Raw genomic sequence first — 144,179 nt, forward strand, 5'->3', positions numbered from 1 at the left:
TAACATGAATACAACCTCTTCCTCACGTTAACACAGTATCATGAATAGAACCTCTTCCTCACGTTAACACACAGTATCATGAATATAACCTCTTCCTCATGTTAACACACACAGTAACATGAATAGAACCTCATGTTAACACACAGTGACATGAATAGAACCTCTTCCTCATGTTTTCACACAGTAACATGAATAGAACCTCATGTTAACACACAGTAACACGAATAGAACCTCTTCCTCATTTTAACACACAGTAACATGAATAGAACCTCACGTTAACACACAGTAACATGAATAGAACCTTGTGTTAGCACACAGTAACATGAATAGAACCTCATGTCAACACACAGTAACATGAATAGAACCTCATGTTAACACACAGTAACATGAATAGAACCTCATGTTAACACACAGTAAAATGAATAGAACCTCTTCCTCATGTTAACACACACAGGAACATGAATATAACCTCATGTTAACACACAGTAACATGAATACAACCTCTTCCTCACGTTAACACACAGTAAAATTAATAGAACCTCTTCCTCATGTTAACACACACAGTAACATGAATATAACCTCATGTTAACACACAGTGACATGAATAGAACCTCTTCCTCATGTTTTCACACAATAACATGAATAGAACCTCATGTTAACACACAGTAACACGAATAGAACCTCTTCCTCATGTTAACACACAGTAACATGAATAGAACCTCTTCCTCATGTTAACACACAGTAACATGAATAGAACCTCATGTTAACACACAGTAACATGAATAGAACCTCATGTTAACACACAGTAAAATGAATACAACCTCTTCCTCATGTTAACACACACAGTAATATGAATAGAACCTCATGTTAACACACAGTAACATGAATAGAACCTCATGTTAACACACAGTGACATGAATAGAACCTCTTCCTCATGTTAACACACAGTAACATGAATTGAACCTCTTCCTCATGTTTTCACACAGTAACATGAATAGAACCTCATGTTAACACACAGTAACATGAATAGAACCTCATGTTAACACACCCAGTAACATGAATAGAATCTCATGTTAACACACAGTAACATGAATAGAACCTCTTCCTCATGTTAACACACAGTAACATGAATAGAATCTCATGTTAACACACACAGTAACATGAATAGAACCTCAAGTTAACACGCAGTAACATGAATAGAACCTCATGTTAACACACAATAACATGAATAGAACCTCTTCCTCACGTTAACACACAGTAACATGAATATAACCTCTTCCTCATGTTAACACACAGTAACATGATTAGAGCCTCATGTTAACACACAGTAACAAGAATAGAACCTCATGTTAATACACACAGTAACATGAATAGAACCTCATGTTAACACACACAGTAACATGAATACAACCTCTTCCTCACGTTAACACACAGTAACATGAATACAACCTCTTCCTCACGTTAACACACAGTAACATGAATAGAATCTCATGTTAACACACAGTAACATGAATATAACCTCTTCCTCATGTTAACACACAGTAACATGAATAGAACCTCATGTTAACACACACAGTAACATGAATAGAACCTCTTCCTCACGTTAACACACAGTAACATGAATAGAACCTCTTCCTCATGTTAACACACAGTAACATGAATAGAACCTCATGTTAATACAGACAGTAACATGAATAGAACCTCATGTTAACACACACAGTAACATGAATACAACCTCTTCCTCACGTTAACACACAGTAACATGAATAGAACCTCATGTTAACACACAGTATCATGAATATAACCTCTTCCTCATGTTAACACACAGTAACATGAATAGAACCTCATGTTAACACACAGTAACACGAATAGAACCTCTTCCTCATTTTAACACACAGTAACATGAATAGAACCTCTTCCTCATGTTAACACACAGTAACATGAATAGAACCTCATGTTAACACACAGTAACATGAATAGAACCTCATGTTAACACACAGTAAAATGAATAGAACCTCTTCCTCATGTTAACACACACAGGAACATGAATAGAACCTCATGTTAACACACAGTAACATGAATACAACCTCTTCCTCACGTTAACACACAGTATCATGAATAGAACCTCTTCCTCATGTTAACACACAGTAAAATGAATAGAACCTCTTCCTCATGTTAACACACACAGTAACATGAATATAACCTCATGTTAACACACAGTGACATGAATAGAACCTCTTCCTCATGTTTTCACACAGTAACATGAATAGAACCTCATGTTAACACACAGTAACACGAATAGAACCTCTTCCTCATGTTAACACACAGTAACATGAATAGAACCTCTTCCTCATGTTAACACACACAGTAATATGAATAGAACCTCATGTTAACACACAGTAACATGAATAGAACCTCATGTTAACACACAGTGACATGAATAGAACCTCTTCCTCATGTTAACACACAGTAACATGAATTGAACCTCTTCCTCATGTTTTCACACAGTAACATGAATAGAACCTCATGTTAACACACAGTAACATGAATAGAACCTCATGTTAACACACCCAGTAACATGAATAGAACCTCATGTTAACACACAGTAACATGAATAGAACCTCTTCCTCATGTTAACACACAGTAACATGAATAGAACCTCATGTTAACACACAGTAACATGAATAGAACCTCTTCCTCATGTTAACACACACAGTAACATGAATAGAATCTCATGTTAACACACACAGTAACATGAATAGAACCTCAAGTTAACACGCAGTAACATGAATAGAACCTCATGTTAACACACAATAACATGAATAGAACCTCTTCCTCACGTTAACACACAGTAACATGAATATAACCTCTTCCTCATGTTAACACACAGTAACATGAATAGAATCTCATGTTAACACACAGTAACATGAATATAACCTCTTCCTCATGTTAACACACAGTAACATGAATAGAACCTCATGTTAACACACACAGTAACATGAATAGAACCTCTTCCTCACGTTAACACACAGTAACATGAATAGAACCTCTTCCTCATGTTAACACACAGTAACATGAATAGAACCTCATGTTAATACAGACAGTAACATGAATAGAACCTCATGTTAACACACACAGTAACATGAATACAACCTTTTCCTCACGTTAACACACAGTAACATGAATAGAACCTCATGTTAACACACAGTATCATGAATATAACCTCTTCCTCATGTTAACACACAGTAACATGAATAGAACCTCATGTTAACACACAGTAACATGAATAGAACCTCTTCCTCACGTTAACACACAGTAACATGAATATAACCTCATGTTAACACACAGTAGCATGAATAGAACCTCATGTTAACACAAAGTAACATGAATATAATCTCATGTTAACACACAGTAACATGAATAGAACCTCTTCCTCATGTTAACACACACAGTAATATGAATAGAACCTCATGTTAACACACAGTAACATGAATAGAACCTCATGTTAACACACAGTGACATGAATAGAACCTCTTCCTCATGTTAACACACAGTAACATGAATTGAACCTCTTCCTCATGTTTTCACACAGTAACATGAATAGAACCTCATGTTAACACACAGTAACATGAATAGAACCTCATGTTAACACACCCAGTAACATGAATAGAACCTCATGTTAACACACAGTAACATGAATAGAACCTCTTCCTCATGTTAACACACAGTAACATGAATAGAACCTCATGTTAACACACAGTAACATGAATAGAACCTCTTCCTCATGTTAACACACACAGTAACATGAATAGAATCTCATGTTAACACACACAGTAACATGAATAGAACCTCAAGTTAACACGCAGTAACATGAATAGAACCTCATGTTAACACACAATAACATGAATAGAACCTCTTCCTCACGTTAACACACAGTAACATGAATATAACCTCTTCCTCATGTTAACACACAGTAACATGATTAGAGCCTCATGTTAACACACAGTAACAAGAATAGAACCTCTTCCTCACGTTAACACACAGTAACATGAATAGAACCTCTTCCTCATGTTAACACACAGTAACATGAATAGAACCTCATGTTAATACAGACAGTAACATGAATAGAACCTCATGTTAACACACACAGTAACATGAATACAACCTCTTCCTCACGTTAACACACAGTAACATGAATAGAATCTCATGTTAACACACAGTAACATGAATATAACCTCTTCCTCATGTTAACACACAGTAACATGAATAGAACCTCATGTTAACACACACAGTAACATGAATAGAACCTCTTCCTCACGTTAACACACAGTAACATGAATAGAACCTCTTCCTCATGTTAACACACAGTAACATGAATAGAACCTCATGTTAATACAGACAGTAACATGAATAGAACCTCATGTTAACACACACAGTAACATGAATACAACCTCTTCCTCACGTTAACACACAGTAACATGAATAGAACCTCATGTTAACACACAGTATCATGAATATAACCTCTTCCTCATGTTAACACACAGTAACATGAATAGAACCTCATGTTAACACACAGTAACATGAATAGAACCTCTTCCTCATGTTAACACACAGTAACATGAATAGAACCTCATGTTAACACACAGTAGCATGAATAGAACCTCATGTTAACACACAGTAACATGAATATAATCTCATGTTAACACACAGTAACATGAATAGAACCTCTTCCTCATGTTAACACACACAGTAACACGAATAGAACCTCTTCCTCATGTTAACACACAGTAACATGAATAGAGCCTCTTCCTCACGTTAACACACAGTAACATAAATATAACCTCATGTTAACACACAGTAACATGAATAGAACCTCATGTTAACACACAGGAACATGAATAGAACCTCTTCCTCACGTTAACACACAGTAACATGAATAGAACCTCATGTTAACACACAGTAACATGAATAGAATCTCATTGTTAACACAGACAGTAACATGAATAGAACCTCATGTTAACACACACAGTAACATGAATACAACCTCTTCCTCACGTTAACACACAGTAACATGAATAGAACCTCATGTTAACACACAGTATCATGAATATAACCTCTTCCTCATGTTAACACACAGTAACATGAATAGAACCTCATGTTAACACACAGTAACATGAATAGAACCTCTTCCTCATGTTAACACACAGTAACATGAATAGAACCTCTTCCTCATGTTAACACACAGTAACATGAATAGAACCTCATGTCAACACACAGTAACATGAATAGAACCTCTTCCTCACGTTAACACACAGTAACATGAATAGAACCTCATGTTAACACACAGTAACATGAATAGAACCTCATGTTAACACACAATAACATGAATAGAACCTCTTCCTCACGTTAACACACAGTAACACGAATAGAATCTCATGTTAACACACAGTAACACAAATATAACCTCTTCCTCATGTTAACCTACAGACAGTAACATGATTTAGGCCGAGAATACGATGTGTGCCCACAGACATGGCACCCTTTATTGATTCGCGAGGCCGACCAATCAGCCTGGTACAAGTGCTTATCAAACTTTTGGGGAGAAAAAATAAAGTTTGTTCAAATACAAAGTTATTTTACAGAAAACAAATTAACAACAGACTTCCAGCATGTTTATAGGGAAGGGCACTCAACATATTGACACAAATGACTGATGATTGGCTGGATGAAATTGATAGTAAGACGATTGTGGGATCTGTTCTGTTAGACTTCAGTGCAGCTTTTGATGTCATTGATCATAACCTGTTGCTGAGAAAACAGGTGATATCATCCTCTGCCTTATTATGGATGAAGAGTTATCTATCTAATACAACACAGTTATCTATCTAGTACAACAGAGTTACCTATCTAATACAACACAGTTATCTATCTAATACAACACAGAGTTATCTATCTAATACAACACAGAGTTACCTATCTAGTACAACACAATTTAGACAAATTGTAAACCCTGTTCATTATCCGTCATTTTAGACTTAAGCAGAATCATCCAGCGATCATCCAGAGGGCAGCGCTACCGACGTAAAGGCTCATCTAACATCTACAGAAAAGACAGAAATGCCAACGGAGGCGATGTTACGGTCTATTTTCAGAACCACGTTCCTGTTAAGCTTAGAGAGGATCTCATGTTAAATAGTGTTGAAGTAATATGGCTACAGGTTCATCTGCCTCACCTAAAGCACATTCTGGTGGGAAGCTGCTATAGACCACCAAGTGCTAACAGTCAGTATATGGACAATGTGTGAAATGCTTGATAACATACAGAGCCTCCGGAAAGTACAGCCTTATTCTGAAATTGATTAAATAAATTAAAACTCAGCAATCTATACACAATACCCCATAATGACATCACAATACTCCATAATGACATCACAATACCCCATAATAACCCCACAATACCCCATAATATGGTCTGATGAAACCATGATTGAACTATTTGGCCTGAGTGCCAAGTGTCACGTCTGGATGAAACCTGGCACCATCCCTACGGTGAAGCATGGTGGTGGAAGCATTATGCTGTGGGGATGTTTTTCAGCATCAGGGACTGGGAGACTAGTCATGATCGAGGCAAAGATGAACGGAGTAAAGTACCGAGAGATCCTTGATGATAACCTGCTCCAGAGCGCTCAGGACCTCAGACTGGGGCGAAGGTTCACCTTCCGACAGGACAACGACCCTAAGCACACTGCCAAGACAACGCAGGAGTGGCTTCGGGACAAGTCTCTGAATGTCCTTGAGTGGCCCAGCCAGAGCCTGATCGAACATCTCTGGAGAAACTTAAAAATCCCCATCCAATCTGACAGAGCTTGAGAGGATCTGCAGAGAAGAACAGAGAAACTCCCCAAATGCAGGTGTGCCAAGCTTGTAGCCTCATACTGTTTCCATGATGGCGTAGCAATGCAGACATGGTTTGTTGTCCTCTCGTTTACTTTTTGTATTTTTCATCTTTTTTTGTATATATTCCAATTTATTTTTCAATCACTTTTCCATTTTTAAATTAAATATACCTTCCGGTAAACTGCTTCACTCAATGTGACACAGATCCGCAATTTTTTTTTAGACCTTATAGCCAGAACCTCCATCAGAAGCTAGGCATCAGAAACTAACCAGCTAATTAGCTACTAGCTATTTAGTCATTGTTAGCCACTGCTAGCGGCCTTTACCTTCTGCAGAGGCACCAGTTGTTTTTTTAGCCTGGATAATACCAACCAGCCTCGGACTGTTTTTCTCCACTACAACACCGGATTCCTGCCGCAAACCCTGGACCATTACTCCTGATCATCACAGCTAGCTAGCTGCCACCGAGTGGCCCAGCCCCGAAGCTATCTCTGAGCCAGGCCCACCTCACCCGGCTACTCAGATCAAATAAAATCAAGTCAAAGTTTATTTGTCACATGCACTGAATACAACAGGTAGAGGTAGACCGGGTAGACCTTACATTGAAATACTTACTTACATTTTTTGCACTATTGGTTAGAGCCTGTATTAGGTGAACAATAGGTAGGTAAAGAAATTAAACAATAGTAAAAAGACAGGCTTTATACAGTAGCGAGGCAAAAGAAGTAGCGAGGCTACATACAGACACCAGTTAGTCAGGCTGATTGAGGTAGTATGTACAAGTAGGTATGGTTAAAGTGACTATGCATATATGATGAACAGAGAGTAGCAGTAGCGTAAAAGAGGGGTTAGCGGGTGGTGGGTGGGACACAATGCAGATAGCCCGGTTAGCCAATGTGCGGGAACACTGGTTGGTTGGCCCAATTGAGGTAGTATGTACATGAATGTATAGTTAAAGTGACTATGCATATATGATAAACAGAGAGTAGCAGCAGCATAAAAAGAGGTGTTGGGGGGGAACACAATGCAAATAGTCAGGGTAGCCATTTGATTACCTGTTCAGCCGATGCCTCCCGGACTCTACACCCAACACGGCTAGAAACTCCACCGGATCCTTGCCATAATCTCTGGACCTTTGCATCAGATCATCGCTGCTACCGAGTGTCTATAGTGGCTAACACCCCTGTCCTGAAGCTAGTACCAGTTAGCTGCGAGCCAGGCGCATCTCCTGGTTAGCATACGAAATTACTACAACTACAATACCTCTTTCGCCAACTGGCCTGGTCCCTTTTGTCGACACGATGCCCCGCCGTACCACCACGACTGGTCCGCCAACGTAACTCCATCCGCCCTCAACCGGTCTTTGCCGGATGTCCGACGCTTCTACTTGCCTGCTAACTTTAAAAGCTGTGTCTCCCGTGTGCTAGCGTAGTAACGACTACCAAGCTGCTTCCCTGTTCCATATATTGTTGGACACTATAACCACTTGGATACATAGCTGATGCCTGCTGGTCTGTTCATTAATCACGGAACTTCACTTTGTTTACCTTGGTTCATCTGTCGGCCCTAGCCCCGTACTCAGGCCCTGTGTGTAGTTAATCGATCCTCTCTGCCCATTCAACGCCATTTTACCTGTTGTTGTTGTCTTAACTGATTTGCTGTTGTTGTCTTACCCGTTGTCTTAGCTAGCTCTCTCAATCAACACCTGTGATTGCTGTAATTTCCTCACCATCTTAAATAAGCATGCCCCTTTCAAAAAATGTAGAACTAAGAACAGATATACCCCTTGGTTCACTCCAGACCTGACTGCCCTCGACCAGCACAAAAACATCCTGTGGCGGACTTCAATAGTATCGAATAGTCCCAGCGATATGCAACTGTTCAGGGAAGTCAGGAACCAATACACGCAGTCAGTCAGGAAAGCAAAGGCTAGCTTTTTCAAACAGAAATTTGCATCCTGTAGCACTAACTCCCAAAGGTTTTGGGACACTGTAAAGTCCATGGAGAATAAGAGCACCTCCTCCCAGCTGCCCACTGCACTGATTCTAGGTAACACGGTCAACACCGATCAATCCATGATAATCGAAAATTTCAACATACATTTCTTTACGGCTGGCCATGCTTTCCTCCTGGCTACCCCAATACCGGCAAACAGCTCTGCACCTCCCACAGCTACTTCCCCGAGCCTCCCCAGCTTCTCCTTCACCCAAATCCAGATAGCAGATGTTCTGAAAGAGCTGCAAAACCCGGACCCGTACAAATCAGCTGGGCTAGACAATCTGGACCCTCTTTCTAAAATGATCCGCCGCCATTGTTGCAACCCCAGTTACCAGTCTGTTCAACCTCTCTTTCGTATCGTCCGAGATCCCTAAGATTGGAAAGCTGCCGTGGTCATCCCCCACTTCAAGGGGGTGACACTCTAGGCCCAAACTATTTTAGACCTATATCCATCCTGCCCTGCCTTTCTAAAGTCTTCGAAAGCCAAGTTAATACACAGATCACTGGCCATTTCGAATCCCACCGTACCTTCTCCGCTGTGCAATCCGGTTTCCGAGCTAGTCACGGGTGCACCTCAGCCATGCTCAAGGTACTAAATGATATCATAACCCCCATCGATAAAGACAGTACTGTGCAGCCGTCTTCATCGACCTGCCCAAGACTTTCTACTCTGTCAATTACCGTATCCTTTTCGGCAGACTCAATAGCCTTGGTTTCTCAATTGACTGCCTCGCCTGGTTCACCAACTACTTCGCAGACACAGTTCAGTGTGTAAAATCAGAGGGCCTGTTGTCCGGACCTCTGGCAGTCTCTATGGGGGTACCACAGGGTTCAATTATTGGGCTGACTCTTTTCTCTGTATATATCAATGATGTCGCTCTTGCTGCAGGTGATTCCCTCATCCACCTCTACGCAGACGACACTGTTCTGTATACATCTGGAAATTCTTTGGACACTATGGTAACTAACTTCAAAACAAGCTTCAATGCCGTACAATACCCCTTGCGTGGCCTCCAACTGCTCTTACACGCTAATAAAACCAAATGCATGCCATTCAACCGTTCGCTGCCTGCACCCGCCCGCCCGACTAGCATCACTACTCTGGACGGTTCTGACCTAGAATATGTGGACAATTATAAGTACCTAGGTGTCTGGCAAGACTTTAAACTCTCCTTCCAGACTCATATTAAACATCTCCAATCCAAAATAAAATCAAGAATCGGCTTTCTATTTCGCAACAAAGCCTCCTTCACCCATGCCGCCAATCTTACCCTAGTAAAACCAACTATCCTACTGTCGTGTCTTTGGCATCATTAAACTGAAGACGTATTAGTAGTTTATCAAATCAATTCTCTGTAATTATTATTACGTCATTAACTAATCAGGTAGATGTAACTAACAAGGAAGTCGGGGAACCAAGGAAAATATTCAGATTACTAAGTTATAATTTTCCTAATATAACTTTCAGATATTTTAATATCTAATCAATTAGCCTCCTCATTAATGAATTATTCTTTACCTCACGTTAGTTAATAATTAAAGTTGATCACAAATAGTTTCATCTTTACTCATTCATCCCATACAACAATAAGATGCAAGCCGCACAACCGAGACTGTTGTATAAACAGGGTTATGGTAATGTGGCTGTACTGTCTCTCATGAGTTTCACAAAATTGTACCAAATAGACCAGTTCGTAGCTGGCTACTTTACCAACCTTTTATACATTCTCCGGAACATGAATATTGTTCAGTTCTCAAGTTCTGTGAGGTGGAAGAAATTCCTTTGTTCTCTCTATGAAAACTTACTCTCTCTCTATACTCTCTGGCCATGAGGAAGAATCTTCTCCAAAAATGTATGACCTCTGACCACAGCAGCCTGAGTGTAGGAGAGAGAGAGGGTGATGGTGCAGAGGTAGGGGGATGGTGCAGAGGTAGGGGGATGGTGCTCGCTGTACCCAAAGAAGGCAACGTCATGACTACCGATCCTCGACTTCGGCAATGTCATCTACAAAATAGCTACCAATACTCTACTCATCAAACTGGATGCAGTCTATCACAGTGCCATCCGTTATGTTACCAAAGCCCCTTATACAGTTATTATGATGAGGTATGACAGTTATTATGGTGAGGTATGACAGTTATTATGATGAGGTATGGCAGTTATTATGATGAGGCATGACAGTTATTATGATGAGGTATGACAGTTATTATGATGAGGCATGACAGTTATTATGATGAGGTATGGAAGTTATTATGATGAGGTATGACAGTTATTGTGATGAGGTATGACAGTTATTATGATAAGGTATGACAGTTAGTTTGATTAGGTATGACAGTTATTATGATGAGGCATGACAGTTATTATGATGAGGTATGGCAGTTATTATGATGAGGTATGACAGTTATTGTGATGAGGTATGACAGTTATTATGATGAGGTATGACAGTTATTATGATGAGGTATGACAGTTATTATGATGAGGTATGACAGTTATTTTGATGAGGTATGACAGTTATTATGATGAGGTATGCCAGTTATTATGATGAGGTATGCCAGTTATTATGATAGATATGACAGTTGACTGATCACCTGTAACTGTTATTGGTGTTCATCAGTCATGTTGTTCTAAATTAAGGGGTAGTCTAAAGGCTGGTTTACACTCTGTCTGTGGACATATCGACAGTTGTCATCTGACTTCAAACTTCGTTTTCATTATGAAAAAGTATAAGCACAAAACGACAGCCTTTGCATGACATCTGCATCCCGGTGCTCCAAATAGTAGACTTTCTCTAGCACCAATAAACCAGTTTAAAAATGAATTCAGTTAAATGTGAACCTAGCAAGCCAGGCAACTAAAAGCTATTTTCAAAACAATGTTTTGGTTAGTTGCTAGCTAGTTAGCCAGTTCAAATAATGACCAGAGTATAGCTGACAACGTCTTACTACTTTTTATTCATTATTACAGAAACACAAACCCACAACATCGTTATTTAAAAGATAATTGTGAGCCGACAGAAAATAGCTGACTGCCACAGAGTGACGGAATAAAACTAGGTCATTCTATTTGAGAATTATAGAACTACAGCATCATCGTGTCACAGTCCGGTAACCACGACAACGGACGTTGCGACAGTCGCAGAGACGGGAACTTTTTTCATGTCTCTGCAACAAGGAAACTAACAGTTGCAACGACAGTCTACAGACATTCCACAGGAGTATAAATTAAAAGTTGTTTTGACCAGCGACTCTTGTCACATTATAATTGTCCATAGACATGTTATTAGACCAAGTATAAACTGGCCTTAAATCTACATTAAATGAATAGTGTAAATCTTTCAGATTGTCTTTGTAAACTATACCTATAGTTCTATATTCATAAATATAACTACTAGACAGTATTATAACTTCTAGAAGTAGATGCAGGGTCTTGAATGGTTGCTATAGTGATACAATGGTGACCAGATCTGGGTGTCATGAACATGGTGGTTGTGGTATTCCCATGGCGATCAGATCTGAGAGTTGGTTGTGGAGCTTGTTCCTGTTGGTCCCGCCCCTTTAGCCTTTCCATCATCTTCTGTCGCTTGGGTAACCATGGCAGGAGAGGGGCTAGAGTGACGCTGTCGCCTCATGAAGGGAAATACACTGAAAGGAGGAAGGGAGAGAGGATGGAGAGAGGGAGGGAGAGAAAGGAAGGAAGGCGAGAGGAAATGATATAGGGAAGGAGATGGGAGAGGCAGGGAGAAAGGGAAAGAAACAGAGAGGAAGGAGGGAGAGGGAGAGAGGATGGAGAGAAAGGAAGGCAGGGAGAGAAGAAAGGAGATAGGGAGAAGCAGGGAGAGGGAGAGAGAGCGTAAAGAGAGCGGGAAGTACGAGCAAGAGCATCGTTGGATATAGTAAATACAGTATATACAGTATATCACAAAAGTGAGTACACCCCTCACATTTTTGTAAATATTTGAGTATATCTTTTCATGTGACAACACTGAAGAAATGACACTTTGCTACAATGTAAAGTAGTGTGTACAGCTTGTATAACAGTATAAATTTGCTGTCCCCTCAAAATAACTCAACACACAGCCATTAATGTCTAAACCGCTGGCATCAAAAGTGAGTACACCCCTAAGTGAAAATGTTCAAATTGGGCCCAATTAGCCATTTTCCCTCCCCGGTGTCATGTGACTCCCTCATACTGACTGGTCACTGGAAGTCTGAAAAAAAATGATTGTTGCTCTACATAAAGATGGCCTGGACTATAAGAAGATTGCAAAGACCCTGAAACTGAGCTGCAGCACGGTGGCCAAGACCATACAGCGGTTTACAGGCCTCGCCATGGTCAACCAAAGAAGTTGAGTGCATGTGCTCAGCGTCATATCCAGAGGTTGTCTTTGGGAAATAGACGTATGAGTGCTGCCAGCATTGCTGCAGAGGCTGAAGGGGTGGGGGGTCAGCCTGTCAGTGCTCAGACCATACGCCGTACACTGCATCAAATTGGTCTGCATGGCTGTCGTCTCAGAAGGAAGCCTCTTCTAAAGATGATGCACAAGAAAGCCCGCAAACAGTTTTCAGAAGACAAGCAGACTAAGGACAGGGATTACTGGAACCATGTCCTGTGGTCTGATGAGACCAAGATAAACTTATTTGGTTCAGATGGTGTCAAGCGTGTGTGGTGGCAACCAGGTGAGGAGTACAAAGCCAAGTGTGTCTTGCCTACAGTCAAGCATGGTGGTGGGAGTGTCATGGTCTGGGGCTGCATGCGTGCTGCCGGCACTGGGGAGCTACAGTTCATTGAGGGAACCATGAATGCCAACATGTACTGTGACATACTGAAGCAGAGCATGATCCCCTCCCTTCGGAGACTGGGCCGCAGGGCAGTATTCCAACATGATAACGACCCCAAACACACCTCCAAGACGACTACTGCCTTGCTAAAGAAGCTGAGGGTAAAGGTGATGGACTGGCCAAGCATGTCTCCTAAACCCTATTGAGCATCTGTGGGGCATCCTCAAACGGAAGGTGGAGGAGTGCAAGGTCTCTAACATCCACCAGCTCCGTGATGTCGTCATGGAGGAGTGGAAGAGGACTCCAGTGGCAACCTGTGAAGCTCTGGTGAACTCCATGCCCAAGAGGGTTAAGGCAGTGCTGGAAAATTATGGAAAATTATGGTGGCCACACAAAATATTAACACTTTGGGCCCAATTTGGACATTTTCACTTAGGGGTGTACTCACTTTTTTTGCTAGCGGTTTAGACATTAATGGCTGTGTGTTGAGTTATTTTGAGGGGACAGCAAATGTACACTGTTATACAAGCTGTACATTCAATACTTTACATTATAGCAAAGTGTCATTTATTCAGTGTTGTCACATGAAAAGATATACTCAAATGTTTACAAAAATGTGAGGGGAGTACTCACTTTTGTGATATACTGTAAATGAATATAGTGAGTATATTGTAGTATATAAGGGGTATATACAGTAGTGAGTATATATTGTTAACATAATGAGAATATTATAGTATATGAGGAGTATATATTCTAAATATAGTGAGTATGTTGTATAAAAATAGTATATATTTTTAATATAGTGAGTATGTTGTATAAAAATAGTATATATTTTTAATATAGTGAGTATGTTGTTGTGTATAAGGAGTATATATTGAAGAGTATATATATTGTTAATATAGAGAGTATATTGTAGTATTTAAGGAGTATATATTGAAGAGTATATATATTGTTAATATAGAGAGTATATTGTAGTATTTAAGGAGTATATATTGAGGAGTATATATTGTTAATATGGTGAGCATATTGTAGTATTTAAGGAGTATATATTGAGAAGTATATATTGTTAATATGGTGAGTATAGTGTAGTATTTAAGGAGTATATATTGAGGAGTATATATTGTTAATATAGTGAGTATATTGTAGTATTTAAGGAGTATATATTGAGGAGTATATATTGTTAATATAGTGAGTATATTGTAGTATTTAAGGAGTATATATTGAGGACTATATATTGTTAATATAGTGAGTATAGTGTAGTATTTAAGGAGTATATATTGAGGAGTATATATTGTTAATATAGTGAGTATATTGTAGTATTTAAGGAGTATACATTGAGGAGTATATATTGTTAATATATTGAGTATATTGTAGTATTTAAGGAGTATATATTGAAGAGTATATATTGTTAATATAGTGAGTATATTGTAGTATTCAAGGAGTATATATTGAAGAGTATATATATTGTTAATATAGTGAGTATATTGTAGTATTTAAGGAGTATATATTGAGGAGTATATATTGTTAATATAGTGAGTACATTGTAGTATTTAAGGAGTATATATTGAGGAGTATATATTGTTAATATAGTGAGTACATTATAGTATTTAAGGAGTATATATTGAGGAGTATATATTGTTAATATAGTGAGTATATTGTAGTATTTAAGGAGTATATATTGAGGAGTATATATTGTTAATATAGTGAGTATATTGTAGTATTTAAGGAGTATATATTGAGGAGTATATATTGTAATGTAGTATATTTTGAGGAGTATATAGTGAGGGGCTGAAATAATTGAGACCCTTGATAAAGATGAGCAAAAATTATTGTATAAAATAATTCAAGGTTGTCAATCACTTCGGACCCCACAGTATCCGGCCAACTTGACACAACTGTGGGAAGCATTGGAGTCAACATGGACCAGCATCCCTGTGGAATACTTTAGATACCTTATAGAGTCCATTTCTTGATGAATTGAGACGTTTCTGAGGGCAAAAGGGAGTACAACTCAAAATATATCATGTTTTGTCCACTCAGTGTATGTTGAGTATGTATTGTAGAATATATTGAGGACAGTCGAGGCTCCTCAGAGGAGGAAGTGAATTTCATAAAAATAAAAATAGTGAAACATAAAAAAAAGTTATCCTTTTTAGATAAAACTTTACTAAATATATTCACGTCACCAAATAATTTATTTAAACACACTGTTTTGCTATGAAGGTCGACAGTAGCCTCAACAGCACTCTGTAGGGTAGCACCATGGTGTAGCCGGAGGACATTTAGTGCCCATCCTCCTCTGGCGGACTTCAATACAAAACCTAGGAGGCGCATGGTTCTCACCCCCTTCCATAGACTTACACAGTAATGATGACAACTTCCGGAGGACGTCCTCCAACCTATCAAAGCTCTTGCAGAAAGAACTGACATGTTGTCCACCCAATCAAAGGATCAGAGAATGAATCTAGTATACGCTACAGTGCAGCACTGCAGTGCATAAAATGTGGACAGTTTTGGACAAATATGTTTCTGTCACTTTCATTTACTTAACTATAAAATGTAACTATAAAATGTAGCTAGCTAGTTTATCCTACTCAAACACCCGGCTCAAACAGAGAGGGATGCTATGTTAGCTAGCTGGCTATGGCTATCAAACAGAGAGGGATGCTATGCTAGCTAGCTGGCTATGGCTATCCAACAGAGAGGGATGCTATGTTACCTAGCTGGCTATGGCTATCCAACAGAGAGGGATGCTATGTTAGCTTGCTGGCTATGGCTATCAAACAGAGAGAGATGCTATGTTAGCTAGCTGGCTATGGCTATCCAACAGAGAGGGATGCTATGTTAGCTAGCTGTCTATGGCTATCCAACAGAGAGAGATGCTATGTTAGCTAGCTGGCTATGGCTATCCAACACTGGAACTCTTCCAAGTCAAGGTAAGCTTTGTATTAATTTATAGCCACCAGAGCTCGCCGGTGGCACTGCTAAACTGCTTGCTAACTATGCACTGTACTGTTTGATTGTAGCAGGTTCACTAAAGCGTTAGTTCTTGTAGCTGTGTTTTTGACTTGACGTTAGCTAATATGGTGACAACAACACAGGCTGTGTGCAGCGGTTAGCGGTTATGATATAAGGGTTTGGCTCAGAAAGGTTTTTCACCTGGTCACAGACAGCTGATCTGTTGTCCACTGAAGTCCACAAGCCAAGTGAAAAGGTGAGAGGAGGAGAACACGTAGACGCAAGAAGGAATTATACAACGATCTGGCTGCTACAAAAGTGAACTGCTTTTGTGTGTGATCAGGGGTGTATTCATTCAAATTTTCTTAAACGGAAGTAAACGGAACGAAACAAGGATAAACATACCTGAATAGAAAAACTTGTTTACAACTGTTGGACTAATGATTACACCCTAGATCAGCTGGATGCAGGCAAGATTGTGCAAGACGGTACTGAATGTGTCAATGTCTGTCACCTTGATTACTCAAATTTCTCTTGACCAGTACACCTACGCTGTAAACTTTCATTCATAGGCTAGGTTGTAGCAAACTCATGATCCAGCATGACTTTTGCAGAGTTCAAAACAAACAAGCTCCGACTGGGAAAATACGTTTTGAACGGTCATCCAGCTCGGAATTCCAAGTGAGCGCCGCGCCACCTTCCTGTTTAAGTGAGCACAGCACAACGAGGTGAGTCCAAACATGTCTTGTATGCTGCTACATAAATTATGTAATATGCCAGGGAGATATGTATACTGTAGCTGAGAAAGTAATACTAAGTGTATGTTGTGTAGCAAGCTGTTAGTAGCCCATGTACCTCACCCTAATAATTTGGTCCCTTTCGCCCTCATATCTTAGCCTACTGTTCTGACTTGATGGTGCGCATGCAGCCTATAGCCTGTTTTAGAGAAATGTAATCATCATTGTAAGAGCTTTCCTTGTCTGCTTATATACCCCCTCTATTTATCCTATGGTTCTGACTTGGTGTACAGGGAGAATACTGTAAGAACAGCCAATGTTCTGATTCTGTCGCTGTACATTTAAAAAGTGCTGAACAAATCGTTATATTGACTACGTCCATCCTAGCTCGCTCATTAATGTCTTAACTTCTTCGAGATAGGGGGCGCTCTTTTAATTTTGGGATAAAAACGTTCCCGTTTTAAACAATATATTTTGTCACGAAAAGATGCTCGACTATGCATGTAATTGACAGCTTTGGAAAGAAAAAACTCTGACGTTTCCAAAACTCCAAAGATATTATCTGTGAGTGCCCCAGAACTAATGCTACAGGCGAAACCAAGATGAAGTTTCATACAGGAAATGCCCCAGATTCTGAAGGCGCTGTGTTCCAATGTCTCCTTATATGGCTGTGAATGCGCCAGGAATGAGCCTGCCTTTTCTGTCGTTTCTCCAAGGTGTCTGCAGCATTGTGACGTATTTGTAGGCATATCATTGGAAGATTGACCATAAGAGACTACATTTACCAGGTGTCCGCCCGGTGTCCTGTGTCGAAATTATTGCGTAATCTCTAGGTCCATGCACGTTCAATTTCTTCAGAAGAGAAAGTCAACTGCCATGAAGGATTTATCATCGATAGATATGTGAAAAACACCTTGAGGAATGATTCTAAACATGGTTTGCCATGTTTCTGTTGATATTATGGAGTTAATTTGGAAAAAAGTTTGCGTTTTAATGATTTTTATTTATTTTTTCTTACCCAAACGTGATGAAGAAAACGGAGCGATTTGTAAACACAAATAATCTTTTTGTAAAAACGGAACATTTGCTATCTAACTGAGAGTCTCCTCATTGAAAACATCTGAAGTTCTTCAAAGGTAAATGATTTTATTTGAATGCTTTTCTTGTTTTTGTGAAAATGTTGCATGCTGAATGCCAGGGATAATCCTATGCTAGGCTATCAATACTGTTACACAAATGCTTGTTTAGCTATGGTTCAAAAGCATATTTTGAAAATCTGAGATGACAGCGTTGTTAACAAAAGGCTAAGCTTGAGAACAAATATATTTATTTCATTTCATTTGCAATTTTCGTTGCGTTATGCTAATGAGCTTGCGGATAGATTTACACAATCCTGGATACAGGTTTTTTTCATAGCTAAACGTGACGTAGAAAACGGAGCGATTTGTCCTAAACAAATAATCTTTCAGGAAAAACTGAACATTTGCTATCTAACTGAGAGTCTCCTCATTGAAAACATCTGAAGTTCTTCAAAGGTAAATGATTTTATTTGAATGCTTTTCTGGTTTTTGTGAAAATGTTGCCTGCTGAATGCTAAATGCTACGCTAAATGCTACGCTAGCTATCAATACTGTTACACAAATGCTTGTTTTGCTATGGCTGAGAAGCATATTTTGAAAATCTGAGATTACAGTGTTGTTAACAAAAGGCTAAGCTTGAGAGCTAGCATATTGATTTCATTTCATTTGCGATTTTCATGAATAGTTAAGTTGCGTTATGGTAATGAGCTTGAGGCTGTAGTCACGATCCCGGATCCGGGATGGCTCGACGCAAAAAGTTGCAAAATGATGGATTGCCACTCGTCATCCCCTTATGCCATAGTTTGTGCATCTCCATTGTCAGTAGAAACCACATTTGTTTAAGCAAGTAAGCCAAATCAGCTAAGTTTTATTTAAAGGCATTACATTATGCTGAATGAACTGTTTTGCTGCCAGACAAGGTTCTGCTGATAGCCAGGTGTAGTGGTGGTAAGGATTCACTCCACAGTGCTGAAAAGAAAGCTCTGCTGTTGGGGCAGCTTTATGTCGGCCTTAACAGCTTTATGTAGGCCCTACCAGCTTTATGTCGGCCCTACCAGCTTTATGTAGGCCCTACCAGATTTATGTCGGCCTTACCAGCTTTATGTAGGCCCTACCAGCTTTATGTAGGTCCTAACAGCTTTATGTAGGCCCTAACAGCTTTATGTAGGACCCCTGACAGCTTTATGTAGGCCCTGACAGCTTTATGTAGGCCCTGACAGCTTTATGTAGGCCCTGACAGCTTTATGTAGGCCCTGACAGCTTTATGTAGGCCCTGACAGGTTTATGTAGGCCCTAACAGCTTTGTGTAGGCCCTAGCAGCTTTATGTAGGCCCTGACAGGTTTATGTAGGCCCTAACAGCTTTGTGTAGGCCCTAGCAGCTTTATGTAGGCCCTAGGAGCTTTATGTAGGCCCTAACAGCTTTATGTAGGCCTTTACAGCTTTATGTCGGCCTTAACAGCTTTATGTAGGTCCTAACAGCTTTATGTAGGCCCTAACAGCTTCATGTAGGACCCCTGACAGCTTTATGTAGGCCCTGACAGCTTTATGTAGGCCCTGACAGCTTTATGTAGGCCCTGACAGCTTTATGTAGGCCCTGACAGGTTTATGTAGGCCCTAACAGGTTTGTGTAGGCCCTAGCAGCTTTATGTAGGCCCTAGCAGCTTTATGTAGGCCCGAACAGCTTTATGTAGGCCCTGACAGCTTTATGTAGGCCCTGACAGCTTTATGTAGGCCCTAACAGCTTTATGTAGGCCCTAACAGCTTTATGCAGGCCCTGACAGCTTTATGTAGGCCCTAGCAGCTTTATGTAGGCCATAACAGCTTTATGTAGGCCCTGACAGCTTTATGTAGGCTCTAACAGCTTTGTGTAGGCTCTAACAGCTTTATGTAGTCCCTAACATCTTTATGAAGTCCCTATCAGCTTTATGTAGGCCCTAAAAAGCTTTATGTAGGCCCTAACAGCTTTATGTAGGACCACTGACAGCTTTATGTAGGCCCGAAAAGCTTTATGTAGGCCCTGACAGCTTTATGTAGGCCCTGACAGCTTTATGTAGGCCCTGACAGCTTTATGTAGGCCCTGACAGGTTTATGTAGGCCCTAACAGCTTTGTGTAAGCCTTGACAGCTTTATGTAGGCCCTGACAGATTTATGTAGGCCCTGACAGCTTTATGTAGGCCCTGACAGCTTTATGTAGGCCCTGACAGCTTTATGTAGGCCCTGACAGCTTTATGTATGCCCTGACTGCTTTATGTAGGCCCTGACAGCTTTATGTAGGCTCTAACAGCTTTTTGTAGTCCCTAACAGCTTTATGTAGGACCCCTGACAGCTTTATGTAGGCCCTGACAGCTTTATGTAGGCCCTGACAGCTTTATGTAGGCCCTGACAGCTTTATGTAGGCCCCGACAGCTTTATGTAGGCCCTGACAGCTTTGTGTAGGCCCTGACAGCTTTATTAAGGACCCCTGACAGCTTTATGTAGGCCCTAACAGCTTTATGTAGGACCTGACAGCTTTATGTAGCCCTGACAGCTTTATGTAGGCCCTGACAGCTTTATGTAGACCCCCTGACAGCTTTGTGTAGGCCCTGACAGCTTTATGTAGGCCCTGACAGCTTTATGTAGGCCCTAACAGCTTTATGTAGGCCCTGACAGCTTTATGTAGGCCCTAACAGCTTTATGTAGGCTCTGACAGCTTTATGTAGGCCCTGACAGCTTTATGTAGGCCCTGACAGCTTTATGTAGGCCCTAACAGGTTTATGTAGGCCCTAACAGCTTTGTGTAAGCCCTGACAGCTTTATGTAGGCCCTAACAGCCTTATGTAGGCCCTGACAGCCTTATGTAGGCCCTGACAGCTTTATGTAGGCCCTGACAGCTTTATGTAGGACCTGACAGCTTTATGTAGGCCCTGACAGCTTTATGTAGGACCTGACAGCTTTATGTAGGCCCTGACAGCTTTATGTAGGCCCCGACAGCTTGATGTAGGCCCTGACAGCTTTATGTAGGACCCCTGACAGCTTTATGTAGGCCCTGACATCTTTATGTAGACCCCCTGACAGCTTTGTGTAGGCCCTGACAGCTTTATGTAGGCCCTGACAGCTTTATGTAGGCCCTGACAGCTTTATGTATGCCCTGACTGCTTTATGTAGGCCCTGACAGCTTTATGTAGGCTCTAACAGCTTTATGTAGTCCCTAACAGCTTTATGTAGGACCCCTGACAGCTTTATGTAGGCCCTGACAGCTTTATGTAGGCCCTAACAGCTTTATGTAGGACCCCTGACAGCTTTATGTAGGCCCTAACAGCTTTATGTAGGCCCTGACATAATTATATAGACCCTGACAGCTTTATGTAGGCCCTGACAGCTTTATGTAGGCCCTGACTGCTTTATGTAGGCCCTAACAGCCTTATGTAGGCCCTGACAGCTTTATGTAGGCCCTGACAGCTTTATGTAGGCCCTGACAGCTTTATGTAGGCCCTAACAGCTTTATGTAGGCCCTTACAGCTTTATGTAGGCCCTGACAGCTTTGTTTAAGCCCTGACAGCTTTATGAAGGCCCTAACAGCTTTATGTAGGCCCTGACAGATTTATGTAGCCCCTGACAGCTTTATGTAGGCCCTGACAGCTTTATGTAGGCCCTGACAGCTTTGTTTAAGCCCTGACAGCTTTATGTAGGCCCTAACAGCTTTATGTAGGCCCTGACAGATTTATGTAGGCCCTGACAGCTTTATGTAGGCCCTGACAGCTTTATGTAGGCCCTGACAGCTTTATGTAGGCCCTAACAGCCTTATGTAGGCCCTGACAGCTTTATGTAGGCCCTGACAGCTTTATGTAGGCCCTGACAGCTTTATGTAGGCCCTGACAGCTTTATGTAGGCCCTGACAGCTTTATGTAGGCCCTAACAGCCTTATGTAGGCCCTGACAGCTTTATGTAGGCCCTGACAGCTTTATGTAGGCCCTGACAGCTTTATGTAGGCCCTGACAGCTTTATGTAGGCCCTGACAGCTTTATGTAGGCCCTGACAGCTTTATGTAGGCCCTGACAGCCTTATGTAGGCCCTGACAGCTTTATGTAGGCCCTGGCAGCTTTATGTAGGCCCTGACAGCTTTATGTAGGCCCTGACAGCTTTATGTAGGCCCTGACAGCTTTATGTAGGCCCTGACAGCTTTATGTAGGCTCTAACAGCTTTGTGTAGGCTCTAACAGCTTTATGTAGTGCCTATCATCTTTATGTAGTCCCTATCAGCTTTATGTAGGCCCTAAAAAGCTTTATGTAGGCCCTACCAGCTTTATGTAGGACCCCTGACAGCTTTATGTAGGCCCTAACAGCTTTATGTAGGCCCTGACAGCTTTATGTAGGCCCTGACAGCTTTATGTAGGCCCTGACAGCTTTATGTAAGCCCTGACAGGTTTATGTAGGCCCTAAAAAGCTTTATGTAGGCCCTACCAGCTTTATGTAGGACCCCTGACAGCTTTATGTAGGCCCTAACAGCTTTATGTAGGCCCTGACAGCTTTATGTAGGCCCTGACAGCTTTATGTAGGCCCTGACAGCCTTATGTAGGCCCTGACAGCTTTATGTAGGCCCTGGCAGCTTTATGTAGGCCCTGACAGCTTTATGTAGGCCCTGACAGCTTTATGTAGGCCCTGACAGCTTTATGTAGGCCCTGACAGCTTTATGTAGGCTCTAACAGCTTTGTGTAGGCTCTAACAGCTTTATGTAGTGCCTATCATCTTTATGTAGTCCCTATCAGCTTTATGTAGGCCCTAAAAAGCTTTATGTAGGCCCTGACAGCTTTATGTAGGCCCTAACAGCTTTATGTAGGCCCTTACAGCTTTATGTAGGCCCTGACAGCTTTGTTTAAGCCCTGACAGCTTTATGTAGGCCCTAACAGCTTTATGTAGGCCCTGACAGATTTATGCAGGCCCTGATAGCTTTATGTAGGCCCTGACAGCTTTATGTAGGCCCTGACAGCTTTATGTAGGCCCTAACAGCCTTATGTAGGCCCTGACAGCTTTATGTAGGCCCTGACAGCTTTATGTAGGCCCTGACAGCTTTATGTAGGCCCTGACAGCTTTATGTAGGCCCTGACAGCTTTATGTAGTGCCTATCATCTTTATGTAGTCCCTATCAGCTTTATGTAGGCCCTAAAAAGCTTTATGTAGGCCCTACCAGCTTTATGTAGGACCCCTGACAGCTTTATGTAGGCCCTAACAGCTTTATGTAGGCCCTGACAGCTTTATGTAGGCCCTGACAGCTTTATGTAGGCCCTGACAGCTTTATGTAGGCCCTGACAGGTTTATGTAGGCCCTAAAAAGCTTTATGTAGGCCCTACCAGCTTTATGTAGGACCCCTGACAGCTTTATGTAGGCCCTAACAGCTTTATGTAGGCCCTGACAGCTTTATGTAGGCCCTGACAGCTTTATGTAGGCCCTGACAGCCTTATGTAGGCCCTGACAGCTTTATGTAGGCCCTGGCAGCTTTATGTAGGCCCTGACAGCTTTATGTAGGCCCTGACAGCTTTATGTAGGCCCTGACAGCTTTATGTAGGCCCTGACAGCTTTATGTAGGCTCTAACAGCTTTGTGTAGGCTCTAACAGCTTTATGTAGTGCCTATCATCTTTATGTAGTCCCTATCAGCTTTATGTAGGCCCTAAAAAGCTTTATGTAGGCCCTGACAGCTTTATGTAGGCCCTAACAGCTTTATGTAGGCCCTTACAGCTTTATGTAGGCCCTGACAGCTTTGTTTAAGCCCTGACAGCTTTATGTAGGCCCTAACAGCTTTATGTAGGCCCTGACAGATTTATGCAGGCCCTGACAGCTTTATGTAGGCCCTGACAGCTTTATGTAGGCCCTGACAGCTTTATGTAGGCCCTAACAGCCTTATGTAGGCCCTGACAGCTTTATGTAGGCCCTGACAGCTTTATGTAGGCCCTGACAGCTTTATGTAGGCCCTGACAGCTTTATGTAGGCCCTGACAGCTTTATGTAGGCCCTGACAGCTTTATGTAGGCTCTAACAGCTTTGTGTAGGCTCTAACAGCTTTATGTAGTGCCTATCATCTTTATGTAGTCCCTATCAGCTTTATGTAGGCCCTAAAAAGCTTTATGTAGGCCCTACCAGCTTTATGTAGGACCCCTGACAGCTTTATGTAGGCCCTAACAGCTTTATGTAGGCCCTGACAGCTTTATGTAGGCCCTGACAGCTTTATGTAGGCCCTGACAGCTTTATGTAGGCCCTGACAGGTTTATGTAGGCCCTAACAGCTTTGTGTAAGCGCTGACTGCTTTATGTAGGCCCTGACAACTTTATGTAGGCTCTAACAGCTTTATGTAGTCCCTAACAGCTTTATATAGGACCCCTGACAGCTTTATGTAGGCCCTGACAGCTTTATGTAGGCCCTAACAGCTTTATGTAGGACACCTGACAGCTTTATGTAGGCCCTAACAGCTTTATTTATGCCCTGACAGATTTATGTAGGCCCTGACAGCTTTATTTAGGCCCTGACAGCTTTATGTAGGCCCTGACAGCTTTATGTAGGCCCTAACAGCCTTATGTAGGCCCTGACAGCTTTATGTAGGCCCTGACCAGCTTTATGTAGGCCCTGGCAGCTTTATGTAGGCCCTGACAGCTTTATGTAGGCCCTGACAGCCTTATGTAGGCCCTGACAGCTTTATGTAGGCCCTGGCAGCTTTATGTAGGCCCTGACAGCTTTATGTAGGCCCTAGCATCTTTATGTAGGCCCTGACAGCTTTATGTAGGCCCTGACAACTGTATGTATGCCCTAACAGCTTTATGTAGGCCCTGACCAGGTGATTCCAGCTTTCACCTGGATTCACCTGGTCATTCTGTTTCAGCTTTCACCTGGATTCACCTGCTCAGTCTGTGTCAGGGAAAACGCAGGTGTTCCTAATGTTTTGAACACACACTGTATATTGTAATGCTATATATATATATATATTTACGAGTGTATATATTGTAATGCAGCATATCTTGAGGAGTATATATTGTATTGTAGTATATTGCAGAGTTTATATTGAGGAGTATATATTTGAAGAGTATATACTTAATATTTATTGAGTATATTTTGAGTTGTATATATTGTAATTGAGTATATATTGAATATATATTCAGGAGTATATATTTGATGAGTATATATTGTGATTGAGTGTATATTAACTATATATCTGTCACGTTCTGACCTTTATTTCCTTTGTTTTGTCATTATTTAGTATGGTCAGGGCGTGAGTTGGGTTGGGCAGTCTATGTTTGTTTTTCTATGATTTTGGGGATTTCTATGTTTCGGCCTAGTATGGTTCTCAATCAGAGGCAGGTGTCATTAGTTCTGGGTTTCACTGTTTGTTCGTGGGTGATTGTCTATGTTAGTTGCTTGTGTCAGCACAGTTCTCATTATAGCTACACGGTCGTTATTTCATTTATTGTTTTGTGTAATTTGTATTCAGTGTTCAGTGCTTTCTTTTATTAAAAAATCATCATGAACACATACCACGCTGCATTTTGGTCCGCTTCATACGACGATCGTGACAATATCCAGGAGTATATATTGTAATTGAGTATATATTGAATATATATTCAGGAGTATATATTGCAGTGTAGTATATATTGAATATATATTCAGGAGTATATATTGTAGTGTAGTATATATTGACTATATATCCAGGAGTATATATTGTAATTGAGTATACATTGAATATATATCCAGGAATATATATTGTAATTGAGTATATATTGAATATATATTCAAGAGTATATATTGACTATATATTCTTGAGTATATATTGTAATTGAGTATATATTGAATATATATTCAGGAGTATATATTGCAGTGTAGTATATATTGACTATATATTCTTGAGTATATATTGTAATTGAGTATATATTGAATATATATTCAGGAGTATATTACAGTGTAGAATATTGAATATATATTCAGGAGTATATATTGCAGTGTAGTATATATTGAATATATATTCAGGAGTATATTGCAGTGTAGTATATATTGAATATATATTCAGGAGTATATTGCAGTGTAGTATATATTGAGTATATATCAGGAGTATATATTGCAGTGTAGTGTATATATCAGGAGTATATATTGCAGTGTAGTATATATTGAGTATATATCCAGGAGTATATATTGAGTATATATTGCAGTGTAGTATATATTGAGTATATATTCAGGAGTATATATTGAGTATATATTCAGGAGTATATATTGGGTATATATATATTGCAGTGTATTATATATTGAGTATATATTCAGGAGTATATATTGCAGTGTAGTATATATTGACTATATATCCAGGAGTATATATTGCAGTGTAGTATATATTGAGTATATATTCAGGAGTATATATTGCAGTGTAGTATATATTGAGTATATATTCAGGAGTATATATTGCAGTGTAGTATATATCGAGTATATATTCAGGAGTATATATATCGGTGTAGTATATATTGAATATATATTCAGGAGTATATATTGAGTATATGAGTATATGTCCAGGAGTATATATTGAGTATATATTGCAGTGTGGTATATATTGAGTATATATTCAGGAGTATATATTGAGTATATATTCAGGAGTATATATTGAGTATATATTGCAGTGTAGTATATATTGAGTATATATTCAGGAGTATATATTGCAGTGTAGTATATATTGAGTATATATTCAGGAGTATATATTGCAGTGTAGTATATATTGAGTATATATTCAGGAGTATATATTGCAGTGTAGTATATATTGAGTACATTCGGAAAGTATTCGGACCCATTGACTTTTTCCACACTTTGTTACATTACAGATTAAATTTAAAAACAATCCTCAGCAACACAATGTTACATTACAGTCTCATTCCAAAATGGATTAATTTTAAAACAATCCTCAGCAACCTACACACAGTACCCACAAAGTGAAAACAGGATTTTAGAATATTTGGTTGTTGTTGAAAAAACAGAAATACCTTATTTACATAAGTATTCATCATAATAACTGTCATATCTCATCATAATAACTGTCATACCTCATCATAATAACTGTCATATCTCATCATAATAACTGTCATACCTCATCATAATAACTGTCATACCTCATCATAATAACTGTCATACCTCATCATAATAACTGGCATACCTCATCATAATAACTGGCATACCTCGTCATAATAACTGGCATACTTCATCATAATAACTGGCATACCTCGTCATAATAACTGGCATACCTCATCATAATAACTGTCATACCTCGTCATAATAACTGGCATATCTCATCATAATAACTGGCATACCTCATCACAATAACTGTCATACCTCATCATAATAACTGTTATACCTCATCATAATAACTGTCATACCTCATCATAATAACTGTTATACCTCATCATAATAACTGTCATACCTCATTATAATAACTGTCATATTTACATAAGCATTCAGATCCTTTGCTGTGAGACTCTCAGGTGCATCCTGTTTCCATTGATCATTCTTGAGATGTTTCTACTTGATTACAGTCCACCTGTGGTAAAGTCAATTTACCTGTCTATATACAGTGGGGCAAAAAAGTATTTAGTCAGCCACCAATTGTGCAACACTTCCCACTTAAAAAGATGAGAGGCCTGTAATTTTCATCATAGGTACACTTCAACTATGACAGACAAAATGAGGAAAAAAAATCCAGAAAATCACATTGTAGGATTTTTTATGAACTTATTTGCAAATTATGGTAGAAAATAAGTATAGCCTGCGTCTGTAATGGGTCTGCAGTCAAACGACCACCCCTCATCACTGTCAAGCGCTCCCTAAAACACTTCAGCGAGCAGGGCCTTTCTAATCGGCCAGGGTATCCTGGAAGGATAATGACCTCATTCCAACAGTAGCATTGAATAGGCCCCGCGATATGCAACTGTTCAGGGAAGTTAGCAACCAATATACCCAGGCAAAGGGTAGGCAAAGGCTAGCTTTTTCAAACAGAAATTTGCATCCTGTAGCACAAACTCGAAAAAGTTCTGGGACACTGTAAAGTCCATGGAGAATAAGAGGACCTCCTCCCAGCTGCCCACTGCACTGAGGATAGGAAACACTGTCACCACCGATAAATCCATGATAATTTAGAATATCAATAAGCATTTTTTCTAAGGCTGGCCATGCTTTTCACCGCTACCATGGTCAACAGTTCCTCCCCCCACAGCATCTTGCCCAAGCCTCCCCATTTCTCCTTCACCCAAATCCAGATTGCTGATGTTCTGAAAGAGCTGCAAAATCTGGACCCCTACAAATCAGCTGGGCTACACAATCTGGACCCTCTCTTTCGAAAATTATCCGCCACAATTGTTGCAACCCCTATTACTAGCCTGTTCAACCTCTCTTTTATATAGTCTGAGATCCCCAATGATTGGAAAGCTGCCGCAGTCATCCCCCTCTTCAAAGGGGGAGACACTCTAGACCCAAACTGTTACAGATCCATATCCATCCTACCCTGCCTTTCTAAGGTCTCCGAAAGCAAAGTTAACATACAGATCACAGACCATTTCGAATCCCACCATACCTTCTCCGCTATGCAATCTGGTTTCAGAGCTGGTCATGGGTGCACCTCATTCACACTCAAGGTCCTAAACGATATCATAACCGCCAATGATAAAATACAATACTGTGCAGCCGTCTTCATCAACCTGGCCAAGGCTTTCGACTCTGTCAATCACCGCATTCTTATCGGCAGACTCAACAGCCTTGGTTTCTCAAATGACTGCCTCACCTGGTTCACTAACTACTTCTCAGATAGAGTTCAGTATGTCAAATCGGAGGGCCTGTTGTCCAGACCTCTGTCAGTCTCTAGGGGTGCCACAGGGTTCAATTCTCGGGCAGACTATTCTCTGTATACATCAATGATGTTGCTCTTGCTGCTGGTGATTCTCTGATCCACCTCTATGCAGACGACACCATTCTGTATACTTCTTGCACTTCTTTGGACACCGTGTTACCTAACTTCCAGACGAGCTTCAATGCCATACAAATCTCCTTCCGTGGCCTCCAACTACTCTTAAATGCAAGTAAAACTAAATGCATGCTCTTCAACTGATCGATGCCCGCACCTGAACGCCAGTCTAGCATCGCTCTGTACGGTTCTGACCTAGAAAATGTGAACAACTGCAAATACCTAGGTGTCTGGTTAGGCTGTAAACTCTCTTTCCAGACTCATATTAAGCATCTCCAATCCAAAATTAAATCTAGAATCGGCTTCCTATTTCGCAACAAAGCATCCTTCACTCATGCTGTTAACATACCCTCGTAAAATTGACTATCCTGCCGATCCTTGACTTCGGTGATGTCATTTACAAAACAGTCTCTAACACTCTACTCAGCAAATTGGAAATCTTTAAAAAACAAAAATCTCCACTAAAGCTGGAGACCCATATCTCCCTCACTAACTTTAAGCATCAGCTGCCAGAGCAGCTTATAGATCATTGAACCTGTACATAGCCCATCTGTAAATAGCCCACCCAACTACCTCATCCCCATATTGTTATTTTATTTTTTGCTCCTTTGTACCCCAGTATCTCTACTTGCACAATCATCTTCTGCACATCTATCACTCCAGTGTTTAATTGCTAAATTGTAATTATTTTGCCACTTTGGCCTATTTATTGCCTTACCTCCCTAATCTTACCTCATTTGCACACACTGTATTTACACTTTTCTATTGTGTTATTGACTGTACGTTTGTTTATTCCATGTGTAACTCTGTGTTGTTGTTTGTGTCGCACTGCTTTGCTTTATCTTGGCCAGGTCGCAGTTGTAAATGAGAACTTGTTCTCAACTGGCCTACCTGGTTAAATAAAGGTGAAATAAATTAAATAAAAGATTGAACTCTTTGGCCTGAATGTCAAGCGTCACGTCTGGAGAAAGCCTGGAACCATCTCTACGGGGATGCATGGTGGTGGCAGCATCATGCTGTGGGGATATTTTTCAGTGGCAGGGACTAGTCAGAATCCCGGGGAAAGATGAACGGAGCAAAGTACAGGGAGCTCCTTGATGAAAATCTGCTCCAGAGCGCTCAGGACCTTCGCCCCCAGTCTAATGTTTACCTTCCAACAGGACAACGACCCTAAGCATACAAGCCAAGACAACGCAGGAGTGGCTTTGGGACAAGTCTCTGAATGTCCTTGATGGTAAAGGCTCTGAATACTAAAATAAATGTGATATTTCCAATTTTTTTCTTATAAATTAGCAAAAATGCTTAAAAACTTGTTTCTGCCTTTTTATTATGGCGTACTGTTTGTAGATTGATGAGGAAAAAAACAGTTGAATCAATTTTAGAATAAGGCTCTAACCTAACAAAATGTGGAAAAAGGCAAGGGGTCTGACTACTTTCCAAAGGCACTGTACATTGTAATGTAGTATATTGGGGAGTATATATTTAAGCAATAAGGCCCAAGGAGGTGTGGTATATGGCCAACATACCACAGCTAAGGGATGTTCTCATGAGAAACACGGAGTGCCTGGACACAGCCCTTAGCCGTGTTATATTGGCCATATTTGACATGTATAATGAGGTGTATATATTGTAATATAGTTTATTCGGGAGGTTGTATTGGAGAGTATATATTGTAATGTAGTATATTGAGGAGTATATATTGTAATGTAGTATATTGAGGAGTATATACTGTAATGTAGTATTTTGAGGAGTCTATATTGTAATGTAGTATATTGAGAAGTACATATTTTAATGTAGTATATTGAGGAGTATATATTGTAGTATATTGAGGAGTATATATTTTAATAAAGTATATTGAGGAGTATATATTGTAATGTAGTATATTGAGAAGTATATATTTTAATGTATTATATTGAGAAGTATATATATTGTAATGTAGTATATTGAGGAGTATGTATTGTAATGTAGTATATTAAGAAGTATATATTTTAATGTAGTATATATTTTAAAGTAGTATATTGAGAAATATATATTGTAATGTAGTATATTGAAGGGTATATATCGTAATGTAGTATATTGAGGAGTATATATTGTAATGTAATATATTGAGGAATATCTATTGTAATGTAGTATATTGAGAAGTATATATTGTAATGTAGTATTTTGAGGAGTATATATTGTGTTGTAGTATATTGAGGATTATACATTGTAATGTAGTATATATTGTAATGTAAAATTTCCTGAGTACCTCTTCTTGGTCTCCTGGGGAACGATGGCTTTGGCCAGCATGTTCTTATACAGCTCAGACTTCAGATACCTGGGGTAGGAGTCCTAGAAATCAGAGGTTTGAGGTTAGATACCTAGGGTAGGAGTCCTAGAGGTTAGAGGTTAGATTCCTGGGGTAGGAGTACTAGAGGTTAGAGGTTAGATACATGGGGTAGGAGTCCTAGAGGTTAGAGGTTAGATTCCTGGGGTAGGAGTACTAGAGGTTAGAGGTCAGATACCTGGGGTAGGAGTACTAGAGAGGTTACGGTTTACAGTTCAGGGGTTAGAGGTCAGGGTTCAGGTGTTTGAGGTCATGGGTTACCTTCTTCATGAGGAAGTAGATGTGCATCTGGGCGTCGTCCATAATGAAGCGATGAGGTCGTTTGATTCCCTCCAGTGTTCTCTCCATGGTCTTACTATCGATGTTCACCCAGCGAGCTGCCCCAGGGGCCAGAAAGTTCCTACACACACACACAGATCATAATACCAAATACTCAGATCACAGTACCACATCACTCAGTCATAATACCACATCACTCAGTCATAATACCACATCACTAAGTACCACATCACTCAGTCATAATACCACATCACTCAGTCATAATACCACATCACTCAGTACCACATCACTCAGTACCACATCACCCAGTCATAATACCACATCACTCAGTCATAATACCACATCACTCAGTACCACATCACTCAGTCATAATACCACATCACTCAGTACCACATCACTCAGTACCACATCACTCAGTACCACATCACTCAGTCATGGTACCACATCACTCAGTCATAATACCACATCACTCAGCACTGTATCACTCAGTACCACATCACTCAGTCATAGTACCACATCACTCAGTACCACATCACTTAGTAATAATACCACATCACTCAGTACCACCTCACTCAGTACCACATCACTCAGTCATAATACCACATCACTCAGTCATAGTACCACATCACTCAGTACCACATCACTCAGTCATAGTACCACATCACTCAGTACCACATCACCCAGTCATAGTACCACATCACTCAGTACCACATCACTCAGTCATAGTACCACATCACTCAGTACCACATCACCCAGTCATAGTACCACATCACTCAGTCATAGTACCACATCACTCAGTACCACATCACCCAGTCATAGTACCACATCACTCAGTACCACATCACTCAGTCATAATACCACATCACTCAGTCATAATACCACATCACTCAGTCATAATAACACATCACTCAGTACCACATCACTCAGTACCACATCACTCAGTACCATATCACTCAGTACCACATCACTCAGTCATAGTATCACATCACTCAGTACCACATCACTCAGTAATAATACCACATCACCCAGTACCACATCACTCAGTCATAGTACCACATCACTCAGTACCACATCACTCAGTACCACATCACTCAGTAATAATACCACATCACTCAGTACCACATCACTCAGTACCACATCTCTCAGTATCCCATCACTCAGTCATAATACCACATCACTCAGTACCACATCACTCAGTCATAATACCACATAACACAGTATCACATCACTCAGTACCACATCACTCAGTACGTCGATCTTTCCTCAATAAAGCAGCTATCAGTCAAATCACTGCAAGTTAGAAAATGGTGTTGGTTTTACTCCATGGGTAGACCTGTTTGTGCTTGTCTGTGTGTGTGTGTGCGTGTGTGTGTGCGTGTGTGTGTGTGCGTGTGTGTGTGTGCGTGTGTGTGTGTGCGTGTGTGTGTGTGTGTGTGTGTGTGTGTGTGTGCGTGTGTGTTTGTGCGTCTGTGTGTGTGTGTGTGTGTGTAAACCTACTTGTAAACCTCCTCTACTTTCAGGATGATCTTGGAGCTCTCTCCATGTCTCAGGTCCTCACAGGCCACCCAAAAACACAGGTTCTCCGCTGAAACACACACACACACACACACACACACACACACACACACACACACACGCACACACACGTGACTAGAGAACTAACCTAGAGATCACTTTGGATGAAGATATCTTCCTGACATCAGAACAGAGATCACTAACCTCCGTTTGGATGAAGATATCTTCCTGACATCAGAACAGAGATCACTAACCTCCGTTTGGATGAAGATATCTTCCTGACATCAGAACAGAGATCAATAACCTCCGTTTGGATGAAGATATCTTCCTGACATCAGAACAGAGATCACTAACCTCCGTTTGGATGAAGATATCTTCCTGACATCAGAACAGAGATGACTAACCTCCGTTTGGATGAAGATATCTTCCTGACATCAGAACAGAGTTCACTAACCTCCGTTTGGATGAAGAGATGAAGAACTGGAATATCAATATTGACTGGAATCTGGCTGAACAGAGATAATATACATCCGGCTGGTTTCTATCAGCAGGACAGAACGGCAGAGCTCAATGGGGGAGGTGTGTGTGTTTGTGGTGTGTGTGTGTGTGTTGTGTGTGTGTGTGTGTGGTGTTTCACCACTGAATTCTTTCTCCAGGTAGATCATAAACTCTCGTCTTCCCATCGAGTCGTTCAGAAGTTCCATGAAGCTGAAACTCCAGCGCTCCACTCTCAACCTGGTTGGAGTGCCCACCCTGCGCACACACACACACACACACACACACACACACACACACACACACACACACACACACACACACACACACACACACACACACACACACACAGACCACACACACACACACACACACACACACACAGACCACACACACACACACACACACACAGACCACACACACACACACACACAGACCACACACACATACCACACACACACACACACACACAGAACACACACACAACACATGCACGAATAAACACACAACACATGCACGAATAAACACACATGTTTTAAGTGTTAGTTGTGTCTGTGTACACACACACACACACACACACACACAGACCACACACACACACACACACACAGACCACACACACACAGACACACACAGACCACACACACACACACACACACACACACACACACACACACACACACAGACCACACACACACACACACACACAGACCACACACACACACACACACACACACACACACACACACACACACAGACCACACACACACACACACACACAGACCAAACACACACACACACACACACAGACCACACACACACACACACACAGACCACACACACATACCACACACACACACACACACACCACACACACACACAACACATGCACGAATAAACACACATGTTTTAAGTGTTAGTTGTGTCTGTGTAGGTTTTTGTGTGTGTCTGTTTATGTGTCTGTGTTGGTGTGTGTGTGTGTGTCTGTTGGTGTGTGTGTGTGTTTGTTGGCGTGTGTGTGTCTGTGTTGGCGTGTGTGTTGTGTGTCTGTGTTGGCGTGTGTGTGTCTGTGTTGGCGTGTGTGTGTGTTTGTGTCTGTGTTGGCGTTTGTGGTGTGTGTGTGTGTTGGCATGTGTGTGTCTGTGTTGGCGTGTGTGTGTGTGTGTCTGTGTTGGCGTGTGTGGTGTGTGTGTGTGTTGGCATGTGCGTGTCTGTGTTGGCGTGTGCGGTGTGTGTGTGTGTGTGTTGGCGTGTGTGTGTGTGTTTGTGTGTTGGTGAGTGTGTGTGTGTGTGTGTGTGTGTGTGTGTGTGTGTGTGTTGGCGTGTGTTTGTGTGTTGGTGAGTGTGTGTGTGTGTTGGTGGGTGTGTGTGTGTGTGTTGGCGTGTGTGTGTGTGGTGTGGTGTATGTGTGTGTGTTTACATGTCAGTGTTGATGGTCCAGTGTGCGGTGTCGTCAGAGATCCAGGGGTTGCTAGGGAGACAGCCTGACATGATGGGGTCATGGTGGAGGTACTGCTCACTGTACTTCATGAAGCTACACACACACACACACACAGACAGACACACACACAGACAGACACGCACACACACACACACAGACACACACACACACAGACACACACACACACACACCCTGTTAGCATCAATCTGCCTGAGGAGACATCCATTAGAGGCTCATAGAGACATAGAGAGAGTGTGTGTGTGTGTGAGAGAGAGAGAGAGAGAGAGAGAGAGAGAGAGAGAGAGAGAGTGTGTGTGTGTGTCTGTGTGTGTATTTGTGAGTGTATATGTGTGTGTGAGAATGTGTGTATGAGTGTGTGTTTACATGTGTGTGTGAGAAGGTGTGTCTGTGTGTATATGTGTGTGTGAGAATGTGTGTATGAGTGTGTGTTTATATGTGTGTTTGAGTATGTGTGTATGAGTGTGTATTTGTGAGTGTGAGAATGTGTGTCTGTGTGTGTGTTTATATGTGTGTTTGAGTATGTGTCTGTGTGTGTGACAATGTGTGTATGAGTGTGTTTATATGTGTGCTTCTGTGTGTGTGAGAATGTGTGTGTGACTGTGTATATGTGTGTGCGAGTGTGTGTGTATGAGTGTGTGTTTATATGTGTGTGTATGAGTGTGTGTTTATATGTGTGTGTGTGTATGAGTGTGTTTATATGTGTGTGTGGGTGTGTTTATATTATTGTGTTTATGTGTGTGTGAGTGCTACCAGCATTAGACAGTCTAATTTTCTCAAACATCAAATTTCAACGTGTTTAGTGTTAAGTTCAGGCATGAAATCTGAATGGTTACGGTTAGGTATTAACTGAATGGTTAAGGTTAGTTATTAACTGAATGGTTAAGGTTAGGTATTAACTGAATGGTAAAGTTAGGTATTAAGGTTAGGTATTAGCGGAATGGTTAAGGTTAGATATCAAGGTTAGGTATTAACTGACTGGTTAAGGTTAGGTATTAACTGTATGGTTAAGGTTAGGTATTAAAGTTAGGTATTAACTGAATGGTTAAGGTTAGGCATTAACTGAATGGTTAAGGTTAGGTATTAAGGTTAGGAATTAACTGAATGGTTAAGGTTAGGTATTAAGTTTAGGCATTAACTGAATGGTTAAGGTTAGGTATTAAGGATAGGTGTTAACTGAATGGTTAAGGTTAGATATTAAGGATAGGTATTAACTGAATGGTTAAGGTTAGGTATTAAGTTTAGGTATTAACTGAATAGTTAAGGTTAGGTATTAAGGTTAGGTATGATCTGAATGGTTAAGGCTAGTTATTAACTGAATGGTTAAAGTTAGGTATTAACTGAATGGTTAAGGTTAGGTATTAAGTTTAGTTATTAACTGAATGGTTAAGGTTAGGTATTAAGGTTAGGTATTAACTGAACGGTTAAGGTTAGGTATTAAGGTTAGGTATGAACTGACTGGTTAAGGTTAGGTATTAACTGAATGGTTAAGGTTAGGTATTAAATGAATGGTTAAGGTTAGGTATTAACTGAATGGTTAAGGTTAGGTATTAACTGAATGGCTAAGGTTAGGTGTTCACTGCATGGTTAAGGTTAGGTATTAAGGTTAAGTATGAACTGAATGGTTAAGGTTGGGTATTAACTGAATGGTTAAGGCTAGTTATTAACTGAATGGCTAAGGTTAGGTGTTCACTGCATGGTTAAGGTTAGGTATTAAGGTTAAGTATGAACTGAATGGTTAAGGTTGGGTATTAACTGAATGGTTAAGGCTAGTTATTGACTGAATGGTTAAAGTTAGGTATTACGGTTAGGTATTAACTGAACGGTTAAGGTCAGGTATTAACTGAACGGTTAAGGTTAGGTATTAAGGTTAGGTATTAACTGACTGGTTAAGGTTAGGTATTATCTGAATGGTTAAGTTAGGTATTAAGGTTAGATATTCTCTTAATGGTTAAGGTTAGATATCAAGGTTAGGTATTAACTGCATGGTTAAGGTTAGATATTAACTGCATGGTTAAGGTTAGGTATTAAGGTTAGGTATTAACTGAATGGTTAAGGTTAGGTTTTAACTGAATGGTTAAGGTTAGGTATGAACTGAATGGTTAAGGTTTGATATTAAGGTTAGGTATTAACTGAATGGTTAAGGTTAGGTATTAAGGTTAGGTATTAACTGAAAAGTTAAGGTTAGATATTAAGGTTAGGTATTATCTGAATGGTTAAGGTTAGGTATTAACTGAATGGTTAAGGTTAGATATTGAGGTTAGTTATTAACTGAATGGTTAAGGTTAGGTATTAACTGAATGGTAAAGTTAGGTATTAAGGTTAGGTATTAGCGGAATGGTTAAGGTTAGATATCAAGGTTAGGTATTAACTGCATGGTTAAGGTTAGATATTAACTGCATGGTTAAGGTTAGGTATTAAGATTAGGTATTAACTGCATGGTTAAGGTTAGGTATTAACTGAATGGTTAAGATTAGGTTTTAACTGAATAGTTAAGGTTAGGTATGAACTGAATGGTTAAGGTTAGATATTAAGGTTAGTTATTAACTGAATGGTTAAGGTTAGGTATTACGGTTAGGTATTAACTGAATGGTTAAGGTTAGATATTAAGGTTAGGTATTAACTGAATGGTTAAGGTTAGGTATTAACTGCATGGTTAAGGTTAGGCATTAACTGAATGGTTAAGGTTAGGTATGAACTGAATGGTTAAGGTTAGATATTGAGGTTAGTTATTAACTGAATGGTTAAGGTTAGGTATTAACTGAATGGTTAAGGTTAGATATTAAGATTATGTATTAACTGAATGGTTAAGGTTAGGTATTAACTGAATGGTTAAGGTTAGGTATTAACTGAATGATTAAGGTTAGGTATTAACTGACTGGTTAAGTTTAGGTATTAACTGAATGGTTAAGGTTAGGTATTAACTGAATGGTGAAGGTTAGGTATTAAGGTTAGGTATTAACTGAATGGTTAAGTTTAGGTATTAACTGCATGGTTAAGGTTAGGTATTAAGGTTAGGTATTAACTGACTGGTTAAGTTTAGGTATTAACTGAATGGTTAAGGTTAGGTATTAACTGAATGGTTAAGGTTAGGTATTAAGGTTAGGTATTAACTGAATGGTTAAGGTTAGATATTAAGGTTAGGTATTAACCGACTGGTTAAGGTTAGGTATTAAGGTTAGGTATGAACTGAATGGTTAAGGTTAGATATTAAGGTTAGGTATTAACTGAATGGTTAAGGTTAGATATTAAGGTTAGGTATTAACTGAATGGTTAAGGTTAGGTATTAACTGACTGGTTAAGGTTAGTTATTAAGGTTAGGTATTAACTGAATGGTTAAGGTTAGGTATTAACTGAATGGTTAAGGTTAGGTATTAAGGTTAGGTGTTAACTGAATGGTTAAGGTTAGGTATTAAGGTTAGGTATTAACTGAATGGTTAAGTTTAGGTATTAACTGCATGGTTAAGGTTAGGTATTAACTGACTGGTTAAGTTTAGGTATTAACTGAATGGTTAAGGTTAGGTAATAACTGAATGTTAAGGTTAGGGATTAAGGTTAGGTATTAACTGAATGGTTATGGTTAGATATTAAGGTTAGGTATTAACTGAATGGTTAAGGTTAGATATTAAGGTTAGGTATTAACTGACTGGTTAAGGTTAGGTATTAAGGTTAAGTATGAACTGAATGGTTAAGGTTAGATATTAAGGTTAGGTATGAACTGAATGGTTAAGGTTATATATTAAGGTTAGGTATTAACTGAATGGTTAAGGTTAGGTATTAACTGACTGGTTAAGGTTAGTTATTAAGGTTAGGTATTAACTGAATGGTTAAGGTTAGGTATTAACTGAATGGTTAAGGTTAGGTATTAAGGTTTGGTATTAACTGAATGGTTAAGGTTAGGTATTAACTGAATGGTTAAGGTTAGGTATTAACTGACTGGTTAAGTTTAGGTATTAACTGAATGGTTAAGGTTAGGTATTAACTGACTGGTTAAGGTTAGGTTTTAACTGAATGGTTAAGGTTAGGTATTAACTGAATGGTTAAGGTTAGGTATTAAGGCTAGGTATTAACTGACTGGTTAAGGTTAGGTATTAACTGAATGGTTAAGGTTAGGTATTAACTGAATGGTTAAGGTTAGGTATTAACTGAATGGTTAAGGTTAGGTATTAAGGTTAGGTATTAACTGAATGGTTAAGGTTAGGTGTTAAGGTCAGGTATTAACTGACTGGTCAAGGTTAGGGTTAGATATTAAGATTTGGGATTTCACATCACTCTGTCTTTAAACTAAAATATCAAAAACAACTTTCTATTGCTGGATTTAAGCTTGCATTCTTTGGAATCAGAGGCAAATGCTTATGTCTACCATCCCCATCCCAACACCCAAACCTACTTGAAGGTAACATAATGGTTAAGGTTAGGAATTAACAAGCACACTATCCACCATCCCCGTCCCAACACCCTAGAAACACCCAAACCTACTTGAAGGTAACAGCCCCCCCAGTGGCCGGTTTCACGTCATCCCCCAACATCCTCTGACATGGATGGACATCAAATACTAACTTGTATCACGGGTGACCAAGCTGTGTTTTTGTAACATACCTCTCAAGACAGATGGAGGACTTGACACGGTTTCTCCCCAGAGCTCTTCTACTGTGTTCAATCTGTAACCATCAAACACACAAACACACACAAACACACACACACATACACAAACACGGTCAGAAGAATGTTTGTTTGTTATACCGGTATTAGAAACAGTATTTGTTATGTTGAGATGTTTACCTCTCTCTTGTAGTGGTCAGCGTTCTGGTCTGGATTGAGGAGGAGGAGGAGTAAGTGGTAGGAGGAGGAGGAGCGAGTGAGAGGAGGAGGAGACAGTGAGAGGAGGAGGATGAGACAGTGAGAGGAGGAGGAGGAGACAGTGAGAGGAGGAGGAGGAAACAGGGGGAGGAGGAAGAGACAGTGAGAGGACGAGGAGGAGACAGTGAGAGGAGGAAGAGGAGACATTTAGAGGTGAGAGGAGACAGTGAGGAGGGGGAGGAGGGAGAGGAGAAGGAGGGGGAGAGAGTCTAGTGAGTAGTCATAATAAACACATTGGGGTTGTCATTTGTAAATGCAGTCAGTGTTAGTCATTATTGTAACTATAGTTGGTGTTACTATGATGACGACAGACAGTGTAAGTTAGTATGGTGACTAGGTGTTTGTTCTCTGTTAGGAACACTTACTATGGACCTCGCGTGCAGCACCAGAGAGACGATAGTGAGAGATATAAAAGAGAAGGAGAGAGACATAGAGAGATAGAGAGAGAAGGGGCGAGAGGAGAGATGAGATAGAGACATGAAGAGATAGAGAGAGAGGGGAAAAGAGGAGATAGAGATGAGGAGATAGAGAGAGGGGGTAAGAGGAGAGAGAAAAGGGGAGAGAGGAGAGAGGAGATAGAGACATGGAGAGATAGAGGGGGGGAAAGTGGAGAGAGGAGATAGAGACATGGAGAGAGGAGATAGAGACATGGAGAGACAGAGAGCGGGAAATAGGAGAGAGGAGATGGAGAGAGAGAGGGGGAAAGAAAGATGGAAAGAGGAGATAGAGACATGGAGAGAGAGAGAGAGGGGGAAAGATGAGAGAGAAAGGGGGAGTGAGGAGAGAGGAGATAAAGAAATGGAGAGATAGAGAGGGGGAACGAGGAGAGAGGAGATAGAGAAATGGAGAGAGGAGATAGAGACATGGAGAGATAGAGAGGTAGAGACATGGAGAGATAGAGAGGGGGAAAGAGGAGAGAGGAGAGTGATATGGAAAGAGGAGTGAGAAAAGAGGAGAGAGGAGATGGAGAGATAGAGACATGGAGAGATGGAGAGGGGAAAAGAGGAGAGAGAAGATAGAGACATGGAGAGATAGAGAGGGGGAAAGAAAGATGGAGAGAGAGAGGAGATAGAGAGACATGGAGAGATAGAGATGGAGAAAGAAAGATGGAGAGAGGGAGAGATAGAGAGATACATGGAGAGAGGAGAAAGAGAAATAGAGAGAGAAAACAAAAGAGAAAGTGAGAGAGAAGGACAGAGAGAAGGAGATAAGTTAGTTTTATTACTGAGCAACATGTTTCAGGTCTGAGTGGTTATTGAGGTCTGTGGTCAGAGTTACAGGTTACTGACCAGTGCGACTCGGGAGCTGAGGACGTTGCATCTCTCAGGTCCCAGATCCAACACGTCAAATGCCCCCGGCTGCAACACACACACACACACACACACTTTATTTTATTTATTTTTATTACAACTTTATTTAACCAGGTAGGCCAGTTGAGAAGAAGTTCTCATTCATAACTGCGACCTGGCCAAAATAAAGCAAAGCAGTGCGAGAGAGGGTCCAGATTGTCCAGCTGATTTGTAGGGTCCAGATTGTCCAGCTGATTTGTAGGGGTCCAGATTGTCCAGCTGATTTGTAGGGTCCAGATTGTCCAGCTGATTTGTAGGGGTCCAGATTGTCCAGCTGATTTGTAGGGGTCCAGATAGTCCAGCCCAGCTGATTTATAGGGCCCAGATTGTCCAGCTGATTTGTAGGGTCCAGATTGTCCAGCTGATTTGTAAGGTCCAGATTGTCCAGCTGATTTGTAGGGGTCCAGATTGGCCAGCCCAGCTGATTTGTAGGGGTCCAGATTGTCCAACTGATTTGTAAGGGTCAATATTGTCTAGCACAGCTGATTTGTAGGGGTCCAGATTGTTTAGCCCAGCTGATTTGTAGGGTTCAGATTGTCCAGCTGATTTGTAGGGTCCAGATTGTCCAGCCCAGTTGATTTGTAGGCGTCCGGATTGTTTAGCCGAGCTGATTTGTAGGGTCCAGATTGTCCAGCTGATTTGTAGGGTCCAGATTGTCCAGCTGATTTGTAGGGGTCCAGATTGTCCAGCTGATTTGTAGGGTCCAGATTGTCCAGCTGATTTGTAGGGGTCCAGATTGCCCAGCTGATTTGTAGGGTCCAGATTGTCCAGCTGATTTGTAGGGGTCCAGATTGTCCAGCTGATTTGTAGGGGTTCAGATTGCCCAGCTGATATGTATGGCTCCAGATTGTCCAGCTGATTTGTAGGGTCCAGATTGTCCAGCTGATTTGTAGGGGTCCAGATTGTCCAGCTGATTTGTAGGGGTTCAGATTGCCCAGCTGATATGTATGGCTCCAGATTGTCCAGCTGATTTGTAGGGGTCCAGATTGTCCAGCTGATTTGAACCTCCTATGTTGAACATAATAAATGGCTCTCTATCCCCCGGATGTGTACCAAACTCACTAAAAGTGGCAGTAATAAAGCCTCTCTTGAAAAAGCCAAACCTTGACCCAGAAAATATAAAAAACTATCGGCCTATATCGAATCTTCCATTCCTCTCAAACATTTTTGAAAAGGCTGTTGCGCAACAACTCACTGCCTTCCTGAAGACAAACAATGTATACGAAATGCTTCAGTCTGGTTTTAGACCCCATCATAACACTGAGACGGCACTTGTGAAGGTGGTAAATTACATTTTAATGGCATCGGACCGAGGCTCTGCATCTGTCCTCGTGCTCCTAGACCTTAGTGTTGCTTTTGATACCATCGATCACCACATTCTTTTGGAGAGATTGGAAACCCAAATTGGTCAACACGGACAAGTTCTGGCCTGGTTTAGATCTTATCTGTCGGCAAGATATCAGTTTGTCTCTGTGAATGGTTTGTCCTCTGACAAATCAACTGTAAATTTCGGTGTTCCTCAAGGTTCCGTTTTTAGGACCACTATTGTTTTCACTATATATTTTACCTCTTGGGGATGTTATTCGAAAACATAATGTTAACTTTCACTGCTATGCGGATGACACACAGCTGTACATTTCAATGAAACATGGTGAAGCCCCAAAATTGCCCTTGCTAGAAGCATGTGTTTCAGACATAAGGAAGTGGATGGCTGCAAACATTCTACTTTTAAACTCGGACAAAACAGAGATGCTTGTTCTAGGTCCCAAGAAACAAAGAGATCTTCTGTTGAATCTGACAATTAATCTTAATGGTTGTACAGTCGTCTCAAATAAAACTGTGAAGGACCTCGGCGTTACTCTGGACCCTGATCTCTCTTTTGAAGAACATATCAAGACCATTTCAAGGACAGCTTTTTTCCATCTACGTAACATTGCAAATATCAGAAACTTTCTGTCCAAAAATGATGCAGAAAAATTAATCCATGCTTTTGTCACTTCTAGGTTAGACTACTGCAATGCTCTACTTTCCGGCTACCCGGATAAAGCACTAAATAACTTCAGTTAGTGCTAAATACGGCTGCTAGAATCCTGACTAGAACCCAAAAATTGTATCATATTACTCCAGTGCTAGCCTCTCTACACTGGCTTCCTGTCAAAGCAAGGGCTGATTTCAAGGTTTTACTGCTAACCTACAAAGCATTACATGGGCTTGCTCCTACCTATCTCTCTGATTTGGTCCTGCCGTACATACCTACACGTACGCTACGGTCACAAGACGCAGGCCTCCTAATTGTCCCTAGAATTTCTAAGCAAACAGCTGGAGGCAGGGCTTTCTCCTATAGAGCTCCATTTTTATGGAACGGTCTGCCTACCCATGTCAGAGACGCAAACTCGGTCTCAACCTTTAAGTCTCTACTGAAGACTCATCTCTTCAGTGGGTCATATGATTGAGTGTAGTCTGGCCCAGGAGTGGGAAGGTGAGCCTTTTGGCCGGTTCCCCTCTTTCCACTGGGATTCTCTGCCTCTAACCCTATTACAGGGGCTTAGTCACTGGCTTACTGGGGCTCTCTCATGCCATCCCTGGAGGGGGTGCGTCACCTGAGTGGGTTGATTCACTGATGTGGTCATCCTGTCTGGGTTGGCGCCCCCCCCCCCCCCCCCCCCCCTTGGGTTGTGCCGTGGCGGAGGTCTTTGTGGGCTATACTCAGCCTTGTCTCAGGATGGTAAGTTGGTGGTTGAAGATATCCCTCTAGTGGTGTGGAGGCTGTGCTTTGGTAAAGTGGGTGTGGTTATATCCTTCCTGTTTGGCCCTGTCCGGGGGTGTCCTCAGATGGGGCCACAGTGTCTCCTGACCCCTCCTGTCTCAGCCTCCAGTATTTATGCTGCAGTAGTTTATGTGTCGGGGGGCTAGGGTCAGTTTGTTATATCTGGAGTACTTCTCCTGTCCTATGCGGTGTCCTGTGTGAATCTAAGTGTGCGTTCTCTAATTCTCTCCTTCTCTCTTTCTTTCTCTCTCTCGGAGGACCTGAGCCCTAGGACTATGCCCCAGGAATACCTGACATGATGACTCCTTGCTGTCCCCAGTCCACTTGACCGTGCTGCTGCTCCAGTTTAAACTGTTCTGCCTTATTATTATTCGACCATGTTGGCCATGTTCTGTTATAATCTCCACCCGGCACAGCCAGAAGAGGACTGGCCACCCCACATAGTCTGGTTCCTCTCTAGGTTTCTTCCTAGGTTTTGGCCTTTCTAGGGAGTTTTTCCTAGCCACCGTGCTTCTACACCTGCATTGCTTGCTGTTTGGGGTTTTAGGCTGGGTTTCTGTACAGCACTTTGAGATATCAGCTGATGTACGAAGGGCTATATAAATAAATTTGATTTGATTTGATTTGTAGGGGTCCAGATTGTCCAGCTGATATTTAGGGGTCCAGGTTGTCCAGCTGATTTGTAGGGGTCCAGATTGTTCAGCCCAGCTGATTTGTAGGGTCCAGATTGTCCAGCTGATTTGTAGGGGTCCAGATTGCCCAGCTGATTTGTAGGGTCCAGATTGTCCAGCTGATTTGTAGGGTTAGATTGTCCAGCCCAGCTGATTTGTAGGGGTCCACATTTTTTAGCCCAGCTGATTTGTAGGGTTCAGATTGTCCAGCTGATTTGTAGGGGTCCAGATTGCCCAGCTGATTTGTAGGGTCCAGATTGTCCAGCTAATTTATAGGGGTCCCGATTGTCTAGCCCAGCTGATTTGTAGGGTCCAGATTCTCCAGCTGATTTGAAGGGTTCCAGATTGTCCAGCTGATTTTTAGGGGTCCAGATTGCCCAGCTGATTTGTAGGGTCCAGATTGTCCAGCTGATTTGTAGGATTACAGATTGTCCAGCTGATTTGTAAGGGTCCAGATTGTCCAGCTGATTTTTAGGGGTCCAGATTGTCCAGTCGAAATGTAGGGGTCCAGATTGTCCAACTGATTTGTAGGGGTCCAGATTGTCCAGCTGATTTGTGGGGGTCCAGATTGTCCAGCTGAAATGTAAGGTTCCAGATTGTCCAGCTGATATGTAGGGGTCCAGATTGTCCAGCTGATATGTAGGGTTCCAGTTTGTCCAGCCCAGCTGATTTGTAGGGTCCAGATGGTCCAGCTGATATGTAGGGGTCCAGATTGTCCAGCTGATTTGTAGGGTTCCAGATTGTCCAGCTGATTTGTAAGGGTCCAGATTGTCCAGCTGATTTTTAGGGGTCCAGATTGTCCAGTCGAAATGTAGGGGTCCAGATTGTCCAGCTGATATGTAGGGGTCCAGATTGTCCAGCTGATTTGTAGGGGTCCAGATTGCCCAGCTAATTTGAAGGGTGCAGATTGTCCAGCCCAGCTGATTTGTAGGGGTCCAGAATGTTTAGCCCAGCTGATTTGTAGGGTCCAGATTGTCCAGCTGATTTGTAAGGGTCCAGATTGCCCAGCTGATTTGTAGGGGTCCAGATTGTCCAGCTGATTTGTAGGGGTCCAGATTGTCCAGCTGATTTGTAGGGTCCGGATTGTCCAGCTGATATGTAGGGGTCCAGATTGTTTAGCCCAGCTGATCTGTAGGGTCCAGATTGTCCAGCTGATTTGTAGGGGTCCAGATTGTTTAGCCCAGCTGATTTGTAGGGATCCAGATTGCCCAGTTTATTTGTAGGGGTCCAGATTGTTTAGCCCAGCTGATTTGTAGGGGTCCAGATTGCCCAGCTGATTTGTAGGGTCCAGATTGTCCAGCTGATTTGTAGGATTCCAGAATGTCCAGCTGATTTGTAAGGGTCCAGATTGTCCAGCTGATTTTTAGGGGTCCAGATTGTCCAGTCGAAATGTAGGGGTCCAGATTGTCCAACTGATTTGTAGGGGTCCAGATTGTCCAGCTGATTTGTGGGGTTCCAGATTGTCCAGCTGAAATGTAAGGTTCCAGATTGTCCAGCTGATATGTAGGGGTCCAGATTGTCCAGCTGATATGTAGGGTTCCAGTTTGTCCAGCCCAGCTGATTTGTAGGGTCCAGATGGTCCAGCTGATATGTAGGGGTCCAGATTGTCCAGCTGATTTGTAGGGTTCCAGATTGTCCAGCTGATTTGTAAGGGTCCAGATTGTCCAGCTAATTTTTAGGGGTCCAGATTGTCCAGTCGAAATGTAGGGGTCCAGATTGTCCAACTGATTTGTAGGGGTCCAGATTGTCCAGCTGATTTGTAGGGGTCCATATTGTCCAGCTGAAATGTAAGGGTCCAGATTGTCCAGCTGATATGTAGGGGTCCAGATTGTCCAGCTGATATGTAGGGTTCCAGTTTGTCCAGCCCAGCTGATTTGTAGGGTCCAGATGGTCCAGCTGATATGTAGGGGTCCAGATTGTCCAGCTGATATGTAGGGGTCCAGATTGTCCAGCTGATTTGTAGGGGTCCAGATTGCCCAGCTAATTTGAAGGGTGCAGATTGTCCAGCCCAGCTGATTTGTAGGGGTCCAGAATGTTTAGCCCAGCTGATTTGTAGGGTCCAGATTGTCCAGCTGATTTGTAAGGGTCCAGATTGCCCAGCTGATTTGTAGGGGTCCAGATTGTCCAGCTGATTTGTAGGGGTCCAGATTGTCCAGCTGATTTGTAGGGTCCGGATTGTCCAGCTGATATGTAGGGGTCCAGATTGTTTAGCCCAGCTGATCTGTAGGGTCCAGATTGTCCAGCTGATTTGTAGGGGTCCAGATTGTTTAGCCCAGCTGATTTGTAGGGATCCAGATTGCCCAGTTTATTTGTAGGGGTCCAGATTGTTTAGCCCAGCTGATTTGTAGGGGTCCAGATTGTCCAGCTTATTTGTAGGGGTCCAGATGGTCGAGCTGATTTGTAGGGGTCCAGATTGTCCAGCTGATATGTAGGGGTCCATATTGTCCAGCTGATATGTAGGGGTCCAAATTGTCCAACTGATTTGTGGGGGTCCAGATTGTTTAGCCCAGCTGATTTGTAGGGATCCAGAATGCCCAGTTTAATTGTAGGGGTCCAGATTGTGTAGCCCAGCTGATTTGTAGGGGTCCAGATTGTCCATCTTATTTGTAGGGGTCCAGATGGTCGAGCTGATTTGTAGGGGTCCAGATTGTCCAGCTGATATGTAGGGTCCATATTGTCCAGCTGATATGTAGGGGTCCAAATTGTCCAGCTGATTTGTGGGGGTCCAGATTGTCCAGCTGAAATGTAAGGGTCCAGATTGTCCAGCTGATATGTAGGGGCCCAGATTGTCCAGCTGATATGTAGGGTTCCAGTTTGTCCAGCCCAGCTGATTTGTAGGGTCCAGATGGTCCAGCTGATATGTAGGGGTCCAGATTGTCCAGCTGATTTGTAGGGTTCCAGATTGTCCAGCTGATTTGTAGGGGTCCATATTGTCCAGCTGAAATGTAAGGGTCCAGATTGTCCAGCTGATATGTATGGGTCCAGATTGTCCAGCTGATATGTAGGGGTCCAGATTGTCCAGCTGATTTGTAGGGGTCCAGATTGTCCAGCTGATATGTAGGGGTCCAGATTGTCCAGCTGATTTGTAGGGGTCCAGATTGCCCAGCTAATTTGAAGGGTGCAGATTGTCCAGCCCAGCTGATTAGTAGGGGTCCAGAATGTTTAGCCCAGCTGTTTTGTAGGGTCCAGATTGTTTAGCCCAGCTGATTTGTAGGGGTCCAGATTGTCCAGCTTATTTGTAGGGGTCCAGATGGTCGAGCTGATTTGTAGGGGTGCAGATTGTCCAGCTGATATGTAGGGGTCCATATTGTCCAGCTGATATGTAGGGGTCCAAATTGTCCAGCTGATTTGTGGGGGTCCAGATTGTCCAGCTGAAATGTAAGGGTCCAGATTGTCCAGCTGATATGTAGGGGCCCAGATTGTCCAGCTGATATGTAGGGTTCCAGTTTGTCCAGCCCAGCTGATTTGTAGGGTCCAGATGGTCCAGCTGATATGTAGGGGTCCAGATTGTCCAGCTGATTTGTAGGGTTCCAGATTGTCCAGCTGATTTCTAGGGGTCCATATTGTCCAGCTGATTTGTACGATTCCAGATTGTCCAGCTGATTTGTAGAGTCCAGATTGTCCAGCTGATTTGTACGGGTCCATATTGTCCAGCTGATTTGTACGGGTCCAGATTGTCCAGCTGATTTGTAGGGTCCAGATTTCCCAGCTGACTTGTAGGGGTCCAGATTGTCCAGCTGTTTTGTAGGGGTCCAGAATGCCCAGCTGATTTGTAGGGGTCCAGATTGTCCAGCTGATTTGTAGGGGTCCAGATTGTCTAGCTGATTTGTAGGGTTCCAGATTGTCTAGCCCAGCTGATTTTTAGGTGTCCAGATTGCCCAGCTGATTTGTAGGGTCCAGATTGTCCAGCTGATTTATAGGGGTCCAGATTGTTCAGCTGATTTGTAGGGTTCCAGATTGTCTAGCCCAGCTGATTTGTAGGTGTCCAGATTGCCCGGCTGATTTGTAGGGTCCAGATTGTCCAGCTGATTTGTACGATTCCAGATTGTCCAGCTGATTTGTAGGGGTCCAGATTGTCTAGCTGATTTGTAGGGTTCCAGATTGTCTAGCCCAGCTGATTTGTAGGGGTCCAGATTGCCCAGCTGATTTGTAGGGGTCCAGAATGTCCAGCCCAGCTGAATAGTAGGGGTCCAGATTGTCCAGCTGATTTGTAGGGTCCAGATTGCCCAGCTGATTTGTAGGGGTCCAGATTGTCCAGCTGTTTTGTAGGGGTCCAGATTGCCAAGCTGACTTGTAGGGGTCCAGATTGTCCAGCCCAGCTGATTTTTAGGGCTCCACATTGTCCAGCCCAGCTAATTTGTAGGGGTCCAGATTGTCCAGCTGATTTGTAGGGGTCCAGATTGTCCACCTGTTTTGTAGGGGTCCAGATTGTCTAGCAAAGCTGATTTGTAGGGGTCCAGATTGTTTAGCCCAGCTGATTTGTAGGGTCCAGATTGTCCAGCTGATTTGTAGGGTCCAGATTGTTTAGCCCAGCTGATTTGTAGGGGTCCAGGTGGTCTAGCCGAGCTGATTTGCAGGGATCCAGATTGTCTGGCTGATTTGTAGGGTCCAGATTGCCCAGCTGATTTGTAGGGGTCCAGATTGTCTAGCCCAGCTGATTTGTAGGGGTCCAGATTGTCCAGCCCAGCTGATTTGTAGGGATCCAGATTTTCCAGCCCAGCTAATTTGTAGGGGTCCAGATTGTCTAGCCCAGCTTATTTGTAGGGGTCCAGATTGTCCAGCTGATTTGTAGGGGTCCAGATTGTCCAGCTGATTTGTAGGGGTCCAGATTGTCTAGCCCAGCTGATTTGTAGGGTTCCAGATTGATTAGCCCAGCTGATTTGTAGGGTCCAGATTGTCCATCTGATTTGTAGGCTCCAGATTGTTTAGCCCAGCTGATTTGTAGGGGTCCAGATGGTCTAGCCCAGCTGATTTGTAGGGGTCCAGATTGTTTAGCTCGGCTGATTTGTAGGGATCCAGATTTCTTAATCTCTTTCAGAACATCAGCTGTCTGGATTTGGGTGAAGGAGAGGAAGGGGGGGCTTGGGCTAGTTGCTGCAGGGGATGCGAAGCCGTTGGCCGGGGTTGGGGTAGCCAGGTGGAAGCATGGTTATTGAAGCAATGCTTTATTGAAATGATCGATTATCGTAGATTTATCGGTGGTGACATTGTTTCCAAGCCTCAGTGCAGTGGGCAGCTGGGAGGAGGTGCTCTTATTCTCAATGGACTTTGCAGTGACCCAGAGCTTTTTGGAATTAGTGCTACAGGATGCACATTTCTGTTTGAAATAGCTAGCCTTAGCTTTCCTAACTGCCTGTGTATATTTGCTCCTGACTTCCCTGAAAAGTTGCATATTGCGGGGGCTATTTGATGCTAATGCAGAACGACACAGGATGTTTTTGTGCTGGTCAAGGGCAGTCAAGTCTGGAGTGAATCAAGGGCTATATCTGTTCTTAATTCTACATTTTTTGAATCGGGCATGCAACCAGGCATCGTCTGTTGACGGGATGAGGTCAATATCCTTCCAGGATACCCGAGCCAGGTCGATTAGAAAGGCCTGTTCGCTGAAGTGTTTTAGGGAGCGTTTTGACAGTGATGAGGGGTGGTCGTATGACTACGGACCCATTACACACGAAGGCAATGAGGCAGTGATTGCTGAGATCCTGGTTGAAGACAGCAGAGGTGTATGTAGAGGGCAGGTTGGTCAGGATGATAATCTAAGAGGGTGTCCATGGTAGGTTCCTTGATGATTTGTGTGAGATTGAGGGCATCTAGTTTAGATTGTAGGATGTTTGGGTTGTTAAGCATGTCCCAGTTTAGGTCACCTAACAGTATGAGCTCTGAAGATAGATGGGGGGCAATCAATTCACATATGGTGTCCAAGGCACAGCTGGGGGCAGCTGGGGGCAGCGGGGGTCTATAGCAAGCCGCAATGGTGAGAAACTTGTTTCTGGAAAGCTGGATTTTTTAAAGTAGCTCTAATTGTTTGGGCATAGTCCTGGATAGCATTACAGAATTTTTCAGGTTGTCTCTGCAGTAGATTGCAACTCCACCCCCTTTGGCGGTTCTATGTTGTCGGAAAATGTTATAGTTAGGAATGGAAATTTCAAGATTTTTGGTGGCCTTCTTAAGCCAGGATTCAGACACGGCTAGGCCATCCGGGTTGGCAGAGTGTGCTAAGGCAGTGAATAAAACAAACTTTGGGAGGATGTTAACGTGCATGAAACCAGGCTTTTACGGTTACAGAAGTCAACAAATGAGAGCGCCTCGGGAATAGGAGCGGTGCAGGGGGCTGCAGGGCCTGGGTTAACCTCTACATCACCAGAGGAACAGAGGAGGAGTAGGATAAGGGTACGGCTAAAGGCTATAAGAAATGGTAGTCTAGTGCGTTCGGAACAGAGAGTAAAAGGAGCAGGTTTCTGGGCACGGAAGAATAGATTCAAGGCATAATGTACAGACAAGGGTATGGTAGGATGTGAGTACAGTCGAGGTAAACCTAGGCATTGAGTAGCGATGAGAGAGGATTTGTCTCTAGAGGCACCAGTTAATGTGGTCACCGCATGTGTGGGGAGAGGAACAAAAGGCCTAGCTAAGGCATATTGAGCATGGTTTGAGGCTCTACAGTGAAATAAGACAATAATCACTAACCAAAACAGCAATAGACAAGGCATATTGACATTAGGGAGAGGCATGTGTAGCAGAGTGAATATCGGGTCAGGTGAGTAGCAATAGATGACTCAGGGAGCCAATTTATTAGTGCTACTACGCTAGGCTAGCTGGAGACACAGCGATTCAGTAGTGCTACTACGCTAGGTGATCTGGAGACACAGCGATTCAGTAGTGCTACTACTCTAGGCGAGCTAGAGACACAGCGATTCAGTAGTGCTACTACTCTAGGCGAGCTGGAGACACAGCGATTCAGTAGTGCTACTATGCTAGGTGAGCTGAAGACACAGCGATTCAGACAGCTAGCGGGCCGGGGATACTAGATGGGCCTCTGGGGACGTCGCGACGGAAGACCCTGTTGAAACCACCTCAGACGGTTATGTCGACAGACCAGTCGTGATGGATCGTCGGGCCTCCGTGCCGACCTTAAAGGGTCCAGGCCAATTGGCAAACGAGGTATTGTAGCCCAAGAATTGGCTGACGAACCTCTTCGGCTAGCCAGGAGATGGGCCTAGCTTGAGGCTAGCCCCAGGCTAACTGGTGCTTGCTTCAGGACAGAGACGTTAGCCAGGAATAGCCACTCGGATAGCAGCTAGCCAGCTGCGATGATCTGGTGTAAAGGTTCAGAACTTGCAGTAGGAATCCGGAGATGTGGTAGACAAAAAGTAGTCCGATATGCTCTGGGTATATCGCGCTGTGCAGACTGGCAGGAATTGACCGGGCTGAGGCTGGCTGATGTCCATGTTAACGGTGATGATCGCTAGCAGTGGCTAACTGGCTAGTAGCTAGTTACGGACTGAACATGCTCTTCTGCAACTTCTGCAACATGCTCTTCTGCAACTGGCTAGTAGCTAGTTAGCTGGCTAGCTTCTGGTGGGGGGTTCCGGTTCTAAAGTATAAAAAAAGCAGATCCGTACCACATAGGGTGAGGCGGGTTGCAGAAGAGCATGTTCAGTCCGTAGATGGAAATTGAGATTAGAAACATATACAAAATATATATGAAGAAAACGAAGAACATTATATTTTCAGTCATGGCCAAAAGTTTTGAGAATGACACAAATATGAATTTTCACAAAGTCTGCTGCTTCAGTGTCTTTAGATATTTTTGTCAGATGTTACTATGGAATTGTTATGGGATTTTTATGAATAATGCTTAATTGTGTATACATTTAGCTTAGAACTATAACTAAACAGAATACTACTCTGTTACTGTATGAATGTATGAATCTTATTATTATCATAACACTGAATATAATGTGTGTAGTTTTAGTCAAGAATTAGAACAAGGACTTTCTGTTCCTACCCAGGGAGGGGAGAGACCTTGGGCTTGTAGTAGATTGTCTAACAGGTGGCAGACAATGTGAGAAGGCTTGTGAACTATATTGCCGTTGTATCTGAGAGGAGGAGGGACATTTATGATGAAATGTGAGGTATATAAACCAATGTACATGGTATTATGACCAGAGCTCTCGCAAATAAACGCCTTAGGCTAATTTTGGTTGACTGGTCTCTGTCTATTTTATGCAAATAAGAACCTTACAAATTCTTAGAAACTGACAGAGTGTTTTAATTGAATTGGTTAATGAACACATAAGAACTATGTGAATTCATCTAACGGGAATACTGAAGTATAATTACAAGCATTTCATAAGTGTCAAAGGCCTTTATTGACAATTACATGAAGTTGATGCAAAGAGTACATTTTTGCAGTGTTGACACTTCTTTTTCAAGACCCCTGCAGTCCGTCCTGGCATGCTGTCAATTAACTTCTGGGCCACATTCTGACTGATGGCAGCCCATTCTTGCATAATCAACGCTTGGAGTTTGTCAGAATTTGTAGGTTTTTGTTTGTCCACCCGCCTCTTGAGGATTGACCACAAGTTTTCAGTGGGATTAATGTCTGGGGAGTTTCCTGGTCATGGACCCAAAATATCGATGTTTTGTTCCCCAAGCCACTTAGTTATCACTTTTGCCTTATGGCAAGGTGCTCCATCGTGTTAGAAAAGGCATTGTTCGTCACCAAACTGTTCCTGGATGGTTGGGAAAAGTTGCTCTTGGAGGATGTGTTGGTACCATTCTTTATTCATTGTTGTGTTCTTAGGAAAAAGTGTGAGTGAGCCCACTCCCTTGGCTGAGAAGCAACCCCACACATGAATGGTCTCAGGATGCTTTACTGTTGGCATAACACAGGACTGATGGTAGCGCTCACCTTGTCTTCTCCAGACAAGCTTTTTTCCGGATGCCCCAAACAATCGGAAAGGGGATTCATCAGTGAAAATGACTTTACCTCAGTCCTCAGCAGTCCAATCCCTGTACCTTTTGCAGAAAATCAGTCTGTCCCTGATGTTTTTCCTGGAGAGAAGTGGCTTCTATGCTGCCCTTCTTGACACCAGGCCGTTCTCCAAAAGTCTTTGCCTCACTGTGCGTGCAGATGCACTCACACCTGCCTGTTGCCATTCCTGAGCAAGCTCTGTACTGGTGGTGCTCCGATCACGCAGCTGAATCAACTTTAGGAGACAGTCCTACCGCTTGTTGGACTTTCTTGCGCGCCCTAAAGCCTTCTTTACAACAATTGAACCACTCTCTTTAAAGTTCTTGATGATCCGATAAATGGTTGATTTAGGTGCAATTTTACTGGCAGCAATATCCTTGCCTGTGAAGCCCTTTTTGTGCAAAGCAATGACGACAGCACTTGTTTCCTTGCAGGTAACCATGGTTGACAGAGGAATAACAATGATTCTAAGCACCACCCTCCTTTTGAAGCTTCCAGTCTGTTATTCGAACTCAATCAGCATGACAGAGTGATCTCCAGCCTTGTCCTCGTCAACACTCACACCTGTGTTAACGAGATAATCACTGACATGAGGTCAGCTGGTCCTTTTGTGGCAGGGCTGAAATGCAGTGGAAATGTTTTTTTGTGATTCAGTTAATTTGCATGGCAAAGAGGGACTTTGCAACTAATTGCAATTCATCTGATCACTCTTCATAACGTTCTGGAGTATATGCAAATTGCCATCATACAAACTGAGGCAGCAGACTTTGTGAAAATGAATATTTGTCATTCTCAAAACTTTTGGCCACGACTGTACACGGGACAAGACAAAAACAGAAGTTCAACTGCTACGCCATCTTGGTCAGCTGACACACACACACACACACACACGCACACACGCACACACACACACACACACACACACACACACACACACACACACACACACACACACACACACACACACACACACAGTCAGCTCTGAGAGAGAGTGTGAGCACTTAGCCCTGCTCATGTTTTCCACTCTATTTCCTCCATCTTTATTCCCTCCATTCTCTCTCTCCACTCCTCTTCACTCTTTTCCTCCGCTCCTCCTCTTTAATTCATGAGAATTAAGGAACATAAGAGAAAGTGCGCCCTCCCCTCCACTCTCTCCTGCTCTCCCTCTATACCCTCTCTCCTCCTCTCCCTCAACTCCACTCTCTCCTCCCCTCACTGCTCCTCCTTGTCTCTATACCCCCTCCCTCCCTCTCCCCCCTCCCTCCCTCTCTCCCTACCTCTCTCTCCCTCACTCCCCTTATATATTTTTTCTAGCTGAAGGTTTTAACAGATGAAATCTTCATATTTTGTGTCTGAGACAGTTAAACTGGTCTGGGTTAGATGGATCTGGTCTGGGTTAGACTGATCTGGTCTGGGTTAGACTGGTCTGGGTCTGGGTTAGACTGGTCTGGGTCTGGGTTAGACTGATTTGGTCTAGGTCTGGGTTAGACTGATCTGGTCTGTAGTGGTACTACTAGTATAGTAGTAGTAGTAGTAGTAGCAGTATAGCAGTAGTATCAGTGTAGTAGTAGTAATAGTAATAATAGTAGTCCAGTAGTAGTAAAGTAGTAGCGCAGTAGTAGTAATATTAGCAGTATAGCTATAGTAGTATAGTAGTAGTAACATAAATAGTATAGCAGCCGTATAGTAGTAATATTAGTAGTATAGTAGTAGTAATATTAGCAGTATAGCGATAGTAGTATAGTAGTAGTAACATAAATAGTATAGCAGGCGTATAGTATTCATATTAGTTGTATAGTAGTATAGTAGTAATATTAGTAGTATAGTAGTAGTAGTATGAGTAGTATGGTAGTAGTAATAGTGGTTGTATAGTGATAGTGGTATAGTAGTATAGTAGTAGCAGTGCAGTAGCAGTAGTGTTAGTAGTATGTCGATGGTAGTATAGTAGTAGTAATATTAGCAGTATAGTTATAGTAATATAGTATTAGTAGTAGTAATAGTAGTATAGTAGTAGTAGTAGTCTAGTAATGGTAATATTAGTAGTATAGTAGTAGCAGTACAGTAGTAGTAATATTAGTAAAATTAGTAGTAGTAGAAATAGTAATAGTCGTAGTGTAGTAGTAGTAGTCATAATATAGTCGTAGTATAGTAGTAGTAGTAGAAATAGTAATAGTCATAGTGTAGTAGTACTAGTAGTAGTCATAGTATAGTCGTAGTATAGTAGTAGTAGAAGTAGAAATAGTAATAGTCATAGTGTAGTAGTACTAGTAGTAGTCATAATATAGTCGTAGTATAGTAGTAGTAGTAGTAGAAATAGTAATAGCCGTAGTGTAGTAGTAGTAGTAGTAGAAATAGTAATAGTCATAGTGTAGTAGTAGTCATAGTGTAGTCATAGTGTAGTAGTAGTAGCAGTAGTAGTCATAGTTGTAGTATATAATTATAGTTGTAGTATAGTAGTAGTAGTAGTTGTCTAGTAGTAGTAGAAGCATAGTAGTAGAAATAGTAATAGTCGTAGTATAGTAGTAGTCAAGTAGTAGTATAGTAGTAGTAATATTAGTAGCCATAGTAGTAGTAACAGTAGTAGCAGTATAGTAATAGTAATATTTGTAAAATTAGTAGTAGTAGTAGTAGCAGTAGTAGTAGTAATAATTATAGTAGTAGTGGTAGAATAGTAGTAGAAGTAGTAGCAGTACTTGTAGTAGTAGTAGTATTAGTAGCAGCAGTAGTATAGTAGTAATAGTGGTAGTAGTAGTCATAGTTGTATTATAGTAGTCTGGTAATATTATAGTAGTAGTATAGCAGTAATATATTAGTATTATAGTAGTAGTATAGTAGTATTATAGTAGTAATATAGTAGTAGTATAATTGTATTATAGTAGTAGCCATAGTTGTATTATAGTAGTATAGTAGTAGTATAGTGGCGGTGTTCATAGGTGTATTTAGCAGTATACTGGTAGTATAGTAGTAGTATATTAGTATTACAGTAGTAGTATACAGTGCCTTGCGAAAGTATTCGGCCCCCTTGAACTTTGCAACCTTTTTCCACATTTCAGGCTTCAAACATAAAGATATAAAACTGTATTTTTTTGTGAAGAATCAACAACAAGTGGGACACAATCATGAAGTGGAACGACATTTATTGGATATTTCAAACTTTTTTAACAAATCGAAAACTGAAAAATTGGGCGTGCAAAATTATTCAGCCCCTTTACTTTCAGTGCAGCAAACTCTCTCCAGAAGTTCAGTGAGGATCTCTGAATGATGCAATGTTGACCTAAATGACTAATGATGATAAATACAATCCACGTGTGTGTAATCAAGTCTTCATAGAAATGCACCTGCACTGTGATAGTCTCAGAGGTCCGTTAAAAGCGCAGAGAGCATCATGAAGAACAAGGAACACACCAGGCAGGTCCGAGATACTGTTGTGAAGAAGTTTAAAGCCGGATTTGGATACAAAAATATTTCCCAAGCTTTAAACATCCCAAGGAGCACTGTGCAAGCGATAATATTGAAATGGAAGGAGTATCAGACCACTGCAAATCTACCAAGACCTGGCCGTCCCTCTAAACTTTCAGCTCATACAAGGAGAAGACTGATCAGAGATGCAGCCAAGAGGCCCATGATCACTCTGGATGAACTGCAGAGATCTACAGCGGAGGTGGGAGACTCTGTCCATAGAACAACAATCAGTCGTATATTGCACAAATCTGGCCTTTATGGAAGAGTGGCAAGAAGAAAGCCATTTCTTAAAGATATCCATAAAAAGTGTCGTTTAAAGTTTGCCACAAGCCACCTGGGAGACACACCAAACATGTGGAAGAAGGTGCTCTGGTCAGATGAAACCAAAATTGAACTTTTTGGCAACAATGCAAAACGTTATGTTTGGCGTAAAAGCAACACAGCTGAACACACCATCCCCACTGTCAAACATAGTGGTGGCAGCATCATGGTTTGGGCCTTCTTTTCTTCAGCAGGTACAGGGAAGATGGTTAAAATTGATGGGAAGATGGATGGAGCCAAATACAGGACCATTCTGGAAGAAAACCTGATGGAGTCTGCAAAAGACCTGAGACTGGGACGGAGATTTGTCTTCCAACAAGACAATGATCCAAAACATAAAGCAAAATCTACAATGGAATGGTTCAAAAATAAACATATCCAGGTGTTAGAATGGCCAAGTCAAAGTCCAGACCTGAATCCAATCGAGAATCTGTGGAAAGAACTGAAAACTGCTGTTCACAAATGCTCTCCATCCAACCTCACTGAGCTCGAGCTGTTTTGCAAGGAGGAATGGGAAAATATTTCAGTCTCTCGATGTGCAAAACTGATAGAGACATACCCCAAGCGACTTACAGCTGTAATCGCAGCAAAAGGTGGCGCTACAAAGTATTAATTTAAGGGGGCTGAATAATTTTGCACGCCCAATTTTTCAGTTTTTGATTTGTTAAAAAAGTTTGAAATATCCAATAAATGTCGTTCCACTTCATGATTGTGTCCCACTTGTTGTTGATTCTTCACAAAAAAATACAGTTTTATATCTTTATGTTTGAAGCCTGAAATGTGGCAAAAGGTCGCAAAGTTCAAGGGGGCCGAATACTTTCGCAAGGCACTGTAGTAGTAGTAGCCATAGTTGTAGTGTAGTAGTATAGTGGTAGTATAATAGTAGTATAGTAGTATTACAGTAGTAGTATAGTAGTAGTAGTTAGTAGTTGTATTATAGTAGTAGTATAGTAGTAGTATAGTAGCAGTATAGTAGAAGTAGTCATAGTCCAAGTACAGTAGCAGCATAGTAGTATATTGGTAGTATAATAGTAGTATAGTAGTAGTATAGTAGTAGTAGTCATAGTTGTATTATAGTAGTAGTATAGTAGTAGTATAGTAGCAGTATAGTAGCAGTACAGTAGAAGTAGTCATAGTTCAAGTATAGCAGCAGCATAGTTAGTATAGTGGTAGCATAGTGGTAGTATAGTAGTAGTATAGCGGCAGAAGTCATACTTGTACTATAGTAGTATAGTAGTAGTATAGTAGTAGTATAGTAGCAGTATAGTAGAAGTAGTCATAGTCCAAGTACAGTAGCAGCATAGTAGTATATTGGTAGTATAATAGTAGTATAGTAGTAGTAGTCATAGTTGTATTATAGTAGCAGTATAGTAGTAGTATAGTAGCAGTATAGTAGCAGTACAGTAGAAGTAGTCATAGTTCAAGTATAGCAGCAGCATAGTTAGTATAGTGGTAGTATAGTGGTAGTATAGTAGTAGTATAGCGGCAGAAGTCATACTTGTACTATAGTAGTATAGTAGTAGTATAGTAGTAGTATAGCAGTAGTATGGTAGTATTATGGTAGTAGTGTAGTAGTAGTAGTCATAATTGTATATAATAGTATAGTAGTAGTGTAGTAGTATATTAGTAGTAGTCATAGCTGTATTATAGTAGTATAGTAGTAGTATCTTAGTAGTATAGTAGTAGTATAGTGGTAGTATAGTGGCATATTTACACATGGTTTGTTGATCAGCCAGTAGGCTTGCTCCTGACACTCCAGAACGATACGGTCAGCCTTCCTTCTCTGCTTAGAGGCCCTGCACACACACAGAGAGAGACACACAGGGTTAAGAGAGGTGAGTGTGTGTTTGTGTGTCTGAGTGTGTCTGAGTGTGTGTGTGTGTAGTTACCTGAGCTGTTCTCTAGCCTGCATCACCACAAAGTCCCAGGTGTGGTTAATCCTCTTGTGCAGGATGCTGTAGTTCTCCTGAAGAGGAGAGGGGATGAGAAGGACAGGAGGACGGTTAGTGATCCTACTGATGGACAGACAGATAAATCAAATCAAATCAAATCAAATCAAATTTTATTTGTCACATACACATGGTTAGCAGATGTTAATGCGAGTGTAGCGAAATGCTTGTGCTTCTAGTTCCGACAATGCAGTAATAACAAGTAATCTAACTAACAATTCCAAAACTACTGTCTTGTACACAGTGTAAGGGGATAAAGAATATGTACATAAGGATATATGAATGAGTGATGGTACAGAGCAGCATAGGCAAGATACAGTAGATGGTATCGGGTACAGTATGTACAAATGAGATGAGTATGTAAACAAAGTGGCATAGTATAGTATAAAGTGGCTAGTGATACATGTATTACATAAGGATACCGTCGATGATATAGAGTACAGTATATACGTATGCGTATGAGATGAATAATGTAGGGTAAGTAACATTTATATAAGGTAGCATTGTTTAAAGTGGCTAGTGATATATTTACATCATTTCCCATCAATTCCCATTATTAAAGTGGCTGGAGTTGAGTCAGTGTCAGTGTGTTGGCAGCAGCCACTCAGTGTTAGTGGTGGCTGTTTAACAGTCTGATGGCCTTGAGATAGAAGCTGTTTTTCAGTCTCTCGGTCCCAGCTTTGATGCACCTGTACTGACCTCGCCTTCTGGATGATAGCGGGGTGAACAGGCAGTGGCTCGGGTGGTTGATGTCCTTGATGATCTTTATGGCCTTCCTGTGACATCGGGTGGTGTAGGTGTCCTGGAGGGCAGGTAGTTTGCCCCCGGTGATGCGTTGTGCAGACCTCACTACCCTCTGGAGAGCCTTACGGTTGAGGGCGGTGCAGTTGCCATACCAGGCGGTGATACAGCCCGCCAGGATGCTCTCGATTGTGCATCTGTAGAAGTTTGTGAGTGCTTTTGGTGACAAGCCGAATTTCTTCAGCCTCCTGAGGTTGAAGAGGCGCTGCTGCGCCTTCTTCACGATGCTGTCTGTGTGAGTGGACCAATTCAGTTTGTCTGTGATGTGTATGCCGAGGAACTTAAAACTTGCTACCCTCTCCACTACTGTTCCATCGATGTGGATAGGGGGGTGTTCCCTCTGCTGTTTCCTGAAGTCCACAATCATCTCCTTAGTTTTGTTGACGTTGAGTGTGAGGTTGTTTTCCTGACACCACACTCCGAGGGCCCTCACCTCCTCCCTGTAGGCCGTCTCATCGTTGTTGGTAATCAAGCCTACCACTGTTGTGTCGTCCGCAAACTTGATGATTGAGTTGGAGGCGTGCGTGGCCACGCAGTCGTGGGTGAACAGGGAGTACAGGAGAGGGCTCAGAACGCAACCTTGTGGGGCCCCAGTGTTGAGGATCAGCGGGGAGGAGATGTTGTTGCCTACCCTCACCACCTGGGGGCGGCCCGTCAGGAAGTCCAGTACCCAGTTGCACAGGGCGGGGTCGAGACCCAGGGTCTCGAGCTTGATGACGAGCTTGGAGGGTACTATGGTGTTGAATGCCGAGCTGTAGTCGATGAACAGCATTCTCACATAGGTATTCCTCTTGTCCAGATGGGTTAGGGCAGTGTGCAGTGTGGTTGAGATTGCATCGTCTGTGGACCTATTTGGGCGGTAAGCAAATTGGAGTGGGTCTAGGGTGTCAGGTAGGGTGGAGGTGATATGGTCCTTGACTAGTCTCTCAAAGCACTTCATGATGACGGATGTGAGTGCTACGGGGCGGTAGTCATTTAGCTCAGTTACCTTAGCTTTCTTGGGAACAGGAACAATGGTGGCCCTCTTGAAGCATGTGGGAACAGCAGACTGGTATAGGGATTGATTGAATATGTCCGTAAACACACCGGCCAGCTGGTCTGCGCATGCTCTGAGGGCGCGGCTGGGGATGCCATCAGGGCCTGCAGCCTTGCGAGGGTTAACACGTTTAAATGTCTTACTCACCTCGGCTGCAGTGAAGGAGAGACCGCATGTTTTCGTTGCAGGCCGTGTCAGTGGCACTGTATTGTCCTCAAAGCGGGCAAAAAAGTTATTTAGTCTGCCTGGGAGCAAGACATCCTGGTCCGTGACTGGGCTGGGTTTCTTCCTGTAGTCCGTGATTGACTGTAGACCCTGCCACATGCCTCTTGTGTCTGAGCCGTTGAATTGAGATTCTACTTTGTCTCTGTACTGGCGCTTAGCTTGTTTGATAGCCTTGCGGAGGGAATAGCTGCACTGTTTGTATTCGGTCATGTTACCAGACACCTTGCCCTGATTAAAAGCAGTGGTTCGCGCTTTCAGTTTCACACGAATGCTGCCATCAATCCACGGTTTCTGGTTAGGGAATGTTTTAATCGTTGCTATGGGAACGACATCTTCAACGCACGTTCTAATGAACTCGCACACCGAATCAGCGTATTCGTCAATGTTGTTATCTGACGCAATACGAAACATCTCCCAGTCCACGTGATGGAAGCAGTCTTGGAGTGTGGAGTCAGCTTGGTCGGACCAGCGTTGGACAGACCTCAGCGTGGGAGCCTCTTGTTTTAGTTTCTGTCTGTAGGCAGGGATCAACAAAATGGAGTCGTGGTCAGCTTTTCCGAAAGGGGGGCGGGGCAGGGCCTTATATGCGTCGCGGAAGTTAGAGTAACAATGGTCCAAGGTCTTTCCTCCCCTGGTTGCGCAATCGATATGCTGATAAAATTTGGGGAGTCTTGTTTTCAGATTAGCCTTGTTAAAATCCCCAGCTACAATGAATGCAGCCTCCGGATAAATTGTTTCCAGTTTGCAGAGAGTTAAATAAAGTTCGTTCAGAGCCATCGATGTGTCTGCTTGGGGGGGGATATATACGGCTGTGATTATAATCGAAGAGAATTCTCTTGGTAGATAATGCGGTCTACATTTGATTGTGAGGAATTCTAAATCAGGTGAACAGAAGGATTTGAGTTCCTGTATGTTTCTTTCATCGCACCATGTCACGTTAGTCATAAGGCATACGCCCCCGCCCCTCTTTTTACCAGAAAGATGTTTTTTCCTGTCTGCGCGATGCGTGGAGAAACCTGTTGGCTGCACCGCTTCGGATTGCGTCTCTCCAGTAAGCCACGTTTCCGTGAAGCAAAGAACGTTACAGTCTCTGATGTCCCTCTGGAATGCTACCCTTGCTCGGATTTCATCAACCTTGTTGTCAAGAGACTGGACATTGGCAAGAAGAATGCTAGGGAGTGGTGCGCGCTGTGCCCGTCTCCGGAGTCTGACCAGAAGACCGCCTCGTTTCCCTCTCTTTCGGAGTCGTTTTTTTGGGTCGCTGCATAGGATCCACTCCGTTGTCCTGTTTGTAAGGCAGAACACAGGATCCGCGTCGCGAAAAACATATTCTTGGTCGTACTGATGGTGAGTTGATGCTGATCTTATATTCAGTAGTTCTTCTCGACTGTATGTAATGAAACCTAAGATGACCTGGGGTACTAATGTAAGAAATAACACGTAAAAAAACAAAAAACTGCATAGTTTCCTAGGAACGCGAAGCGAGGCGGCCATCTCTGTCGGCGCCGGAAGTACAAGCTATCCTCCAGATAGCTCTGAACTAGTGGTCTCCTCCTTTCCCTGCTATCCTCCAGATAGTGGAGATAGGAAAGGTGTACTAAAGGTTTGGGAAATGTTTACTAAAGGTTTACTAAAGGTTTAGGAAAGGTTTACTAAAGGTTTAGGAAAGGTTTACTAAAGGTTTACTAAAGGTTTAGGAAAGGTTTACTAAAGGTTTAGGAAACGTTTACTGAAGGTTTACTAAAGGTTTAGGAAAGGTTTACTAAATGTTTACTAAAAGTTTACTAAAGGTTTAGGAAAGGTTTACTAAACGTTTAGGAAAGGTTAGTAAATGTTTAGTAAATGTTTAGTAGGGTTAATACAGGTTTAGTAAAGGGTTAATACAGGTTTAGTAAAGGGTTAATACAGGTTTAGTAAATGTTTAGTAGGGTTAATACAGGTTTAGTACATGTTTAGTAAATGTTTAGTAAAGGGTTAATACAGGTTTAGTAAAGGGTTAATACAGGTTTAGTAAAGGTTTAGTAAAGGTTTAGTAAAGGGTTAATACAGGTTTAGTAAAGGTTTAGTAAATGTTTAGTAAATGTTTAGTAAAGGTTTAGTAAAGGGTTAATACAGGTTTAGTAAAGGGTTAATACAGGTTTAGTAAAGGTTTAGTAAAGGTTTGGTAAATTATAGGTTAGAATAATCACCTTCTCATAGTCCACCAGCTCCCCCTGTTTCCTGATGTTCTTCTTAGCCAGATAGATTGCTGGACAGAGATAAGATGACCAGTTTAGACCATACAAACTGTAGTCAAATAAATGACAGAAGTCACAACATACCCTCATTGCCTAACCTTTAACCCTTAACCCTCAACTCTTAACCATCAACCCTCAACTCTTAACCCTCGACCCTCAATCGTCAACTCTTAACTCTTAACCTTTAACCCTCAACTCTTAATCCTCAACTCCTAACCCTCAGCCCTTAACCCTTAACCCTCAACTCTTAGCCCTTAACCCTCAACCCTCAACTCTTAACCATTAACCTCTCTTAACCCTTATCCCTCAACCCTCAACTCTTAACCCTTAACATTTAACCTTTAACCCTCAACTCTTAACCCTCAATCCTCAACTCTTAACCCTTAACCTCTCTTAACCCTTATCCCTCAACCCTCAACTCTTAACCCTTAACCTTTAACCTTTAACCCTCAACTCCTAACCCTTAACCCTCAACTGTTAACCCTTAAGGAGCGACTGTCACTACTTATCCTTTTGAAAACGGCCTATAAGGCATTGATATGAGTCAGAAACATTTTTGTGTCAACATTTATTACAAAGTGTAAATTGGATAAATATGGGCACAGTCAGTCTTGTCTAAAGTGTAGTTTGGAACCTGAGTGGGTCACAACGAGTAAATTAAGGTACGTTTTGGATTAGAATTATGTAAACAATTCATGCCCCCTTTTCCCAAGCTCAACGCTCAAATCACTCCTCCTTTATTGAATGGCTCTGTTGTTTTATTGCCCCCAATGAGTTCAAAGGATCACGGACATTTGAGACAGAAAAGCCCTATACGGATTGACCACAGCCAACTATGGTTAGGGTTAGAACCCAAAGGATCACGGCCGTTTGAGACTGAAAAGCCCTATACAGATTGACCACAGCCAACTATGGTTAGGGTTAGGGTTAGGGTTAGGGTTAACCCTAACCCAAAGGATCACGGCCGTTTGAGACTGAAAAGCCCTATACAGATTGACCACAGCCAACTATGGTTTGCATGCCCTTCCGAAGTACCCTAATATCCTACCATTCGGAATACGTGGTTGGGGTTCATTGGTCCCCAGTGGTGGTGAGAATACCGTTAGCTAGACCATAGATTGCTGATTATGTATATTTTGATAATCATTATCCCTATCATCGCTAGTATAGCTGACATTGGCTTGTTAGCTACCTAACTAGCTAGCTAGCTAAAGTTAGCCTACCTCAAAACAACTCAGATTTGGCTTGGAAACACAATTTGCCAAAAGGCACCTAAAGGACTCTCAGACCATGAGAAACAAGATTCTCTGGTCTGATGAAATCAAGATTGAACTTTTTGGACTGAATGCCAAATGTCACATCTGGAGGAAACCTGGCACCATCCCTATGGTGAAGCATGGTGGTGGCAGTAGCATTTTCAGCGGCAGGGACTGGAAGACTAGTCAGTATCGATGGAAAGATGAACAGAGCAAAGTACAGAGAGATCTTTAAACGCTACAGAGCGCTCAGGACCTTCCAGCTCGGGGTGGCAGGGTAGCCTAGTAGTTAGAGCATTGGACTACAACCGAAGGTTGCAAGTTCAAACCCCCGAGCTGACAAGGTACAAATCTGTCTTTCTGCCCCTGAACAGGCAGTTAACCCACTGTTCTTAGGCTGTCATTGAAAATAAGAATTTGTTCTTAACTGACTTGCCTAGTTAAAAAAAGGTAAAATAAAAACAGGACAACGACCCAAGAACAAACAGCCAAGACAACGGAGCTCATTCTCTCCCTCATTGATTTTGAGGGACCAGCCGAGACATCTGCCACGGGCCAACTGAAGGGACAGTTCGAGAGGATGCAAACTTGAAAGCCGCCGCGGCCCAAGTGATAGTGGTGGATGGCCAGCTACTTCAGGGGTGAGTGACTGGCTATACCGTCATTTCCAAATCAAGCCTTTTGTATCAGGTGTCGCACCAACAGGGGGAACTTCGAGAGGTGCTGTTTGCTGCTCCAACGAAAAGTGGGAACTGTTCTCGAGCTGGCCCGCACCCATCTGTTGGGGGTGTACCTGGGAATGGAGAAGACCCGGGAACAGGTTGGCGCCCAGTTCCACCGGAAGACTTTTGCCACAGCTGCCCGGAGTGTCAAATCACCGCCCCAAATGCACACTTCCCAAACCCGCTGGTCCCGCTACTGATCATCAGGTTGCCATTTGAACGGATCGCAATGGACATAGTGGGGCCACTGGTAAAAATGGCACCAGGACACTGGTACATCCTGGTAATAGTAGATTATGCCACCCGATATCCCTACGGGCGGCGGTCTCCAGGGGAATCGCCCGGGAGCTATTCCACCTCTTTAACCAGGTGGGCATCCTGAACGAGATCCTAACCGGCCAAGGTATGAAAGCAGATCTTGACCTCCGTCTTTCACCCGCAGAGAGATGGGATCGTCAATTGTTTGGGGGGTATTAGACAGAGTTTTCGACACCAGACAGCTTATATCAGTACCGGGTCCTCCCATTCAATCTCAACGGAGCCCTACCCATGTTCCAGCACCTGATGGATCAAGTCCTCCGACCCCACCAACAGTGGGCAGCGGCCTATATGGATATATGGTAAGCCGGGTTGACAGCAAACCCCAAGAAGTGCAAGCTGGGGTTTGAGGAGGTGGAGTACCTGGGGTATTTGATCAGACGGGGGAAAGTCAAGCCCCAGGAGAGGAAGCTCCAAGCGGTACGTGACTGGCCCGTTCCACGCACCAAGACACAGGTCAAGTCCTTCCCGGGGCTGGATGGGATACTACAGCCAGTTTATCCCCAACTTTGCAGCTAGCGCCTCCCCCTTGCCAATCTAACCAGGGCCCACCTCCTGAAAACAGTGAACTGGTCAGACGAGACCGAAGCCGCATTCAGGCACCTGAAGGAAGCGCTTTGCTCCCATCCAGATCTAGTAACGCCCGATGTTGGTCCAGACGGACACCAGCGACACAGGACTAGGGGCCGTCCTGTCCCAGGTACAGGGGACTAGGGGCCGTCCTGTCCCAGGTACAGGGGACCAGGGGCCTTTCTGTCCCAGGTACAGTATCTGTCTCGGCTGGGAATGACAGTATCTGTATCTGGGAATGACAGTATCTTTATCAGCTGGGAATGACAGTTCTCTGTATCTGGGAATGACAGTATCTGTATCTGGGAATGACAGTATCTGTATCAGCTGGGAATGACAGTATCTGTATCAGCTGGGAATGACAGTATCTGTATCTGGGAATGACAGTATCTGTATCAGCTGGGAATGACAGTATCTGTATCAGCTGGGAATGACAGTATCTGTATCGGCTGGGAATGACAGTATCTGTATCGGCTGGGAATGACAGTATATGTATCTGCTGGGAATGACAGTATCTGTATCAGCTGGGAATGACAGTATCTGTATCTGCTGGGAATGACAGTATCTGTATCTGGGAATGACAGTATCTGTATCGGCTGGGAATGACATTATCTGTATCTGGGAATGACAGTATCTGTATCTGGGAATGACATTATCTGTATCTGGGAATGACAGTATCTGTATCGGCTGGGAACGACAGTATCTGTATCTGGGAATGACAGTATCTGTATCTGCTGGGAATGACAGTATCTGTATCTGGGAATGACAGTATCTGTATCGGCTGGGAATGACATTATATGTATCTGGGAATGACAGGATCTGTATCGGCTGGGAATGACATTATCTGTATCTGGGAATGACAGGATCTGTATCGGCTGGGAATGACATTAAAAGGTGCACATTGTTATATCAGCAGAACACTGCTTCTATGGTTTTATGTAAAGGGATGTTTATTCTACATGAACCTGTCACTACATGTGAAAGTTATCAAAGCACTTATTTTAGAATATCTACATAAATTCCCCAATTGCATTCTTCTCATATTACTCTGTAGGCTACTGACCTATTCAAAGCTTCCTCCGGTATCTCACCATATATTTGCCTGTAGTTATTGAGCTCAACCTGCTTGTTCTTTGTTGTGATTGAGTGGGAGAAACAGCTGAGGTCAAGGTTCTGACAGATGGGTATGTCTTGGTGATGGCAAGGAGACACACAAGAAACACCCCCATCAAACCACACCCCCATCAAACCACACCCCCATCAAACCACACCCCCAAGCCAACTAACGTATGACTTCTGTCATGGCCGCCAGTATTTCTTGAGGAGGAAGCCAGAAAACAAGGCAGAATCAGCGGATGCAGTTCCCACTTAACCCTTAACCTCACCATAGTCCAGCTCTGAGGCAGGCCAGCGGCTACTGGTCCAGAAATATGGAGTCTGAGAGAGAGTGAGAGAGAGAGATGTTCAGAAAGAGGGAGATGTCTGCGTGAGGCCAAACCACACGACCAACAACATTGGACACTTTATGAAACCTATAGCCTTCACTATCTCATCCTGGAATATCCAAGGCCTGAGGTCATCTGCCTTTGGCCTAAAGAGCAGGAACCTGGAATTCATCAAAGAAATCAGAAATACAGACATTGTCATCCTACAAGAAACCTGGTATAGAGGAGATGGACCCACTGGTTGTCCTCTAGGTTACAGAGAGCTGGTAGTCCCATCCACAAAACTACCAAGTGGGTGGTATAGAGGAGACGGACCCACTGGTTGTCCTCTAGGTTACAGAGAGCTGGTAGTCCCATCCACAAAACTACCAGGTGGGTGGTATAGAGGAGATGGACCCACTGGTTACAGAGAGCTGGTAGTCCCATCCACCACACTACCAGGTGGGTGGTATAGAGGAGACGGACCCACTGGTTACCCTCTAGGTTACAGAGAGCTGGTAGTCCCATCCACCACACTACCAGGTGGGTGGTATAGAGGACACGGACCCACTGGTTACCCTCTAGGTTACAGAGAGCTGGTTGTCCAAACCACCAGGATGAAACAGGGAAGGGACTCCGGGGATATGGTCATTTGTTATAGACCAGACCTAAGACCTAACTCACTCTATTAAATTAATCAAAACAGAAACATTTTACATCTAGCTAGAAATTCAAAAGGAAATTATCTTAATAGAGAAAAATGTCCTCCTGTGTGCTACCTATTTCACCCCACTAGAATCCTCATACTTTAATGAAGACAACTTCTCCATCCTGGCTGGGGAAATCAATCATTTCCAGGCCCAGGGACGTGTACTAGTCTGTAGCAACCTAAATGCTAGAACCGGACAAGAACCTGACACCCTCAGCACACAGGGGGACAAACACCTGGCTGCAGGTGACAGCATTCCCTCCCCCATATGCCCCTGTACCACACAACTATGACAACATAACCAACAAAAACAGTCCACAACTCCTGCAGCTCTGTTACACGCTGGGTATATACATAGTCAATGGTAGGCTTTGAGGGGCCTCCTATGGTAGGTAACCACCCCTATCAGATCACAGTCAGCCCACTGACACCCCTATCAGACCACAGTCAGCCCACTGACACCCCTATCAGATCTCAGCAGCCCACTGACACCCCTATCAGACCACAGTCAGCCCACTGACACCCCTATCAGATCTCAGCAGTCTACTTGAACAGAGGAATACTCAATGATGAAGCATCAAAACCAAAGGAACTGAGTAATTTTAAGAAATGCTATAGATGGAAGGAATGTAGTGTGAAAACCTACCAAAAAACAATTAGGAAACATCAAATTCAATCCCTTTTAGACAACTTCCTGGACAAAACGTTCCACTGTAATAGTGGTGGTGTAAACATGGCAGTAGAAAATCTTAACAGTATATTTGACCTCTCAGCTTCCCTATCAAATCTAAAAATGTCAAACAGAAAACCGAAGAAAATAATCAACAATGACAAATGATTTGATGAGGAATGCAAAAACATAAGAAAGAAATTGAGAAACTTCTGCAACCAAAAACATAGAGACCCAGAAAACCTGAGTCTACGCCTTCACTATGGTGAATCACTAAAACAATACAGAAATACACTACGGAAAACAAACAACAACACAAATAATTATCTATCCAAAATGAGATGTGTGGGTTAACCACTTCTCTAATCTTTTGTCTCTATAACAAAGAACAAACAGCAAAAACATATATACATGATCAAATGCAGATCTTAGAATCAACAATTAAAGACGACCAGAACCCACTGGATTCCAGAACACACTGGATTCCAGAACCCACTGGATTCCAGAACCCACTGGATTCTCCAATTCCCTTGAATGAACTACAGGACAAAATAAAAACCCTCCAACCCAAAAAGGCCTGTGGTGTTGATGGTATCCTTAATGAAATGATCAAATATACAGACCACAGATTCCAATTGGCTATACTAAAACTCTCATCATCCTTAGATCTGGCATCGTCCCCAATATTTGGAACTAAGTACTGATCACCCCAATCCACAAAAGTGAAGACAAAATATGACCCCATATATGCGTCAACAGCAACCTTGGGAAAATCCTCAGCATTATCATTAACAGCAGACTCGTATATTTCCTCAGTGAAAACAATGTACTTAGAAAATGTCAAATTGGCTTTTTACCAAATGATGGTATGACAGAACATGTATTTACCCTGCACACCCTAATTGACAAACAAACCAAAACAAAGGCAAAGTCTTCTCATGCTTTGTTGACTTCAAAAACGGATTCGACTCAATTTGGCATGAGGATCTGCTATACAAAAAGATGATGGAAAGTGGTGTTGGGGGAAAAACATACATTATAAAATCCATTTCCACAAACAACAAAATTGCAGCTTAAGCCCCACCCTCCTCAACATATATTTCAACGAATTGGCGAGGACACTAGAACAGTCTGCAGCACCAGGCCTCATCCTACTAGAATCTGAAGTCAAATGTCTACTGTTTGCTGATGATCTGGTGCTTCTGTCACCAACCAAGGAGGGCCTTCAGCAGCACCTAGATATTCTGCACAGATTCTGTCAGACCTGGGCCCTGACAGTAAATACAAATTCCATTTATATACCATTGCCCTAGAGCACACAAAAAACGATACATACCTTGGCCTAAACATCAGCACCACAAGTAACTTCCACAAGGCTGTGAACGATCTGAGAGACAAGGCAAGAAGGGCCTTCTACGCCATCAAACTGAACATAAAATTTGACATATAAATTAGGATCTGGCTAAAAATTACTTGATTCAGTTATAGAACCAATTGCCCTTTATGGTTGTGAGGTCTGGGGTCCACTCACCAACCAAGAATTCACAAAATGGGACAAAGACCAAATTGAGACTCTGCATGCAGAAGTCTGCAATAATATCATCAGTGTACAACGTAGAACACCAAATAATGCATGCAGAGCAGAATTAGTCCGATACCCGCTAATTATCAAAATCCAGAGAAGAGATGTTAAATTCTACAACCACCTAAAAGGAAGAGATTCCCAAACCTTCCATAACAAAGCCATCACTGACAGAGAGATGAACCTGGAGAAGAGTTCCCTAAGCAAGCTGGTCCTGGGGCTCTGTTCACAAGCAGACCCCACAGAGCCCCAGGACAGCAGCACAATTAGACCCAACCAAATCATGAGAAAACAAAAATTGGAAAGAATTAACAAAAAATCTGAGCAAACTAGACTACTATTTGGCCCTAAACAGAGAGTACACAGTGGCAGAATACCTGACCACTGTGACTGAACCAAACTTAAGGAAACTTAAGCTTTGACTATGTACAGACTCAGTGAGCAAAGCCTGAGAGGGGGTAGAGAGGAGAGAGGAGAGAGAGGAGTAGAGTGGATAGAGGGGGGGGGGGTAGAGAGGAGAGAGAGACATGTCTGCATGTGTAGAGAGAGAGGGGAGTAAAGAGGAGAGAGAGGAGTAGAGTGGAGAGAGAGAGGGGGGGAGTAGAGAGGAGAGGAGAGAGACATGTCTGCATGTGTAGAGAGAGAGGGGAGTAAAGAGGAGAGAGAAGAGTAGAGTGGAGAGAGAGAGGGGGGGAGTAGAGAGGAGAGGAGAGAGACATGTCTGCATGTGTAGAGAGAGAGGGGAGTAAAGAGGAGAGAGAAGAGTAGAGTGGAGAGAGAGGGGGGGGAGTAGAGGAGAGAGAGGAGAGAGAGGAGTAGAGTGGAGAGAGAGAGTGAGATGTCTGTGTGTGTCTGTGTGTGTTACCTGGAAGCGGTAAGGAGAGTCATCAATCTCAGCATTAGAGAGGATAGAGAGTTAGGGAGATGTCTGTGTGTGTTACCTGGAAGCGGTAAGGAGAGTCATCAGATCTCAGCAGTAAAGAGGATAGAGAGTTAGGGAGATGTCTGTGTGTGTTACCTGGAAGTGGTAAGGAGAGTCATCAGATCTCAGCAGTAGAGAGGATAGAGAGTTAGGGAGATGTCTGTGTGTGTTACCTGGAAGCGGTAAGGAGAGTCATCAGATCTCAGCATTAGAGAGGATAGAGAGTTAGGGAGATGTCTGTGTGTGTTACCTGGAAGCGGTAAGGAGAGTCATCAGATCTCAGCAGTAGAGAGGATAGAGAGTTAGGGAGATGTCTGTGTGTGTTACCTGGAAGCGGTAAGGAGAGTCATCAGATCTCAGCAGTAGAGAGGATAGAGAGTTAGGGAGATGTCTGTGTGTGTTACCTGGAAGCGGTAAGGAGAGTCATCAGATCTCAGCATTAAAGAGGATAGAGAGTTAGGAAGATGTCTGTGTGTGTTACCTGGAAGCGGTAAGGAGAGTCATCAGATCTCAGCATTAGAGAGGATAGAGAGTTAGGGAGATGTCTGTGTGTGTTACCTGGAAGCGGTAAGGAGAGTCATCAGATCTCAGCAGTAGAGAGGATAGAGAGTTAGGGAGATGTCTGTGTGTGTTACCTGGAAGCGGTAAGGAGAGTCATCAGATCTCAGCAGTAGAGAGGATAGAGAGTTAGGGAGATGTCTGTGTGTGTTACCTGGAAGCGGTAAGGAGAGTCATCAGATCTCAGCAGTAGAGAGGATAGAGAGTTAGGGAGATGTATGTGTGTGTTACCTGGAAGCAGTAAGGAGAGTCATCAGATTTCAGCAGTAGAGAGGATAGAGAGTTAGGGAGATGTCTGTGTGTGTTACCTGGAAGCGGTAAGGAGAGTCATCAGATCTCAGCAGTAGAGAGCGCGGATCCCTCAGAGGATAGATGTACCCATACTGCACCAGGAGTCCTCCCAGGTGGCGAGCCTCTACACACACATTCCCAAGAAGTGACACATTGCAGCTTTGAGACAAAGATATGGTATAAAACTAGACATAGTGACAGGAGGAATACATCCACAGTGAATAAGGAACAACAAGACTTACCTTGCTCTGTTATGTTGTATTTCTGAATCAGCCATTCAATGACATCATTACCTAAAGAGAAAGAGACGTTTGCCCCGTTTATACCTGGTTCTAACATGCTTCCTTTGTCCTGATCTGGTCAGCATGCTGATTGTGCCCACGTTGCCAGATAGGTGTAGACGATTAAAAGAGGTATTGTGATGTGACTGTGATCAGATCTTCCTGACCCCCTCCGGAGGTATTCAGGGACCCGTTGTGTCTGGATAAATGCCAAGTGTAGATGGATCTGGATAAATGCCAAGTGTAGAGGGATCTGGATAAATGCCAAGTGTAGAGGGATCTGGATAAATGCCAAGTGTAGAGGGGTCTGGATAAATGCCAAGTGTAGAATATACACGACCGTTCAAACCTTTGGGGTCACTGACAGGTGGCGTTAATATACACGACCGTTCAAACCTTTGGGGTCACTGACAGGTGGCGTTAATATACACGACCGTTCAAACCTTTGGGGTCACTGACAGGTGGCGTTAATATACACGACCGTTCAAACCTTTGGGGTCACTGACAGGTGGCGTTAATATACACAACCTTTCAAACCTTTGGGGTCACTGACAGGTGGCGTTAATATACACGACCGTTCAAACCTTTGGGGTCACTGACAGGTGGCGTTAATATACACAACCTTTCTAACCTTTGGGGTCACTGACAGGTGGCGTTAATATACACGACCGTTCAAACCTTTGGGGTCACTGACAGGTGGCGTTAATATACACGACCGTTCAAATCTTTGGGGTCACTGACAGGTGGCATTAATATACACGACCGTTCAAACCTTTGGGGTCACTGACAGGTGGCGTTAATATACACGACCGTTCAAACCTTTGGGGTCACTGACAGGTGGCGTTAATATACACGACCGTTCAAACCTTTGGGGTCACTGAGAGGTGGCGTTAATATACACGACCGTTCAAACCTTTGGGATCACTGACAGGTGGCGTTAATATACACGACCGTTCAAACCTTTGGGATCACTGACAGGTGGCATTAATATACACGACCGTTCAAACCTTTGGGGTCACTGACAGGTGGCGTTAATATACACGACCGTTCAAACCTTTGGGGTCACTGAGAGGTGGCGTTAATATACACGACCGTTCAAACCTTTGGGGTCACTGACAGGTGGCATTAATATACACAACCTTTCAAACCTTTGGGGTCACTGACAGGTGGCATTAATATACACAACCTTTCAAACCTTTGGGATCACTTAGAAGTGTCTTTGTTTTTTGAAAGAAAAGCACATTTTTCATTCATTAAAATTGATCAGAAGTACAGTGCAGACATTGTTAATGTTGTAGCTGTAGTAACTAACTTAGTCTCTCATATCTATTGTAGCTGTAGTAACTAACTAACTCTCTCATTTCTATTGTAGCTGTAGTAACTAACTAACTCTCATTTCTATTGTAGCTGTAGTAACTAACTAACTCTCTCATTTATATTGTAGCTGTAGTAACTAACTAACTCTCTCATTTCTATTGTAGCTGTAGTAACTAACTAACTAACTAACTAGTGTTGTAAATGACTTGTAGCTGTAGTAACTAACTAAATCTCTCATATCTATTGTAGCTGTAGTAACTAACTAACTCTCTCATTTCTATTGTAGCTGGAAACGGCATTTTATTAAATAGAATATCTACATAGGCGTACAGAGGCCCGTTATCAGATACCATCACTCCTGTGTTCCAATGGCACGTTGTTTTAGCTAATCCAAGTTTATCATTTTAAAAAGGAAACCCTGTTGTTAGCACAGCTAAAAACTGTTGTTCTAATTAAAGAAGCAATAAAACTGTCCTTCTTTAGACTAGTTGAGTATCTGGAGCATCAAACAGACCCCACAAGCCCCAGGACCAATATTACCTCTAAGCTGCATGCCTGAGCAGGCTCGCAGCTCCCCAGGGCTGCCGTGCAAAATAAATATCAGCACAGAGAAGCACGAGATTGAAATTCACTCAACTTTCTACTTTCCCCCTTAGTTAAAACTATCAATGTTTCCCTTTACTGTGGGAATTGTGATAGGTTCAACAATGCAACAATGTCATAGGTTTCAATGCAACATACTGAAACAAAACAAACTATGCATGAGATTTTGTTGCAGGCAGAACGCATCGGAGTAGGATTCTATTGCACTGACATGCACTACTCAGCATGAGCGGTCGTGAGTAGATGCACTGGACTGTGTTTACAGCATGAGCAGTCGTGAGTAGATGCACTGGACTGTGTTTACAGCATGAGCGGTCGTGAGTAGATGCACTGGACTGTGTTTACAGCATGAGCGGTCGTGAGTAGATGCACTGGACTGTGTTTACAGCATGAGCGGTCGTGAGTAGATGCACTGAACTGTGTTTACAGCATGAGCGGTCGTGAGTAGATGCACTGGACTGTGTTTACAGCATGAGCGGTCGTGAGTAGATGCACTGGACTGTGTTTACAGCATGAGCGGTCGTGAGTAGATGCACTGGACTGTGTTTACAGCATGAGCGGTCGTGAGTAGATGCACTGGACTGTGTTTACAGCATGAGCGGTCGTGAGTAGATGCACTGGACTGTGTTTACAGCATGAGCGGTCGTGAGTAGATGAACTGGACTGTGTTTAAAGCATGAGCGGTCGTGAGTAGATGCACTGGACTGTGTTTACAGCATGAGTGGTCGTGAGTAGATGCACTTGTTTTGAGATCAAAGCGAGAGCTGCATGTAGCCATGTGTGTACATTGTTCATATCCTGAACTAGTTAGTGAGTTATTAGCCCAGTTATAGATCATTTGTAGTCAGCAATGGGGGATTGATTGCTTCCTACAAGAGCACAAAACATTTACATTTCTAGACCTCTAGTGAGTCAGGTAAAGAGCTTGTTTAAGTCTTAAAGGGGCAGTGTTGTATTTTGTGACAGGCTTGAAAAAGCTAAGTAGCCAATAGGCAGAGGGTAGTATAATTTGTCTGATTCTCCGTAATAATGGTATGACAATAATAATGCATTTTATTTTGTAAAGTGGTTTCTTGCTACTAACTGAAGGACAAGTGGATAAACAGGTATAACAGTGATGAGGACCTAGAGGTCATGGTGGGGTGGTATAACAGTGATGAGGACCTAGAGGTCATGGTGGGGTGGTGTAACAGTGATGAGGACCTAGAGGTCATGGTGGGGTGGAATAACAGTGATGAGGACCTAGAGGTCATGGTGGGGTGGTATAACAGTGATGGGGACCTAGAGGTCATGGTGGGGTGGTATAACAGTGATGAGGACCTAGAGGTCATGGTGGGGTGGTATAACAGTGATGAGGACCTAGAGGTCATGGTAGGGTGGTATAACAGTGATGAGGACCTAGAGGTCATGGTGGGGTGGAATAACAGTGATGAGGACCTAGAGGTCATGGTGTGGTATAACAGTGATGAGGACCTAGAGGTCATGGTGGGGTGGTATAACAGTGATGAGGACCTAGAGGTCATGGTGGTGTGGAATAACAGTGATGAGGACCTAGAGGTCATGGTGGGTGGAATAACAGTGATGAGGACCTAGAGGTCATGGTGGGGTGGAAAAACAGTGATGAGGACCTAGAGGTCATGGTGGGGTGGTATAACAGTGATGAGGACCTAGAGGTCATGGCGTGTTTTATGACGGTGATGAGGACCTAGAGGTCATGGTGTGGTAACCTAGGTAATATACCAGTCATGGCGTGTATTATATCGGTGGGGTATAACAGTGATGAGGACCTAGAGGTCATGGTGGGGTGGTATAACAGTGATGAGGACCTAGAGGTCATGGTAGGTGGTATAACAGTGATGAGGACCTAGAGGTCATTGTGGGGTGGTATAACAGTGATGAGGACCTAGAGGTCATGGTGGGGTGGTATAACAGTGATGAGGATCTAGAGGTCATGGTGGGGTGGTATAACAGTGATGAGGACCTAGAGGTCATGGTAGGGTGGTATAACAGTGATGAGGACCAAGAGGTCATGGTGAGGTAACCTAGGTAATATACCAGTCATGGCATGTATTACAACAGTGATGAGGACCTAGAGGTCATGGTGGGGTGGTATAAAAGTGATGAGGACCTAGAGGTCATGGTGGGTGGTATAACAGTGATGAGGACCTAGAGGTCATGGTGGGTGGTATAACGGTGATGAGGACCTAGAGGTCATGGTGGGGTGGTATAACGGTGATGAGGTCCTAGAGGTCATGGTATTGCAACCTTGGTAACCTACCGGTCATGGCGTGTGGTATAACGGTGATGAGGTCCTAGAGGTCATGGTTTTGTAACCTTGGTAACCTACCGGTCATGGCATGTGGTATAACGGTGATGAGGTCCTAGAGGTCATGGTGGGGTGGTATAACGGTGATGAGGTCCTAGAGGTCATGGTATTGCAACCTTGGTAACCTACCGGTCATGGCCTGTGGTATAACAGTGATGAGGACATAGAGGTCATGGTGGGGTGGTATAACGTTGATGAGGTCCTAGAGGTCATGGTATTGCAACCTTGGTAACCTACTGGTCATGGCTTGTGGTATAACGGTGATGAGGTCCTAGAGGTCATGGTATTGCAACCTTGGTAACCTACCGGACATGGCCTGTGGTATAACAGTGATGAGGACCTAGAGGTCATGGTGGGGTGGTATAACGGTGATGAGGTCCTAGAGGTCATGGTATTGCAACCTTGGTAACCTACCGGTCATGGCGTGTGGTATAACGGTGATGAGGTCCTAGAGGTCATGGTTTTGTAACCTTGGTAACCTACCGGTCATGGCATGTGGTATAACGGTGATGAGGTCCTAGAGGTCATGGTGGGGTGGTATAACGGTGATGAGGTCCTAGAGGTCATGGTATTGCAACCTTGGTAACCTACCGGTCATGGCCTGTGGTATAACAGTGATGAGGACATAGAGGTCATGGTGGGGTGGTATAACGGTGATGAGGTCCTAGAGGTCATGGTATTGCAACCTTGGTAACCTACTGGTCATGGCTTGTGGTATAACGGTGATGAGGTCCTAGAGGTCATGGTATTGCAACCTTGGTAACCTACCGGACATGGCCTGTGGTATAACAGTGATGAGGACCTAGAGGTCATGGTGGGGTGGTATAACGGTGATGAGGTCCTAGAGGTCATGGTATTGCAACCTTGGTAACCTACCGGTCAGGGCACGTGGTATAACGGTGATGAGGTCCTAGAGGTCATGTTATTGCAACCTTGGTAACCTACCGGTCATGGTGGGGTGGTGTAACAGTGATGAGGACCTAGAGGTCATGGTGGGGTGGTATAACGGTGATGAGCTCCTAGAGGTCATGGTGGGGTGGTATAACGGTGATGAGGTCCTAGAGGTCATGGTGGGGTGGTATAATGGTGATGAGGTCCCAGAGGTCAGGGTTTTGCAACCTTGGTAACCTACCGGTCATGGTGGGGTGGTATAACGGTGATGAGGTCCTAGAGGTCACGGTGGGTGGTATAACGGTGATGAGGTCCTAGAGGTCATGGTGGGGTGGTATAATGGTGATGAGGTCCCAGAGGTCAGTGTTTTGCAACCTTGGTAACCTACCGGTCATGGTGGGGTGGTATAACAGTGATGAGGTCCTAGAGTTCATGGTATTGCAACCTTGGTAACCTACCGGTCATGGCGTGTGGTATAACGGTGATGAGGTCCTAGAGGTCATGGTGGGTGGTATAACGGTGATGGGGTCCTAGAGGTCATGGTGAGTGGTATAACGGTGATGAGGACCTAGAGGTCATGGTGGGGTGGTATAACATTTATGAGGACCTAGAGGTCATGGTGGGGTGGTATAACGGTGATGAGGACCTAGAGGTCATGGTGGGGTGGTATAACGGTGATGAGGTCCCAGAGGTCATGGTATTGCAACTTTGGTAACCTACCGGTCATGGCACGTGGTATAACGGTGAGGAGGTCCTAGAGGTCATGGTGGGGTGGTATAACGGTGATGAGGTCCTAGAGTTCATGGCATGTGGTATAACGGTGATGAGGTCCCAGAGGTCATGGTATTGCAACCTTGCTAACCTACCGGTCATGGTGGGGTGGTATAACGGTGATGAGGACCTAGAGGTCATGGTAGGGTGGTATAACAGTGATGAGGACCTAGAGGTCATGGTGGGGTGGAATAACAGTGATAAGGACCTAGAGGTCATGGTAGGGTGGTATAACAGTGATGAGGACCTAGAGGTCATGGTGGGGTGGAATAACAGTGATGAGGACCTAGAGGTCATGGTGGGGTGGTATAACAGTGATGAGGACCTAGAGGTCATGGTGGGGTGGTATAACAGTGATGAGGACCTAGAGGTCATGGTGGTGTTGAATAACAGTGATGAGGACCTAGAGGTCATGGTGGGTGGAATAACAGTGATGAGGACCTAGAGGTCATGGTGGGGTGGAATAACAGTGATGAGGACCTAGAGGTCATGGTGGGGTGGAATAACATTGAAGAGGACCTAGAGGTCATGGTGGGGTGGTATAACAGTGATGAGGACCTAGAGGTCATGGCGTGTTTTATGACGGTGATGAGGACCTAGAGGTCATGGAGTGGTAACCTAGGTAATATACCAGTCATGGCGTGTATTATATCGGTGGGGTATAACAGTGATGAGGACCTAGAGGTCATGGTGGGGTGGTATAACAGTGATGAGGACCTAGAGGTCATGGTAGGTGGTATAACAGTGATGAGGACCTAGAGGTCATTGTGGGGTGGTATAACAGTGATGAGGACCTAGAGGTCATGGTGGGGTGGTATAACAGTGATGAGGACCTAGAGGTCATGGTGGGGTGGTATAACAGTGATGAGGACCTAGAGGTCATGGTAGGGTGGTATAACAGTGATGAGGACCAAGAGGTCATGGTGAGGTAACCTAGGTAATATACCAGTCATGGCATGTATTATAACAGTGATGAGGACCTAGAGGTCATGGTGGGGTGGTATAAAAGTGATGAGGACCTAGAGGTCATGGTGGGTGGTATAACAGTGATGAGGACCTAGAGGTCATGGTGGGGTGGTATAATGGTGATGAGGTCCTAGAGGTCATGGTGGGGTGGTATAATGGTGATGAGGTCCTAGAGGTCATGGTGGGGTGGTATAACGGTGATGAGGTCCTAGAGGTCATGGTATTGCAACCTTGGTAACCTACCGGTCATGGCGTGTGGTATAACGGTGATGAGGAGTCTCTGGTTTCTCATCTTCACCCCCATGTCAGTATCTTGCTTTGCTACGATCACTCTCTCCATCTACACACACACACACACACACACACACACACACACACACACACACACACACACACACACACACACACACACACACACACACACACACACACACATAGGGGTTAGGGAGACACACACTCAGAAACTTTGAGCTCTAGGGAGTAGGGAGTAGGGGATAGGGAGTAGGGGTTAGGGAGTAGGGGTTAGGGGTTAGGGGATAGGGGTTAAGGGTTAGGGAGTAGGGGTTAGGGGATAGGGGTTAGAGAGTAGGGAGTAGGGTTTAGGGTTAGGGAGTAGGGGTTGGGGAGAAGGGGTTAGGGTTTAGGGGTTAGGGTTACAGAGTAGGGAGTAGGGGTTAGGAAGTAGGGGTTAGGGAGTAGGGTTTATGGTTTAGGGGATAGTGAGTAGGGGTTAGGGTTACAGAGTAGGGAGTAGGGGTTAGGGAGTAGGGTTTAGGGGTTAGGGTTTAGGGGATAGTGAGTAGGGGTTAGGGTTACAGAGTAGGGAGTAGGGGTTAGGGTTACAGAGTAGGGAGTAGGGGTTAGGGAGTAGGGGTTAGGGGTTAGGGAGTAGGGGTTAGGGTTACATAGTAGGGAGTAGGGGTTAGGGAGTAGGGGTTAGGAATAGGGTTTAGGGATATGGATTAGGGGTTAGGGTTTAGGGGTTAGGGAGTAGGGGTTATGGAGTAGGGGTTAGGGTTTAGGGATTGGATTTATGGGATAGGGTTAGGGAGTAGGGGTTAGGAATAGGGTTTAGGGATAGGGATTAGGGGTTAGGGAGTAGGGTTACATAGTAGGGAGTAGGGGTTAGGGAGTAGGGGTTAGGAATAGGGTTTAGGGATAGGGATTAGGGGTTAGGGTTTAGGGGTTAGGGAGTAGGGGTTATGGAGTAGGGGTTAGGGTTTAGGGATTGGATTTATGGGATAGGGTTAGGGAGTAGGGGTTAGGGTTATTGAGTAGGGGTTAGGGGTTAGGGTTTAGGGGTTAGGGTTATGGAGTAGGGGTTAGGGTGTAGGGAGCAGGGTTAGTAGGAGTTAGGGTTTACGCCCCTGTCCCGAAGCTAGCACCATTTAGCCGCGAGCCAGGCGCATCTCCTGGTTAGCAAACGAAATTACTACAACTACAATACCTCTGCTGTACAACATTAAAACCTATTCAGTCTGTCTACAAACAGGCTCTCAAAGTGCTTGATAGGAAGCCCAATAGCCATCATTATTGTCACATCCTTAGAAAGCATGAGCTCCTGAGTTGGGAAAATCTTGTGCAATACACCGACGCATGTCTTGTATTCAAGATCCTTAATGGCCTGGCTCCCCCTCCACTCAATATTTTTGTTAAACAGAAAACCCAGACATATGGCAGCAGATCCACAAGGTCTGCCATGAGAGGTGACTGTATAGTTCCCCTAAGGAAAAGCACCTTTAGTAAATCTGCATTCTCTGTGAGAGCTTCCCATGTCTGGAATACACTGCCATCAGACACACATAACTGCACCACATATCACACTTTCACAAAATGCTTGAAGACATGGCTAAAGGTCAATCAGATTTGTGAACATGGTCCCTAGCTGTGTGTTGCCGCTTTCCGTGTTGTCTGTTGTCTGTAGCTTGTGAGGTGTGGAAACACTTTGTTGCTTTTATGAATTTTGTCTTGCTGCTTTTTGTTTTATGTTGCTCTGTCTGTATGCTACGTCTTGCTTGTCCTATACTGCTCTGTCTGTATGCTATGTCTTGCTTGTCCTATGTTGCTATGTCTTGCTTGTTCTATGCTGCTATTGTCTATATTGTAATTGTTTTTAATAACCTGCCCAGGGACTGCGGTTGAAAATTAGCCGGCTGGCTAAAACCGGCACTTTTACTGAAACGTTGATTAATGTGCACTGTCCCTGTAAAAATAAAAAAATAAACTCAAACTCATACTCTTCCGCCAAGTAGGGGTTAGGGTTATGGAGTAGGGGTTAGGGTGTAGGGAGTAGGGTTAGTAGGAGTTAGGGTTTACGCCCCTGTCCCGAAGCTAGCACCACTTAGCCGCGAGCCAGGCGCATCTCCTGGTTAGCAAACGAAATTACTACAACTACAATACCTCTTCCGCCAACTGGCCTGGTCCCTTTGTCGACACGATGCCCCGCCGTACCACCACGACTGGTCCGCCAACGTAACTCCATCCGCTGTGCCCTCAACCGGCCGTCGGAGCAGACGCTTCTACTAGCCCCGGCCTGCTAACTTTAAACGGTGTGTCTCCCGCTTGCTAGCGTAGTAACGACTACCCCGGCTTCCCTGTTTCATCTATTGCTGTTCACTGGACCCAATGTTCACTTGGCTACATAGCTGATGCCTGATGTTCATTCATCCCGGTACTCCATTTAGTTTATTTAGTGTATTTTCTTTGTCTATCTGTCGGCCACTTTGTTTACCTTTGTCTATCTGTCGGCCACTTTGTTTACCTTTGTTTATCTGTCGGCCACTTTGTTTACCTTTGTCTATCTGTCGGCCACTTTGTTTACCTTTGTTTATCTGTCGGCCACTTTGTTTACCTTTGTTTATCTGTCGGCCACTTTGTTTACCTTTGTTTATCTGTCGGCCACTTTGTTTACCTTTGTCTATCTGTCGGCCACTTTGTTTACCTTTGTTTATCTGTCGGCCACTTTGTTTACCTTTGTTTATCTGTCGGCCACTTTGTTTACCTTTGTTTATCTGTCGGCCACTTTGTTTACCTTTGTCTATCTGTCGGCCACTTTGTTTACCTTTGTTTATCTGTCGGCCACTTTGTTTACCTTTGTTTATCTGTCGGCCACTTTGTTTACCTTTGTTTATCTGTCGGCCACTTTGTTTACCTTTGTCTATCTGTCGGCCACAATGTTTACCTTTGTTTATCTGTCGGCCACTTTGTTTACCTTTGTTTATCTGTCGGCCACTTTGTTTACCTTTGTTTATCTGTCGGCCACTTTGTTTACCTTTGTCTATCTGTCGGCCACTTTGTTTACCTTTGTTTATCTGTCGGCCACTTTGTTTACCTTTGTTTATCTGTCGGCCACTTTGTTTACCTTTGTTTATCTGTCGGCCACTTTGTTTACCTTTGTCTATCTGTCGGCCACTTTGTTTACCTTTGTTTATCTGTCGGCCACTTTGTTTACCTTTGTTTATCTGTCGGCCACTTTGTTTACCTTTGTTTATCTGTCGGCCACTTTGTTTACCTTTGTCTATCTGTCGGCCACTTTGTTTACCTTTGTTTATCTGTCGGCCACTTTGTTTACCTTTGTTTATCTGTCGGCCACTTTGTTTACCTTTGTTTATCTGTCGGCCACTTTGTTTACCTTTGTTTATCTGTCGGCCTCAGCCACGAACTCAGGCCCTGTGTGTAGTTAACCGACACTCTCTGCCCATTCATCGCCATTTTACCTGTTGTTGTTGTCTTAGATGATTAGCTGTTGTTGTCTTACCTGTTGTTGTCTTAGCTATCTCTCCCAATCTACACATGTGAAGCATCGCTTTATGTCTCTCTCAAATGTCAATATGCCATAGCTACTGTTGTTTAGGATAGTTGTCATTGTTTTAGTTCACTGCGTAGCCCCTAGTCCCACTCAACATGCCTCATATGCCTCTTTTGTCCCACCTCCCACACATGCGGTGACCTCACCCAGCATAACTAGCGTGTCCAAAGATGCAACCTCACTTATCATCACTCAATGCCTAAGTTTACCTCCATTGTACCCGCAGCCCACCATACCCCTGTCTGTACATTACGTCCTAAATCTATTGTACCAGGCCCAGAAATCTGCTTCTTTTATTCTCTGTCCCCAACGCACTAGACGACCAGTTTTGATAGCCTTTAGCCGTAACCTCATCCTACTCCTCCTCTGTTCCTCGGGTGATGTGAGGGTTAACCCCGGCCCTGTGTGTCCCCAGGCACTCTCATGTGTTGACTTCTGTAACCGAAAAAGCCTTGGTTTCTTGCATGTTAACATCAGAAGCCTCCTCCCTAAGTTTGTTTTACTCACTGCTTTAGCACACTCCGCCAACCCTGATGTTCTTGCAGTGCCCGAATCCTGGCTTAGGAAGGCCACCAAAGAGTTCTGAGATTTCCATCCCCAACTACAACATTTTCCGTCAAGATAGAACTGCCAAAAGAGGAGGAGTTGCAATCTACTGCAGAGATAGCCTACAAAGTTCTGTCATACTTTCCAGGTCTATGCCCAGACAGTTCTAGCTTCTAATTTAAAAAATGAATCTCTCCAGAAATAAGTCTGTCACTGTTGACACCTGTTTTTTATTTTTATTTTTTTTATTTTATTTCACCTTTATTTAACCAGGTAGGCTAGTTGAGAACAAGTTCTCATTTGCAACTGCGACCTGGCCAAGATAAAGCATAGCAGTGTGAACAGACAACACAGAGTTACACATGGAGTAAACAATTAACAAGTCAATAACACAGTAGAAAAAAAAGAGAGTCTATATACATTGTGTGCAAAAGGCATGAGGAGGTAAGCGAATAATTACAATTTTGCAGATTAACACTGGAGTGATAAATGATCAGATGGTCATGTACAGGTAGAGATATTGGTGTGCAAAAGAGCAGAAAATAAAATAAATAAAAACAGTATGGGGATGAGCAGAACATTAAATAAAAACAATAGGGGGATGAGGTAGGTAGATTGGATGGGCTATTTACAGATGCGCTATGTACAGCTGCAGCGATCGGTTAGCTGCTCAGATATATGATGTTTAAAGTTAGTGAGGGAAATAGAAGTCTCCAGCTTCAGCGATTTTTGCAATTTGTTCCAGTCACAGGTAGCAGAGAACTGAAACGAAAGACGGCCAAATGAGGTGTTGGCTTTAGGGATGATCAGTGAGATACACCTGCTGGAGCGCGTGCTACGGGTTGGTGTTGCCATCGTGACCAGTGAACTGAGATAAGGCAGAGCTTTACCTAGCATGGACTTGTAGATGACCTGGAGCCAGTGGGTCTGGCGACGAATATGTAGCGAGGGCCAGCCGACTAGAGCATACAGGTCGCAGTGGTGGGTGGTATAAGGTGCTTTAGTGACAAAACGGATGGCACTGTGATAAACTGCATCCAGTTTGCTGAGTAGAGTGTTGGAAGCAATTTTGTAGATGACATCGCCGAAGTCGAGGATCGGTAGGATAGTCAGTTTTACTAGGGTAAGTTTGGCGGCGTGAGTGAGGGAGGCTTTGTTGAGGAATAGAAAGCCGACTCTAGATTTGATTTTCGATTGGAGATGTTTGATATGAGTCTGGAAGGAGAGTTTACAGTCTAGCCAGACACCTAGGTACTTATAGATGTCCACATATTCAAGGTCGGAACCATCCAGGGTGGTGATGCTAGTCAGGCGTGTGGGTGCAGGCAGCGAACGGTTGAAAAGCATGCATTTGGTTTTATTAGCATTTAAGAGCAGTTGGAGGCCACGGAAGGAGTGTTGTATGGCATTGAAGCTCGTTTGGAGGTTAGATAGCACAGTGTCCAAGGACGGGCCGGAAGTATATAGAATGGTGTCGTCTGCGTAGATTTGGATCAGGGAATCGCCCGCAGCAAGAGCAACATCATTGATATATACAGAGAAAAGAGTCGGCCCGAGAATTGAACCCTGTGGTACCCCCATAGAGGCTGCCAGAGGACCGGACAGCATGCCCTCCGATTTGGCACACTGAACTCTGTCTGCAAAGTAGTTGGTGAACCAGGCAAGGCAGTCATCAGAAAAACCATAATAGACCCCCCTCAGCTCCCAGCTGTGTCCTGGACACCATATGTGAATTGATTGCACCCCATCTATCTTCAGAGTTTGTTCTGTTAGGTGATTTAAACTGGGATATGCTTAACGCCCCGGCAGTCCTAAAATCTAAGATAGATTCCCTCAATCTCACACAAATTATCAACGAACCCACCAGGTACAACCCTAAATCCTTAAACATGGGCACCCACATAGATGTTATCCTGACCAACTAGCCCTCCAAATACACATCTGCTGTTTTCAATCAGGATCTCAGATCAATCAGGATCTCAGATAAATGTAGAACTAAGAACAGATATAGCCAGACCTGACTGCCCTTGACCAACACAAAACATCCTGTGGCGGACTGCAATAGCATCGAATAGTCCCTGAGATGTGTAACTTTTCAGGGAAGTCAGGAACCAATACACGCAGTCAATCAGGAATGCAAAGGCAAGAAATTTCTGACACAAATTTGCATCCTGTAGCTCTAATTCCAAAAAATGTTGGGACACTGTAAAGTCCATGGAGAATAAGACCACCTCCTCCCAGCTGCCCACTGCACTAAGGCTAACACTGTCACCACCGATAAATCCACCATAATCGAGTATTTCAATAAACATTTCTCTACGGCTGCCCATGCTTTCCTCCTGGCTACCCAAACCCCGGCCAACAGCTCCGCACCCCCCGCAGCTACTTGCCCAAGCCTCCCCAGCTTCTCCTTCACTCAAATGCAACCACTATTACTAGTCTGTTCAACCTCTCTTTTGTATCATCTGAGATCTCCAAAGATTGGAAAGCTGCCACGGTTATCCTCCTCTTAAAAGGGGGTGACACTCTAGACCCAAACTATTATAGACCTATATCCATCATGCCCTGCCTTTCTAAAGTCTTCAAAAGCAAAGTTAATAAACAGATCACTGACCATTTCGAATCCCACCGTACGTTCTCCTCTGTGCAATCCGGTTTTCCGAGCTGGTCACGGGTGAACCTCAGCCACGCTCAAGGTACTAAATGACATCATAATAGCCATCAATAAACGACAGTACTGTGCAGCTGTCTTCATCGACCTGGCCAAGGCTTTCGAATGTGTCAATCAACGTATTCTTATCGGCAGACTCAACAGCCTTGGTTTCTCAAATGACTGCCTCGCCTGTTTCACCAACTACTTCTCAGACAGAGTTAGTCTATGCTAGCTAAAGCTCCGCCTTATCTCAGCTCACTGGTCACGATAAAAACACCCACCCGTAGCACGCACTCCAGCAGGCATATCTCACTGGTCATCCCCAAAGCCAACACCTCCTTTAGCCGCCTTTCCTTCCAGTTCTCTGCTGCCAACGACTGGAACAAATTGCAAAAATCGCTGAAGCTGGAGACTTCTATTTCCCTCACTAACTTTAAACATCATATATCTGAGCAGCTAACCGATCGCTGCAGCTGTACATAGCGCATCTGTAAATAGCCCATCCAATCTACCTACCTCATCCCCCTATTGTTTTTATTTAATTTTCTGCTCATTTGCACACCAGTATTTCTACTTGCACATCACCATCTGCTTATCTATCACTCCAGTGTTAATCTGCTAAATTGTAATTACTTCGCTACTATGGCCGATTTACTGCCTTACCACCTCACGCCATTTGCGTACGGTATATAGACTTTCTTCTTTTTCTATTGTGTTATTGACTGTACTCTTGTTTATTCCATGTATAACTCTGTGTTGTTGTTTGTGTCGCACTGCTTCGCAGTTGTAAATGAGAACTTGTTCTCAACTAGCTTACCTGGTTAAATAAAAAAATAGAGAGTAGGGGTTAGGGAGTAGGGGTTAAGGACAGGGTTTAGGGGTAAGGGAGTGGGGGTTAGGGAGCAGGGGTTAGGGGTAAGGGAGTGGGGGTTAGGGAGCAGGGGTTAGGGACAAGGTTTAGGGGTTAGGGAGTGGGGGTTAGGGTTTAGGGAGCAGGGGTTAGGGACAGGGTTTAGGGGTTAGGGTTAGCGAGTAGGGTTTAGGGAGTAGGGGTTAGGGACAGTGTTTAGAGGTAAGGGAGTGGGGGTTAGGGTTTAGGAAGCAGGGGTTAGGGACAGGGTTTAGGGGTTAGGGTTAGCGAGTAGTGTTTAGGGAGTAGGGGTTAGGGGCAGGGTTTAGGGGATGGGGTTAGGGTTTAGGGGATGGGGTTAGGGTTTAGGGTGTAGGGGTTAGGGGCAGTGTTCAGGGTTAGTAGTAAGGTTTTGGGGTTATGGTGTAGGAGTAGTGAGTAGGGTTTAGTGTAGTTACGGTACCTTTCTGAGGCAATACATCTGCTCCCTCTGAGCTCCTCCTTTTGTCAGCGTGTTGATGGTCATCTTCTCTCTCTCCGTCTCTCTCCCTCTCTCTCTATCTCTCTATCCCCTCTCTATATATCTCTCTTTCTCTCTTTAGCTCTCTCTCTCTTTATATATACCTGTCTCTCTCCGTCTCTCTCTCTCCGTCTCTCTATATATCTCTCTCTCTCCGTCTCTCTCTCTCTATCCCTCACTCTCTATATCTCTTTGTCTCTCTTTAGCTCTCTCCTTCTCTATCTCTCTTTCAGTAGAAGTGCTGTCTAGATGTCTCTGTCTCTTTTCAGTAATCGGAGGTAGCAGGCAGCAGCAGGACAGTAAAGTGCAGAAATGAACCGAGCTGCACGAGAGCATCCAGCACCCTCCCTCCCTCTCTTTCTCCATCCACCTTTTATCTCTCTCACTCCATCCCCTCCCCCTTCTATCTCTCTCTTTCCATCCAACCTCTCACTCTCTCATCCCCTCCCCCTTCTATCTCTCAGACTGGTGATGCTGCCATTCTGCGGATTAATGAGGATTATATTATACTGCATATTTATTAATTCATTTATGTTCACCGTGGAAACATTTATGATATGGGAATGTTAAAAGACATCATCATAAGTAGTAATACTTTATTAATATATTAATATATTTAGTAGATACATTTATGTTAGTAATACTTTATTAAAATATTTAGTAGAGACATTTATGTTAGTAATACTTTATTAATATATTTAGTAGGTATATTTGTGTTAGTAATATTTTATTAATATATTTAGTAGGTATATTTATGTTAGTAATACTTTATTAATACATTTAGTAGGTATTGTTATGTTAGTAATACTTTATTAATATATTTAGTAGGTATATTTATGTTAGTAATACTTTATTAATATATTTAGTAGGTATATTTATTTTAGGAATACTTTATTAATATATTTAGTAGATACATTTATGTTAGGAATACTTTATTAATATATTTAGAAGATATATTTATGTTAGGAATACTTTCTTAATATATTTAGTAGATACATTTATGTTAGAAATACTTTATTAATACATTTAGTATGTATATTTATGTTAGTAATACTTTATTCATATATGAATATATTTAGTATGTATATTTATGTTAGTAATAATTTATTAATACATTTAGTAGGTATATTTATGTTAGTAATACTTTATTAATATATTTAGTAGGTATATTCATGTTAGGAATACTTTATTAATATATTTATTAGGTATATTCATGTTAGGAATACTTTATTAATATATGAATATATTTAGTAGATACATTTATGTTAGTAATACTTTATTAATACATTTTGTGGGGGTGTATTTATGTTAGGAATACTTTATTAATACATTTAGTAGGTATATTTATGTTAGTAATACTTTATTAATATATTTAGTAGATATATTTATGTTAGGAATACTTTATTAATACATTTAGTGGGTATGTATTTATGTTAGTAATACTTTATTAATATATTTAGTAGATATATTTATGTTAGGAATACTTTATTAATACATTTAGTGGGTATGTATTTATGTTAGTAATACTTTATTAATATATTTAGTAGATATATTTATGTTAGGAATACTTTATTAATATATGAATATATTTAGTCGATACATTTATGTTAGTAATACTTTAATAATATATTTAGTAGATACATTTATGTTAGTAATACTTTATTAATATATTTAGTAGGTATATTTATGTTAGAAATACTTGTGATATGTTTAGTAGATATATTTATGTTAGGAATACTTTATTAATACATTTAGTATTTTCTAAGGCTCATCATCCAGGCAGCAGTGTTAGGGTAACCTAGGCAGCAGCCTTACCACACCACAGAGTAGTTGCAAACAAGAAAGTAGTCCCAGGGCGCTAGGAGAGAGAGAGTAATCCCCGAGCAGCCGCCTCGCCCCCATGTCTTCTTTCACTGATACTTCTAACCCTGTTCCTAGGATACAAGTTCCACTGCTGTCAGACCTAAGAAACTAGTTTCATACACATCAGGTGCATCTATATGGGCTCCCTAGTGGCACAGTGGTCTAAGGCACTGCATCTCAGTGCAAGAGGTGTCACTACAGTCCCTGGTTCAAATCCAGGCTGTATCACATCCATTTTGATTGGGAGTCCCATAGGGCGGTGCACAATTGGCCCAGCGTTGCTGGGGTAGGCCGTCATTGTAAATAAGAATTTTTCTTACCTGACTTGCCTGGTTAAAAAATATATTTTAAACCTTTTTAAAGACATGCTTGGGAACAACTACTATGTATTATATAATCCTCTTTAGTCATACATGCTGAATCTATTAGCAGAATTACTGTCTTGGGTTAGCTATGAAATCACTATCTTGAAAGCGACTGTTTTTCTGGAAGCTGTGCTGTGCCATTTCCCCCTACATTTTCCCCCACGTGGGCCAGCACCCCTAGCAATTTGAGTTCTAGCCAATGAGCTTCAGCTCCTCGCCTTTTGCGAGGGGCTGCGCACATGAGGCGGAGCGAGACCAATGAAGTCGTGCACATATCTGCACATATGTGATGTTGTACTCAATTTTCAGCAAACCACTTTGGGCTCGTGGGCACTACTTTAAGAACTACTGGTAAGTATAGAAAAGTACCGGAGAATCTCTTTAACATTAAAGGGTCTTCTTCTTGTCTTATTTCCTTATTCCTCTCCTTGTTACATTTACATTTTAGTAATTTAGCAGACACTCTTATCCAGAGTGACTTACAGTTAATGCATTCATCTTAAGACCTTTTTATTTAACCCTTATTTTACCAGGTAAGTTGAGTGAGAACACATTCTCATTTACAGCAATGACCTGGGGAATAGTTACAGGGGAGAGGAGGGGGGATGAATGAGCCAATTGGAAGCCTGATGGTAGCTAGGTGGGACAACCACATATAAGAGTCATAGTAAGTCCATTTTTCTTCAATAAATAACTATCAGCAAAGTCAGAGCTGGTAAGGAGGAAGAAAGTCAAGTGCAAGTGTTAGTTCACGAAATACATATTATCTTTTATTGTTATTATATATTTTGGGGGTGTTAGTTCACAAAAGGCATATTATTTTTATTGTTATTATTAATTTGTTTAAACATTGGGGGGGTCTGGATGAGGAGGAGGTGCAAGGGGGATGCTGTGAGATTATTTAAGATATTCTTTGAAGCGGTTTCACATGTTTCCGGAAGATGGGCAAGGACTCTGCTGTCCTAGCTTCAGGGAAAGGGGTGGGAGGGCCTAGAGACCAGAGGTGGGCATAGCCTGAAGGTAGGGAGGGGGACTCTGCTGTCCTAGCTTCAGGGAAAGGGGTGGGAGGGCCTAGAGACCATAGGTGGGCATAGCCTGAAGGCAGGGAGGGGAGTTCCTCTTGCTGCTCTGTAGGCAGTACCATGGTTTTGTAGCGAGCTTCAACAGGAAGCCAGTGGAGGCACGGAGAAGTGGTGTGACATGCGAGAACTTGGGAAGGTTGAACATGGGAGAACTTGCCTCCATTCCTTGTTCATTTGCTTGTCTCCTCTCCTCATTCCTATCCTTGTCTTCTCCGTATCACTCTCCTTGTCTAATATTAAAGAAGGTATTGTTCGCCTGAGGAAGAATACCTTATGGTAAGCTGTAGAACACACTATCTACCAAGAAAGTTCTCATCTGTGTTATTCGTAGCCGTCAATTTACCACCACAGACCAATGCTGGCACAAAGACAGCACTCAAACAACTCTATAAGGCCATAAGCAAACAAGAAATTGCTCACCCAGAAGCGGTGCTCCTAGTGGCCGGGGACTTTAATGCAGGCAAACGTAAATCAGTTTAACCAAATGTTTAATGTCACATGTGCAACCAGAGGAAAAAAAACTCTAGACCACCTTTACATCACACACAGAGATGCATACAAAGCTTTCCCCCGCCCTCCATTTGGCAAAACATACCATAATTATATCCTCCTGATTCCTGCTTACAAGCAAAAACTAAAGTGTCATGTATTGTCATGTTGTGTGTTTCTGTCCTTTCCCTTCACCCCGTTTCCCACCTGTTCCCTTTTTCCCTCTGATTAGGTCCCTATATCTCTCTCTGTTTTTGTTCCTGTCCTTGTCGGATTCTTGTTTGTTGTGTTTCATGCCTGAGCCAGACTATCGTCATGTTTGCTGTAACCTTGTCCTGTCCTGTCGGAATCTGCCGGTCTATCTGAGCCTACCACAGTTTGGTTATTAAAGAAGCTCTGTTTAAGTTAGTTCGCTTTTGGGTCCTCATTCACTCGCCGTAACAGAAGAATCCGACCAAGAATGGACCCAGCGACTTCGGATCCTCTCCACTCAGCCGTCGAGATCCAGGGAGCGATGCTAGGCAGACACGAGCAGGAATTGTCTGCTGCTCGACATGCCGTTGAGACCCTGGCCACCCAAGTCTCCAACCTCACAGAACAGGTTCACCATCTCCGCCTCGATCCACCGGCCACTTCCAGGGCTTTCGAATCTCCGGAGCCCAGAATCAATAACCCGCCGTGTTACTCTGGGGAGCCCACTGAATGCCGCTCGTTCCTCACCCAGTGTGATATTGTGTTTTCTCTCCAGCCCAACACTTACGCCAGGAGCACTGCTCGTGTCGCCTACGTCATATCTCTCCTTACTGGACGGGCTCGTGAGTGGGGCACGGCAATCTGGGAGGCAAGGGCTGAGTGTACTAACCAGTATCAGGACTTTAAGGAGGAGATGATACGGGTTTTTGATCGATCTGTTTTTGGGGAGGAGGCCTCCAGGGCCCTGTCTTCCCTATGTCAAGGCAATCGATCCATAACAGACTACTCTATTGAGTTTCGCACTCTTGCTGCCTCCAGTGGCTGGAACGAGCCGGCTTTGCTCGCTCGTCTTCTGGAGGGTCTCCGCGCAGAGGTAAAGGATGAGATTCTCTCCCGGGAGGTTCCTTCCAGCGTGGATTCCTTGATTGAACTCGCTATTCGCATTGAGCGACGGGTTGATCTTCGTCACCGAGCTCGTGGAAAGGAGCTCGCGTTCTCCGTTGCCCCCCTCTCCGCATCACTACCATCTTCCTCTGCCGGCTCGGGAGCTGAGCCTATGCAGCTGGGAGGTATCCGCATCTCGACTAAGGAGAGGGAACGGAGAATCACCAACCGCCTCTGTCTCTATTGCGGTTCTGCTGGTCATTTTGTCACTTCATGTCCAGTAAAAGCCAGAGCTCATCAGTAAGCGGAGGGCTACTGGTGAGCGCTACTACTCCTGTCTCTCCTTCAAGATCCTGCACTACCTTGTCGGTCCATCTACGCTGGACCGGTTCGTCAGCTTCCTGCAGTGCCTTAATAGACTCTGGGGCGGAGGGCTGTTTTATGGACGAGACCTGGGCTCGGGAACATGACATTCCTCTCAGACAGTTAAGGGAGTCCACGGCCTTGTTCGCCCTGGATGGTAGTCCTCTCCCCAGGATTCAGCGTGAGACGCTACCTTTAACCCTCACTGTTTCTGGTAATCATAGCGAAACCATTTCTTTTTTGATTTTTCGTTCACCTTTTACACCTGTTGTTTTGGGCCATCCCTGGCTAGTTTGTCATAATCCTTCCATTAATTGGTCTAGTAATTCTATCCTCTCCTGGAACGTCTCTTGTCATGTGAAATGTTTAATGTCTGCTATCCCTGCTGTTTCCTCTGTCTCTTCTTCACAGGAGGAGCCTGGTGATTTGACAGGGGTGCCGGAGGAATATCACGATCTGCGCACGGTGTTCAGTCGGTCCAGGGCCACCTCTCTTCCTCCACACCGGTCGTATGATTGTAGTATTGATCTCCTTCCGGGAACCACTCCCCCCCGGGGTAGACTATACTCTCTGTCGGCTCCCGAACGTAAGGCTCTCGAGGATTATTTGTCTGTAGCTCTTGACGCCGGTACCATAGTCCCCTCCTCCTCTCCCGCCGGAGCGGGGGTTTTTTTTGTCAAGAAGAAGGACGGGTCTCTGCGCCCCTGCATAGATTATCGAGGGCTGAATGACATAACAGTTAAGAATCGTTATCCTCTTCCTCTTATGTCCTCAGCCTTCGAGATCCTGCAGGGAGCCAGGTTTTTCACTAAGTTGGACCTTCGTAACGCTTACCATCTCGTGCGCATCAGGGAGGGGGACGAGTGGAAGACGGCGTTTAACACTCCGTTAGGGCACTTTGAATACCGGGTTCTTCCTTTCGGCCTCGCTAACGCTCCAGCTGTCTTTCAGGCATTAGTCAATGATGTCCTGAGAGACATGCTGAACATCTTTGTTTTCGTTTACCTTGACGATATCCTGATTTTTTCACCGTCACTCCAGATTCATCTTCAGCACGTTCGACGTGTCCTCCAGCGCCTTTTAGAGAATTGTCTTTTTGTGAAGGCTGAGAAGTGCACTTTTCATGCTCCCTCCGTCACATTTCTCGGTTCTGTTATTTCCGCTGAAGGCATTAAGATGGACCCCGCTAAGGTCCAAGCTGTCATTGATTGGCCCGCCCCTAAGTCACGCGTCGAGCTGCAGCGCTTTCTCGGCTTCGCGAACTTCTATCGTCGTTTCATCCGTAATTTCGGTCAGGTGGCAGCTCCTCTCACAGCCCTTACTTCTGTCAAGACGTGCTTTAAGTGGTCCGTTTCCGCCCAGGGAGCTTTTGATCTCCTCAAGAATCGTTTTACATCCGCTCCTATCCTTGTTACACCTGACGTCTCTAGACAGTTCGTTGTCGAGGTTGACGCGTCAGAGGTGGGCGTGGGAGCCATTCTTTCTCAGCGCTCCCTCTCTGACGACAAGGTCCACCCATGCGCGTATTTTTCTCATCGCCTGTCCCCGTCGGAACGTAACTATGATGTGGGAAACCGCGAACTGCTCGCCATCCGGTTAGCCCTAGGCGAATGGCGACAGTGGTTGGAGGGGGCGACCGTTCCTTTTGTCGTTTGGACTGACCATAGGAACCTTGAGTACATCCGTTCTGCCAAACGACTTATGGCGCGTCAGGCGCGTTGGGCGCTGTTTTTCGCTCGTTTCGAGTTCGTGATTTCTTATCGTCCGGGCTCTAAGAACACCAAACCTGATGCTTTATCTCGTCTCTTCAGTTCTTCAGTAGCCTCCACTGACCCCGAGGGGATTCTCCCTGAGGGGCGTGTTGTCGGGTTGACTGTCTGGGGAATTGAGAGGCAGGTAAAGCAAGCGCTCACTCACACTCCGTCGCCGCGCGCTTGTCCTAGGAACCTTCTTTTCGTTCCCGTTCCTACTCGTCTGGCCGTTCTTCAGTGGGCTCACTCTGCCAAGTTAGCCGGCCACCCTGGCGTTCGGGGTACGCTTGCTTCCATTCGCCAGCGTTTTTGGTGGCCCACCCGGGAGCATGACACGCGTCGTTTCGTGGCTGCTTGTTCGGTCTGCGCGCAGACTAAGTCCGGTAACTCCCCTCCTGCCGGCCGTCTCAGGCCGCTTCCCATTCCCTCTCGACCGTGGTCTCACATCGCCTTAGATTTTGTCACCGGACTGCCTTCGTCAGCGGGGAAGACTGTTATTCTTACGGTTGTCGATAGGTTCTCTAAGGCGGCTCATTTCATTCCCCTTGCTAAGCTTCCTTCTGCTAAAGAGACGGCACAAATCATCATCGAGAATGTTTTCAGAATTCATGGCCTTCCGTCAGACGTCGTTTCGGACAGAGGTCCGCAATTCACGTCTCAATTTTGGAGGGAGTTTTGCCGTTTGATTGGGGCTTCCGTCAGTCTCTCTTCCGGCTTTCACCCCCAGTCTAACGGTCAAGCAGAACGGGCCAATCAGACTATTGGTCGCATCTTACGCAGTCTTTCTTTTCGCAACCCTGCGTCTTGGTCAGAACAGCTCCCCTGGGCAGAATACGCCCACAACTCGCTTCCTTCGTCTGCGACCGGGCTATCTCCTTTTCAGAGTAGCCTCGGGTACCAGCCTCCGCTGTTCTCATCTCAGTTCGCCGAGTCCAGCGTCCCCTCCGCTCAGGCTTTTGTCCAACGTTGCGAGCGCACCTGGAAGAGGGTCAGGTCTGCACTTTGCCGTTATAGGACGCAGACTGTGAGGGCTGCTAATAAGCGTAGAACTAAGAGTCCTAGATATTGTCGCGGTCAGAGAGTTTGGCTCTCCACTCAGAACCTTCCCCTTAAGACGGCTTCTCGCAAGTTGACCCCGCGGTTCATTGGTCCGTTCCGTATTTCTCGGGTCATTAATCCTGTCGCAGTTCGACTTCTTCTTCCGCGATACCTTCGTCGCGTCCACCCGGTCTTCCATGTCTCCTGTATTAAGCCCGTTCTTCGCGCCCCCGCTCGTCTTCCCCCCCCCCCCCCCCCATCCTTGTCGAGGGCGCACCCATCTACAGGGTCCGCAGGATTTTGGACATGCGTCCTCGGGGCCGTGGTCACCAGTACCTCGTTGATTGGGAGGGGTACGGTCCTGAGGAGAGGAGTTGGGTTCCCTCTCGGGACGTGCTGGACCGTGCGCTGATCGAGGATTTCCTCCGTTGCCGCCAGGTTTCCTCCTCGAGTGCGCCAGGAGGCGCTCGGTGAGTGGGGGGGTACTGTCATGTATTGTCATGTTGTGTGTTTCTGTCCTTTCCCTTCACCCCGTTTCCCACCTGTTCCCTTTTTCCCTCTGATTAGGTCCCTATATCTCTCTCTGTTTTTGTTCCTGTCCTTGTCGGATTCTTGTTTGTTGTGTTTCATGCCTGAGCCAGACTATCGTCATGTTTGCTGTAACCTTGTCCTGTCCTGTCGGAATCTGCCGGTCTATCTGAGCCTACCACAGTTTGGTTATTAAAGAAGCTCTGTTTAAGTTAGTTCGCTTTTGGGTCCTCATTCACTCGCCGTAACATAAAGAAGGAAGTACCAGTGACTGGTTCAATACGGAAGTAGTCAGATAACGCAGATGCTAAACTACAGGACTGTTTTGCAGCACAGACTGGAATATATTCCTGGATTCATTCAATGGCACTGAGGAGTATCCCACATCAGTCACCAGCTTAATCAATAAGTGCATCGATGACGTCGTCCCCACAGTGACCGTACGTACATTTCCCAACCAGAAGCTATGGATTACAGGTAACATCCACACTAGCTAAAGGCTAGAGCTGCCGCTTTCAAGGAGCGGGATACTAATCTGGATGCCTAAGAAAGAAATCCCGCTATGCCCTCAGACGAACCATCAAACAAGCAAAGCATCAATACGGACGACAAAGGGAAATCCAGACACGAGCTGTCCAGTGATGGGAGCCTACCAGATGAGCGAAATGCCTTTTATGCTCGCTTCGAGGCTAAAAACACTGAAGCATGCACAAGAGCACCAGCTGTTCTGGTTGACTATGTGATAACGCTCTCTGTAGCCGATGTGAGCAAGACCTTTAAACAGGTCAACATTTACAAGGCCGCAGGGCCAGATGGATTACCAGGACTGGTACTCAAAGCGTGCGCTGACCAACTGGCAAGTGTCTTCCCTGACATTTTCATCCTCTCCCTGACTGAGTCTCTAATACCTACATGTTTCAAGCAGACCACCATAGTCCCTGTGCCCAAGGAAGCGAAGGTAACCTGCCTAAATGATTACCGTCCCGTGGCACTTACGTCGGTAGCCACAAAGTGCTTTGAAAGGCTGGTCATGGCTCACATCAACAGTATCCTCCGGATACCCTAGACCCACCCCAATTCGCATACAGCCACAACAGATCCACAGATGACGCAATCTCAATCGCACTCCACACTGCCCCTCAGGGGTGTGTACTTAGTCCCCTTCTGTACTCCATGTTCACACACGACTGAGTGGCCGAACACGACTCCAACACCATCATTAAGTTTGCTGACGACACAACAGTGGTAGGCCTGATCACCGACAACGATGAGACAGCCTTTAGGGAGGAGGTCAGAGAACTGGCAATGTGGTGCCAGGACAACAACCTCTCCCTCAATGTGATCAAGACAAAGAAGCTGATCGTGGACTACAGGAAAAGGAGGGCCGAACAGGCCCCCATTAACATCGATGGAGATGTAGCGGAGCGGGTCGAGAGTTTCAAGTTCCTTGGTGTCCACATCACTAACAAACTATCGTGGTCCAAACACACCAAGAAAGTCGTGAAGGGGCACTACAAAACGTTTTCCCCCTCAGGAAACTGAAAAGATTTGGCATGGGTCCCCAAATCCTCAAAAACTTCAACAGCTGCACCATCGAGAGCAGCCGCCGCCTGGAATGGCAACTGCTCGGCATCTGACTGTAAGGCACTACAGAGGGTAGAGCGCACGGCCCAGTACATCACAGGGACCAAGTTTCCTGCATTCCAGGACCTATATAATAGGCGGTGTCAGAGGAAAATCCATAAAATTGTCAGAGACTCAAGTCATCAATGTCATAGTCTGTTTTCTCTGCTACCGCACGACAAGAGGTACCGGAGCGCCAATTCTAGGACCAAAAGGCTCCTTAACAGCTTCTATCCCCAAGCCATAAGACTGCTGAACAATTAATCAAATGGCCACCGGACTATTGACATTGACCCCCCTCCATTTGTTTTGTACACCGCTGCTACTCTCTGTTTATTATTTATGCATAGTCACTTCACCCCTACCTACATGTACAAATTTCTCGACTAACCTGTCGCCCTGCACATCAACTTGGAACCAGTACCCCCTGTATATAACCTCCACACTGACAACGGTACTGGTACCCCCTGTACATTGCCTCCACACTGACTCGGTACCGGTACCCCCTGTATATAGCCTCCACATTGACTCTGTACCCCCTGTATATAGCCTCCACACTGACTCGGTACCGGTACCCCCTGTATATAGCCTCCACATTGACTAAGTACCGGTACCCCCTGTATATAGCCTCCACACTGACTCGATACCAGTACCCATGGTATATAGCCTCCACATTGACTCTGTACTGGTACCCCCTGTATATAGCCTCCACATTGACTGTACTGGTACCCCCTGTATATAGCCTCCACATTCACTCTGTACCGGTACCCCCGGTATATAGCCTCCACATTGACTCTGTACTGGTACCCCCTGTATATAGCCTCCACATTGACTCTGTACCGGTACCCCTGTATATAGCCTCCACATTGACTCTGTACCGGTACCCCTGTATATAGCCTCCACACTGACTCTGTACCAGTACCCCCTGTATATAGCCTCCACACTGACTCTGTACCGGTACCCCCTGTATATAGCCTCCACATTGACACTGTACCGGTACCCCCTGTATATAGCCTCCACATTGACTCGATACCGGTACCCCCTGTATATAGCCTCCACACTGACTCGATACCGGTACCCCCTGTATATAGCCTCCACACGGACTCTGTACCTGTACACCCTGTATATAGCCTCCACACTGACTCGGTACCAGTACTCCCTGTATATAGCCTCCACACGGACTCGGTACCAGTACCCCCTGTATATAGCCTCCACATTGACTCTGTACCGGTACCCCCTGTATATAGCCTCCAAACTGACTCTGTACCGGTACCCCCTGTATATAGCCTCCACATTGATTCTGTACCGGTACCCCCTGTATATAGCCTCCACATTGACTCGATACCGGTACACCCTGTATATAGCCTCCACACTGACTCGGTACCAGTACTCCCTGTATATAGCCTCCACACTGACTCGATACAGGTACCCCCTGTATATAGCCTCCACACTGACTCGATACCGGTACCCCCTGTATATAGCCTCCACACTGACTCGATACCGGTACTCCCTGTATATAGCCTCCACACTGACTCAGTACCGGTACCCCCTGTATATAGCCTCCACACTGACTCGATACCGGTACACCCTGTATATAGCCTCCACACTGACTCGGTACCAGTACTCCCTGTATATAGCCTCCACACTGACTCGATACAGGTACCCCCTGTATATAGCCTCCACACTGACTCGATACCGGTACCCCCTGTATATAGCCTCCACACTGACTCAATACCGGTACCCCCTGTATATAGCCTCCACACTGACTCGATAACGGTACACCCTGTATATAGCCTCCACACTGACTCGATACCGGTACCCCCGGTATATAGCCTCCACATTGACTCTGTACTGGTACCCCATGTATATAGCCTCCACATTGACTCTGTACCGGTACCCCTGTATATAGCCTCCACATTGACTCTGTACCGGTACCCCTGTATATAGCCTCCACACTGACTCTGTACCAGTACCCCCTGTATATAGCCTCCACACTGACTCTGTACCGGTACCCCCTGTATATAGCCTCCACATTGACACTGTACCGGTACCCCCTGTATATAGCCTCCACATTGACTCGATACCGGTACCCCCTGTATATAGCCTCCACACTGACTCGATACCGGTACCCCCTGTATATAGCCTCCACACGGACTCTGTACCTGTACACCCTGTATATAGCCTCCACACTGACTCGGTACCAGTACTCCCTGTATATAGCCTCCACACGGACTCGGTACCAGTACCCCCTGTATATAGCCTCCACATTGACTCTGTACCGGTACCCCCTGTATATAGCCTCCAAACTGACTCTGTACCGGTACCCCCTGTATATAGCCTCCACATTGACTCTGTACCGGTACCCCCTGTATATAGCCTCCACATTGACTCGATACCGGTACACCCTGTATATAGCCTCCACACTGACTCGGTACCAGTACTCCCTGTATATAGCCTCCACACTGACTCGATACAGGTACCCCCTGTATATAGCCTCCACACTGACTCGATACCGGTACCCCCTGTATATAGCCTCCACACTGACTCGATACCGGTACTCCCTGTATATAGCCTCCACACTGACTCAGTACCGGTACCCCCTGTATATAGCCTCCACACTGACTCGATACCGGTACCCCCTGTATATAGCCTCCACACTGACTCGATACCGGTACCCCCTGTATATAGCCTCCACACTGACTCGGTACCCCCTATATTTAGCCTCCACATTGACTCGGTACCAGTACCCCTGTATATATCCTCCACACGGACTCGATACCAGTACCCCCTGTATATAGCCTCCACACTGACTCGATACCGGTACCCCCTGTATATAGCCTCCACACTGACTCGGTACCAGTACCCCTGTATATAGCCTCCACACTGACTCGGTACCAGTACCCCTGTATATAGCCTCCACACTGACTCGGTACCAGTACTCCCTGTATATAGCCTCCACACGGACTCGGTACCAGTACTCCCTGTATATAGCCTCCACACTGACTCGGTACCAGTACCCCTGTATATAGCCTCCACACTGACTCGGTACCAGTACTCCCTGTATATAGCCTCCACACTGACTCGGTACCAGTACTCCCTGTATATAGCCTCCACACGGACTCGGTACCAGTACTCCCTGTATATAGCCTCCACACTGACTCGATACCGGTACCCCCTGTATACAGCCTCCACACTGACTCGATACCGGTACCCCCTGTATATAGCCTCCACACTGACTCAATACCGGTACCCCCTGTATATAGCCTCCACACTGACTCGATACCGGTACACCCTGTATATAGCCTCCACACTGACTCGATACCGGTACCCCCTGTATATAGCCTCCACACTGACTCGATACCGGTACCCCCTGTATATAGCCTCCACACTGACTCGATACCGGTACCCCCTGTATATAGCCTCCACATTGACTCTGTACCGGTACCCCTGTATATAGCCTCCACATTGACTCGATACCGGTACCCCCTGTATATAGCCTCCACACTGACTCGATACCGGTACCCCCTGTATATAGCCTCCACACTGACTCGATACCGGTACCCCCTGTATATAGCCTCCACACTGACTCGATACCGGTACCCCCTGTATATAGCCTCCACACTGACTCGGTACCAGTACCCCCTGTATATAGCCTCCACACTGACTCGGTACCAGTACCCCCTGTATATAGCCTCCACACTGACTCGGTACCAGTACCCCCTGTATATAGCCTCCACACTGACTCTGTACCAGTACTCCCTGTATATAGCCTCCACACTGACTCGGTACCAGTACCCCTGTATATAGCCTCCACACTGACTCGGTACCAGTACTCCCTGTATATAGCCTCCACACTGACTCGGTACCAGTACTCCCTGTATATAGCCTCCACACGGACTCGGTACCAGTACTCCCTGTATACAGCCTCCACACTGACTCGATACCGGTACCCCCTGTATATAGCCTCCACACTGACTCGATACCGGTACCCCCTGTATATAGCCTCCACACTGACTCGATACCGGTACACCCTGTATATAGCCTCCACACTGACTCGATACCGGTACCCCCTGTATATAGCCTCCACACTGACTCGATACCGGTACCCCCTGTATATAGCCTCCACACTGACTCGATACCGGTACCCCCTGTATATAGCCTCCACACTGACTCGATACCGGTACACCCTGTATATAGCCTCCACACTGACTCGATACCGGTACCCCCTGTATATAGCCTCCATACTGACTCGGTACCAGTACCCCCTGTATATAGCCTCCACACTGACTCGGTACCAGTACCCCCTGTATATAGCCTCCACACTGACTCGGTACCAGTACCCCCTGTATATAGCCTCCACACTGACTCGATACCGGTACCCCCTGTATATAGCCTCCACACTGACTCGGTACCAGTACCCCCTGTATATAGCCTCCACACTGACTCGATACCGGTACCCCGTGTATATAGCCTCCACACTGACTCGGTACCAGTACCCCCTGTATATAGCCTCCACACTGACTCGGTACCAGTACTCCCTGTATATAGCCTCCACACTGACTCGGTACCAGTACTCCCTGTATATAGCCTCCATACTGACTAGGTACCAGTACCCCTGTATATAGCCTCCACACTGACTCGATACCGGTACCCCCTGTATATAGCCTCCACACTGACTCGGTACCAGTACCCCCTGTATATAGCCTCCACACTGACTCGATACCGGTACCCCCTGTATATAGCCTCCACACTGACTCGGTACCAGTACTCCCTGTATATAGCCTCCACACTGACTCGGTACCAGTACTCCCTGTATATAGTCTCCACACTGAATCGGTACCAGTACTCCCTGTATATAGCCTCCATACTGACTAGGTACCAGTACCCCTGTATATAGCCTCCACACTGACTCAGTACTGGTACCCCCTGTATATAGCCTCCACACTGACTCGGTACCAGTACCCCCTGTATAAAGCCTCCACACTGACTCGGTACCAGTACCCCCTGTATATATCCTCCACACTGACTCGGTACCAGTACCCCCTGTATAAAGCCTCGTTATTGTTAGTTTATTGTGTTACTTTTTATTATTTTTTACTTTAGTTTATTTTGTAGATATTTTCTTAACTCTTCTTGAACTGCACTGTTGGTTAAGGGCTTGTAAGTAAGCATTTCACGGTAAAGTCTACACTTGCTGTATTCGGCGCATGTGACAAATAAAGTTGAATTTGATTTATCTCCTTATTCCCCTCGTCTCCTCTCCTTATTCCTCTCAACTGAGAGATAATTCCAAGCAAACAATACTCTCACCTAGGAGAGGAGATGAACAGAGAGGTGGAGAGAAATGTTCTCAAACTATTTGTGTGTATTGTTGTGAATTGTTAGATATTACACAACATCTGCTAAATATGTGTATGGACCAATACAATTTGAATAGATTTTAGATAAACCTATATATCCATTTGGTTAAGCAGCCAGCAGCCCATTAGTTTCCACTCGAGGTACAGTCAGTTAAATGTAGAACTATCTGTCATCATACTCAGTGTGTTTTCTGGTTCAGTACCAACTAACATAATCAAACGTTGAATGCTGATGAACCCCATCAGAACAGAACTAAACGTTGGATGCTGATAAACCCCATCAGAACAGAACCAAACGCGTTGTGACGGACGGGGCAGTTGTCCTCTGTTTGTACTTCATGGGTTTCCGTAGTTGAAAGTGTAAACAGTGGCGCATGCACCCTGTCGCTTTAAAATATCTTCTCTTTCAAGGTAAGAAAACGTTTCTATATTAACTGCGTAACTCGTGTAGTTACACAAACTCGTTGTAATAGAGCAAACAACAGCAACCATAGCTAGTTAGTTTCTAGGATACAAACAAACCGACTATAACTCGCCTCTCCGTGGTTTGCTTGTTAAGCAGAGAGTATTGTAGTTTTGGGACACAACATGGGGAGTCTGTATATTGGTTGGGATGCCTTTTTGGCCGTTTTGGGATGGCAGTAATGACTAGTTGTTTAGCGTACCTCCGTTATTTGGTGGTATGAGCCTTACCAAACATCTTCACATTATTCAGCTTGAATAGCTGGTCCAAGTTGAATGGCGGCTTCCTGGGCATTAAGAAGGATCTGCATGTTCAACTTCTCCTGTACGGACAGATTCTGGTTCACTATACTGGATAGCTCCCCTGAGTGATGACTGGCAGATACACTAGCTAGCTAGATAGTTCCCCTGACTGATGGCTGGCAGATACACTAGCTAGTTCCCCTGAGTGATGGCTGGCAGATACACTAGCTAGCTAGATAGCTCCCCTGAGTGATGGCTGGCAGATAGCTCCCCTGAGTGATGGCTGGCAGATACACTAGCTAGCTAGATAGCTCCCCTGAGTGATGGCTGGCAGATAGCTCCCCTGAGTGATGGCTGGCAGATACACTAGCTAGCTAGATAGCTCCCCTGAGTGATGGCTGGCAGATAGCTCCCCTGAGTGATGGCTGGCAGATACACTAGCTAGCTAGATAGCTCCCCTGAGTGATGGCTGGCAGATAGCTCCCCTTAGTGATGGCTGGCAGATACACTAGCTAGCTAGATAGCTCCCCTGAGTGATGGCTGGCAGATAGCTCCCCTGAGTGATGGCTGGCAGATACACTAGCTAGCTAGCTAGCTCCCCTGAGTGATGGCTGGCAGATACACTAGCTAGCTAGCTAGCTCCCCTGAGTGATGGCTGGCAGATACACTAGCTAGCTAGATAGCTCCCCTGAGTGATGGCTGGCAGATAGCTCCCCTGAGTGATGGCTGGCAGATACACTAGCTAGCTAGCTAGCTCCCCTGAGTGATGGCTGGCAGATACACTAGCTAGCTAGATAGCTCCCCTGAGTGATGGCTGGCAGATAGCTCCCCTGAGTGATGGCTGGCAGATACACTAGCTAGCTAGCTAGCTCCCCTGAGTGATGGCTGGCAGATACACTAGCTAGCTAGATAGCTCCCCTGAGTGATGGCTGGCAGATAGCTCCCCTGAGTGATGGCTGGCAGATACACTAGCTAGCTAGCTAGCTCCCCTGAGTGATGGCTGGCAGATACGCTAGCTAGCTAAGTGCAGCAAGTGAAGTTTTAAAACACTGTTCCATCGAGTTTATCAATGCTTTGCTATGTAAGATCATTCTATCTTGTTTAATGGAGCTGCTGTTGAGTGTGTTACTGTGTGTTCTGATGTTTCAGGGACCTTATGATGAGTGTGTTACTGTGTGTTCTGATGTTTCAGGGACCTGATGATGAGTGTGTTACTGTGTGTTCTGATGTTTCAGGGACCTGATGATGAGTGTGTTACTGTGTGTTCTGATGTTTCAGGGACCTGATGATGAGTGATATGCGTCAGTCGTTGCTACGTCGAGATGCGCTGAGCGCCGCTAAAGAGGTTCTGACCATGTCTGGATATTTATCAGTCTGCTAATGTGTTGTAATGATTCTGGGTTAGTTGGAGGAAGCCCAGTTAGTGGTTATTAATGTGTTGTAATGATTGTAGGTTAGCTGCAGGAAGCCCCGTTAGTGGTTGTTAATGTGTTTCAGGTGCTGTACCATCTGGATATCTACCTGTCTGGCCAGGTTCAGAATAACCCCTCCCCCTCGGTGGACACGCCCACTCTGGAGCTAGTGGAAGAGTTTATCCTGCACAGGGTACCACACACCACACACACACACACACACACACACACACACACACACACACACACACACACACCACACACTGAAACTGGTGGAGGAGTTTATACTGCACAGGGTACCACACACACACACACACACACACACACACTGAAACTGGTGGAGGAGTTTATACTACACAGGGTACCACACACACACACACACACACACTCTCTCTCAATGTTGCCTCTTTAGGTTGCCTTTATGTCCTGTCTCCATGGTTTCACAAGTGTGTGTGTGTGTGTGTGTGTGTGTGTGTGTGTGTGTGTAGAGGATGAGTGCCTTACAGGAGCTGCAGCTGTTGGAGATCATGTGCAGCTGTTTCCAGGAACAGAGTCGAGACGCTGTGAGACAACTCATCTTCTCTGCCCTGTTCACTCTACAAGGTGATCTTTAACCCTGACCCTAACTCATCTTCTCTGTTCACTCTACAAGGTGATCTTTAACCCTGACCCTTACTCATCTTCTCTGTTCACTCTACAAGGTGATCTTTAACCCTGACCCTAACTCATCTTCTCTGTTCACTCTACAAGGTGATCTTTAACCCTGACCCTAACTCATCTTCTCTGTTCACTCTACAAGGTGATCTTTAACCCTGACCCTAACTCATCTTCTCTGTTCACTCTACAAGGTGATCTTTAACCCTGACCCTTACTCATCTTCTCTGTTCACTCTACAAGGTGATCTTTAACCCTGACCCTAACTCATCTTCTCTGTTCACTCTACAAGGTGATCTTTAACCCTGACCCTAACTCATCTTCTCTGTTCACTCTACAAGGTGATCTTTAACCCTGACCCTAACTCATCTTCACTCATCTGTGCGTAATTTGTCCCATTTTAAATTTGATTTCCTTTTACATATTTTTTATACAGAATGTTTTCAGATCTTCAACCAAAACTTCATATTAGATCAGAGGAACTTGAGTGAACATATAACACAACAATTACATACTTATTTCATTTATTATATAAACAACTTTATGCAACACCCAGTGCCCCTGTGTGAAAAGTAGGTTGTGCAATCTTTAGCTGCAATGACTCCAACCAAACACTTCCTGTAGTTGTTGATCAGGCCACCTTTAGCTGCAATGACTCCAACCAAACACTTCCTGTAGTTGTTGATCAGGCCACCTTTAGCTGCAATGACTCCAACCAAACACTTCCCGTAGTTGTTGAGACCATCTCGTCCAGTTAACCCCAGCTTGTCAAAAAGCACCTGGATGATCATCAAGAGTTAAGGGCTGGTCAGTCAGCATTTCACTGTGAGGTCTACACCTGCTGGTTAAGGGCTGGTCAGTCAGCATTTTACTGTGAGGTCTACACCTGCTGGTTAAGGGCTGGTCAGTCAGCATTTTACTGTGAGGTCCACACCTGTTGGTTAAGGGCTGGTCAGTCAGCATTTCACTGTGTGTGTGTCTTCAGTGTGTTTGTGTTCAAGTTGTATTGAATCTGTGTTTTACTTTTCCTTCTGTCGCCAAGGTAACCAGGCTGACGAGAGTCGCATGGCGTTGCTAGGCAAGCTAGTCTCCATGGCGATCGCTGTGGGCAGGGTCCCCATCCTGGAGTGTGCTGCTACCTGGTTACAGGTTAGAACACAATAACACACACCTTCACTTACCGTGGACAGGACAGGTCTATGGAGTGATTTAGGTGTAGGTTATCAATAACACACACCTTCACTTACCGTGGACAGGACAAGTCTATGGAGTGATTTAGGTATAGGTTATCAAGAACACACACCTTCACTTATCGTGGACAGGACAGGTCTATGGAGTGATTTAGGTATAGGTTATCAAGAACACACACCTTCACTTATCGTGGACAGGACAGGTCTATGGAGTGATTTAGGTATAGGTTATCAATAGCACACACCTTCACTTACCGTGGACAGGACAGGTCTATGGAGTGATTTAGGTGTAGGTTATCAATAACAGAGTTTTGGCCTGCCTGGTGATAAATTAGATAATAGACCAATAAGAAAGAGCTTTCCCAACCTTTCTGCCAATAACGACTAGTTTTCTGTTTTCCCCTCCCACTCAGACCACTCCCAGACAGTCAGTTTTCCCCTCCCACTCAGACCACTCCCAGACAGTCTGTTTTCCCCTCCCCCTCAGACCACTCCCAGACAGTCAGTTTTCCCCTCCCACTCAGACCACTCCCAGACAGTCTGTTTTCCCCTCCCCCTCAGACCACTCCCAGACAGTCTGTTTTCCCCTCCCACTCAGACCACTCCCAGACATTCAGTTTTCCCCTCCCACTCAGACCACTCCCAGACAGTCAGTTTTCCCCTCCCACTCAGACCACTCCCAGACAGTCTGTTTTCCCCTCCCCACTCAGACCACTCCCAGACAGTCAGTTTCTCCCCACTCAGACCACTCCCAGACAGTCTGTTTTCCCCTCCCACTCAGACCACTCCCAGACAGTCTGTTTTCCCCTCCCACTCAGACCCCTCCCAGACAGTCAGTTTTCCCCTGACAGTCAGTTTTCCCCTCCCACTCAGACCACTCCCAGACAGTCTGTTTTCCCCTCCCCCTCAGACCACTCCCAGACAGTCTGTTTTCCCCTCCCACTCAGACCACTCCCAGACAGTCTGTTTTCCCCTCCCACTCAGACCACTCCCAGACAGTCTGTTTTCCCCTCCCACTCAGACCACTCCCAGACAGTCAGTTTTCCCCTCCCTACTCAGACCACTCCCAGACAGTCAGTTTTCCCCTCCCTACTCAGACCACTCCCAGACAGTCAGTTTTCCCCTCCCACTCAGACCACTCCCAGACAGTCTGTTTTCCCCTCCCCACTCAGACCACTCCCAGACAGTCTGTTTTCCCCTCCCACTCAGACCCCTCCCAGACAGTCTGTTTCCCCCTCCCCACTCAGACCCCTCCCAGACAGTCTGTTTCCCCCTCCCCACTCAGACCCCTCCCAGACAGTCTGTTTCCCCCTCCCCACTCAGACCCCTCCCAGACAGTCTGTTTCCCCCTCCCCACTCAGACCACTCCCAGACAGTCTGTTTCCCCCTCCCCACTCAGACCACTCCCAGACAGTCTGTTTCCCCCTCCCCACTCAGACCACTCCCAGACAGTCTGTTTCCCCCTCCCCACTCAGACCACTCACAGACAGTCTGTTTTCCCCTCCCACTCAGACCACTCCCAGACAGTCTGTTTTCCCCTCCCTACTCAGACCACTCCCAGACAGTCTGTTTCCCCCTCCCCACTCAGACCACTCCCAGACAGTCTGTTTCCCCCTCCCTACTCAGACCACTCCCAGACAGTCTGTTTTCCCCTCCCACTCAGACCACTCCCAGACAGTCTGTTTTCCCCTCCCACTCAGACCACTCCCAGACAGTCTGTTTTCCCCTCCCACTCAGACCACTCCCAGACAGTCTCAGCTAAATTCTTTCTTGAGAAGTTGCTCTTTGCTAAGAAGCTATTTTTATTTCTTTTTGACCATTTTAATGTAAAACAATCACAGTGAGGTACTGAGGTACTCTGTTAACCAGAAATTAATTGATATTGTGTGTGTGTTCGTGTGTTCCAGTGGTCCCATCCTGTCTACTGTAGAAGTGTTAAAGGAATTTGTTTCCTATATGTTTATTAACCAATTCAATTAGAACACTCTGCCCATTCCTAAGAATTTGTAAGATACTTATTTGCATAAAATGGACAGAGGCCAGTCTCAAAATCAATCAATAGCATTTATTCTCGAGAGTACTGATCATGGTACAATTTACAACCAGTTATAAACTAAATATGACGTCATAGGTTTTAAACTGTCCTTCCTCCACTCCGATACAATGGCTGTATAGTTCACAAGTCTTCCCACGCTGTCTACCACCTGTTAAATAATCTACTGCTAGCCCAAGGTCTCTCCTCTCCCTGTGTAGAGACAGGATGTCCTGTAAGGAACACAGCATTCCAGCCAGTCTGACGATAGCTCCGTTAGTTTCTAACAAGGAACAGACAGTCCTTCTAATTCTGGACGAAAACTACACACATTACATTCAGTATTATGATTATAATAAGATTCATACATCCATACAGTAACATAGTAGTATTCTGTTTAGTCATAGTTCTGATTGAAATGCATACATAATTTGGTCATTATTCATAAAAATCCCTTAGCCAGAGTGTGTGTGTGTTCCAGCGGTCCCATCCTGTCTACTGTAAAAGACTAGCCAGAGTGTGTGTGTGTTCCAGTGGTCCCATCCTGTCTACTATAGAAGACTAGCCAGAGTGTGTGTGTGTGTGTGTTCCAGTGGTCCCATCCTGTCTACTGTAGAAGACTAGCCAGAGTGTGTGTGTGTTCCAGTGGTCCCATCCTGTCTACTGTAGAAGACTAGCCAGAGTGTGTGTGTGTTCCAGCGGTCCCATCCTGTCTACTGTAGAAGACTAGTCAGAGTGTGTGTGTGTTCCAGTGGTCCCATCCTGTCTACTGTAGAAGACTAGCCAGAGTGTGTGTGTGTTCCAGTGGTCCCATCCTGTCTACTATAGAAGACTAGCCAGAGTGTGTGTGTGTGTGTGTGTTCTAGTGGTCCCATCCTGTCTACTGTAGAAGACTAGCCAGAGTGTGTTTGTGTGTTTCAGTGGTCCCATCCTGTCTACTATAGAAGACTAGCCAGAGTGTGTGTGTGTGTGTGTGTTCTAGTGGTCCCATCCTGTCTACTGTAGAAGACTAGCCAGAGTGTGTGTGTGTGTGTGTGTTCCAGTGGTCCCATCCTGTCTACTGTAGAAGACTAGCCAGAGTGTGTGTGTGTGTGTGTGTTTCAGCGGTCCCATCCTGTCTACTGTAGAAGACTAGTCAGAGTGTGTGTGTGTTCCAGCGGTCCCATCCTGTCTACTGTAGAAGACTAGCCAGAGTGTGTGTGTGTGTGTGTTCCAGCGGTCCCATCCTGTCTACTGTAGAAGACTAGCCAGAGTGTGTGTGTGTGTTCGTGTGTTCCAGCGGTCCCATCCTGTCTACTGTAGAAGACTAGCCAGAGTGTGTGTGTGTTCCAGCGGTCCCATCCTGTCTACTGTAGAAGACTAGCCAGAGTGTGTGTGTGTGTGTGTTCCAGCGGTCCCATCCTGTCTATTATAGAAGACTAGCCAGAGTTTGTGTGTGTGTGTGTTCCAGCGGTCCCATCCTGTCTACTGTAGAAGACTAGCCAGAGTGTGTGTGTGTGTTCGTGTGTTCCAGCGGTCCCATCCTGTCTACTGTAGAAGACTAGCCAGAGTGTGTGTGTGTTCCAGCGGTCCCATCCTGTCTACTGTAGAAGACTAGCCAGAGTGTGTGTGTGTGTGTGTGTTCCAGCGGTCCCATCCTGTCTACTGTAGAAGACTAGCCAGAGTGTGTGTGTGTGTGTGTTCCAGCGGTCCCATCCTGTCTACTGTAGAAGACTAGCCAGAGTGTGTGTGTGTGTGTGTGTTCCGGCGGTCCCATCCTGTCTACTGTAGAAGACTAGCCAGAGTGTGTGTGTGTTCGTGTGTTCCAGTGGTCCCATCCTGTCTACTGTAGAAGACTAGCCAGAATGTGTTTGTGTGTTTCAGTGGTCCCATCCTGTCTACTATAGAAGACTAGCCAGAGTGTGTGTGTGTGTGTGTGTTCCAGTGGTCCCATCCTGTCTACTGTAGAAGACTAGCCAGAGTGTGTGTGTGTTCGTGTGTTCCAGCGGTCCCATCCTGTCTACTGTAGAAGACTAGCCAGAGTGTTGGTGGATGACTATTGCTCCCTACTTCCTGGTTCCATGGTTCCAACCCTCAACAACCTCAGCTGTTCCTGTCCTCCATTCTGCTGCCAGTTCATCACTGCTGTTACCACCCTGTATGACCTCTCTACAGGTACACACACTGTTGTTACCACCCTGTATGACCTCTCTACGCACCGTTAGGAAAATGTGGTGCCAGACATTTGACCGTTTTAATTGAACAGACTCATATGCATTGGGTGCGTAACCTGATTAGTAACGCTGTGCGTCCTGACTGGAATCCCACTTTAAAGATGTTAGAAGAACTGGCCACACGTACTGTTCCTCAGCCAACAAGATGAGTAACAAACAGCTAAATCACTACCCTGTCAATCTACTATCAGCCAACAAGATGAGTAACGAACAGCTAAATCACTAGCCAACAAGATGAGTAACGAACAGCTAAATCACTACCCTGTCAATAAACTATCAGCCAACAAGATGAGTAACAAACAGCTAAATCACTAGCCAACAAGATGAGTAACTAACAGCTAAATCACTACCCTGTCAATCTACTATCAGCCAACAAGATGAGTAACAAACAGCTAAATCACTACCCTGTCAATCTACTATCAGCCAACAAGATGAGTAACAAACAGCAATATCACTAGCCAACAAGATGAGTAACGAACAGCTAAATCACTAGCCTGTCAATCTACTATCAGCCAACAAGATGAGTAACGAACAGCTAAATCACTACCCTGTCAATCTACTATCAGCCAACAAGATGAGTAACGAACAGCTAAATCACTACCCTGTCAATCTACTATCAGCCAACAAGATGAGTAACGAACAGCTAAATCACTAGCCAACAAGATGAGTAACGAACAGCTAAATCACTACCCTGTCAATAAACTATCAGCCAACAAGATGAGTAACAAACAGCTAAATCACTAGCCAACAAGATGAGTAACAAACAGCTAAATCACTACCCTGTCAATAAACTATCAGCCAACAAGATGAGTAACAAACAGCTAAATCACTAGCCTGTCAATCTACTATCAGCCAACAAGATGAGTAACAAACAGCTAAATCACTAGCCAACAAGATGAGTAACTAACAGCTAAATCACTACCCTGTCAATCTACTATCAGCCAACAAGATGAGTAACAAACAGCTAAATCACTACCCTGTCAATCTACTATCAGCCAACAAGATGAGTAACAAACAGCAATATCACTAGCCAACAAGATGAGTAACGAACAGCTAAATCACTAGCCTGTCAATCTACTATCAGCCAACAAGATGAGTAACGAACAGCTAAATCACTACCCTGTCAATCTACTATCAGCCAACAAGATGAGTAACGAACAGCTAAATCACTACCCTGTCAATCTACTATCAGCCAACAAGATGAGTAACGAACAGCTAAATCACTACCCTGTCAATCTACTATCAGCCAACAAGATGAGTAACGAACAGCTAAATCACTACCCTGTCAATCTACTATCAGCCAAAAAGATGAGTAATGAACAGCTAAATCACTAGCCAACAAGATGAGTAACGAACAGCTAAATCACTACCCTGTCAATCTACTATCAGCCAACAAGGTTAGTAACGAAAAGCTACATCACTAGCCTGTCAATATACTATCAGCCAACAAGATGAGTAACGAACAGCTAAATCACTACCCTGTCAATCTACTATCAGCCAACAAGATGAGTAACGAAAAGCTACATCACTAGCCAACAAGATGAGTAACGAAAACCCTGTACAGCTGTTACTAGGCTGTGTCATGTCAACATCTCTAAATATCTATCTCTTGGTGTGTGTTCGGTGTGTATAGAGGAGTTGACTCCCCCTGTACAGCTGTTACTAGGCTGTGTCATGTCAACAACTCTAAATACCTCTTGGTGTGTATAGAGGAGTTGACTCCCCCTGTACAGCTGTTACTAGGCTATGTCATGTCAACATCTCTAAATACCTCTTGGTGTGTATAGAGGAGTTGACTCCCCCTGTACAGCTGTTACTAGGCTGTGTCATGTCAACATCTCTAAATACCTCTTGGTGTGTATAGAGGAGTTGACTCCCCCTGTACAGCTGTTACTAGGCTATGTCATGTCAACATCTCTAAATACCTCTTGGTGTGTTTTCGGTGTGTATAGAGGAGTTGACTCCCCCTGTACAGCTGCTACAGATGGTGGTGTCCTGGATCCAAGACCAGCCTCGATTGGTCCTCATCACTCTGCTGAACACACCCCCCTCCTCCAGCCAGCCAATCGGCTCCCTGGACCTCACACCGCTGGCTGGGCTGGTGCGCTGGTGTGTCAAAGCCCCATTGGCTTACAGAAGAGACGGGAAGCAGGACTTGGCCAATGGGACGACAGAGACTGAGCTGGAGGCAGGGCCTCTCTTCTCTGAGCTACATCTCAGTGTCCTGCAGGTTTGTCCAGTATCAATGTCCAGTATCAATGTCCAGTATCAATGTCCAGTATCAATGTCCAGTCTCAATGTCCAGTCTCAATGTCCAGTATCAATGTCCAGTCTCAATGTCCAGTCTCAATGTCCAGTATCAATGTACAGTCTCAAACCTGACTTTTGGGACATTTGTGTAACTGAGGTCGTCAGGACGTACATGAGGGTCGGGTTTGGATTACAAACCTTCATACAGTGAGACAGACCATCATAGCAGAAGAACCTCCAGACAGACCATCAGAGCAGCAGAACCTCCAGACAGTGAGACAGACCTGTCCATTACTCAGCACCTCAGACTTGTTTACATGCGACAACACTTTGCCAATATTATGAGAGAACACTTGGCCCTAATGGAGTGGCTACTTTCTGTATTTGATAGAGATCACTCCAGTCTGCCACTAACCAGGTTTCCATCCAATCTTACTGTATTTGATAGAGATCACTCCAGTTTTCCACTAACCAGGTTTCCATCCAATCTTACTGTATTTGATAGAGATCACTACAGTCTGCCACTAACCAGGTTTCCATCCAATCTTACTGTATTTGACAGAGATCACTACAGTCTGCCACTAACCAGGTTTCCATCCAATCTTACTGTATTTGATAGAGATCACTACAGTCTGCCACTAACCACGTTTCCATCCAATCTTACTGTATTTGATAGAGATCACTACAGTCTGCCACTAACCAGGTTTCCATCCAATCTTACTGTATTTGATAGAGATCACTACAGTCTGCAACTAACCAGGTTTCCATCCAATCTTACTGTATTTGATAGAGATCACTACAGTCTGCCACTAACCAGGTTTCCATCCAATCTTACTGTATTTGACAGAGATCACTACAGTCTGCCACTAACCAGGTTTCCATCCAATCTTACTGTATTTGATAGAGATCACTCCAGTCTGCCACTAACCAGGTTTCCATCCAATCTTACTGTATTTGACAGAGATCACTACAGTCTGCCACTAACCAGGTTTCCATCCAATCTTACTGTATTTGACAGAGATCACTACAGTCTGCCACTAACCAGGTTTCCATCCAATCTTACTGTATTTGATAGAGATCACTCCAGTCTGCCACTAACCAGGTTTCCATCCAATCTTACTGTATTTGACAGAGATCACTACAGTCTGCCACTAACCAGGTTTCCATCCAATCTTACTGTATTTGATAGAGATCACTACAGTCTGCCACTAACCAGGTTTCCATCCAATCTTACTGTATTTGACAGAGATCACTACAGTCTGCCACTAACCAGGTTTCCATCCAATCTTACTGTATTTGATAGAGATCACTACAGTCTGCCACTAACCAGGTTTCCATCCAATCTTACTGTATTTGATAGAGATCACTACAGTCTGCCACTAACCAGGTTTCCATCCAATCTTACTGTATTTGATAGAGATCACTCCAGTCTGTGTCAATTTGAAGGAATCACATCTCTGTTTTTATGTGGATTTTAGAATATTGGCACGAAAATCTGTCTCCAACTGGATGGAAGCTTAGCTACTGTTTTGGGCCAAATCTGTCTCCAACTAGATGGAAGCTTAGCTACTGTTTTGGGCCAAATCTGTCTCCAACTAGATGGAAGCTTAGCTACTGTTTTGGGCCAAATCTGTCTCCAACTAGATGGAAGCTTAGCTACTGTTTTGGGCCAAATCTGTCTCCAACTGGATGGAAGCTTAGCTACTGTTTTGGGCCAAATCTGTCTCCAACTAGATGGAAGCTTAGCTACTGTTTTGGGCCAATGAGAATTAAGATGATGTGCACTTGCATCCCACTTGTCAAGATTCCAGAATTCTAAACCCATTGGCGAGTGTGTCCCGCTGCCAGCTGTTTATTTTCTTTTAAACAATTTAAATGTAACCTTTATTTCACTAGGCAATGTTATTTACAATGACAGCCCACACCGGCCAAACCTGGACCACTTGTATGCCGCCCTATGGGACTCCCAATCACGGTCGGTTGTGATACAGCCTGGATTCAAACCAAGGTGTCTGTAGTGACGCCTCTAGCACTGGGATGCAGTGCCTTAGACCCCTGCACCACTCAAGAGCCCAGTAATATGATTCCCTATGAAACACTGCCAGACAGATGCACACTGGTAATCGATTGAGAGAAAGTAAAAACCAAACGTCACCACATGCCAGTGACTTGATAAGCTGATTTAGCTAACGTGACCTGCTCATGGTGCCTGCTATTTACTAGCTTCATTGACAAGCAGAGATGGAACTTAGCGAACTAGTGATTTGGGGTTCTGATATATGGCTTGTAGCAGCTTTATTTAGGATCGTTTGACAGCTGGCTGATGAAGAACTTGTAGACATGTTCTCAGAAATCAGTCCTGAGCGCAGCCAGCAGCAACGGACTCCATACTGTCTACTGATTCTTTCATGCTCATGTTTTTATTTAAGAAATACTGTATTAAACACCTTAGCTGCTTGACGTAAGCACTGGCAGAAACGTCAACATGAGTTACAGGTTAACAACAACAACTGCCAATAAAGCAAACATAAAGCACCCCCGTGGAACCGCACCCCTGTGGTACCGCACCCCTGTGGACCCGCACCCCCGTGGAACTGCACTGGCAGAAACGTCAACATGAGTTACAGGTTAACAACAACAACTGCCAATAAAGCAAACATAAAGCACCCCCGTGGAACCGCACTCCTGTGGAACCGCACCCCTGTGGACCCGCACCCCTGTGGAACCGCACCCCCGTGGAACCGCACCCCCGTGGAACCGCACCCCCGTGGTACCGCACCCCCGTGGAACCGCACCCCCGTGGTACCGCACCCCCGTGGTACCGCACCCCCGTGTTTAGAGGTCATCGACTCTTCCTCCCGGGAGTCCTGGGTCAGGGCCAGGTCATGTTTAGAGGTCAGAGGTGATGAACTCAACACTTATCTGTTCCAGGTGTTGCTGCTTCTCCCGGGCGTTCTGAGAGAGAAGGGGCTTCTGGGTCGTCTGGCGTTGCTGCAGCCCGACCAGCTGACTTCTCTGATCTCTGACCTCTCTGGTCTTCTGGAGGAGCTGAACCCTCTCCACTCCGATACACAAACACACATCCAGCTCACTCTGGATAGGCTGGCCCAGGCCCTGCAGGTGTCCATGGCAGCAGGGGCGCTGCTCTGCTCTAGAGGTAGGGATGTCATATCCTGTGTCTTCTACAGTTGTGATGTCCTGTGTCTTCTACAGTCTTATCCTGTGTATTCTCTCCACAGAGGACCTGAGAGCTCTCTGTTCCCGCCTCCCACACAACAAGTAAGAACCAGTCACAGTGTACCCCTAGCCCTCCCCACAACCAATCACAATGTACCCCTAGCCCTCCCCACAACCAATCACAATGCACCCCTAAACCTTCCCCACAACCAGTCACAATGTTCCCCTAGCCCTCCCCCACAACCAATCACAATGCAACCCTCCTCCTGTCAAGATCTGTTCTTACCCTCCCCCTGTTCAGACCTGTTCTGTCCTGTTTCCAGCCTAAGAGGTGTGTGTGTGTGTGTGTGTGATCTTCCCAAGTAGTGCATGATGTCATAGATCCTCATAGTTCCAGAATGTTATGATAATGGCAGCCATTTTGGCGAAGGAGAAATCCATACCCTCAATGCACATTCTACATTTGAACGTTCCAAGCCCTCTTCATATCGGGGGAGTCGTTTCCTGTGCGTTGTCAGGCATTGCCAACAGGGAGAAGATCTCGTTAAATATGGTTTAAATTAGTTAAAATTAGTAAATTACATTGAGGATTTAGAAGCTACAGCAATGCGCTTGTGAGAAAAATTTAAGAAAATTTGAAAACGAGTGTTTCAACATAGTAAAACCACTACATAGCTGATGCTAGCTAGCCTCTTACATAAACTTGACTGGTTAGCTAGCTAGAATCAGAGCCATCAGGATAATATCATAGACAGACTGGATCTAATGTTGTTTTACAGAGAAATAGGTCTATGTACTTGTCATGTTAGTTGCATCTAACATTAGTTTACAAAAGGATTGTTTGCTAAGGTGTAATCTAGGGCTCCCGAGTGGCGCAGCAGTCTAAGGCACTGCATCTCAGTGCTTGAGGCGTCACTACAGACACCCTGGTTCGATTCCAGGCTGTACATTTTTTTTATTGGTCACATACACGTGGTTAGCAGATGTTATTGTGAGTGTAGCGAAATTCTTGTGTTTCTAGTAACGACAGTGCAGTAATATCTAACAAGTAATATCTAACAATTCCACAACATCTCCCTAATACACACAAATCTAAGGAAAGGAATAAGAATGTATAAATATATGGATGAGCAATGTCAGAGCGGGATAGGCTAAGATGCAAAAGATAGTAAAGAATAGAGTTGAAGTCGGAAGTTTACATACTTAGGTTAGAGTCATTAAAACTAGTTTTTCTACACATTTTCTACACATTTCTACACATTTCTTGTGAACAAACTATAGTTTTGGCAAGTTGGTTAGGACATCTACTTTGTGCATGGCACAAATCATTTTTCCAACAATTGTTTACAGAGATTATTTCACTTATAATTCACTATCACAATTCCAGTGGGTCAGAAGTTTACATACACTAAGTTGACTGTACTTTTAAACAGCTTGGAAAATTCCAGAAAATTATGTCATGGCTTTAGAAGCTTCTGATAGGCTAATTGACATTTGAGTCAATTGGAGGTGTACCTGTGGATCTATTTCAAGGCCTACCTTCAAACTCAGTGCCTCTTTGCTTGACATCATGGAAAAATCAAAAGAAATCAGTCAAGACCTCAGAAAACAATTGTAGACCTCCACAAGTTTGGTTTATCCTTGGGAGCAATTTCCAAATGCCTGAAGGTACCACGTTCATCTGTACAAACAATAGTACGCAAGTATAAACACCATGGGACCACGCAGCCGTCATACCGCTCAGGAAGGAGACGCGTTCTGTCTCAGAGATTAACGTACTTTTGTGCGAACAATGCAAATCAATCCCAGAACAGCAGCAAAGGACCTTCTGAAGATGCTGGAGGAAACGGGTACAAAAGTATCTATGTTCACAGTAAAACGAGTCCTATATCAACATAACCTGAATGGCCGCTCAGCAAGAAAGGACACTGCTCCAAAACCGCCATAAAAACTACAGATTACGGTTTGCAACTGTACATGGGGACAAAGATTGCACTTTTTTGAGAAATGTCCTCTGGTCGGATGAAACAAAAATATAACTGTTTGGGTATAATGAACATCGTTATGTTTGGAGGAAAAAGGGGGAGGCTTGCAAGCCGAAGAACACCATCCCAACCGTGAGGTACGGGGGTGGCAGCATCATGTTGTTTGGGTGCTTTGCTGCAGGAGGGACTGGTGCACTTCACAAATAGATGGCATCATGAGGAAGTAAATTTTGTGGATATATTAAAGCAACATCTCAAGACATCAGTCAGGAAGTTAAAGCTTGGTCGCAAATTTTGTGGCAAAATAGCTTAAGGACAACAAGTCAAGGTATTGGCGTGGCCATCACAAAGCCCTGATCTCAATGGGAATGTGATGAAAGAAATAAAAGCTGAAATGAATCATTCTCTCTACTATTATTCTGACATTTCACATTCTTAAAATAAAGTGGTGATCCTAACTGACCTAAGACAGGGCATTTCTACTAGGATTAAATGTCAGGAATTGTGAAAAACAGAGTTTAAATGTATTTGGCAAAGGTGTATGTAAACTTCTGATTTCAACTGTACATATGAGATGAGTAATGCAAGATATGTGAACACTGTTAAAGTGGTATTATTAAAGTGATTCGTGTTCCATTTTATTAAAGTGGCCAATGACTTCAAGCCTGTATATAGCCTCTCTGTGCTAGTGATGGCTGTTTAACAGTCTAATGACCTTGAGATAGAAGCTGTTTTTCAGTCTCTCGGTCCCAGCTTTGATGCACCTGTACTGACCTCGCCTTCTGGATGATAGCTGGGAGTACAGGCAGTGACTCGGGTGTTTTTTTTGTCCTTGATGATCGGGATGCGTTGTGCAAACCGCACCACCCACTTGAGAGCCCTGCAGTTGTGGGCGGTGCAATTGCTGTACCAGGCGGTGATACAGCCCGACAGGATGCTCTCAATGGTGCATCTGTAAAAGTTTGTGAGGGTTTTAGGTGACAAGCCACATTTCTTCAGCCTCCTTAGGTTGAAGAGGCGCTGTTGCGCCTTCTTCACCACACTGTCTGTGTGGGTGGAGCATTTCAATTTGTCAGTGATATGTACTCAGAGGAACTTAACTTTGCACCCTCTTCATTGCTGTCCTGTCGATGTGGATAGGGGGTGCTCCCTCTGCTGTTTCCTTAAGTCCAGGATCATCTCCTTTGTTTTGTTGATGTTGAGGGAGAGGTTATTTTCCTGACACCACACTCCGAAGCCCTCACCTACTCCCTGTAGATTGTCTTGTCGTTGTTGGTAGTCATGTCTACTACTGTTGTGCCATCTGCAAACTTGATGATTGAGTTGGAGGCGTTCATGGCCACGCAGTGAACAGGGAGTACAGGTGAGGGCTCAGAACACATCCTTGTGGGGCCCCAGTGTTGAGGATTAGTGAAGTGGAGATGTTGTTACCTACCTTCACCACCTGGGGGTGGCCCGTCAGGAAGTCCAGGACCCAATTGCACAGGGCGGGGTTGAAACCCAGGGCCTCAAGCTTAATGATGAGCTTGGAAGGTACTATGGTGTTGAATGCTGAGCTGTAGCCGATGAACAGCATTCTTACATAGGTATTCCTCTTGTCCAGGTGGGATAAGGCAGTATGCAGTGTGATGGCTCTTGCGTCGTCTGTAGACCGAATGGGGCAGTAAGCAAATTGAAATGAGTTTAGCCGTAGCAACTAATGACAATAAACAATAATAAATGAGACATCAGCTGATGTCACAAAGTACAGAAACCCAGCCTAAAACCCCAAGCAGCAAGCATTGCAGGTGTAGAAGCACGGTGGCTGGGAAAAACTCCCTAGAAAGGACAGAACCTAGGAAGAAACCTAGAGAGGAACCAGGCTATGAGGGGTGGGCCAGTCCTCTTCTGGCTGTGCCGGGTGGAGATTATAACAGAACAACCTACTACCCTGAGACAAGGCTGTGTATAGCCCCCACACCACTAGAGGGATATCTACCACCCTACTACCCTGAGACCAGGCTGAGTATAGCCCCCACACCACTAGAGGGATATCTACCACCCTACTACCCTGAGACAAGGCTGAGTATAGCCCCCACACCACTAGAGGGATATCTACCAACCTACTACCCTGAGACAAGGCTGAGTATAGCCCCCACACCACTAGAGGGATATCTACCACCCTACTACCCTGAGACAAGGCTGAGTATAGCCCCCACACCACTAGAGGGATATCTACCAACCTACTACCCTGAGACAAGGCTGAGCATAGCCAGCATATAGCAGATGTTAATGTGAGTGTACACACAAGTATAAAGGAATTAATAAGAATATGTACATAAAAATATATGAATGAGCGATGGCCGAACGGCTTAGGCAAGATGCAGTAGATGGTATAGAGTACAGTATATACAGTGGGGCAAAAAAGTATTTAGTCAGCCACCAATTGTGCAAGTTCTCCCACTTAAAAAGACGAGAGAGGCCTGTAATTTTCATCATAGGTACACTTCAACTATGACAGACAAAATGAGAAAAAAAATCCAGAAAATCACATTGTAGGATTTTTAATGATTTTATTTACAAATTATGGTGGAAAATAAATGTCTTCCATTTTCTCACTCTGGCCTTGTTGGCCTTACTAATTCTATGAATGGAATTTAGCCTTTTCAATACATTTCATCCATATTTAGCGACATCTCCCTCCCTAAGTTAGGGTTAGGGTGGGGGGTAGGGTTAGGGTGGGGGGTAGGGTTAGGGTGGGGGGTAGGGTTAGCGACATCTCCTCCCTCCCTAAGTTAGGGTTAGGGTGGGGGGTAGGGTTAGCGACATCTCCTCCCTCCCTAAGTTAGGGTTAGGGTGGGGGGTAGGGTTAGCGACATCTCCCTCCCTAAGTTAGGGTTAGGGTGGGGGGTAGGGTTAGCGACATCTCCTCCCTCCCTAAGTTAGGGTTAGGGTGGGGGGTAGGGTTAGCGACATCTCCTCCCTCCCTAAGTTAGGGTTAGGGTGGGGGGTAGGGTTAGCGACATCTCCTCCCTCCCTAAGTTAGGGTTAGGGTGGGGGGTAGGGTTAGCGACATCCCCCTCCCTAAGTTAGGGTTAGGGTGGGGGGTAGGGTTAGCGACATCTCCTCCCTCCCTAAGTTAGCGAAACATTGCGACAGGACGGAATTCAAACCGAAGTCAAGCGGTAATGAAACCACGCTATGAAGAAGAATGGAAGGTGCTTAGAATGCATTGACGGAACTGGAATGAATAGCAGTAGAGGCTATAGGTGATGCATTCCCTGCTGTTACAGATGCAGGACAAAGTGTGTTGTAATTCCTAATTCTATGGTGTCTCTCAGTTTGCTCCAGCTGGTGATGTCTGGTCCAGTGCAGCAGAGTGGATTCTACCCCCACATCCACACCCCTCCTCTGGGGTACAGCCCCCGGCCCAGCCCCTTAGGACCTCACCCCTCCTCTCACTCTCCCCATCCCTCCTTCCCTTCTCAACCTTTCCTTCCAAGCATGGCCTTTCCCTTCCGCCCCAGCCACTAAAGAGATGTGTGGACACATGGAAGACAACAACATTGGTGTATACTGAGTATTTGGACTGTTTGTCAAATCAATCTGTTTTACCATGTTTCATTAATAAATTGTACACCCTTTCACCCATGTTTTGTATAATAAATTGACCACAGCCTGTATGTCCTCCCACCTATCTGTTCATTAATAAATTGACCACAGCCTGTATGTCCTCCCACCTATTTGTTCATTAATAAATTGACCACAGCCTGTACTCCCTCCCACCTATCTGTTCATTAATAAATTGACCACAGCCTGTATGTCCTCCCACCTATCTGTTCATTAATAAATTGACCACAGCCTGTACGCCCTCCCACCTATCTGTTCATTAATAAATTGACCACAGCCTCTATGTCCTCCCACCTATCTGTTCATTAATAAATTGACCACAGCCTGTACGTCCTCCCACCTATCTGTTCATTAATAAATTGACCACAGCCTCTATGTTCTCCCACCTATCTGTTCATTAATAAATTGACCACAGCCTGTACGCCCTCCCACCTATATTTCATGAATTGTATATATTTATTTAACCTTTATTTTGACAGGGAAGACATATTGAGACGTATGTCTCTTTTCCAAATGCGCCCTGTATAGTACAATATAAATATACACATTAAATACTACATATATAATTTAAAGTATTGATGGGGGAATTATTTGTGGGTGAATGTAACTGTTTTTTCTGGGTGATGTGACATTTTATTTGTGCTTACCGTGACTGTGTTTTGGACACACCTTCTCATTCAGGGTTTTTCTTAATTTTTTATTTCACCTTTATTTAACCAGGGAGGCCAGTTGAGAACAAGTTCTCATTTACAACTGCGACCTGGCCAAGATAAAGCAAAGCAGTGCAACACAAACAACACAGAGTAACACATGGGTTAAACAAACGTACAGTCAATAACACAATAGAAAATATATATACAGTGTGTGTAAATGTAGTGTGTAAATGTAAGATTAGGGAGGTAAGGCAATAAATAGGCAATAGCGTTGAAATAATTACAATTTAGCATTAACACTGGAGTGATAGTTTTGCAGAAGATGAATGTGCAAGTAGAGATACTGGGGTGCAAAGGAGCAAAAAAATAACAATATGGGGATGAGGTAGTTTGGTGGGCTATTTACAGATGGGCTATTTACAGGTGCAATGATCAGTAAGCTGCTCTGACAGCTGATGCTTAAAGTTAGTGAGGGCGATGTAAGTCTCCAGCTTCAGTGATTTTTGCAATTCGTTCCAGTCATTGGCAGCAGAGAACTGGAAGGAAAGGCGGCCAAATGAGGAGTTGGCTTTGGGGATTTTCTGCATTGTAGAATAATAGTGAAGACATCAAAACTAGGAAATAACTCATATGCAATCATGTAGTAACCAAAAAAGTGTTGAACAGATCAAAATATATTTTATATTTGAGATTCATCAAAGTAGCCACCCTTTGCCTTGAAGAGAGCTGTGCACACTTGGCATTCTCTCAACCAGCTTCATGAGGTAGTCACTGTTATATTGTGACAGACCAGCTAGATCTACTGTCTCTATTATATTATGACAGACCAGCTAAATCTACTGTCTCTATTATATTATGACAGACCAGCTAGATCTACTGTCTCTATTATATTATGACAGACCAGCTAAATCTACTGTCTCTATTAAATTATGACAGACCAGCTAGATCTACTGTCTCTATTATATTATGACAGACACGCTAGGTCTACTGCCTCTATTATATTATGACACACCAGCTAGATCTACTGTCTCTATTATGTTATGACAGACCCGCCTGATCTAATGACACTGTTATATTATGACAGACCCGCTAGATCTACTATCTCTATTATATTATGACAGACCAGCTAGATCTGCTGTCCCTATTAAATTATGACAGACCAGCTCGATCTACTGTCTCTATTATATTATGACAGACCAGCTAGATCTACATTCTCTATTATTTTATGACAGACCAGCTAGATCTATATTCTCTATTAAATTATGACAGACCAGCTAGATCTACTGTCTCTATTATAATATGACAGACCAGCTAGATTAACTGTCTCTACTGTCTCTATTATATTATGACAGACCAGCTAAATCTACTGTCTCTATTATATTATGACAAACCAGCTAAATCTACTGTCTCTATTATATTATGACAGACCAGCTAAATCTACTGTCTCTATTAAATTATGACAGACCAGCTAGATCTACTGTCTCTATTATATTATGACAGTCACGCTAGATCTACTGCCTCTATTATATTATGACACACCAGCTAGATCTACTGTCTCTATTATGTTATGACAGACCCGCCTGATCTAATGACACTGTTATATTGTGACAGACCAGCTAGATCTATTCTCTCTATTATATTATTACAGACCAGCTAGATCTACTGTCCCTATTAAATTATGACAGATCAGCTAGATCTATTCTCTCTATTATATTATTACAGACCAGCTAGATCTACTGTCCCTATTAAATTATGACAGACACGCTAGATCTACTGCCTCTATTATATTATGACACACCAGCTAGATCTACTGTCTCTATTATGTTATGACAGACCCGCCTGATCTAATGACACTGTTATATTATGACAGACCAGCTAGATTAACTGTCTCTACTGTCTCTATTATATTATGACAGACCAGCTAAATCTACTGTCTCTATTATATTATGACAAACCAGCTAAATCTACTGTCTCTATTATATTATGACAGACCAGCTAAATCTACTGTCTCTATTAAATTATGACAGACCAGCTAGATCTACTGTCTCTATTATATTATGACAGACACGCTAGATCTACTGCCTCTATTATATTATGACACACCAGCTAGATCTACTGTCTCTATTATGTTATGACAGACCCGCCTGATCTAATGACACTGTTATTATGTGACAGACCAGCTAGATCTACTGTCTCTATTATGTTATGACAGACCCGCCTGATCTAATGACACTGTTATATTGTGACAGACCAGCTAGATCTACTGTCTCTATTATATTATGACAGACCAGCTAGATCTATTCTCTCTATTATATTATTACAGACCAGCTAGATCTACTGTCCCTATTAAATTATGACAGATCAGCTAGATCTATTCTCTCTATTATATTATTACAGACCAGCTAGATCTACTGTCCCTATTAAATTATGACAGACCAGCTCGATCTACTGTCTCTATTATAATATGACAGACCAGCTAGATCTACATTCTCTATTATATTATGACAGACCAGCTAGATCTACTGTCACTATTATAATATGACAGACCAGCTAGATTAACTGTCTCTACTGTCTCTATTATATTATGACAGACCAGCTAAATCTACTGTCTCTATTATATTATGACAGACCAGCTAGATCTACTGTCTCTATTATGTTATGACAGACCCGCCTGATCTAATGACACTGTTATATTGTGACAGACCAGCTAGATCTACTGTCTCTATTATATTATGACAGACCAGCTAGATCTATTCTCTCTATTATATTATTACAGACCAGCTAGATCTACTGTCCCTATTAAATTATGACAGATCAGCTAGATCTATTCTCTCTATTATATTATTACAGACCAGCTAGATCTATTCTCTCTATTATATTATTACAGACCAGCTAGATCTACTGTCCCTATTAAATTATGACAGACCAGCTCGATCTACTGTCTCTATTATAATATGACAGACCAGCTAGATCTACATTCTCTATTATATTATGACAGACCAGCTAGATCTACTGTCTCTATTATAATATGACAGACCAGCTAGATTAACTGTCTCTACTGTCTCTATTATATTATGACAGACCAGCTAAATCTACTGTCTCTATTATATTATGACAGACCAGCTAGATCTACTGCCTCTATTATATTATGACAGACCAGCTAGATCTACTGTCTCTATTATATTATGACAGACCAGCTAGATCTGTCTCTATTATATTATGACAGATCAGCTAGATCTACTGTCTCTATTATATTATGACAGACCCGCCTGATCTAATGTCACTATTATATTATGACAGACCAGCTAGATCTACTGTCTCTATTATATTATTTTGTCTTTTGTCTTGTCTTCCCACACACCTGTTTTCAATCCCATTCATTAACTGTTGTGTATTTAACGCTCTGTTTCCCCTCATGTCTTTGTCAGAGATTGTTTTATTGTCAGAGTTGTTTATTTGTTGTATTGGTGCGCGACGGGTCCTCGTACCCATGTTTTTTCATGTCTGTACTATTTAGTGTTATGGAGCATGTTCTTTGGACAGTTATTAAAAGACTCCATTTACACTCTATTTCGACTCTCCTGGGCCTGACTTCCTTGCCACCTATACACACGGCGCTGACAGACACGCTAGATCTACAGCCTCTATTATATTATGACAGACCAGCTAAATCTACTGTCTCTATTATATTATGACAGACCAGCTAAATCTACTGTCTCTATTATATTATGACAGACCAGCTAGATCTACTGTCTCTATTATATTATGACAGACCAGCTAGATCTACTGTCTCTATTATATTATGACAGACCAGCTAAATCTACTGTCTCTATTATATTATGACAGACCAGCTAGATCTACTGTCTCTATTATATTATGACAGACCAGCTAGATCTACTGTCTCTATTATATTATGACAGACCAGCTAAATCTACTGTCTCTATTATATTATGACAGACCAGCTAGATCTGCTGTCTCTATTATATTATGACAGACACGCTAGATCTACTGCCTCTATTATATTATGACAGACCAGCTAGATCTAATCTCTATTATTTTATTACAGACCAGCTAGATCTACTGTCTATTATGTTATGACAGACCAGCTAGATCTATTCTCTCTATTATATTATGACAGACCAGCTAAGTCTACTGTCTCTATTATATTATGACAGACCAGCTAAATCTACTGTCTCTATTATATTATGACAGACCAGCTAGATCTACTGTCTCTATTATATTATGACAGACACGCTAGATCTACTGCCTCTATTATATTATGACAGACCAGCTAGATCTACTGTCTCTATTATATTATGACAGACAAGCTAAATCTACTGTTTCTATTATATTATGACAGTCACGCTAGATCTACTGCCTCTATTATATTATGACACACCAGCTAGATCTACTGTCTCTATTATATTATGACAGACCCGCCTGATCTAATGACACTGTTATATTGTGACAGACCAGCTAGATCTACTGTCTCTATTATGTTATGACAGACCCGCCTGATCTAATGACACTGTTATATTGTGACAGACCAGCTAGATCTGCTGTCCCTATTAAATTATGACAGACCAGCTCGATCTACTGTCTCTATTATATTATGACAGACCAGCTAGATCTACATTCTCTATTATTTTTTGACAGACCAGCTAGATCTATATTCTCTATTAAATTATGACAGACCAGCTAGATCTACTGTCTCTATTATAATATGACAGACCAGCTAGATTAACTGTCTCTACTGTCTCTATTATATTATGACAGACCAGCTAAATCTACTGTCTCTATTATATTATGACAAACCAGCTAAATCTACTGTCTCTATTATATTATGACAGACCAGCTAAATCTAATGTCTCTATTAAATTATGACAGACCAGCTAGATCTACTGTCTCTATTATATTATGACAGTCACGCTAGATCTACTGCCTCTATTATATTATGACACACCAGCTAGATCTACTGTCTCTATTATGTTATGACAGACCCGCCTGATCTAATGACACTGTTATATTGTGACAGACCAGCTAGATCTACTGTCTCTATTATGTTATGACAGACCCGCCTGATCTAATGACACTGTTATATTGTGACAGACCAGCTAGATCTACTGTCTCTATTATATTATGACAGACCAGCTAGATCTATTCTCTCTATTATATTATTACAGACCAGCTAGATCTACTGTCCCTATTAAATTATGACAGACCAGCTCGATCTACTGTCTCTATTATAATATGACAGACCAGCTAGATCTACATTCTCTATTATATTATGACAGACCAGTTAGATCTACTGTCTCTATTATAATATGACAGACCAGCTAGATTAACTGTCTCTACTGTCTCTATTATATTATGACAGACCAGCTAAATCTACTGTCTCTATTATATTATGACAGACCAGCTCGATCTACTGTCTCTATTATATTATGACAGACCAGCTAGATCTACATTCTCTATTATATTATGACAGACCAGCTAGATCTACTGTCTCTATTATAATATGACAGACCAGCTAGATTAACTGTCTCTACTGTCTCTATTATATTATGACAGACCAGCTAGATCTACTGTTTCTATTATATTATGACAGACCAGCTAGATCTACTGTCTCTATTATATTATGACAGACATGCTAGATCTACTGCCTCTATTATATTATGACACACCAGCTAGATCTACTGTCTCTATTATGTTATGACAGACCCGCCTGATCTAATGACACTGTTATATTATGACAGACCCGCTAGATCTACTATCTCTATTATATTATGACAGACCAGCTAGAGCTACTGTCTCTATTATATTATGACAGACCAGCTAAATCTACTGTCTCTATTATATTATGACAGACCAGCTAGATCTACTGTCTCTATTATATTATGACAGACACGCTAGATCTACTGCCTCTATTATATTATGACAGACCAGCTAAATCTACTGTCTCTATTATATTATGACAGACCAGCTAGATCTACTGTCTCTATTATTTTATGACAGACCAGCTAGATCTATATTCTCTATTATATTATGACAGACCAGCTAGATCTACTGTCTCTATTATAATATGACAGACCAGCTAGATTAACTGTCTCTACTGTCTCTATTATATTATGACAGACCAGCTAAATCTACTGTCTCTATTATATTATGACAAACCAGCTAAATCTACTGTCTCTATTATATTATGACAGACCAGCTAAATCTACTGTCTCTATTAAATTATGACAGACCATCTAGATCTACTGTCTCTATTATATTATGACAGACACGCTAGATCTACTGCCTCTATTATATTATGACACACCAGCTAGATCTACTGTCTCTATTATGTTATGACAGACCCGCCTGATCTAATGACACTGTTATATTGTGACAGACCAGCTAGATCTACTGTCTCTATTATGTTATGACAGACCCGCCTGATCTAATGACACTGTTATATTGTGACAGACCAGCTAGATCTACTGTCTCTATTATATTATGACAGACCAGCTATATCTATTCTCTCTATTATATTGTTACAGACCAGCTAGATCTACTGTCCCTATTAAATTATGACAGATCAGCTAGATCTATTCTCTCTATTATATTATTACAGACCAGCTAGATCTACTGTCCCTATTAAATTATGACAGACCAGCTCGATCTACTGTCTCTATTATAATATGACAGACCAGCTAGATCTACATTCTCTATTATATTATGACAGACCAGCTAGATCTACTGTCTCTATTATAATATGACAGACCAGCTAGATTAACTGTCTCTACTGTCTCTATTATATTATGACAGATCAGCTAAATCTACTGCCTCTATTATATTATGACACACCAGCTAGATCTACTGTCTCTATTATGTTATGACAGACCCGCCTGATCTAATGACACTGTTATATTGTGACAGACCAGCTAGATCTACTGTCTCTATTATATTATGACAGACCAGCTAGATCTATTCTCTCTATTATATTATTACAGACCAGCTAGATCTACTGTCCCTATTAAATTATGACAGATCAGCTAGATCTATTCTCTCTATTATATTATTACAGACCAGCTAGATCTACTGTCCCTATTAAATTATGACAGACCAGCTCGATCTACTGTCTCTATTATAATATGACAGACCAGCTAGATCTACATTCTCTATTATATTATGACAGACCAGCTAGATTAACTGTCTCTACTGTCTCTATTATATTATGACAGACCAGCTAAATCTACTGTCTCTATTATATTATGACAAACCAGCTAAATCTACTGTCTCTATTATATTATGACAGACCAGCTAAATCTACTGTCTCTATTATATTATGACAGACCAGCTAGATCTACTGTCTCTATTATATTATGACAGACACGCTAGATCTACTGCCTCTATTATATTATGACAGACCAGCTAAATCTACTGTCTCTATTATATTATGACAGACCAGCTAGATCTACTGTCTCTATTATATTATGACAAACATGCTAGATCTACTGCCTCTATTATATTATGACACACCAGCTAGATCTACTGTCTCTATTATGTTATGACAGACCCGCCTGATCTAATGACACTGTTATATTGTGACAGACCAGCTAGATCTACTGTCTCTATTATATTATGACAGACCAGCTAGATCTATTCTCTCTATTATATTATTACAGACCAGCTAGATCTACTGTCCCTATTAAATTATGACAGATCAGCTAGATCTATTCTCTCTATTATATTATTACAGACCAGCTAGATCTACTGTCCCTATTAAATTATGACAGACCAGCTCGATCTACTGTCTCTATTATAATATGACAGACCAGCTAGATCTACATTCTCTATTATATTATGACAGACCAGCTAGATTAACTGTCTCTACTGTCTCTATTATATTATGACAGACCAGCTAAATCTACTGTCTCTATTATATTATGACAAACCAGCTAAATCTACTGTCTCTATTATATTATGACAGACCAGCTAAATCTACTGTCTCTATTATATTATGACAGACCAGCTAGATCTACTGTCTCTATTATATTATGACAGACCCGCTAGATCTACTGCCTCTATTATATTATGACAGACCAGCTAAATCTACTGTCTCTATTATATTATGACAGACCAGCTAGATCTACTGTCTCTATTATATTATGACAAACATGCTAGATCTACTGCCTCTATTATATTATGACACACCATCTAGATCTACTGTCTCTATTATGTTATGACAGACCCGCCTGATCTAATGACACTGTTATATTATGACAGACCCGCTAGATCTACTATCTCTATTATATTATTACAGACCAGCTAGATCTACTGTCCCTATTAAATTATGACAGACCAGCTCGATCTACTGTCTCTATTATAATATGACAGACCAGCTAGATCTACATTCTCTATTATATTATGACAGACCAGTTAGATCTACTGTCTCTATTATAATATGACAGACCAGCTAGATTAACTGTCTCTACTGTCTCTATTATATTATGACAGACCAGCTAAATCTACTGTCTCTATTATATTATGACAGACCAGCTCGATCTACTGTCTCTATTATATTATGACAGACCAGCTAGATCTACATTCTCTATTATATTATGACAGACCAGCTAGATCTACTGTCTCTATTATAATATGACAGACCAGCTAGATTAACTGTCTCTACTGTCTCTATTATATTATGACAGACCAGCTAAATCTACTGTTTCTATTATATTATGACAGACCAGCTAGATCTACTGTCTCTATTATATTATGACAGACATGCTAGATCTACTGCCTCTATTATATTATGACACACCAGCTAGATCTACTGTCTCTATTATGTTATGACAGACCCGCCTGATCTAATGACACTGTTATATTATGACAGACCCGCTAGATCTACTATCTCTATTATATTATGACAGACCAGCTAGAGCTACTGTCTCTATTATATTATGACAGACCAGCTAAATCTACTGTCTCTATTATATTATGACAGACCAGCTAGATCTACTGTCTCTATTATATTATGACAGACACGCTAGATCTACTGCCTCTATTATATTATGACAGACCAGCTAAATCTACTGTCTCTATTATATTATGACAGACCAGCTAGATCTACTGTCTCTATTATATTATGACAGACATGCTAGATCTACTGCCTCTATTATATTATGACACACCAACTAGATCTACTGTCTCTATTATGTTATGACAGACCCGCCTGATCTAATGACACTGTTATATTATGACAGACCCGCTAGATCTACTATCTCTATTATATTATGACAGACCAGCTAGATCTGCTGTCCCTATTAAATTATGACAGACCAGCTCGATCTACTGTCTCTATTATATTATGACAGACCAGCTAGATCTACATTCTCTATTATTTTATGACAGACCAGCTAGATCTATATTCTCTATTATATTATGACAGACCAGCTAGATCTACTGTCTCTATTATAATATGACAGACCAGCTAGATTAACTGTCTCTACTGTCTCTATTATATTATGACAGACCAGCTAAATCTACTGTCTCTATTATATTATGACAAACCAGCTAAATCTACTGTCTCTATTATATTATGACAGACCAGCTAAATCTACTGTCTCTATTAAATTATGACAGACCATCTAGATCTACTGTCTCTATTATATTATGACAGACACGCTAGATCTACTGCCTCTATTATATTATGACACACCAGCTAGATCTACTGTCTCTATTATGTTATGACAGACCCGCCTGATCTAATGACACTGTTATATTGTGACAGACCAGCTAGATCTACTGTCTCTATTATGTTATGACAGACCCGCCTGATCTAATGACACTGTTATATTATGACAGACCCGCTAGATCTACTATCTCTATTATATTATGACAGACCAGCTAGATCTGCTGTCCCTATTAAATTATGACAGACCAGCTCGATCTACTGTCTCTATTATATTATGACAGACCAGCTAGATCTACATTCTCTATTATTTTATGACAGACCAGCTAGATCTATATTCTCTATTATATTATGACAGACCAGCTAGATCTACTGTCTCTATTATAATATGACAGACCAGCTAGATTAACTGTCTCTACTGTCTCTATTATATTATGACAGACCAGCTAAATCTACTGTCTCTATTATATTATGACAAACCAGCTAAATCTACTGTCTCTATTATATTATGACAGACCAGCTAAATCTACTGTCTCTATTAAATTATGACAGACCATCTAGATCTACTGTCTCTATTATATTATGACAGACACGCTAGATCTACTGCCTCTATTATATTATGACACACCAGCTAGATCTACTGTCTCTATTATGTTATGACAGACCCGCCTGATCTAATGACACTGTTATATTGTGACAGACCAGCTAGATCTACTGTCTCTATTATGTTATGACAGACCCGCCTGATCTAATGACACTGTTATATTGTGACAGACCAGCTAGATCTACTGTCTCTATTATATTATGACAGACCAGCTATATCTATTCTCTCTATTATATTGTTACAGACCAGCTAGATCTACTGTCTCTATTATATTATGACAGACATGCTAGATCTACTGCCTCTATTATATTATGACACACCAGCTAGATCTACTGTCTCTATTATGTTATGACAGACCCGCCTGATCTAATGACACTGTTATATTATGACAGACCCGCTAGATCTACTATCTCTATTATATTATGACAGACCAGCTAGAGCTACTGTCTCTATTATATTATGACAGACCAGCTAAATCTACTGTCTCTATTATATTATGACAGACCAGCTAGATCTACTGTCTCTATTATATTATGACAGACACGCTAGATCTACTGCCTCTATTATATTATGACAGACCAGCTAAATCTACTGTCTCTATTATATTATGACAGACCAGCTAGATCTACTGTCTCTATTATTTTATGACAGACCAGCTAGATCTATATTCTCTATTATATTATGACAGACCAGCTAGATCTACTGTCTCTATTATAATATGACAGACCAGCTAGATTAACTGTCTCTACTGTCTCTATTATATTATGACAGACCAGCTAAATCTACTGTCTCTATTATATTATGACAAACCAGCTAAATCTACTGTCTCTATTATATTATGACAGACCAGCTAAATCTACTGTCTCTATTAAATTATGACAGACCATCTAGATCTACTGTCTCTATTATATTATGACAGACACGCTAGATCTACTGCCTCTATTATATTATGACACACCAGCTAGATCTACTGTCTCTATTATGTTATGACAGACCCGCCTGATCTAATGACACTGTTATATTGTGACAGACCAGCTAGATCTACTGTCTCTATTATGTTATGACAGACCCGCCTGATCTAATGACACTGTTATATTGTGACAGACCAGCTAGATCTACTGTCTCTATTATATTATGACAGACCAGCTATATCTATTCTCTCTATTATATTGTTACAGACCAGCTAGATCTACTGTCCCTATTAAATTATGACAGATCAGCTAGATCTATTCTCTCTATTATATTATTACAGACCAGCTAGATCTACTGTCCCTATTAAATTATGACAGACCAGCTCGATCTACTGTCTCTATTATAATATGACAGACCAGCTAGATCTACATTCTCTATTATATTATGACAGACCAGCTAGATCTACTGTCTCTATTATAATATGACAGACCAGCTAGATTAACTGTCTCTACTGTCTCTATTATATTATGACAGATCAGCTAAATCTACTGCCTCTATTATATTATGACACACCAGCTAGATCTACTGTCTCTATTATGTTATGACAGACCCGCCTGATCTAATGACACTGTTATATTGTGACAGACCAGCTAGATCTACTGTCTCTATTATATTATGACAGACCAGCTAGATCTATTCTCTCTATTATATTATTACAGACCAGCTAGATCTACTGTCCCTATTAAATTATGACAGATCAGCTAGATCTATTCTCTCTATTATATTATTACAGACCAGCTAGATCTACTGTCCCTATTAAATTATGACAGACCAGCTCGATCTACTGTCTCTATTATAATATGACAGACCAGCTAGATCTACATTCTCTATTATATTATGACAGACCAGCTAGATTAACTGTCTCTACTGTCTCTATTATATTATGACAGACCAGCTAAATCTACTGTCTCTATTATATTATGACAAACCAGCTAAATCTACTGTCTCTATTATATTATGACAGACCAGCTAAATCTACTGTCTCTATTATATTATGACAGACCAGCTAGATCTACTGTCTCTATTATATTATGACAGACACGCTAGATCTACTGCCTCTATTATATTATGACAGACCAGCTAAATCTACTGTCTCTATTATATTATGACAGACCAGCTAGATCTACTGTCTCTATTATATTATGACAAACATGCTAGATCTACTGCCTCTATTATATTATGACACACCAGCTAGATCTACTGTCTCTATTATGTTATGACAGACCCGCCTGATCTAATGACACTGTTATATTGTGACAGACCAGCTAGATCTACTGTCTCTATTATATTATGACAGACCAGCTAGATCTATTCTCTCTATTATATTATTACAGACCAGCTAGATCTACTGTCCCTATTAAATTATGACAGATCAGCTAGATCTATTCTCTCTATTATATTATTACAGACCAGCTAGATCTACTGTCCCTATTAAATTATGACAGACCAGCTCGATCTACTGTCTCTATTATAATATGACAGACCAGCTAGATCTACATTCTCTATTATATTATGACAGACCAGCTAGATTAACTGTCTCTACTGTCTCTATTATATTATGACAGACCAGCTAAATCTACTGTCTCTATTATATTATGACAAACCAGCTAAATCTACTGTCTCTATTATATTATGACAGACCAGCTAAATCTACTGTCTCTATTATATTATGACAGACCAGCTAGATCTACTGTCTCTATTATATTATGACAGACCCGCTAGATCTACTGCCTCTATTATATTATGACAGACCAGCTAAATCTACTGTCTCTATTATATTATGACAGACCAGCTAGATCTACTGTCTCTATTATATTATGACAAACATGCTAGATCTACTGCCTCTATTATATTATGACACACCATCTAGATCTACTGTCTCTATTATGTTATGACAGACCCGCCTGATCTAATGACACTGTTATATTATGACAGACCCGCTAGATCTACTATCTCTATTATATTATTACAGACCAGCTAGATCTACTGTCCCTATTAAATTATGACAGACCAGCTCGATCTACTGTCTCTATTATAATATGACAGACCAGCTAGATCTACATTCTCTATTATATTATGACAGACCAGTTAGATCTACTGTCTCTATTATAATATGACAGACCAGCTAGATTAACTGTCTCTACTGTCTCTATTATATTATGACAGACCAGCTAAATCTACTGTCTCTATTATATTATGACAGACCAGCTCGATCTACTGTCTCTATTATATTATGACAGACCAGCTAGATCTACATTCTCTATTATATTATGACAGACCAGCTAGATCTACTGTCTCTATTATAATATGACAGACCAGCTAGATTAACTGTCTCTACTGTCTCTATTATATTATGACAGACCAGCTAAATCTACTGTTTCTATTATATTATGACAGACCAGCTAGATCTACTGTCTCTATTATATTATGACAGACATGCTAGATCTACTGCCTCTATTATATTATGACACACCAGCTAGATCTACTGTCTCTATTATGTTATGACAGACCCGCCTGATCTAATGACACTGTTATATTATGACAGACCCGCTAGATCTACTATCTCTATTATATTATGACAGACCAGCTAGAGCTACTGTCTCTATTATATTATGACAGACCAGCTAAATCTACTGTCTCTATTATATTATGACAGACCAGCTAGATCTACTGTCTCTATTATATTATGACAGACACGCTAGATCTACTGCCTCTATTATATTATGACAGACCAGCTAAATCTACTGTCTCTATTATATTATGACAGACCAGCTAGATCTACTGTCTCTATTATATTATGACAGACATGCTAGATCTACTGCCTCTATTATATTATGACACACCAACTAGATCTACTGTCTCTATTATGTTATGACAGACCCGCCTGATCTAATGACACTGTTATATTATGACAGACCCGCTAGATCTACTATCTCTATTATATTATGACAGACCAGCTAGATCTGCTGTCCCTATTAAATTATGACAGACCAGCTCGATCTACTGTCTCTATTATATTATGACAGACCAGCTAGATCTACATTCTCTATTATTTTATGACAGACCAGCTAGATCTATATTCTCTATTATATTATGACAGACCAGCTAGATCTACTGTCTCTATTATAATATGACAGACCAGCTAGATTAACTGTCTCTACTGTCTCTATTATATTATGACAGACCAGCTAAATCTACTGTCTCTATTATATTATGACAAACCAGCTAAATCTACTGTCTCTATTATATTATGACAGACCAGCTAAATCTACTGTCTCTATTAAATTATGACAGACCATCTAGATCTACTGTCTCTATTATATTATGACAGACACGCTAGATCTACTGCCTCTATTATATTATGACACACCAGCTAGATCTACTGTCTCTATTATGTTATGACAGACCCGCCTGATCTAATGACACTGTTATATTGTGACAGACCAGCTAGATCTACTGTCTCTATTATGTTATGACAGACCCGCCTGATCTAATGACACTGTTATATTGTGACAGACCAGCTAGATCTACTGTCTCTATTATATTATGACAGACCAGCTATATCTATTCTCTCTATTATATTGTTACAGACCAGCTAGATCTACTGTCCCTATTAAATTATGACAGATCAGCTAGATCTATTCTCTCTATTATATTATTACAGACCAGCTAGATCTACTGTCCCTATTAAATTATGACAGACCAGCTCGATCTACTGTCTCTATTATAATATGACAGACCAGCTAGATCTACATTCTCTATTATATTATGACAGACCAGCTAGATCTACTGTCTCTATTATAATATGACAGACCAGCTAGATTAACTGTCTCTACTGTCTCTATTATATTATGACAGATCAGCTAAATCTACTGTCTCTATTATATTATGACAAACCAGCTAAATCTACTGTCTCTATTATATTATGACAGACCAGCTAAATCTACTGCCTCTATTATATTATGACACACCAGCTAGATCTACTGTCTCTATTATGTTATGACAGACCCGCCTGATCTAATGACACTGTTATATTGTGACAGACCAGCTAGATCTACTGTCTCTATTATGTTATGACAGACCCGCCTGATCTAATGACACTGTTATATTGTGACAGACCAGCTAGATCTACTGTCTCTATTATATTATGACAGACCAGCTAGATCTATTCTCTCTATTATATTATTACAGACCAGCTAGATCTACTGTCCCTATTAAATTATGACAGATCAGCTAGATCTATTCTCTCTATTATATTATTACAGACCAGCTAGATCTACTGTCCCTATTAAATTATGACAGACCAGCTCGATCTACTGTCTCTATTATAATATGACAGACCAGCTAGATCTACATTCTCTATTATATTATGACAGACCAGCTAGATTAACTGTCTCTACTGTCTCTATTATATTTTGACAGACCAGCTAAATCTACTGTCTCTATTATATTATGACAAACCAGCTAAATCTACTGTCTCTATTATATTATGACAGACCAGCTAAATCTACTGTCTCTATTATATTATGACAGACCAGCTAGATCTACTGTCTCTATTATATTATGACAGACACGCTAGATCTACTGCCTCTATTATATTATGACAGACCAGCTAAATCTACTGTCTCTATTATATTATGACAGACCAGCTAGATCTACTGTCTCTATTATATTATGACAAACATGCTAGATCTACTGCCTCTATTATATTATGACACACCATCTAGATCTACTGTCTCTATTATGTTATGACAGACCCGCCTGATCTAATGACACTGTTATATTATGACAGACCCGCTAGATCTACTATCTCTATTATATTATGACAGACCAGCTAGATCTGCTGTCCCTATTAAATTATGACAGACCAGCTCGATCTACTGTCTCTATTATATTATGACAGACCTGCTAGATCTACATTCTCTATTATATTATGACAGACCAGCTAGATCTACTGTCTCTATTATATTATGACAAACATGCTAGATCTACTGCCTCTATTATATTATGACACACCATCTAGATCTACTGTCTCTATTATGTTATGACAGACCCGCCTGATCTAATGACACTGTTATATTATGACAGACCCGCTAGATCTACTATCTCTATTATATTATGACAGACCAGCTAGATCTGCTGTCCCTATTAAATTATGACAGACCAGCTCGATCTACTGTCTCTATTATATTATGACAGACCAGCTAGATCTACTGTCTCTATTATAATATGACAGACCAGCTAGATTAACTGTCTCTACTGTCTCTATTATATTATGACAGACCAGCTAAATCTACTGTCTCTATTATATTATGACAAACCAGCTAAATCTACTGTCTCTATTATATTATGACAGACCAGCTAAATCTACTGTCTCTATTATATTATGACAGACCAGCTAGATCTACTGTCTCTATTATATTATGACAGACATGTTAGATCTACTGCCTCTATTATATTATGACACACCAGCTAGATCTACTGTCTCTATTATATTATGACAGACACGCTAGATCTAATGACACTGTTATATTATGACAGACCCGCTAGATCTACTATCTCTATTATATTATGACAGACCAGCTAGATCTGCTGTCCCTATTAAATTATGACAGACCAGCTCGATCTACTGTCTCTATTATATTATGACAGACCAGCTAGATCTACATTCTCTATTATTTTATGACAGACCAGCTAGATCTATATTCTCTATTATATTATGACAGACCAGCTAGATCTACTGTCTCTATTATAATATGACAGACCAGCTAGATTAACTGTCTCTACTGTCTCTATTATATTATGACAGACCAGCTAAATCTACTGTCTCTATTATATTATGACAAACCAGCTAAATCTACTGTCTCTATTATATTATGACAGACCAGCTAAATCTACTGTCTCTATTAAATTATGACAGACCAGCTAGATCTACTGTCTCTATTATATTATGACAGACACGCTAGATCTACTGCCTCTATTATATTATGACACACCAGCTAGATCTACTGTCTCTATTATGTTATGACAGACGCGCCTGATCTAATGACACTGTTATATTGTGACAGACCAGCTAGATCTACTGTCTCTATTATATTATGACAGACCAGCTAGATCTATTCTCTCTATTATATTATTACAGACCAGCTAGATCTACTGTCCCTATTAAATTATGACAGATCAGCTAGATCTATTCTCTCTATTATATTATTACAGACCAGCTAGATCTACTGTCCCTATTAAATTATGACAGACCAGCTCGATCTACTGTCTCTATTATAATATGACAGACCAGCTAGATCTACATTCTCTATTATATTATGACAGACCAGCTAGATCTACTGTCTCTATTATAATATGACAGACCAGCTAGATTAACTGTCTCTACCGTCTCTATTATATTATGACAGACCAGCTAAATCTACTGTCTCTATTATATTATGACAAACCAGCTAAATCTACTGTCTCTATTATATTATGACAGACCAGCTAAATCTACTGTCTCTATTATATTATGACAGACCAGCTAGATCTACTGTCTCTATTATATTATGACAGACACGCTAGATCTACTGCCTCTATTATATTATGACAGACCAGCTAAATCTACTGTCTCTATTATATTATGACAGACCAGCTAGATCTACTGTCTCTATTATATTATGACAGACATGCTAGATCTACTGCCTCTATTATATTATGACACACCAGCTAGATCTACTGTCTCTATTATGTTATGACAGACCCGCCTGATCTAATGACACTGTTATATTATGACAGACCCGCTAGATCTACTATCTCTATTATATTATGACAGACCAGCTAGATCTGCTGTCCCTATTAAATTATGACAGACCAGCTCGATCTACTGTCTCTATTATATTATGACAGACCAGCTAGATCTACATTCTCTATTATTTTATGACAGACCAGCTAGATCTATATTCTCTATTATATTATGACAGACCAGCTAGATCTACTGTCTCTATTATAATATGACAGACCAATTAGATTAACTGTCTCTACTGTCTCTATTATATTATGACAGACCAGCTAAATCTACTGTCTCTATTAAATTATGACAGACCAGCTAGATCTACTGTCTCTATTATATTATGACAGACACGCTAGATCTACTGCCTCTATTATATTATGACACACCAACTAGATCTACTGTCTCTATTATGTTATGACAGACCCGCCTGATCTAATGACACTGTTATATTGTGACAGACCAGCTAGATCTACTGTCTCTATTATGTTATGACAGACCCGCCTGATCTAATGACACTGTTATATTGTGACAGACCAGCTAGATCTACTGTCTCTATTATATTATGACAGACCAGCTAGATCTATTCTCTCTATTATATTATTACAGACCAGCTAGATCTACTGTCCCTATTAAATTATGACAGATCAGCTAGATCTATTCTCTCTATTATATTATGACAGACCAGCTAGATCTGCTGTCCCTATTAAATTATGACAGACCAGCTCGATCTACTGTCTCTATTATATTATGACAGACCAGCTAGATCTACATTCTCTATTATTTTATGACAGACCAGCTAGATCTATATTCTCTATTATATTATGACAGACCAGCTAGATCTACTGTCTCTATTATAATATGACAGACCAGCTAGATTAACTGTCTCTACTGTCTCTATTATATTATGACAGACCAGCTAAATCTACTGTCTCTATTATATTATGACAAACCAGCTAAATCTACTTTCTCTATTATATTATGACAGACCAGCTAAATCTACTGTCTCTATTAAATTATGACAGACCAGCTAGATCTACTGTCTCTATTATATTATGACAGACACGCTAGATCTACTGCCTCTATTATATTATGACACACCAGCTAGATCTACTGTCTCTATTATGTTATGACAGACCCGCCTGATCTAATGACACTGTTATATTGTGACAGACCAGCTAGATCTACTGTCTCTATTATGTTATGACAGACCCGCCTGATCTAATGACACTGTTATATTGTGACAGACCAGCTAGATCTACTGTCTCTATTATATTATGACAGACCAGCTAGATCTATTCTCTCTATTATATTATTACAGACCAGCTAGATCTACTGTCCCTATTAAATTATGACAGATCAGCTAGATCTATTCTCTCTATTATATTATTACAGACCAGCTAGATCTACTGTCCCTATTAAATTATGACAGACCAGCTCGATCTACTGTCTCTATTATAATATGACAGACCAGCTAGATCTACATTCTCTATTTTATTATGACAGATCAGCTAGATCTACTGTCTCTATTATAATATGACAGACCAGCTAGATTAACTGTCTCTACTGTCTCTATTATATTATGACAGACCAGCTAAATCTACTGTCTCTATTATATTATGACAGACCAGCTAGATCTACTGTCTCTATTATATTATGACAGACACGCTAGATCTACTGCCTCTATTATATTATGACAGACCAGCTAGATCTAATGTCTCTATTACATTATGACAGATCACCTAGATCTACGTTCTCTTTTATATTATGACAGATCAGCTAGATCTACTGTCTCTATTATATTATGACAGACCCGCCTGATCTAATGTCACTATTATATTATGACAGACCAGTGTAAGGAAGTGCTATTTCTTATGCAGGTGACCAGCCTACTGCTATTACATTGCTATAACTGAGACAACGTATTTTCACAGTAAAACATGTTAGGTCCCATACAGGATAGCTCCCACACCCACACACACAGCACACACACATTATACACACTAACTGCCGAGGACACACAGATAAGACATACACCCACACATTGGGAGGAAGAGA

General features: G+C 42.9%; 2 protein-coding genes across 2 annotated transcripts; one reads left to right on the forward strand and one right to left on the reverse strand.

Moving 5' to 3' along the window:
* Positions 1-12,401: 12,401 nt before the first annotated feature.
* LOC139424182 (regulator of G-protein signaling 11-like) lies at positions 12,402-80,602 on the reverse strand. The gene is made up of 16 exons (XM_071175863.1): positions 80,542-80,602; positions 73,386-73,436; positions 73,161-73,267; positions 68,373-68,424; positions 64,074-64,132; positions 59,763-59,839; positions 59,588-59,669; positions 41,616-41,684; positions 40,249-40,272; positions 40,066-40,127; positions 35,428-35,541; positions 34,150-34,265; positions 33,495-33,582; positions 31,980-32,118; positions 31,641-31,723; positions 12,402-12,537 (listed from the first exon to the last, which is right to left on the reverse strand). The coding sequence occupies exons 1-16, from the start codon at positions 80,600-80,602 to the stop codon at positions 12,402-12,404; spliced, it is 1,320 nt and encodes a 439-aa protein (XP_071031964.1).
* A 23,943-nt stretch (positions 80,603-104,545) lies between these two features.
* Positions 104,546-123,458, forward strand: LOC139424266 (integrator complex subunit 15-like). The gene is made up of 10 exons (XM_071175955.1): positions 104,546-104,625; positions 106,198-106,264; positions 106,417-106,524; positions 106,820-106,934; positions 108,028-108,134; positions 112,193-112,361; positions 114,373-114,650; positions 117,602-117,827; positions 117,910-117,949; positions 123,153-123,458. The coding sequence occupies exons 2-10, from the start codon at positions 106,205-106,207 to the stop codon at positions 123,343-123,345; spliced, it is 1,296 nt and encodes a 431-aa protein (XP_071032056.1). The 5' UTR covers positions 104,546-104,625; positions 106,198-106,204; the 3' UTR covers positions 123,346-123,458.
* The last annotated feature ends 20,721 nt before the right edge of the window (positions 123,459-144,179 follow it).

The sequence above is a fragment of the Oncorhynchus clarkii genome, chromosome 13, assembly GCF_045791955.1.
Source record: "Oncorhynchus clarkii lewisi isolate Uvic-CL-2024 chromosome 13, UVic_Ocla_1.0, whole genome shotgun sequence".
Classification (NCBI taxonomy): Eukaryota; Metazoa; Chordata; class Actinopteri; order Salmoniformes; family Salmonidae; genus Oncorhynchus; species Oncorhynchus clarkii.

Excerpts from the sequence above, each read along its gene's own strand:
- LOC139424182 (XM_071175863.1), bottom strand. The coding sequence starts at position 80,602 with ATGGGGGTGAAGATGAGAAACCAGAGACTCCTCATCACCGTTATACCA. Across the intron at positions 73,437-80,541 it reads TATACCACACGCCATGACCG|GTAATGATGTCATTGAATGG; the intron begins GTAGGTTACCAA and ends CTTTCTCTTTAG. Across the intron at positions 59,670-59,762 it reads CAGGCTAGAGAACAGCTCAG|GGCCTCTAAGCAGAGAAGGA; the intron begins GTAACTACACAC and ends GTGTGTGTGCAG.
- LOC139424266 (XM_071175955.1), top strand. The coding sequence starts at position 106,205 with ATGATGAGTGATATGCGTCAGTCGTTGCTACGTCGAGATGCGCTGAGC. Across the intron at positions 114,651-117,601 it reads TACATCTCAGTGTCCTGCAG|GTGTTGCTGCTTCTCCCGGG; the intron begins GTTTGTCCAGTA and ends TATCTGTTCCAG. Across the intron at positions 117,828-117,909 it reads GGCGCTGCTCTGCTCTAGAG|AGGACCTGAGAGCTCTCTGT; the intron begins GTAGGGATGTCA and ends TTCTCTCCACAG.